General features: G+C 35.3%; 3 protein-coding genes and 3 pseudogenes across 5 annotated transcripts; 2 read left to right on the top strand and 4 right to left on the bottom strand.

The window, feature by feature from the left end:
- Positions 1-34,573: 34,573 nt before the first annotated feature.
- LOC107615271 (short-chain dehydrogenase TIC 32, chloroplastic-like) lies at positions 34,574-36,960 on the bottom strand (annotated as a pseudogene).
- An 8,097-nt stretch (positions 36,961-45,057) lies between these two features.
- LOC107615272 (protein FAR1-RELATED SEQUENCE 5-like) lies at positions 45,058-46,509 on the top strand (annotated as a pseudogene).
- A 4,967-nt stretch (positions 46,510-51,476) lies between these two features.
- On the top strand, positions 51,477-70,423 carry LOC148544063 (uncharacterized; annotated as a pseudogene).
- Positions 70,424-78,224: 7,801 nt separating this feature from the next.
- LOC107615273 (uncharacterized) lies at positions 78,225-79,793 on the bottom strand. Its single transcript, XM_016317361.1, has one exon. The coding sequence runs from the start codon at positions 79,791-79,793 to the stop codon at positions 78,225-78,227; it is 1,569 nt and encodes a 522-aa protein (XP_016172847.1).
- Positions 79,794-98,843: 19,050 nt separating this feature from the next.
- LOC107617811 (ABC transporter B family member 11) lies at positions 98,844-106,040 on the bottom strand. 3 transcript variants are annotated; one of them, XM_088498212.1, is made up of 13 exons: positions 105,863-106,040; positions 104,422-104,760; positions 104,139-104,193; positions 103,854-104,029; positions 103,409-103,630; positions 103,086-103,324; positions 102,456-102,981; positions 102,108-102,381; positions 101,156-102,024; positions 100,808-101,074; positions 100,434-100,697; positions 99,800-100,093; positions 98,844-99,355 (listed from the first exon to the last, which is right to left on the bottom strand). In XM_088498212.1, exons 2-13 carry the CDS (start codon positions 104,746-104,748, stop codon positions 98,999-99,001), a joined length of 3,870 nt encoding a protein of 1,289 aa, XP_088354338.1. In that variant the 5' UTR covers positions 104,749-104,760; positions 105,863-106,040; the 3' UTR covers positions 98,844-98,998. The 3 variants fall into 3 exon arrangements, with proteins under 3 accessions (XP_088354338.1, XP_088354339.1, XP_016175170.1); XM_088498213.1 differs by having other exon boundaries at positions 105,822-106,010; XM_016319684.3 differs by lacking the exon at positions 105,863-106,040 and adding an exon at positions 105,306-105,663.
- A 16,777-nt stretch (positions 106,041-122,817) lies between these two features.
- LOC107615274 (uncharacterized) lies at positions 122,818-123,981 on the bottom strand. The gene is made up of 3 exons (XM_088498848.1): positions 123,870-123,981; positions 123,462-123,563; positions 122,818-123,212 (listed from the first exon to the last, which is right to left on the bottom strand). Exons 1-3 carry the CDS (start codon positions 123,979-123,981, stop codon positions 122,818-122,820), a joined length of 609 nt encoding a protein of 202 aa, XP_088354974.1.
- Between the last annotated feature and the right edge of the window lie 20,198 nt (positions 123,982-144,179).

Genomic DNA, 144,179 nt, shown 5'->3' with positions numbered 1-144,179 from the left:
CTGTCTTTAGCTGGACTTTACTGAGCTTTTAACTTAGTCTCAGCTTTGAGCATTCTTGCTCAACATTGCCTTCAAGATAATGTTTGATTCTTTGTCCATTAACAATGAACTTTTTGTCAGAATCAATATCTTGAAGTTCTACATAGCCATATGGTGACACACTTGTAATCACATATGGGCCCCTCCACCGGGATTTCAATTTTCCGGGGAACAATTTGAGCCTAGAGTTAAACAGCAGGACCTTCTGTCCTGTCTCAAAGACTCTAGATGACAGCCTTTTGTCATGCTATATTTTTGCTTTCTCCTTATAAATTTTGGCATTTTCGAAAGCATTGAGTCTGAATTCTTCCAGCTCATTCAACTGGAGAAATCTCCTCTCTCCAGCTACCTTAGTATCAAGGTTTAGGAACCTGGTCGCCCAGTAGGCCTTGTGTTCCAGTTCCACTGGCAGATGGTAGGCTTTTCCATACACAAGCTGGTATGGAGTGGTCCCTATAGGAGTCTTGAATGTTGTTCTGTATGCCCACAGAGCATCATCCAGACCTCTTGCCCAATCCTTTCTATGGGCATTTACAGTCCACTCCAGGATTCGTTTTAGTTCTCTATTTGAGACTTCGGCCTGCCCATTTGTCTGTGGATGATATGGAGTTGCCACTTTATGGTTAATTCCATATCGGACCAGAGCAGAGTCAAGCTGTTTATTGCAGAAGTGAGTGCCTCCATCGCTGATCAGTATCCTAGGGACACCGAACCTGCTGAAGAATGTTTCTGGAGGAACTTCATTACTGTCTTAGTATCATTAGTGGGTGTTGCAATTGCCTCTACCTATTTAGATACATAGTCTACTGCCACCAGAATATAAGTGTTTGAGTATGATGGTGGGAAAGGCCCCATGAAGTCAATACCCCATACATCAAACAACTCAATCTCTAAGATCTCTTGCTGAGGCATGGCATAACCGTGAGGCAGATTACTAGCTCTCTGGCAACTGTCACAGTTACGTACAAACTCTCAGGAGTCTCTATAGAGAGTAGGCCAGTAGAAGCCACACTGGAGAACCTTGGTGGCTGTTCGCTCACCTCCGAAATGTCCTCCATATTGTGATCCATGGCAATGCCATAGGATTTTCTGTGCCTCTTCTCTAGGCACACATCTACGGATCATTCCGTCTGCACACCTTTTAAAGAGATATGGTTTATCCCACAAATAGTATTTTGCATCAGAAATCAATTTTTTCGTTTGCACCTTGCTGTACTCTTTGGGTATGAATCTCACAGCTTTATAGTTTGCAATGTCTGCAAACCATGGTACTTCCTGAATGGCAAAGAGTTGCTCATCCGGGAAGGTTTCAGAGATCTCAGTAGGAGGGAGGGACGTTCCTGCTACTGGTTCTATTCGGGACAGGTGATCTGCTACTTGGTTCTCTGTCCCTTTTCTATCTCTTATTTCTATATCAAACTCTTGCAGAAGCAACACCCATCTTATGAGTCTGGGTTTTGAATCCTGCTTTGTGAGGAGATATTTTAAAGCAGCATGGTCAATGTACACAATCACTTTTGATCCTACTAAATAAGATCTGAACTTGTCAATGGCATAGACCACTGCAAGTAACTTCTTTTCTGTGGTTGTGTAATTCTTCTGTGCATCATTTAAAACACAGCTAGCATAATAAATAATATGCAGAAGCTTGTTATTCCTCTGTCCCAATACTGCACCAATGGCATGGTCACTGGCATCACACATTAGTTCGAATGATAATGTCCAGTCTGGTGCAGAAATAACTGGTGCTGTGACCAGCTTAGCTTTCAGAGTTTCAAATGCCTATAGACACTCCGTGTCAAAGACAAATGGCATGTCAGCAGCTAGCAAATTGCTCAGAAGTTTTGCAATTTTTGAAAAATCCTTTATAAATCTCCTATAGAATCTTGCATGCCCCAGAAAGCTTCTGATTCCCTTAATATTGGCAGGTGGTGGTAATTTTTCAATTACCTCTACCTTAGCTTGATCCACCTCTATTCCCTTGTTCAAAATTTTGTGCCCAAGGACAATTCCTTCAGTCACCATAAAGTGGCTTTTTTTCCAATTTAAAACCAGGTTAGTCTCTTGGAACCTTTTTAGAACAAGTGCTAGATGGTCAAGGCAGGAGCTGAATGAGTCTCCAAATACTGAGAAGTCATCCATGAAGACTTCCAGAAACCTCTCTACCATATCAGAGAATATAGAGAGCATGCACCTCTGAAAGATTGTAGGTGCATTGCACAGACCAAATGGCATCCTTCTGTAGGCAAATACTCCAGATGGACATGTGAATGCTGTTTTCTCTTGGTCTTGATGATCTACTGCAATTTGGTTGTAACCTGAATAGCCATCCAAAAAGCAGTAGTATTCATGACCTGCTAGTCTCTCTAGCATCTGGTCTATGAATGGTAAAGGAAAATGATCCTTTCTGGTGGCTGTATTGAGTCTTCTGTAGTCAATAGACATATGCCACCCTGTAACTGTTCTTGTAGGAACCAGTTCATTCTTTTCATTATGAACCACTGTCATGCCTCCCTTCTTGGGGACAACTTGGACAGGGCTCACCCAGGGGCTATCAGAAATAGGATAAATAATCCCAACCTCTAGTAACTTAGTAACCTCTTTCTGCACCACCTCCTTCATGGCTGGATTCAGCCGCCTCTGTGGTTGAACCACTGGCTTGGCATCATCCTTCAATAGGACCTTGTGCATGCATCTGGCTGGGCTAATGCCCTTAAGATCACTTATGGACCACCCAAGAGCTGTCTTGTGTGTCCTTAGCACCTGAATTAGCGCTTTCTCTTCCTGTGGATTTAAAGCAGAGCTTATGATCACCAGAAAAGTCTCACCTCCTCCCAGAAATGCATATTTCAGGGATGGTGGTAGTGGTTTGAGCTCGGGTTTTGGAGGCTTATCCTCTTCCTGAGGAGTTTTCAGAGGTTCTTCCATTCTCTCTGGTTCCTCCAGATCAGGCTGAACATCCTTAAAAATGTCCTCTAGCTCTGATTTGAGACTCTCAGTCATATTGACTTCTTCCACCAAGGAGTCAATAACATTTGCGCTCAGGCAGTCTTTTGGTGTGTCTGGATGCTGCATAGCTTTGACAGCATTCAACTTAAACTCATCCTCATTGACTCTCAGGGTTATTTCTCCCCTTTGGACATCAATGAGGGTTCGTCCAGTTGCTAGGAAAGGTCTTCCTAGAATGAGAGTTGCACTCTTGTGATCCTCCATTTCTAGCACTACAAAGTCAGTAGGAAAGGCAAATGGCCCAACCTTAACAAGCATGTCCTCAATTATGCCTGATGGGATTTTAATGGAGCCATCAGCAAGTTGGAGGCATATCTGGGTTAGTTTAACTTCATCAGTCAAACCAAGCTTTTTGATAGTGGATGCAGGTATTAGGTTGATACTTGCCCCAAGGTCACACAGAGCTGTCTTGGTACAAGCATCCTCTAATGTGCATGGTATCATAAAGCTTCCAGGATCCTTAAGCTTCTCTGGTAAGCTTTTCAGAATAACTGCACTGCATTCTTTAGTGAGAAAAACTTTTTCAGTTTCTCTTCAATCCTTCTTATGGCTTAAGATCTCTTTCATGAACTTAGCATAAGAGGATATTTGCTCAAGTGCTTCTGCAAACGGAATCTTTATTTCAAGAGTCCTAAGATAGTCTGCAAAGCGGGCAAATTGTTTATCCTGTTCTGCTTGGTGGAGTTTCTGAGGATAAGGCATCTTGGCTTTCTATTCCTCAACCTTGGTTGCTACAGGTTTATTTCCTACAGAGGTGGTTGGAGAAGCCTGCTTAAGGGGGTTGTTATCAGCACTTGTAGGTGTCTGATCCCTTAGTGGCATTTGAACGCCAGAATTGGGGGCTGCATAGGCGTTTAACGCCAGATTGCCACCCTTTTCTGGCGTTTGGACGCCAGAACTGGCCATCCCTTGGGCGTTTAACGCCACTTTTCCACCATTTTCTGGCGTTTAAACGCCAGAATCATTCCTCTTTGGGCTTTTATTGTCCTCAGAGGGATTTTGGGTAGTGGTTTGGTCATCCTTTGTCAGCTGTTCCTTTCTTGGCTTCCTGCTACCTTGGATTGATACATTCAGTGTTTTCCCACTCCTTAATTGGACAGCTTGGCATTCTCCTATTATCTGTTTAGATAGCTGCTATCTTGTCTGATCCAATTATGCTTCCATATTTTGATTAGCATTTTTAGTGTCTTGGAGCATCTCTTTGAATTCTGCGAACTATTTTGTTATAATAAGCAATTGCTGATTGAGTTCAACAACTTGTTCTTGAGGACTAAGTTCAGTGGATACTGCTTTAGCCTCTTCTTTCAGGGAGAACTCACTGCTTAAGTACAGATGCTGATTCCTAGCAATTGTATCAATGAGCTCTTGAGCCTCTTCAATTGTCTTTCTCATGTGTATAGATCCACCAGCTGAGTGATCTAGAGATATTTGAGCTTTTTCTATAAGTCCATAGTAAAAGATGTCTAACTGCACCCACTCTAAAAATATTTCAGAGGGGCATTTCCTTAGCATCCCTCTGTACCTCTCCCAGACATTGTAAAGTGATTCATTATCCTCTTGTTTAAAGCCTTGGATGTCCAGCCTTAGCTGTGTCATCCTTTTTGGAGGGAAATATTGATTCAGGAATTTGTCTGATAACTGTTTCCATGTTCTTATACTTGCTGTGGGTTGGTTATTTAACCACCTTTTAGCTTGATCTTTTACAGCAAATGGAAATAGTAATTATCTGTAGACATCCTGATCCACTTCTTTATCACGTACTGTGTCAGCAATTTGTAAGAACTGTGCCAGAAACTTAGTAGGTTCTTCCTGTGGAAGACCGGAATACTGGCAATTTTGCTACACCATGATAATAAGATGAGGATTTAGCTCAAAACTACTTGCTTTGATGGGAGGTATACAGATACTACTCCCATATGCAGCAGTAATGGGGTTAGCATATGACCCCAGAGTCCTTCTGGACTGTTCATTTCCACTTAGATCCATGATGGAGAAAGGGAGATGATGTGAATTGAAGTAAAATATATTTTTATTTTTATTTTAATTAATTAATAATAACCGAATTATAAAGGAATTGAAATAAGCTAATTGGAAAATAAGAGATAATTTTCGAAAACTAAAAAAATAAAATAAAAAAATTCGAATACTAAGATGACTACTTAATTTAAAAAGATTTGAAAAACTTTGGATATGATTTTCGAAAAAAGTTTTGAATCTTGAAATTTTAAAACTAAGATAAGATAAAATAAAAATATGAATTTTTAAATGAAATTTTCGAAAATTCAATTAAATAAAGAGAAAAGATATTTTTGAATTTAATGAGGAAAGAGAAAAACACTAAAATGACACCAAACTTAGAATTTTTAGATCAACACAAAGAAAACATACAGGAAAACTTTGAATATCAAGAAGAACACCAAAAGCAACTTTTGAAAAATTTTTAAGAAAACAAAAACACAAAGGACACCAAACTTAAAAATTTTTATACTTTGAACACTAATAATTCGAAAAATTGAAAGAGAAATAAAATCATGCAATTGACACCAAACTTAAAATATTAAACTAAACTCAAACAGAAGACTAAATTATGAAGTTATTGGTTTTAAAAATTTTCGAAAATAATTTAGAAAAATAAAATAAGGATTTTAAAATTTTAACTAAAAACAATAATAGAAGACTCAATTTTAGTGACTCTAAACCAAAAAGATAAATTTTTCCTAATCTAAGCAACAAAATAAACCGTCAGTTGTCCAAACTCGAACAATCCCCGGCAACGGCACCAAAAGCTTGGTGCACGAAATTGTAAATCACACTTTTCACAACTCCGCACAACTAACCAGCAAGTGCACTGGGTCGTCCAAGTAATACCTTACGTGAGTAAGGGTCGATCCCACGGAGATTGTCGGCTTGAAGCAAGCTATGGTTATTTTGTAAATCTTAGTTAGGAGATTAATGATAAGAGTGATTGTATTTATGAAAATTAAGTAACATAAAATAAATGGTACTTGTGATTCAGTAATGAGAAACAGGCTGAGGTTCCGGAGATGCTCTGTCATCTGAATCTTTGCTTTCTTACTGTCTTCTTCTCCAACACGCATGTCTTCCTTCTATGGTAGGCTGTATGATCCTCTCGGGTGAAAAATACCAGGCGCTGTCACCACACGGCTAATCATCTGTCGGTTCTCACTAGCGTCGAAATAGGACCATTATCCTTTTGCACACTGTCACTGCGCAACATTCGCGAGTTTGAAGCTCGTCACAGTCATCCCCTTCCAGATCCTACTCGAAATACCACAGACAAGGTTTAGACTTTCCGGATCTCAAGAATGCTGTCAATTGGTTCTAGCCTCTACCACGAAGGTTCTGATCTCACGGATTCGGTCCGTGGATCAGAGACCCAAGAGATACACACTCAAGCTGTCGTCCAATGACTACGTTGAGCTCAGATAGAATGGGAGTGGTTGTCAGGCACGCGTTCATAGATTTGAGAGTAATGATGAGTGTCACGAATCATCATCTTCTCCGGATTGAAGTACGAATGAGTATCTTAGAATAGAATCAAACGTGATTGAATGGAAAACAGTAGTAATTGCATTAATCCATTGAAACACAGTAGAGCTCCTCACCCCCAACCATAGGATTTAGAGACTCATACCATCAGAAATACAATATGAAGTGTAAAAATGTCATAAGGTACTAAATGAATCTCTAAAAGTAGTTTTTATATTAAACTAGTAACTTAGGTTTACAGAAAATGAGTAGCTAAGTGCAGATAGTGCAGAAATCCACTTCTGGGGCCCACTTGGTGTGTGCTTGGGCTGAGCATTGAAGATTTTTCGTGCTTAGGCTGTTTCTGAAGTTAAACGCCAGCTTTGGTGCCAGTTTGGGCGTTTAACTCCAATTCTGGTGCCAGTTTGGGCGTTTTACGCCAGAATTTTTAGGCTGACTTTGAACGCCAGTTTGGGCCATCAAATCTTGGGCAAAGTATGAACTATTATATATTGCTGGAAAGCCCAAGATGTCTACTTTCTAACGCAATTTAGAGCGCGCCAATTGCGCTTCTGTAGCTCCAAAAAATCTAGTTCAAGTGCAGGGAGGTCAGAATCCAACAGTATCTGTAGTCCTTTTTCAGCCTCTGAATCAGATTTTTGCTCAGGTCCCTCAATTTCAGCCAGAAAATACCTGAAATCACAGAAAAATGCACAAACTCATAGTAAAGTCCAAAAATGTGATTTTTTAATAAAAACTAATAAAAATATAATAAAAAATAACTAAAACATACTAAAAATTATGTAAAAATACTGCCAAAAAGGGTATAAATTATCCGCTCATCAATAAACCATAAAATAGTGGTTTATTAACCTCCCCACACTTAAACATTAGTATGTCGTCATGCTTAGCTTAAGGAGATAAAATAAATGAGTAAGAAAAAGTAAGACTCATGCAATGTAATGCAACCTATGTATATGAATGCAACTATATGCTAAAATGATTTTGCCTACTTGGTTAAGAATAAATAAGTTCTTCAAGATAAAAATCAAATTCCACTAATTCAAATTATACAGTAAAAAATAGGTAAGCTTGTAAGAAGATAGCTCATGAAAGCAGGGAACATAAAATTAAGCATTGAACCCTTACTGATGGTGTATATGCACTCTAGTCACTCTAGTGTATAGGTAATCACTCTACTTTTCTCTAATCATGCTTTCTAAACCTTGTTCTTCACCTAACTAATCAACAAGTATTTAATGTACCAATGCAAACATCATGAGGTATTTTCAAGGTTGTAATGGGGCCAAGGTAAAGGTGAGGATATATATATGGCTAAGTGAGCTATAAATTGAATCCTTGATCAACCTAAGCTATCACCTAACATACATACACTCTATATTCTTCTTAAATTATGCCTAGCTACCCAAAATTTTCCCACTTTTGTATTACATACTCATGCATCAACTTTTCTCTTAACTTGTATCAAATATGCATTGATTTTTCATTAAACTTAACATTGGAATAATTTTGTCCCCCTTATTCATTTATTTAATACTTAATTACTTGAATATTTTTGGATTTTTTTTAAAGTAAAAGTAAACATAGCTTATCAATACACATGGATTTTTAATTTTTCTAGTTTCACATGAGTAGGTACCCAAATTCCCAATTAATTTATCAATGTAAAAGCATAACACATTCCCTTGTTAACCCATGTTTTCACAGCTTTCCCATACTTGATTGATACATAATCTCTATCTTAAGCTAACCAAAGATTCAATTTGGGGTATTGAATTGTTTTTCTGCTTAAGGCTAGTGATGTGGTAAAATATAGAACAAATGGGATTAAAAGACTCAAAGTGGCTAACAAAGGTAAATGGAAGGGTAGGCTATTTGGGATAAGTGAGTTAATAATCAATTAATGGCCTCAATCATATGCATGCATATAACACATTAAACATTGGACATATAGGATGGAACAAAATATAGATTACAATCATAGAGAAGCAAACACACAAGAATAAAATATTATAGTTAAATAATGTAACCATGAAATTAAGCTCAAGTCTCACAGGTTGTGTGTTCTAGCTTTTAACTATGTTCCAAATACAACTTCCAAACAAGTTTAACACAAAAGTTTTGATTTAAATTAGTGAAAATTTTCAAAAATAGGGTCTTAAAAAGAAACTTATTATTTTTCAACCAATTAGAACATGCATGCAAATAACCTATTACTATGCATTTTATCCTATCCTAACAAAAGAAAAATAAATAAATATCCTATTCTATTGGTGTTAAGAAAGAGAAATTACCTCCGGAAGTCAGGTACTGACCGACCTCACCACACTTAAAGCTTGGCACCGTCCTCGGTGCCATCAGTCAGGAACAACGGGGGGTTGGTAGTAGCATTTCCACAATTGGGGCCGTCATGGCTCCCTGTGCTAGTAAATGAAGTGGAGTCCGGGGTGTCTGGGTCTTCTTCAGGTGGGTGGTTACCAACAAGCAGCTCCTTGAGGTATGTAAATAGGCGCTTGTTACAGCGCTCTCTTTGCTTTCCTTTTCGGTCAAGCCGGTCCAACCTCTCAAGTATTTGATGGAGCAGTTGGTTTGTTGAAGGTGCTTGTGATGTGGAAGGAGAAGGAATATCTTCGGCCAGGTGTGTAGGCCGGCTAGTAGTGGCTGCTGGAGGTCTGATGTACTTCCCGTTAGGGACGTGCTGATCATCTCGTGGAATCATGACCTTGGTGTCCCCAGCTCTGTAGGAGACTCCAGCTGCTGAGACTAGATCTAAAATTAAGGCAGGAAAAGGTAGGTTGCCCGCAATCTGTATGTGTCCTATAGCATGCCGAATGTGTGTTGGTAAATTGAGGTGCTGGTCTGTAAGGATACACCAGAGTAAAACAGCCATGTCTGCAGCAAAGAAGGACTCGTGAGTGCTCGAAAAGACGTAATGGGACATAATCTGTGCCCATACTCGAGCCTCCAAGGTGAGTGTAGAAGCCAATATGCTCTTAGGTCGAGATCGATGGTATCCATAGATCCATCTGCTGCCAGGTTGTGCTATAACTCTGAGAACGGCGTCCCAATCAAATTGGTATGTCTGGCGCTTGAATGAGGCTTCTTGGAATGCGTCCAATCCTTCTGGAGCAGGGGGAAGATCTAAAGCTTGCTGAATGGCCTCTTCAGTTATGGGGACTTGCTTCTGACGGACATAGACAGACTGCAGGGTTGGTATGTGAAAATTGGAGTAGAATTCAACTACCCATGAAAGGTTAACCTGACGTGGCTATCTCCGTAGGAATCCCCAATGTCTTCGCTCAATGCGGGGCTCAACAAATTCAAGAATGTGGGTCGGGAGGATGAGAAGGTGCTCATTGTTATAGTTCCTCTCAGCCAGGATGGGGAACATCTGCTCACAGTAGCAGTTAGTGAACCGTGCAGTGTCCTTTGTTGGAAAAGCTTTCTCTTTTTCATCGACCTTGATGATCCTCTTGATTCGCTTTTTTGAGGGCTTTACTACTATTGAAGATGGCTCTGCCACTAGTGCTCCTTTAGTTCCTTTCCTTGCTGATGGTTTGGGAGTAGCTTTCTCTTTACCCTTCTTGGTGGCCATCCTGAAAAGAGGAAAAGAAAGTAACATGTAAAGCTAAGGGTTTGAGCAAGGAAGAGGATGGTACAAGTGATAATTAATGCATGGTAAAGAAGGATGTCATTAACACATGGTCATGACTACATGTGAAAGTTCATCAATGGAAATATAGCAAGTGCATGTGATGGCAAGTAGATGTAAGATGTTTATTGGCATGCCGGCAAAGGCATGAGTAGTATAGATCAAGCATTAAATGCCCAATTTGATTATCAACCCTTTCAAACTAACAATCTGTTTGTATTGATAATTATATTTAATTAATAAAATATAAAAAGGGGTTTTGTGAAAAACAGGTATTTAGAGTAGTAGAATAGAATAAATTAAAAAAATAATGCACAATGCCATACGAACTTTTTCGAAAACACATAGCATGCATGGTAAATATGTTATTGAAAGTATTAAATTAAACATACAAGCAACCCTTAAGAAGTAAAATTAATTGTCAAACAATTTCTTAATATACTCGCAAGCAAAATATAGAAGAAAACAATCACCCAATTAGGTTTCTAACACCAATTAAAAGAATAAGAAGGGAAAGAAAATAAAAGGAAACATATATAGTGAAAGTAAAAAGGAAAAAAAAGGAGAAGAAAATATAAATAAAAATAGTCATGGAAAAGTAAAAGGGGAAGAAAGAAAGAAAAGAACCTTGATGATGGATGTGAAAAATAAGGGAGGAGAAAATAAAAAGTGAGAAAGGATAAAGAAGGAAGAAGGAAGAAGGAAGAAATAAGAAGGGAAAAGAAAAAATTAGGATTGGGGAAGAAAAGATAAGATATCTGGCGCTGATCTGGTAAAATTGCGCGTGGCATGTGACGCGGACGCGTGGTTTGTGATAATTTTAGGTGACGCGGACGCGTGGGTCACGCGTTCGCGTGAATTGAATGGTGCCATTGGCGCGAGAGCAGCCTTGCGTACGCACAACTTTCTGTTTCGTTTGCTTATTGCCAAAATCTAGGGTGATGCGTGCGCGTGGGTGACGCGCACACGTGAATGGCCTCTTTTTGAAAAATGATGCGAACGCGTGGGGCACGCGTTCGCATGATAGGGCTTATACTTCCAGCATCATTCCAGCCCCACTTCATCATAACTTGCTGCCGTATACCACTTTACATCGATTTTGCAGGGTCACGCGTGCGCGTGGGTGACGCACTCGCATGGGAGGCTATTTTTCAAATGACGCGAACGCGTCAGGGACGCGTTCACGTGGGTATGTTTGTTCCTAAGGTATGTCTCCAGCTACGCTCCCGCGTAACTTTCTACTTCTTTTCTTTTTGTTTTGAGAGCACTATTGACGCGGACGCATCAGCAATGCTTGCGCATCGCGTGACCCCCCCCCCTTTTTTTTATATGCAGTATGCAAATGCAAATGCAGACTATATGCAGAGATTATGAGAAGAGTCATTAACAAAAACAAAGTAGAATAAAATAAAACAAAACTAAGACTGAAACGAAAGATCATACCATGGTGGGTTGTCTCCCACCTAGCACTTTGCTTTTACGTCCTTAAGTTGGACGGTCTTCAGGCTCATTCTACTTCTGTTGGTGGGTCTTCCAAAAGGAAAACCTCTAGTTCTTTGTGATCCTTCATTTTCTCACCATGATAAAGCTTTAGGCGATGTCCATTGACCTTTATGAATTTGGAGCTAGAAGGATGACGCAAGTGAAAGACTCCGTATGGCTCTGCTTTCTCTACTCTATAGGGACCTTCCCATCTTGATCTCAATTTACCTGGCATGAGCCTCAGTCTGGAGTTATAAAGAAGAACTAACTCTCCTAGTCTGAATTCTCTCCTTTTTATGTGCTTGTCATTGACGGCCTTCATTTTCTCTTTGTATCTCCTGGAGTTGTCATATGCTTCTAGGCAAAGGTTTTCTAATTCTGCTAGTTGCAGCTTTCTTTCAGCACCAGATTCTTCAAAATTCATATTGCATTCCCTTACAGCCTAGAAAGCCTTGTGTTCCACCTCTACTGGAAGGTGGCAAGCCTTTTCGTACACTAAGCGGAAGGGACTCATCTCAATGGGTGTCTTGTACGCTGTTCTGTATGCCTAGAGTGCATCTTGTAGCCTGCCACTCCAGTCTTTCCTATGAGGCTTTACTATCTTCTCCAGAATACGTTTGATCTCTCTGTTAGACACTTCTGCTTGTCCATTGGTCTGGAGATGATAAGCTGTTGCTACTTTGTGAACTATCCATGCTTCTTCAGTAATCCTGTTAGTCTCCTGTTACAAAAGTGAGTGCCTTGATCGCTCACGATTGCTCGTGGTGATCCAAAGCAACAGATAATATGGTTTATAACAAAGGAAACAACAATGTTAGCATCATCAGTACGGGTAGAAATTGCTTCCACCCATTTAGAAACATAATCTACAGCTAACAGTATATAAAGGTAACCATTAGAGTTTGGAAATGGACCCATGAAGTCAATGCCCCAAACATAAAAAATTTCACAGAAAAGCATAATCTGTTGAGGCATCTCATCCCTCTTGGATATATTACCAAACCTTTGGCATGGGAAACAAGATTTACAAAATTCAGCAGCATCTTTAAAAAGAGTAGGCCACCAGAATCCACAGTCTAATATTTTTCTAGCTGTTCTTCACAATGGCCCAGGAGTTAGGATGGAGTTGAGTAGGGGCAAGGTTACAGGTCCAGAGGATATTAGTCTCAAAGGCAGTAAAGAGAAGGGTAATACCTAACTTGGTGAAAAAATAGTCATAAACGTAAAAAAAGGAGCACTCGGAATGACTCAAAGAGGGGATGCACACCCTCTCCTCAGGGTCGGGGGCAACCAGCTCATAGTTTTTTCATCTTCCTTATTCTCACACACCTTGTGGAACCTCCTAAACTTCTCACAGAACTCCCGATCTACTATTGTCACACAACACAGAACTACAGAATTTACCCAATCAGCCATACCAGGGGGGTCTTTGTAGACATCTCAACAAGATTCTTACGAGACATATACACTACACCTACAAATAGTGAAAACAAAGAAACGTCACCAGAAGTAGCTCGGACAGAAATGAGAAATAAATCGGCAAGGGCAAAATAGTAGAAAATGAAGACACCAAAAAGGGCGCCCCAACCTCGCAAACGCCAGCATTATGATACGGTGGCAATCTTTGGAGGCAACATAGGCACAGAACAAACAAGCATATCAACCTATAAACCCTAGCCACTCACCAGCAACAGTAAAAATCAAAGACTTTACCAGACCTCACTAAAAAGTTCAAAACAAAACCCGACAAACAAAATACCAACAGAAACAAGTATCGCAACAGAAAACCAAAACAATCACTAACAAAAAGGAGAAAAACAAGGAAAGGAGGAACCAACCTGAAAAAAGAGGGAAAACAGGAAAGCGACAAGTAGACAGCAAGCTGCGAGATAGTCCCCACGAAAAATGGAATCCTCAGAGTCAACGAAAGAAGTAATCTTGGAGTGCTGGACGATCGAAGGGAGAACGAAAGAAGACCTTTCTTTCTCTGAATGGGGAAACAGACGGAAGAAGAAAAAAGTGAAAATTGAAAGAAACTCTGAGATTTTGAACATAGTGAAAGGAGGGAAAATCGAAACGGAAAAAGGAATAAAAAGCCCAATTAATGAGCCTTAAAAGCGCTCGCGTATATCCAAGAAGTTGTTTCGCTCGTGACTGGTGCAGCATTTAAAGCAAACGCTTCGTGTTTCGAAAAAGAATTAAAGACGCAGAATTACCCGAGAAGGATAAAAACACCCGGGGGCACGACCAACTGTAAGATTCTTGAGCACGACCTCTCATAAAGAGATCGAAGCTCAAGCAGGGGCACTGTTCATACCCCTCCCGAGCACAAGATCTAGGCTTAAGAAACCAAAGCTCCAACCTCTTAGGACGGCCTAACCTACAGCCCGACTTCTCCCGAAGGAAGTCAGAAGTCCACAACAAGGGCCCAGAGAGGCCCAACTCGTCGGAAGTCACCGCCCTCTAGAAGGCGGTGACCAAAGCATAAGATTTGACCAGTAGGTAAAAGATAAGATAAGATAGAAAGTCTTATCTCCCTAGAAAAGGTCACCTGACTCTGCTATAAATACACTGGAGCACCCAGGTATAAGATATATTCCAATTCTACTACAAACCTGCCCAAAGCCCATGCTAACTTAAGCATCGGAGTCTCTTGCAGGTACCACCCACCAACCTCGCAAGGAGCTCGGATAGGCGACGCCCCAACACCAGTAGATCAGAGATCAATACTCGGAAGAGACCCGGAACTCACGTCCGGTCCGAACTCAAGGTTTCAGGTTACCCACGGAACAGAAAGGTTTGGGGGTTTGGAAGCCGAGTTATAGCTCGCCAAAGTTTGGTCAAAAATCATATTTTTCATAAAAAACATCAACCTCTAATTTTACAAATTTACCAACTCCAAACCAACATTCCAAGTTTTTAAACAACACCACAACAAGCTAAACTCTATTTCAGCCCTTCTCATTCAATCCATAACACATCAATACATAATTTCATCAATTTCAACCCCACAAATTCATAATTAACATAATCTCATACTCAATAATTAAAATATCATCCTTATTCATTCAATTCATCATTTCATCAACCATCAACAACAAGAATCAACCACAAATCTATTATCAAACCCATTCAACTTTTTTCATCAATTCTACTAAGCATTTAACATAATCATACATTCCAACCTATCCTATGACCGTCTAGCCTAAGTTTTCACTGAACATTATATATTACATACGAGAAACCAAAACTATACCTTGGCCGATTTCTTCCTAAGGCCAAAGTCACCCTAATTAGCAAGATCACAAGCCTCCAACACCAAAACTTCAGCACCCAAGGCTCAACCAAGCTTCCAATCTCTTCAAATGAGTTCGAATTCACATATACACTACCTAATACATATTATCACATTCATATACAAACTTTCAATTTGCAAGGTTTGAGAGTCCTTACCGTATACATGCCTTAATTGAATAAAAACCCACAAATTTCTCAAGCTAATTTGAGCCTAAAATACCAAGACATCAAGTTTCAATAATCAAACTCTCACAAATTTCAAAAATTAGGGGAAAAGAAAAGGCTGAGATGAAAACAAGGTTTTTTTTTACCAAAATTAGTTACCAAGCTTTGTAGAGCTCGATAGGATAGACGTGTGTTTGGCTGGCCGCAAACGGTGCGACGATTGGAGCTTGAAGTGAGAAGTTATGTGGGATTAAAGTGAGAGCAAGGGTTTGAAGCTTCTTCTTCCCCCATCTCAAAAGTTCAGTGTGTGTCAACATGCATGAGGGAGGAAATAAGCTAAAGCTCATGAGTATAAGTGGGTTAGTTGGGCCCTTGGGCTAGTTTTGGGCTTGGTTCGACCCATTCGGTCTAATTGCCAAAACCTTTAAAATTAGTGTCAAAATTCATGTTTTAATTAATTCTACCTCTTTAAACTATAAAATTCTATTTTCTAATTTCTTTGATTAATAATTAATTTATTGGTTAATTATACGCTAATTTCATGGGTTTTACAGTGAGAATCCTCCACCACCGGTTGTCTGACAGCATGGTACTAAAAATTTTAATATTTCAGTACTTTTAAAAAGTAGAGACACAGGAGACTGAAGTTTTAGGGAACGAGGACTGAAACTTTAATAACATTTTATTCCTAAAATACCCTTATCCCACCCTTTACATTTTCTTCTTCTCTCACTCCCTCTTTCAATACACCGTCACTCATCATCATCATCGACAGCCTCTGTCTGCCACCTTCCCTTCATCATCAACACCCTGCCACTAAAAATTGGCTCCAGAACCAGAACTAGCAACGCACAGAATTAGTGCGGTGTAGCTCAGGAGTCTATACCACCATTGAAGAGCCCTAGTGGAAAAAAGATTTATTTATGATTTTCATTTAACTTGGAAAAATACATATGATATGGAATTAAGGGAGGTCCTATAAAAGGTCTTGAATTAAGTTCGAATATAGGTTTAGTGTGACCAGAATGAGGATGTTTATATGGATGATTGGTGCTGGGTTTTTAGTGTAACACCCTAGCTATCAAAGTGTCACGCTTCCGGCTGCGCCACTCTGATAGCTCGGGAATTACGACGACTCTTAAAATATTTAATACATTTAACTAAAATATAAGCCTATTTAAAACTTTAAAAAGTATTGCCATTCAAAAGCCTTTTTAAAAGTTATCTTACATCTATACTAATATCAAAACTTACAAAGGATACATACATACATATACATATTAATAATTTTACAATTATTACGTAATCAAATTCCTATCCCTCTTATAAAAATTGTAAGGATAAAGGCGAGGAAAAAAGTAACTAATACAACACAGCACATCATTTAAACAGAAATAAAATAACTAAGCTCTCCTGAAATTCGTCGTCCATAACCTGAAAAGAAAAGACCTGTAGGGGAGTGAGAACATCGTCCTCGCAGGTTTTTACTATGGGGTTAGAATTACTATAATAGGATACGTGAAAATAAAACTATTTTTAAAGGACAATGATTAATAGTAAAGTACAGTGATTAATAGTCGCCTTATGTATCTTTTTGAAACTGGAGATTTATAACCAAAAATAAAAAAATCCTTTTTAAATGAGAAAATTGTTAACTCTTAAAAAATCCAAAACCTTTTTTTTAGTCTTTCCTAAACAGCATGAATGACCAAGTTGTTTCAAGCATAGTGTTCATACTCTGGGTCGAGCTATCCGACCCGGACTGATTAAAGATAAAAGCGACCGACCTCTTCAGGTTGGGTCGCCCCGACCTCTCCTCTAAAGAGTTCGACCAAATTGCCATGAGAGGCCCAAGCAGGCCCAAACGAAGGGGCCCAGCCCAATCTAAGGGCGGCAAAGCCTAAAGAAAGATAAAGCGGCTCCCCTAAGAAGATAAGATAAGATAACTCCTTATCTTAAAGGTCACTCACTACTATAAATACACTGGAGCACCCAGGTATAACTCATACTCTGATTCTACACAAAAAACCTGCTTAAAGCCCATGATAACTTAAGCATCGGAGTCTCTTGCAGGTACCACCACCCTCCGGTGATGAAGGATCAGCAGCCACCAAGTCCAACAAGTCGGACACGACAGCTCCAGCCACCACCGTAGATCTCGACCGAGATCGACCTACAATTTAAGGTAACACTCTGAACACATAGGTTCATTAAGTCTATGCTGAACCAGTTCAATTTTTCATGCTTTACTAACCAAAAACACAAACCATTCACGGCCTTCGGCCAATCAAGTAATCAATCACGGCTATGAGTCTAAACAATTCAATCAACAATCAATCCACCACAAACCAACAAATTTTATGTCACAAACACAAGTAGGAATGTTCAAACACAATCAAGCAGTTACATCAAGTAGAGCAATTAGCAATTAAACATAACTATTCACATAGGCAAACCAAGTACAATATGCACACCCAAACAATGTCACATAGATGCATATGATGAATGCCTGTCCTATGGCTGATGAGGCTCATCTGTCGGTTATCAAGCTAACCCGACAAGTCCGAAACCCTTGGACTGCCCCCGTCGCGCAACCCCATAAGTCTATGCATAGTTTTTTCTCATTTCATTCATAATTCATACATTCATATATAACTTTACTCAATGGAGATTATCCATTCCCGGGAATTTATACGTGCCCGGTCACCCTTACGACGTAGGGTCAACAGAGTATCGAGTCTCAACCTGCAACACATGGTGGCAAGCCACGGTACTCTACCCAGGAAAACTCGTATCTCAGATCATTTGAGTGCATAAGCCAAATAATATTCATAATCATTCATCCATCATCATTTCCGCACTTCATTAACAATTCATATCAAACCAATCATCATTCAAGCCATAAGTCACCTTTTTCTCAATTCTTTTTACTTTGAAACCAAGATCAATCCATTTCAGTCTTCACTTTAAAATCCTCAATTTCTCAAATCATTTTAAGCTCATAATCCAATTCCCTTTCAAAACTTAGTCACTATATGTGACATTTCCAAAAACTTCCAAAAGACTTTCAAATATCACCTCAAAAGGGAATTTTCTTTGAAAAGACTCAATCCTTCAATTTTAAATCATTCACTTGACTATTTTAAATCAGAGTTATTAATTAAGAACCTTGGCAAAGACTCAAGATTTTAGGAAAGAATAACCTGCTTCTTAAACTCTTTAGAAATCCTCGGAGTCATAGTTACTTAAATTGAAATCAATTAAAATGAAGATTAAAATTCAACACCAAAGCATGTAAGCTAAACATTTCTGAGCCACTTTCAAAACCAACTTATTTAAGCCTAAAAACCAATTTCATTTCATCCTTAAATCGGAAACCTTTCCAAGGCTCAGAATTGTTTAGTCTTGCTAAGTCAAAATTTAAAGAATACTTCAAAAACAAAACAAACTTAATTAATCAAAGTTTAATTTCTTTTAAAATCCACTAAAACTCCTCCAAAAGTACTTCTTTAATCACACTTCAAAACATAGGTTCTTTCATATTTAAATCAATATTAAAACATGAACTTTCTATAACCAAATTAAACTCAAAACATCTATTTCTTAATAAATCAAGAACCAAGTAATAGAACATCTCAAATTCATTCCTTTTCTAAATCATATTTTTAAACGGAAACTTAAATTTCATGAAAATTTGGCAGCATTCCCCCTAAAACCTGGACTTTGCCACTCTTTTCGAGTCCTAACCAAACCATTCCATAGCCCTTTCCCTTTCCACGGCTCAAAGCCAAATCAGTTCAAAATCAAGTTGAATTCAAACGTGTATATCATTTTCATATTTCAAGAAAACCAACTCAAACTCAAATCAATCTCTGACAGATTAAACTCGATTTCAAAACTTTAGAAGAGATAACTTCAAATAAACACTTTAAAACAGTCTGTTTCACAAAACCAAATAATCATCCAATCAAACAAGCGTTCACATCCATCCAAGACAACCAAACGATACATAAGACTTATACAATTACCAAAGATACATTTTCTCATATCAATATCCATATATAATAATTCCAATTTATAAAGAAAAGTTTTCTGAAAAGGCCCCTACCTCGACACGTTGAAACCACAACCCAAACGCCTCACAGAGTTCCTTTCACCTCAACCCGAATCGACGACAACCAAAATTTTAGCTCTGCTTGCTTTCTTAATAACAGAAACAGCCTCAAACGCCACATGAAACCTTGGTTTCTAATTCCTAAGACCATTAACATCGCAAAAATTTATTACATGAAATAGAACACCAACGCAGGGGTTTATGGAACAGAAAGATACTTACTAAACTAACAAAACGAACAGCCGCAAATTCCGAGCACGACATGTAAGCATCGATACACAACCCTATGATAGACAACACCGCAACATCTCAGCATAAATTAATAGAACAGCAATAAAAAGCTTCTCAAATCAAAATGCTTACTAAGACAGAGGATTCCGCAGCGGTTTCCGGCGGCAGAGACGGTGGAGGCAAGGTGCAGCGACACCTAGCGGCTACTCCTCTTGCCATGCAACCCAGACAGCAGTAGTAGCTTCACACAGCATGGCGGCACCTCTCCTTTCCCCCACCACGAGCTCTCTCTCTCTCTCTCTCTCTCTCTCTCTCTCTCTCTCTCTCTCTCTCTCGCCCTCTGTTCCAATGACGGTGACGATTTGCAAAGGGGAAGACCGCGGCGAGGACTTCATGACGGCGACGCAACTGGGCGGCGGCCGAGCTCGTCAGCGACGACGACTCCACACGCGACGAAGACAGTGACAGTGGCGCAGCAGTTTTGCCTCTTTCTCCTCACGCGGTTCTGTGTCTCGATGGCGGCTCCATGGTGGACTAGACTAGCGGCGACAGCGGTCGAGTGGTGGTGCGACTGACGGTGCCGACAGCACAAGTGACGCGATGGTGGTGGTGCGGATAGCTCCTCCTCCCCTGACGCTCTCCCTCTCTCACGAATCTCCCTCTCTTCCTCCCCCTTTCCTTCTTTCCCTCTTCCTTTTGTTTTCTTCTCTCTTTCTTTTCTTCTTATCTGAAGTGAAGCTAATGAGTGTTAGGGTATGGGGAAAGGCTGCAGGGCTGGGAGAAGAGTGAGGGTGAGTTAGGAAAGAAAATTAAGTTTAGATAAAATTAGGGTTGGGTTAGATATTTTTATTAAAATAAAGGTAGTATGTAATTTTTATGAAATAAATAAGAAGTAAGATAATCATAAAAATCAAATTAAATATATAAAATATCTATTAATGAAAATACCTTTTAATTACCAATCTTTAAAGAATTTTCAATTAAATACCAGAGATAAGTAAAATTAATTCTTCTTTATTTATAAAATAAGGTTAAAAATCTATATATTAAAATTAAGGAATATAAGATACTCATTATTTTTCATTTATAAGGACTCTAAATAATAAATAAGAATTTACTCAACTTATATATAAAAATCTCTAAAATATAGTCTTAAATAAATATAATACATCATAAATAATTTATTAATAACTTTTAAAAATTTAGTGGTCTTACATTTAGGATCCATTCTTATATGGAGAAAAAGTCCAAATGTTGGTATTTAGGCCCATGAAAAGTTAAAGTGGCTGAGGTGAGTTAGGGTTGAGCGAGAGAAATCTCATTTGCAAGAAGAACACCAAACACTAGAGAGAAGAGAAGAGAGAAAGTTATTTTCGCATATATACAAAGCTGTCTTTGTAAATTAGTTGTTGTGGATTCGTTAATCGTTGGATCAAACTCAAATTTGGATAGTGTGTTCTGTACACCTGGTTCTTCGTTTTCACCGTTTGGATCTTTAATTCAACGTCTGTAGCTGGAGATATTGGCCACACATAGCAGCTCTCTTCTTATTCTTGTTTTGTAAGCGTTGATGCTTGGGTTGTTTAGCTTGTTGTATGCAGGTTTTGTGCAGTAATTTGTGACTCTCTTGTACTCTATTTTTCATCATAGTGAAGCTATTTTCTGGTCTTGGTAACTCATGGTTTTTACTTCTCACATTGAGGAGATTTTCTATGTTAAAAATCTTGGTGTGTTAGCTTGCCTCTAATTTCTAGTTATGTGATTTTTCACTACTATTGGGTATTATTGTGTTACTATTATTACTTGTTGTGAGTGGGTATTATTGCTTCTCTTATTCTTGCAAGTAGAGAATTGTGTATTTTATTCCTATCATTTGGTATCAGAGCTCAGTTTTTGACATTTGGTTATAACTTGCTTGAAAGATGGAGGCATATAATTATACTAGGATGATAAGTTTAAATGACACTAATTACCATCTATGGAAGGGCAAAATGAAAGATTTTGTTTGTAAAAAATCTACATTTACCTGTAGTTTCTACACAGAAACTATAATCTAAAACAGATGAAGAATGAGAGTTTGAACACCAACAAGTTTGTAGTTTTATTAGGCAATGTGGGGATGATAATGTTTATAATCACATTGCTAATGAAACTTATGCTAGGACTTTGTGGAATTAAATTGAATATTTGTATGCTTCCAAATCTAGCAATAATGAATTGTACTTGTTGAATATGTTGATGAATTTGAGATACAAGTAGGGATCACAAGTATTAGATCACTTGAATGAATTTCATGGGGTTCTGGATCAATTGTCATGCATGGGAATCAAGTTTGAAGATGAGATTCAAGTATTGTGGTTGCTAAATACTCTACTGGATTCTTGGGGATATTTTGTATCTCTCTTACTAATTCTGCTCCGAATGATAATGTGAGCATGCAACTTGTTAAAAGTAGAATTTTAAATGAAGAGATGAGAAGGAAGATAGAGAGTTCTTCATCACAGTCTAAAATGTTAGTCACTGAAAAAAGGGAGAGATATTAAAGTAGAAGTCAAAAGGGTAGAGGTAAAAACAGGAGTAAATCTAAGTCAAGATACAAGAATGTTGAGTGTCATTACTGTCATAAAATATGTCATGTCCAAAAATATTACTTTCTTTGAAAAAGGAGAACAAAGGTAAGCAAGAAAAGAAGGATGATGATGGTAATGATCGTGTATCTACTATTTCAGATGATCTTCTTACTGTTGATGTTATTGATTATGAGTATAAGGTCAATCTTGTTTTTGATAATGAGTTCAGCTGGGTAATTGATAGTAGCGCCTCAATACATGTTACACCAAAGAAGGAGTTCTTCACTTCTTATACTCTAGGTAATTTTGGAGTACTTAAAATGGATAATGATGGCTTAGCCAAGGTGATTAGTATAGGAGATGTTTGTTTTGAGACTAATATAGGAATGAAGTTGCTACTCAAAGATGTTAGACTTGCTCCAGATGTTCACTTGAATTTGGTTTCAGTTAAAAGGCTTGCTAATGAAGGCTTTGTAAGCACTTTTGGCTTTAGACAATGGAAGCTTACTAAAGGAAACTTAGTGGTGGCTCAAGAAAAAGGTACTTCAAATTTTTATGTGATGCATGCCATAATTGCAAAAGGTAGTATGAATGCGGTTGAAAGTAAAGAAGTTTGTAACTTATGACACAGAAGACTTAGTCATATTAGTGAAAAAGGACTTAATTGTTTGTCTCAAAAGGATATTCTTTCTGGTTTGAAGAATACAAAGTTAGAGAAATGTTCTCGTTGCATGGCTGGAAAATAAGAAGATTATCATTCAAGAAGCATCAACCTTCAAGAAAATTAGACTTCTTGAAATTGGTGCATTCTGATATTTGTGGTCCTTTGAAGGTATAGTCTTTTAGTGGAGCTGTTTACTTCATTACTTTTATTGATGATTATTCAAGAAATCTTTGGACTTATGCTTTAAAAATAAAGAACCAAGTTTTGGAAAAGTTCAAACAATTCTAAGCTTTGGTTGAGAGGCAAACAGGTAAAAAATATTGATAATGGTGGTGAATATCGTGGACCATTTGATGAGTATTGTAAGCAGCAAGGCATTAGGTATGAAAGGACACCTCCTAAAACACCCCAGTTGAATGGTTTGGTAAAAATGATTAATAAAACTCTGATTGAAAGAGTTAGGTGTATGCTTACTGAATCTAAGCTACCTAAAGTCTTTTGGGGTGAAGGGCTACTTACAGCGGCTCATGTGGTTAATCTGAGTCCTACAATTGCTGTGGACAATGATGTTATAAATTATGTTTGATCCAGCAAAGTTATCTCGTATGGTCACTTGAGAGTCTTTAGATGCAAACCATTTGTTCATGTTCCAAAGGATGAGAGCTCCAAGTTGGATGTGAAGACAAGGCAGTGCATTTTTATTGGGTATGGTCAAGATGATTTTGGTTACAGGCTTTATGATCCAGCTGAAAAGAAGCTTGTAAGAAGCCGTGATGTGGAGTTTATTAAAGACCAGACCATTAAAGACATTGATAAGGCAGAAACGAGTCAATCACAAGAGAGAATTAACTTAACTGATTTAGATCCAGTTCAGCCGCCTCCTTCACCAGAACTAGTAGAGAATCAAGATCAGGAGCATATGCAGCAAAAAGAGCATTTGGTTCCTAATGACCAAGAGATGGGAGATCCAACTGATGCTCCAGTTGATGATGATATTGATAGTCAACCTGAGCTACCTAAAGATCCACCAGGTTTCCATCCTAGGAGGTCTACCAGAGAGTGAAGACCTTCAATGAGGTATCCTTCTAATGAGTATTTGATATTTACTCATGGGTATGTGACATTGACTGATGGGGGAGAACCTGAATTTTATGAGGCAGCTATGGAAGATGATGACAATAAGAAATGGTTTGATTCAATGCAAGATGAAATGAAATTCTTACATGATAATCAAACATTTAAACTTGTGAAGTCACTAAAAGAGAAGAAAGCTTTGCAAAATAGGTGAGTTTATAGGTTGAAGCATGAAGACAATTCTCAGTGTCCAAGGTACAAGGCTAGATTGGTGGTCAAGGAATATAGGCAGAAAAAAGGAGTTGACTGTAATAAAATCTTTTCACCATTGTGAGAAGATCTTCTATTAGGACTGTTTTGAGTTTAGCTGCAAGTCTTGATTTAGAGATAGAGCAGATGGATGTGAAAACTGCTTTCCTTCATGGTAATCTTAAGAATGAAATTTACATGGAACAACATGAAGGCTTCATAGTAAAAGTCAAATAGTATCATATTTGCAAACTGAGAAGAGCTTATATGGCTTAAAGCAAGCTCCGAGACAATGGTACAAAAAGTTCAAGTCTGTTATGACAGAACAAGGCTACAAGAAGACTATTTCTGATCATTGTGTATTTGTTAAACAGATTTCTATTAATGATTTTATTATCTTTTTTATATATGTTGATGACATGCTTATTGTTGGTTAAAATGCTTCTAGGATTGATATTTTAAAGAAGCAACTTGCAATGTCATTTGCAATGAAGGACCTTGGGCCATCAAAGGAGATTCTTGGTATAAGAATCAAGCATGACAGAAATGAGAAAAAATTTTGGTTGTCACAGGAGAAATATATAGAGACAATGTTATACAGGTTCCAAATGGAGAAAGAGGCCATTAGTACTCCTCTTGCTTCACATTTCAAATTGAGTTGCAAGCATAGTTCATCAAGTGATAAAGAGAAGAAATACATGAAAAAAGTTCCAAATGCATCAGCCGTGGGTAGTTTAATGTATGCTATGGTGTGCACAAGACCGGATATAGTTCATGTTATTGATTTTGTTAGCCGTTTTGTTTCATACCCAGAAAGAAAGCATTAAAATGCTGTAAAATGGATAATGAGATATCTTCGTGGTACTTCTAGCATGAGTTTGTATTATGGAAGTGAGAAGCCTATTCTAGTTGGTTACACTGACTCAGATATGGCAGGAGATATTGATTCTAGAATGTCTATTTCAGGCTTATTTATAAACTTTTCGGTGGAGTAGTGTCTTGGCAATCTAGATTAAAAAAATGTGTTGCTTTGTCTATTACTGAGACTGAGTTTACTGTCATTACCAAAGCGTGCAAGAAAATTCTTTGGATGAAGAAATTCTTGAAGGAACTCAGGTTTACTCAAGAGAGGTATGTGTTGTTTTGCAATAGTCAAAGTGCTATACATCTTGGTAAAAATTCTACTTTTCATTCTCAATCCAAACATATTGATGTAAAATATGTATCATTGGATATGTGATGTTTTGGATGCTGAGTTGTTGGGACTTGAAAAGGTTCACACTAATGAGAATGGTTCTGATATGATGACCAAGGCATTACTAAGATGGAAGTTTGAAGTTTGTTACTTAATCGCTGGATGGGTGGTTACCTCTACATAGTCGTGAGGGGGAGATTTGTTGGGTTTTTGGCTCCCTTTCTATGTAGAGAAAAAGTCCAAATATTGGTATTCAAACTCATGAATAGTTAAAGTGGCTAAGGTGAAATAGGGTTGAGCGAGAGAGGTCTCATTTGCAAGAAGAACACCAAACACTAGAGAGAAGAAAAGAGAGAAAGTTATTTTTACGCATATACAAAGTTGTCTCTGTAAATTGGTCGTTGTGGATTCGTTAACTCTTAGATCGAGCTCAAATTAGGACAGTGTGTTCAGGACACCTGGTTCTTCATTTTCACTGTTCGGATCTTCAATTTGACCTCTGCAGCTGGAGATATTGGCAACGCATAACGGCTCTATTTTTGTGGTATTTTCATCTTCTTGTTCTTATTTTGTAAACTTTGATGCTTTGGTTGTTTGGATTGTTGTATGCACGTTTTGTGCAGTAATTTGTGACTCTCTTGTACCTTATTTTCATCATAGTGAAGCTATTTCTTGATCTTGGTGACTCGTGATTTTTACTTCTCACATTGAGAAGGTTTTCCACGTTAAAAATCTGAATGTGTTAGCTTACTTTTAATTTTTGATTTATGTAATTTTTCCGCTACTATTGAGTATTATTGTGGTGCTGCTATTACTTGTTGTGAGTGGGTATTTTTGCTCTTCTTATTCTTGCAAGTAGGAAATTGTGTGTTTTATTCCTATCAATTAGTCATACACCAACGGACAAAATAAGGAATCGAAAGTTGAGAAAGAAAATCTGAGTGTCACCTATTATTAAAAAGATAGCATAATCTCATCTTAAATAGTTTTATAATGTAGGAAAAATACCATCAAAATATTCATCCAAGTAGATAGATAAGAAGGAAGATATTCTAGTGATTAATATTAGAAAATACCTCAAAGACTCTGAAATGAGGTGTTCTAAAAAATCTAGATATAAATGGACTTATTGTAGGTATAATACACAATAAAAATAATTTTTTATTCATGTAGTCAATAGCATCTAGTAGAAGAATATTTCGTTGTTGAAGAAGAAAATTAACTTGACAAACAAATCGATTCACCAAATACATACATTCCCATGTTATGCACTTATATTAACAATTTAAAATCTTATCATTTTTGACAGGATTTAGATGGCATGGAATTTATTTGGTTCAAGTGTGGCATATAAAATGACGTTTTCATTTATGAAATTTTGAAACTGCTATTCCAAGTTTCAAGCTAGGTCCGTATTCGGTATTCACCTGCGATGTCAACCTTGAATCATACCCACAATAAAATTCAAAGATACACAGAGTGTATAGACCAATATGCTTGTGACTATTAATTAACAAATATAATTCAAACCAACTCCTATTTTTTATATTGAATTCCTAACATGTAAGACTTGATTTATTGTTCACATTTTTTGTTTTAGTGGGACAAGTCACACGAGACAATGTTGGTCGCTTTTATTAAGAGTAAATCGTGATCGTGTCATGTAATTGCTTGCAAAAATATATAGCTTAAAACAACTTGAATTCGATATCGTTAAAGGACTTTCAACTAATAACTTGAAGCAACTTCAAAATAATACCCATTTGTAATATATTGATCATGACTCTGTTCTAAAATCCTCTCCTTCCTAGAAAGTCTTATTCTTTCTATGGTCTTCATTATTTGAGTTTCATAAATATGCTCCAAGATTGCCTCTTATGAGGATGCTACTTGTTAGAAAATGAAATCGACTAGATCCTTGAAAATTTCTCAAATGAAAAAGGGAGTTGATTATTATGAAATAAATGCAAGTTCGAACTCTTTTATTTGCGTTTTGTTTGACCTTTCTGGTAGTGTTTTTTGAGAAAGACTTATTATGTGTTTCATAGATAGTTATTCTAAAGTATTGGAGATTTTTTCCCAATGATATCAGATCCAGTTGATATGTACAATGAAAGATGTACAATTGATGAAAGTGAGTGAGAAAAATCTCTTAACTATGGACAGTTCATCAACATTAGTATAATCAATTCACTACTAACACAGCTTTAGCCATATATCGTCTCCCATCATCTATAAGAAGATTCCTCTCTGAAAAAATTGAAAACCTTGTAAAATTTACCCATGTGTCTGAAGATTCTCGAGCTCTAGCCAAATAATAACCTCTTATCAACCCCTATTCATTTTATCACCAGCAGAAATTCTCTGCCATCACCAACATCTGTCATCTCATAACCCAAAATCCCTCACTTCCAGTAAAAGAAGTGATTCAAAGCTCTCAGATGCAACAGTGTTGTCGCCAAAGAATTCTCAGTGAAGTGTTCCTAAGAATTCAGCAGAGTTGCTATTGATCATCTGCAACATTTCATACTCACTTAGGTTATTGTTCCATTTTCTATTATTTCCTATCATTTATGTGACAAATTCGAAAAGAACTTGTTGGATGGTAATGTCTAGTTTAGACATTCGAATATGAAAAATACTATTCATATATTAAACACTCTTAACGTATAAAAATATGGTTGTTATTAATTAGTTGTATAAATATGGTTATTATAAATGGTGTTGATGTAGTAGAATTATTCGAATATTAATCCGTGCTCCAAAATCATTTAAGCATTTTCGATACCTATGACAAGAAAGATTATCAAATTTAAACCAAGAATTGGATTGCTTTAATTGAAAAGACACTTGATGATAGTACATGGCTCAAGAGGATGGTTCATCTTTTTCATCAGAGATTATCATGAGTGATGTTAATCATAGCACTAGCAGAAAGATTTGCAAAATTATCTTTTTGTGTCCAGTTTTCAGAAAGATCAGATATCTTGGCAACATTTGAAGGTGATATATTAAAATAGGGAAAAGATTATGACATTTTTTAAATTTGACGGGGGCAAATTTCATCAGTACTCGACATGTGGCTAAATATGCCGGGGGTATATTTTGTGTTTTGGCTTGACATGTGTTTTTCATGCATCCAATGGCTGAAATTAGTTGGGAAAGTCACAACATGTCCTTTCGTATAAAGGTGTTTGTTTCGGTACGACGATAAATTTATACGTACCAGTACAATAAAAATATGAACAAATTAAAACACGACATGTGGATGCTTTTCACATCAATAATTAATTTTTCTTTTTTTAAATACATATCATATCAATGATTTTACTAAATCACCCTTATACTTTAATAAAAATAAAAATAAATTTTATTTAATTTTTACAAAAAGACTTAAATATCCTTTGTTTGTATTGGACAAAAACAACCCTAATTCTTTAATTTAATCAAAATTTAATTAACTTTAGTTTTATAATTTGAAATCTGAATCAATTTAAAAATCAAAACCAAAATACATTTCATTATTCATGTACACTAAAAAATTGCTTTGTTTATCATGAACCCTAATCTAATATCTCCTACCCCTTCATACCAAAAAGAAAAATATATCTAAAATTGTTCTTCTTCTTTGTATACCAATCTACTGATAAAGAGCAACCCCACCCCTAATCTCTACCAGACAGTAGCAGCCTCTCCCTTCCTCGTCGGATTCTGCCATTGCCTTTCCTCCCCTGATCTCGACTTAGTCATTGATCAATTCAATGCTTCCTGTAGGTCCTACTCTTCTTCGCTTGTGCATCGATGCTTCGCCTTCTGCCCCAACAATTCCTAAGTGATTCTCTTTCCCTCTCTCATTGGATTTTTCGGTGTGCTTCCAATTCTAGCCGAGCTTACTTGCCACCATGACCCAATGAGATTTTTAGTCTTTTCAAAGATTTAGCATCAAATGAAATGATTCTGATTCTATTTTTCGAAAGATTTTAAATGGCAAAAACCTTCAGAAGGGTTTTTGGATTTGTCAAAAAAAGTGGTGAATTATAGTGGTGGTCTTCCATTGGCACTTAAAGTATTGGGTTCCTATCTTTATAGTAGACCTATTGTGGTATGGCATAGTGCTATTGAAAAAATAAAGAAGTCTTCACATTCTGAAATTATTGATGTATTAAAAATAAGCTATGATGGTTTAGATTCAATGGAAAAGAATATTTTTCTGGATATTGCTCGTTTCTTTAATGGACGTGGAAAAGATTATGTAACAAATATATTAAAAGGATGTGGTCATGATGCTGAAATTGGTATTGATATATTGATTAATAGATCATTGGTGACACTAGAGTAGGAGACATTTGGGGAGGTTACTCTGGGGATGCATGATTTTCTTGAAGAAATGGGCAAACAAATTGTAATTCAAGAATCTCCAAGTGATGCTAGTAAGCGTGGCAGATTGTGGTGTTACTAGGATGTTGATTTTGTACTTAGTCAAAAGAAGGTGCGTGTCATTTTTTCTTTCAACCATAGGATGCATAGCATTAAATAAGAATTTCGCAATGTATTTAAAATTCTATCTCTAGGTAACTAAGAACACTATTTTTTGTTTTTATGGTTATATCTATCAATAGAGCTTTTAGTTTTTTCATTGGTTTTTTAGTCGCTTATTTATCGTTATTATTATTATTTTTGTTGTTTGTGTGTGTAGGAAGCAACTCATAGCATCGTTCTATATAACATGTACCAGGTCCGGGAGATTGAAGGGAATTGGGGAGATTTGGATAGATGAGATATATCTTTCTCAAATATATGGCAGCTAAAGCTTCTCATTTTAGGGTGTATATATATTTAGGGCAGATACTAATCGTTCTTCTGGGGGTGTCACAAATGCAGAAAGGATCGTGTGCATATGAAATGTGCGCATTTGTTTTTTATGGAGAATTCAGAATTATACCTATTGAAGCTCTCCTTTATGTCACTTTTCATGTTGTTTCAGCTTGTCCTCAGAAATCAGGTTATTGAAACCATTTTTCATGTTGCCACAGCATAGAGTGATATTTTGAAAGGATGATGAGACAGATTCAGATTCATTACAGAGGGAAAGCAAAAATATGCAGGCCATGGTGAGTACGAACCAATGTCAACTTAGTTTCCATTCTTGTAAGTTATAAGTTTTCAATTGTTTTGATCTGCAGTTATTGATAAAGAATAACCTATATGTTGTCTAGTTTTGTGGGCTATGGCTTTGATATACCTCGTCATCAGAACTTTTATTACTAATATTTGATGACACATTCTCTAAAGTTCTTACCTGATAAGCCTTTAATATGTTGTTTCTTTCCTTAAAATAGCAACATTTTTTCAATCTGCAGACATCTTTCCTTTCCAACTATGTCAAGGTTCAGCTTTCAGAGAAAAGAATATACCTTGGACAAAGGCAACTATCTGTGCCTAAAGTGAATTATATCTACTATTTTCCAATCAAGTTCATCTTGAATTATATCAAAGGATTTGTCAATGCAGGTGCCTCTCTAGTTTTGATTTTGTACCCTTATTTAATTTGAAAGCTTCTATTCTTATCGTTGTTGAAAATGAATTATGGTCTTAATATTGGTGTAAGAAATTTCCTTTTATAATTATGGTATGAAGGATAAAAAAATAAAATTTCCATTTTGAGTGATGTTGATGTTGATGTCTTAAGGTGTTTGCTTCGGTACGACGACAAAACTGTCCTCAAATTTTGGAACTTAAACAAGGTACCTAACTATCTATGTTATTATCTCTTTCTGATTCCTTCGAAACTCATGTACATTTATCTTTATGTTAAGAACTGTCAGATGATTTAACATGTTTGACTAAATTATTATCTACAATTTACAAATATCAACTTTATATAAAAATAACTGCATGTGAATTGTGGCCTTATGATATAAATTTTAATATTTATGCAATAGTATGGAAGAGTTATTGGTACTTTCAATTGCCAAGGGGCTGGTTGGGATCCTAAAGAGCACAGGTTAAGGGGTTACCCTGAATGTTAGAAGCCAATAGATGGTTCAGTTCATGTGAATGAAGTTGAGTGGCAAGAAGATAGGAAAAGAGGAGAGAAGGGGGTGGCGGGAAGAATATGCTGACTTGATTCTTGTGATTTCTTAATTTTGGCAAGGATGTAGCTTGTTTGTGTTAGAATTTACTCCCTTCCTTCCCAAATTATCAGTCGCTTTGGAAAACTTGGTACCTTCAAAACTTGCATGTTAACAAGTGGTATTCCCCTTAATTTCTTCAGTGGTTTGGTGAGGGTGAGAAATATGTAAAAGTTGTTTTCTCCCTGGCAAGTAAAATTACACCTAGTGTTATATTTGTTGATGAGGTAAGTCTCCTTTATAAAATAATTCTATTTTTATTGATTTATTAGTTGGGGAAAAAAGGTGATCCGATATGGTTTTGTGCATAGGTTGATAACATGTTGGGCCGAAGGGAAAATACTGGGGAGCATGAGGCCATGCGAAAAATGAAAAATGAATTCATGGTGAACTGGGATGGCTTACGTACAAAGGATACCGAGCGAGTTCTTGTGCTTGCAGCCACTAATAGGCCTTTTGACCTTGATGAGGTTGTCATAAGGAGGCTGCCACGAAGATGAATGCCACGTTCAACTGCACTTGAATTTCCTTTTTTCTCCTTTTTCTTCCATTCCCTTTCCTTTATTATTGTTGTTTTTATCATCTTTATTTGAGTATTTGGGTGGTTAGGAGGGCTTTTAGAGATGTTAAAACTTTTGTTATTTCTGGTTTTGTGCAGATTAATGGTAAATCTACCAGATGCTGCTAATAGAGCAAAGATATTGAAAGTTTTATTGGCAAAATAGGACTTGTCTTCTGATATTGATTTTGATGCAATCATAAATATGACCTAGGGGTATTCTGGAACTGATCTTAAGGTTAGGATCATTGTTTTTTGCTTGTATTGGTGACACTGCTGTTAATAACTGGGGTGCCTTCATGCCTGTGCTTGCATTGCAGAATTTGTGTGTAACTGCTGCGAACCGTCCAATTAAAGAGATATTAGAAAAGGAGAAAAAGGTACAACCCTTCCGAACAGTTTCTAGCAGTATGCTAGTGATGATGTCATTGTTGTTGGCTATGAAGTTACTGGAATTGATGTTACTTTTATTTAATATTTGGGATTCATTCATGACAGGAACATGCTGCTACTCTAGCAGAGGGTAAACCTGCTCCGGCATTAAGTGGAAGTTCCGATATCAGATCACTAAACATAGAAGACTTTAAACATGTTCATCAACAGGTATATCAAGCAGCAATCAAGCTTCCGGGCGATGCCTAATATTTTGATGCTTCATCATGCTGATGGTAACGAAACTTTTGGATCATACAAAGTTGCCGTGCTTAACAGGAAGAGACCCTCTATCCTCACCCTTTCTAGGCAAAAGTTGCCCAATCACTTATCTAAGATGTATTAGTTGTTTAACTTTTGTTTTTGCCTTGGTTTGAGTTGATGTTTACATTTAGAGGGAAATTTGCATGAGGCATATTTAAAGGGCATTCCTTCACTTGAATAAGGAATAGATTAGGTTACAGTTGCTTGTGATTCTCATTTGAGTTTCTTAGATCAAAACAGGAGTTGGAAGTTTTATGAACTTGTAATAACACTTTAAATAGTTGAGTTATGCATTTGCCACACAGTCAAAATCAATTATTCTCATTGAATAACATTCATGGTGGTTCATCTTGTTCTCTGATTTGGTATTTCAACGCATAATATCTACACCACTCTATACTAAGTAAAGGAACATAACTTACAGTAATACCATCCTGTAGTTGTGCTGGTATAGGGAAAAAAGAAAACAAATTCATAATTTGATAGAAGAACATTTTAGAATCTAGCATATATTAGCTTTGAGAATTAGGTCCTTTTCTTGTGTTGCTTTTCCTTTTAAGAGAAAAACAGAAAAAGAAAAAAAATAGACGATAATTTAGATGATCGAATTATAATTTAGTTTTGGGGGAATTGCTTTGATTATAATTTTAAATTTATTAACCATTTTAATATAACTCCTTGGAAATATTTTCTTTTTCATCATGAGAAAAGAGACCTTTTTAGACAATAAATTTTTTGTATAACTTTAAAGAATATTCCAAAGCTTAAACAGTAAATATTACATGGTTTGGTGAGACAGAGATAGTGTTTGGCTGCCTTGATTTTTGCTTCTCTTTAGTCTATCCCACTCTCATAAAAAACTCTCACAAAAAGTTTCCTGTTGAAACAAGACCAATCCTGTAACAATGGTAAGGGCATTCAAGCATTTTCAAATTCCATTTCTCCAAAAGTAACCTCTTTTTCTTCACCCACATAAGCAAGCTCAGCCAAAATTTCATCCACTTGCCGATGAGCTAATTCATCAATAGCTTGACCTCGAAGACGGCACAGACAATGAATTGCGGTGCTTTTCAACTTCTCTCCATCCCCTTTTTCCTGTAAAGCACATAAAAGTAGCCATCTAGGAGAAGTTGGGAGCCAACACATTCCAATTCCCATGATTACTACCAAAGGACTACTAACTCCATACATATACCATCACCCAGCTACCGTGTCTACCAGAAGGCTACTGATTCCATAACCTGCCTGCACAAATGATAGTTGACCGTTGTCTATATTACCAACTAAGTATAGAAAGGTCTTTGATAGATTATTATTACTTAGGAAGCGATAATAATATTAGTCTTATAGGTCAGAATGAATATAAATACAATCCATTCATCCTGCAATCTTATTACTCATATGCAATATAAAGCATTGAATAATCAATGTGTTAGTTTTTGGACTAGGCCTTATTATAATTTAATAAGTTAACAAAAAGTATGGAGATGGCAAAGAAGTAAAGAAATGCATTTGATATATCTTCCTATGTGAAGATTAGTAGTACAACAGAAATAATCCCAGTCCTAGCATGTAAATTATTACATCCCATATTAAACATGATATTCCACACATTTATATTCATGTGTCTGTTGATCTAATTAACTTACCTGTGGGACATTTTTAAACACAATTTTTCTGAACGCATTAACAAGACCTGCATAAATAAAAAAAATGCACCCAAATAACTCAGCTACTGTCATTATCTGCAGGCTGAAAACACAAATAATTTCTATATGATATAGATACTAAAGTGAAGTATAAGAATTGGAGCCTAATGCATTTCACTGCAATGACCTAAAATTTTTATAATACAAGTCAAAGGAAATAAATGAAGAATAAATAAAGATGATATCCTCTACATAATGGTGCATAGTGAGGCCGTAGGTACCATTTACTACACCCTATGGTAGAAGAGATTGGTGGTAATGGCTCCCGGATGAAGAGAATTTGCAGTAATGTTAGCCCTATCTTCCTGACAACGAAGCAACAAGGAATATTATAGATTATTGCAGATAGTTAACATGGCAAAAGAATAGCACCATTGGAGTCACATTACAGAGAAAGAAAGGTCCTAAAATGAGAAGTAAAGAAAAAATGAGAAAGAAAGCAAATAAAAATGATTATGTGATTGTGCTTGCTAGCAGTTACAAGAATAGACTCCAGAAAAGATGTAAAGTTTGAGGCATTTTAATAAAAAAAACCGAGCATGATTTTCATTAGAACCAGGCAACAATAATCTCCTCGAAATATATGATAAGTTTTGATGAGAATACATATGTATATATATATATATATATATATATATATATATATATACAAAGAAGATAAATGAGTAACAATGAGTCATAGCCTCAGAGCTCGTGATAAAAATAATAAAGTTAATATATGATCCTTTTGAAAAATACTACGGTGAACAGACAAAATCAATGTAATAAGAAGTAAACTGAATGAAAACTAAACAGGCACTGGTGAAAAGCTCAACCAGTTCAACACTACTCAAAATATTTTGAGGGAAACTAGAGATAACAGTAGTCAGCTAAAGTGTTGCACTGTTCTTGTTCTTGTTCTTGTTATTATTATTATTATTATTATTATTATTATTATTATTATTATTATTATTATTATTATTATTATTATTATTATTATTATTATTATTATTATTATTATTATTATGACTTTGTTAACTGTTTTCACCAAACAACATAAATTACACCACCGTATAAGAAGCGGAAAAATTTGCACCTTGAGACGTCTTGTGGGTTCATTAGCATGTAACATGTTGGCTAGCTTTGACTGCCTATATGCACGCCAGCTGCTGTAACTATATAGAAAAAGGCAGAAACAATTAAATAAACATAACTATCAAGTTGATCAAACTGTAGGAATCATGTACTCATGTTTGATTCCACAAACATCTAAAGTGAGTTATTGTCTTCACCATACACAAAGAAGCAAGCATATCACATGCATCAAAATCCTATCAGCAAGTCCTGTTTTTAGCACCATTGGAATGGAAAATATGGTGGATATTTCAATGATGATGTCTTCATTGGAAACTATATTTGTTATCTTTATGCCACCAATATTTAGTATTATATAAATTTACTATTTTATAAAAAGGTATTATTGTTAAATTGCATATGGCAATGAAATTAAGTCTCCTGCATAATACTTCTCAATAAATTCCTCTTTCACAAAACATAGAAAGAGACAGATAAGAAATGACTTGGTATAATTTGAATTCAGGTTCTATATTACCTTGATTCGTCATTAATTTTGTCAAAACAAATTCCTTCAGAATATGAAAAACGGTGAGACTCTGAGGAGAGATTAACAATTCTTCCTTCTTTCTTACTTTCACGTAATGTCTTTTTCATAGAATCCAACAAAAGATTTGTTAACAGAAAGTGACTTGTGGAATGAAAAACAATGGATTAGTTTCATCTTACGAAAATATTAGCATGCCGAAAAAGTTATATTTTTGGAGAAACGTTGAAGTGATGTCACCAACTCACAGAGACATCAATTGAATTTCATTCAGAAGACTTCCTAGGGCTTTCAAACAAAAAATAGAGCAGTTCCAATTTTTCATATACCTAAGTGATTTGTGGCAAATTACAGCTCAATGTTGTCCTTCGATAGCATGAAGGGGCATGCCATAATTCCTGCATTGTTTCTTAAAATCATAAGGAAAATAATCCAGAAGACATTACTACTGCGTATTCTTGAATGATCAGGATTAAGAGAGACCAAATGGAGAACATACTAAATACTAAATACATTCGAAGAAGAGAGGATGTCCTTTTTTCTTACATGAGGATGTTCAAAGGAAGACCAGAGGAATTAAACTCTGATGCGAATTTCTTGACAAACTCGAATGAACTAAGATCCAACTCCATGGCATCAACTTTAGCAGAGGGAATCTCTTTAAGAATTGATTCTTTTACATATTTAGCAGCAGCCAAGTTTCCGACCCCCATAACCACGTGGACACCGCGTAGAGCAAGAACACGTGTAGTCTCAGCCCCAATTCCACTGCTTGCTCCTGTTATCATATAATAACAATGGCACGATCCAAGAATATTATACTTATCACATCAAATTTGTGAAATTCAAGTTAAAAGCTTGCAAATAAAACCTCAAGTCCATGCATGTCTGACAAGATAATGGAGGTTATTAAAGTTAATTTAGGAATCTGCAAGCTAACTTGATAAAATGATAAAGTTAAATACAACAGCATAGGGAGAGGGTACCTGTCACAATGGTAGTAAGCCCAGTCATATTATAGATGAAAGGAACAGGAGAATTTGTTAGAAGTCACCAAATCATGAAGCAGTTTCTGATTGTGCGAAGGAAGCTGACGGCGACCCTCGAAGCAAGAAGAGGATGAGCCCCAGGACCCGCTGCTTTCGCCGCCGGCGACGAAGAGCGCAGCGCGACTGTGTGCAAGATGATGACGAGATAGAGAGCAATGATGACGACCAGTCTCAGAGACGAGAAGAAGGACAATGACCTTGATTACGAGACTGGAGACGAGAGAGATCTTGACTGCGACGCCACAGTGAGACAGATGAGAGAGATCGAGCTTGAGAAGACGAAGAACGATGAAAGAACAATTTTGATTTTTTTTTCTCAGATATGTTTTTGTTTTGTTGTTTAAATTATTTGAAAATATAAAATTAGGATTAGTTGAATTCTGAAATTTGATTGATTTAAAAGAATATTTTTGTCTAATCGAATAGAGTAAGGATGTTTAATATTTTTTATAAAATTAAATAAACAAATATTTTTTATTTTTATTTAATTAAAAGGATATTTTAGTAAAAGTGATAATATAATATATATTTTTTAAAAAAAATTAAATACTGATGTGGAAAATAAATTCCACATGGCTTATTATTATTTGTCCATATTTTAAACGTATCGGTACGTATGAATTTATAGTCGTACCGAAGCAAACACCTCGTATAAATTAGTTGGGGGTATATTTTTTACTTTTTTATTACTATCATATTTTTATAATTATATTTTTTATTATTTTATTTTTTTATTCTAAATTTTGTGTGAAGAAAAAAATTAAAGTAAATTAGACTTTATGTTATTTGTTCTAGAGTAAACTACCAAAGTGATACCTAAAAATTCACAACGCTAACAAAAATAATTCCAAAAAATATTAACAACAAATAAATCCCGAAAAAATTTTAAAATGTGACAAAATAAATTAAATATTAAATATATATTCTAAAAAAAGACTTTTAAAATCAGATTTTGATATAATTTCTTGCAAGCATTACTAGAAAAATAAGATTTTTTATCCTTAAATTTTGATAATTTTAGGTTAAGTGAATTTTTTTAAAAAAAATATTTTATTGTAAATGACCATATTATTTTGAAAAATAAATTAAAAAGAAAAATATAGAGATCAAATTTTGTTCCAAAAATTTTTATGCATATTTTAAATATTTATTCAAATGTTGTTGCAAAAATTTGGGTCAAATGGATAAGTTATTTGCTAAATAAAAAAATTTGACACATAAAAATATTTATAGTTATTTTTGTCACATTTTTAAATTATTTATGAGTTGTTTTGTTGATAATTTTTTTTAAGATTTTTTTTGTCTATATCTAAATCTTTTAAATACCGAATTAGTAATTAACTCTTTATTCTATCTTATATGTATTTTACTATTAAATAAAATATAAAAAATACTAATTTTTTATTTTATATTTTGTATTATATTTTCAGTGTATTCTGTTATGAAAATCAAAGGTAGCTTAAGCAAACACAGTTAATACTAATGTAAAGGGTTAAATATTTTTTTCGTGCCTAACGTCTGAGCTCAAAATCAAAATCGTCCCCAACCTTTTTTTTCTTATTAAAATCATCCTCAACATTACAAAACGTTATAAAATCGTCCTTTTTTATCTCACTTTTATTTTTTGACCAAATTACCCTTAACCATTAATAAAAAAAATAAAAAAATATTAAAAAACAAAAACAAAATCCAACCGCACCCCATCCCACCCCCATCCCCTTAACAAAAAAAATTAAATCCCATCCCACCATGATCATCACTTCCCATTAACCCTCCCTCCCTCATTAAACCACATCCACCACGAAGGGAGGAACCATCATAGCCTGAAAGCTATGAGAAGGAATAGAAGAAAAATTAAATCATCGAGACTAACAACAGAAGGAGCATTCCAAATGAAGAAATCTAAAAAGCCTTCAATCTCACACCCCACAAAACCATCAGTAGAATTCTTTTCCCCTCCTCCTCTATCACCATCACCATCACCACCACCACCACCACCACCATAAAGCAGAGCATTTTTCCCAATATCTTCAAACCCCAGAATGGTTAAAAGCTCCTAAACAGAAGGGCAAGCAGTGACTCCTTCAAGGGGACCTCTCTCGTGTACGGTTGGAAGAGAAAGGTTGTGACTTTCCCAGTTACAATTATGGCAGAGAATAGAAGATTCTGTGGAACAGAGTATGGAAGCAGGAAAATCATAGCAAGTCACAGAGAAGAGTGCGTGTGTGCTTCGAGAAGAGCTGGTTTGTTGAATGGTGAATGCTATGGTGATGAAGGGTTTTTGCTTCTTTAGGTGATGAAAATAACATGGATAGTATTGTTTTGTGACGCGTGTCTTTGGCATCGTTTTTCAGGAGACAATGTCTGACTTGAGTCAGTAGTGCCTCTGGAGCTGTTCCCTTTATGACATAATTAGCTCAATGCAAATTAACTCTAATGAAAGTGATCTGTTTGTTGGGCTTTTTTGTGGGCTTAGGTTTTATTTTTATCCTTCTATAAATATAGAGTTTAATTTTTGTTATCACATTAGTATAATTCCCAAAATTTTCACAGTCTCATGGAGAGAAAATAATTGCATAACAAAAAAAAACAGAGATAATAATAATAATAATAATAATAATAATAATAATAATAATAATAATAATAATAATAATAATAATAATAATAATAATAATAATAACGATAAAAATACTCAAATTTCTGAATCTAACCCTAAATTACGCCCACCCATAATCAGCAATTCAGAATCCACTCAAATACCCCTACCTTCCATGGAAACCACTTTCCTCAACCGCAAAACCGCTCCAAAAATACTTTCGTTATACAACATACATCCGTACATACAATACACTTACAACAACTCACAAAGAATACCTACATATATATATATATACATACATAGTATTACAAGCATTAACCAATACAATTCCTATCCCTCTTACAGAATATATCAAGATAAAGGCGAGGGTACAACAAGTAATAATCCAAAGCAATACAGAGCATCTCAACAAAAACTAAATAAACTCTTCGTAACTTCTGCGCCCATATCCTGAAAGGGGAAAAATGTAGGGGTGTGAGAACATCATCCTCGAAAGGGTTCTCAGTAGAGGGTTTTTGGGAATTACTGTAATAGGATACGTGAAGATAAACCATACCAGTGATTAATAACCGTCTTATGCCTCTTTTTAAAAACAACGGTTTACAATAAAAGTAAAGTCAGAAATCTTTTCTGAAAGAGGAACTGTTCAATTCTCAAAAACTCAAAAGCTTTTCAAAAAGGTTTATCTATGTTGAACCAAAATAGCCTTTCATATTTTTCCAAACCAGAAACACAACCGAAATCAACCATCGGCTCATCTCATTTCAACCACGGCCCTACGCCCAAACAATCCAACCATCAACCAATCACCACAATCCAACAGAGTCCCAGTAGCAAACACAAATAGGAAGATGCAAGCACAAACAAATAGTTATTGCAAGTAGAACAATTAGCAATTAATCACAAAGGCAAACCAAGTATAATATGCACACCCAAGCAATGTCACATAGATGCATATGATGCATGCCTGTCCCTAGTGGCTGATGATATCATCTGTCGGTTATAAAGCCAACCCGACAAGTCCTGGTAGCTAACCATTGGACTGTCCCTCTGTCGCGCATCCCCAACTCGAGTTATACTCAATATAAACTTGATCATAATCATGATCCATATCCAACACCCTCACTGGTGTATGTTCATGGGGGCGAGCTCATCCGGGCTTTCACAGTGCCCGGCCACACTTACGACATAGGATCAAAAGAGCTTCGAGTCTCAACCTGGAGCACGTGGTGGCTAGCCACTGCTTCCTCCCAGGGAAACCCTCGTCTCCGATAGTGGAAGTGCAACATTCACATTTATCAATATCTCAGCATATATGCATTCATTCTCAGCCATGGATCAACATCCATCTCAGCCATCCGGCTCACGGTTCAATCCAGAACCAGCCAATATTCATAATCATACACAGCCATTCCGGCCCATAATAAAAATAGCACTTCCACCATTCAAAATCATCACATTCATGAAATTGGCATTTAAGCCATAAATCATTTTTCTCAATTGATTTCACTTTGACTTTGAAATCAAGTTTGAACTCTTTTCAGCCTTGGCTTTAAAGATCTCATTTCTCAAATTATCTCAGGCTCATAAGCCACTTTTACTCAAGGAAAATTCCCTTTTTAAAACAAGCCACTCTCGGCTTCCTCTTTCCAAAACTTCCAAAACCATGGAAAGTTAAAGATTCCTTTTGAAACATTCAAAATCACCCATCCAACAATGGGATTTTTGTAACAAAAGTTCCTCGGCAGAGTCCCAAGTCCTTAGGGGAGAATAGCATAACTCATTTCGCCAAATTCATTTAAAATCATTAAAACCTTGGCTTTTCCATTTGAGTAATAAAATAGGATCTAAACCAAACTGAGTCACGTAATCATTTACTTCTTTCAAGCCGTTTCCTTTACTTAGAAAACCAACTTCAACCCCCATAATAAATTCTAGAACGTTTCAACTATTCAAAATTGTTTTAGTCTTGCAAGAATTCAGAGTTCAAAGAGTACTTAAAACCTTTCTCAAAACATTTCAAAATGAAACTTGTCAATAGACATTCAGGTTCTTTCAAAGTCATTGAAACTTCTTTAATTGAAACCCGCAAGTCAAATTCAAAGGCATTGCCCTTGTCACATTTAACAGTTTCATCTAAATAACTTTCTCTTAAAAGATATACAATGTCTTTCTTAAGAAGCAAAACTAAATCACAATTTCCTCTTTAGTAATTCATTTCAAAAGCATGAATCGTCCTTTTCTTGATAATTCAAATAAAATAGTAGAAGTCTTTAACTCATCATTTTTCCAAACAACATTTCAATAAAGACTCGGATGTTATAGAAATTTCGACAGCATCTCCCCTAAAACTTGGACTTTGCCACCCGGTCCGGGTCCCAACAAAACCATTCCACAACCCTTTTCCAACAGCCCAAAATCCAAAATCAATTCAAGGGCAAGCTAAAATCCAACAGTCAATCTCAATACCATATTTCAAGAAAACCGTTTCAAAATCAAATCATTATCAGCCGAATAAACTCATTTCTAAAGTTTTAAGGAAATGGTTCAGTAACAACCATGTATCAAAAACTAGATCATTTAAAGCAAACCAGGCTGAATTCAAGAGTTTATTCTATTTTTCACATTCCCAGGAAAATTAACTCAAATCAATCCTCAACGGATTAAACTCGATTTCAAGGCTTTAAAAGAATCAACTTCAAAACATTACATTTCACAAAGCCACACAACAAATCCAACCAACAAACGTTTATAATCAATCAAGACAATTCAAACCATACATAAAGCCGATACAATCACCAAATACACATTTTCTCACATCAGTATCCATATGTAATAATTCCAACACATAAAGTATAGTTTTTGGAAAGCTCCCCTACCTCAAAACGCAAATTCCATAACCCAAACGCCTCATAAGTTCTTTTCGCCTCAACTCAAAATCAAAGGCAGCTTCAAAGCACAGCCTCACACATTTTCGCAGCAGCATAATCAGCTCTAATTTACAACAAGCAACCTCAGTTACTAAACTCTAGGAACATTAATAACGTATAGGCTTTAATACACGTACGAGACACTAACGTAGGGCTTTCAAAACATAATCTCTTACCGGAATTTCAACACGAAGCAGCTGCGATTTTGAACCGGCCCGGCAGCAGCTCCGGCGGCGGCCAGAAGCTCCGGTGGATCAACTATAAAAACCGCGCAGCATCAAAACCTTCTCAAAGTCCAAAAAGGCAGAAACCTCAAATAAAACCCTTACCGGCAATTTTTCCGGCAACGGCAGAAGTAGCCAGAAGCTCCGGCAGTGGTTCCGGTGGCCTCAGAACTCCGGCGACAATATCAGAAGCGCCAGCCAAGCACCACGGAGCAGCAGGTCAGTAGAGGCAGAGGTAGGCGGCAAGAACGGCGGCGTTAGCTTCACGCAACTCGGATCAGTGGCGGTCCTTGGGTAGTGACGCACGCGACGGGACGCGCGGCCTCCCTCTCCCTCTGCCTGGTTCGGCGACACCAGCACCAAAACCCATGGTGGCGACCATGGCGAAGCGGCCTAGCCAGTCAGTGACGGCAGCAGGGATGCACTGCGGCGCAGCTCCACGCGGTAGGTCGCGCTCCCTCTCTCCTCCGACGCGAACTCTCTCTCTCTCTCCTCCCTCTGCCCTTCGCGCGGTTCTAGAGGCAGCGTCATGGGTCGACGGCGACGTGGTTAGGTCGTGACAACAAGGCGCAGTGGTGGCGGTGCGAGTCCACCTTTCCCTGTTTCGCGAGCTCGACGGCGGCAAGTCCTCCTCCCTCTTCCTCTTCTCCCGCCGCAGCCCCCTGCCTCTCACTCCACGGATCCCTTTCTCTCTTTGTTTCTTTCTTTCTTTCAATCAGCTTGCAGCTGCTGCTGCTGTTGCTGCATTAGGTATCCTGGGGTGTACCGGGTCAGGGGAACCGGGTAGGGGTTTTAGGGTTAGGGTTATGTGTGTTGAGTTTTAGGATTAGGGCAAAATTTTGTTCAAGGGTAATTTTGTAATTTCAAATAAAAGTAGGGTTAATATAGTAATTGAAACCCAAATTAAATCCAACACTAATTGTATATAGAAAAATACTATTTGCTCATTAATTTTACAAATCATTTTCAATAGAAAACCCAGAACTAAAAATTAGAAATAATATAATTAATTTCTCTATTTTTCCAAAATAACAGTACTAATATTTAAAATATTACTGATCTAATCCAAACCATGTAAAACCCCTATTATTTCATAACTGCCAAATTTACAATCTAAATATAGAAAATAATCCAATAATTATAAAATTGGATAATAATCATAACCCATCTCAAATTCGATAAATCAAAACTTGCCTTAATTTTCTTTAATAGAGAAATTTCTAAAATTAAAGTTACAGAAACACTGAATTTGAAATTAGTTAATGATAGCCCTTTTTCAAAGGTTTTGGGTCTTACACTGGGTTTAGTCAGTTAGTAGTTGTTAAATGAGTAAATTCTAAACTAAATCAATTTTTTTATTTTCATTCTCGGAAGGCTTCATTTTTTTGAACGTTTATGTTGTTTTGTTGTTGACTTCGAATGAATTTGTATACACTGTAGCATGATCTATTTCAAGCATATGATTTCGTAATGTATCTCTTTCAATTTACAGGAAAAATGAGAAAACTAATGGCAACCTTTTGATTTATTTCTCCAGAGTGATTAGCCGCTTTACTATAATTCTTCTCAAAATTTTGCCACTGGTTTCTTATTTATTTTATTTTTTTTAAGAGTTGTTCTTGCAATTCCAAACTATGAGGTGGTTCAGTGAAGCCTCTTACTCAAAGTACCAATTCCAATGTTCGAACTGTGTTTGGAACAAATATTTTTGGATTGGTTTTGATTTAAAAAGAAGTAAAGTGGAAATGAATTAGTGTGTTTGGAATTAATGGTAGTAATTGATTTGATTTAAAAATTGATATAATTAATTAGAAATTTCTTTTATTTTGAAGATGGATAGAAAGCATGATCAACAACCGCATTATATTGCTAGATTTGAATGTGGATTTAGCATTTGTGTGTATTTTAGTTTTCTTTGGTTATAAATTTTGATTTTTGAATTTGAATGTGAAATTTTATTGATAAAATATAGAAAATTATGTTAAATTCTAGAAGTTTGAAATTTATTATTATATAAATTAGTGAATTTAAATATTTAAAAGTTTCTATTATATTTTTAATATTTATTAGTTTGTGTTCTGTTTTGAAGAATAAGCTAATTAGGTTGTGTTAGTGGATATAAGTTAGTTGATTTTTGTGAGTGTAGTATTATGGCAGCAACAATGAGGTTTTAATAGGTTCTTTAAGTGGATTTATCTTATATTATGGCCAATATGCTAGTTGCTTGATTTATTTGTTCATGAACTGTGGTGTTAGTAACTTTATCTTGTTTACCTTGTTATGCTGAATTCATAGGGTGCATTCTTTACATGGAGGCTCTATCAGCAGATTGCACAACTGATGTGAATAATGAGTTTGAGTGGTCTTTAGAGGATGAAATAGACGATGTTGAAAGGTTAGAGTACGGAGACATTTCGGGGTTGACTGCTGGAGACATAATGAGGATGGTTTTCCGCAGTGATGATGGAGCTTATGAGTTTTACAGGGTGTTTGGTAAATTTCACGGATTTGGCATTCGAAAGGGTGATTGTGGTAAGGATGATGACGGAAGGTTGATTAGGAGGAGGTTTTTCTATAATAGGGCAGGATTGAGGGAGCATAAACACTACAACTGAGTTGATAGGCGGCGGGAGCACAAGCCTGAGACCCGCACAAATTGTGATGCAAAGTTATCAATTTACCTTGATATCAACATCAATGTTTGGAGGGTTAGGAAGGTAATATTGGAGCATAATCATGATCTGACACCAGCAGGAATGGTGCATATGATACCAAATTTTAGGGAAATGACTGAATCAGCAAAGGCATAAATTCAAGGGATGCAGGCTCATGGAGTCCTGACATCTAAAATATTAGGGTATATGGCTGGCCAGGCGGGTGGTTATTCCTTCATGGGGTTCAGTAAGAAGGATGCATATAACTATGTTGACCAGAGTAAGCATGCCAAGATAGTGGATGGGGAATCTAATGCCGCAATCGTATACCTCGAGGGAAAGGCAGTTGCAGACCCAATGAGCATGTCAAGATACAATTTAACTAAGGATAACATGTTGGCAAACAAGTTTTGAGCCGACGGAGGTAGTAGGACTGATTATCAGTTTTTTGGGGACGTTCTCGCATTTGACTCAACGTATAAGAATAATAAGTACAAAAGACCATTGGTGATATTTTCAGGTTCAAACAATCATAAACAGACCACAATTTTTGGATTTGGGCTAGTGCTAGATGAGAGCATTGGGTCGTACAAGTGGCTTTTAGAAAATTTGCTAGAAGTGATGTGTAACAAGATGCCTTCGGTTGTTATCACCGATGGTTGTGACTCAATGAAAGCTGCCATAAAGTCAGTTTTTCCAGAGGCAACCCATAGGTTATGCGCGTGGCACATGGAAAAAAATCTCACTGTGAATGTTAAAGATTCTGGGTTGCGTCAACTTTTCAAAAAGTGGTTGTATGCTGATATGGAGATCGAGGATTTTGAAGAAGAGTGGGCAGCAGCTATGGAGGATCATGGTTTGCATGACACCTTTTGGTTTAGGGAAACTAATGAGAAGAGAAGCATGTGGGCCAATGCATACCTTCGCAACAAGTTCTGTGCTGGGTTTCGGACAACTTCTCGGTGTGAAGGGATCAACTTGAATGTTAAAAAATTTTTAAAGTCAAGACATAGCATCCTTGAGATGGTACAAAACCTTGAACTGCTTGTGCGAGAGTATTGGAATAACGAACTACTTGCACAATTTAGATCAATAAATGGCGTTTGATGAGTGGATAATTTATACGCTTTTTGGCATTGTTTTTAGTATGTTTTTAGTATATTTTAGTTAGTTTTTATTATGTTTTTACTAGTTTTTATTCAAAAATTATATTCCTAGACTTCACTATGAGTTTGTGTATTTTTCAGTGATTTCAGGTATTTTCTGGCTGAAATTGAGGGACCTGAGCAAAAATCTGATTTAGAGGCTAAAGAAGGACTGCAGATACTGTTGGATTCTGACCCTCCTGCACTCGAAATGGATTTTCTTGAGCTACAGAAGCCCAATTGGCGCGCTCTTAATTGCGTTGGAAAGTAGACATCTTGGGCTTTCCAGAAACATATAATAGTCCATACTTTGCCGGAGTTTTGACGATGTAAACTGGCGTTTGAACGTTAACTTTCTACCCTATTCTGGCGTTAAACGCCAGAATTGGCATGAAAGCTGGAGTTAAACGCCCAAACTGGCACAAAAGCTGGCATTTAACTCCAAAAAAAGTCTCTACATGTGAAATCTTCAATGCTCAACCCAAGCACACACCAAGTGGGCCCCGGAAGTGGATTTTTACACTAACTATTCTAGCTTACTCATTTTTTGTAACCCTAGGTCACTAGTTTATTATAAAAACTACTTTTAGTGATTCATTTTGTATCTCATGACATTTTACATCAGAACTTGTATTCTCTACGGCATGAGTCTCTAAACTCCATGGTTGGGGGTGAGGAGCTCTACTGTGTCTTGATGAATTAATGCAATTACTATTGTTTTCCATTCAATCATGCTTGTTTCTATTCTAAGATATGCACTCGCACTTCAACCTGATGAATGTGATGATCCATGACACTCATCATCATTCTCACCTATGAACGCGTGCCTGACAACCACCTCCGTTCTATCTGCAATAGCTTGAGTGCATATCTCTAGGGTTTCTAATCTAAGATTAGAATCCTCGTGGTATAGGCTAGAATTATTGGCGGCCATTCTTGAGATCCGGAAAGTCTAAACCTTGTCTGTGGTATTTCGAGTAGGATCTGGGATGGGATGACTGTGACGAGCTTCAAACTCACGAGTGCTGGGCGTAGTGACAGACGCAAAAGGATCAATGGATCCTATTCCAACATGAGTGAAAACCGACAGATGATTAGTCGTGCGGTGACAGCGCATTTGGACCATTTTCACTGAGAGGACGGATGGCAGCCATTGACAACGATGATCCACCAACATACAGCTTGTCATGGAAGGAGCCTTGCGTGCGAGAAAAAGAAGACAGTAGGAAAGTAGAGATTCAGAAGACAGAGCATCTCCAAAACCTCAACCTGTTCTCCATTACTGCATAACAAGTATTTATTTCATGTTCTTTTACTTTTTACAATTAAAACTAAGAATCATTACTGATACCCTGACTAAGAATTACAAGATAACCATAGCTTGCTTCAAGCCGACTGATGAGCGGATAATTTATACGCTTTTTGGCACTGTTTTTAGTATGTTTTTAGTATATTTTAGTTAGTTTTTATTATATTTTTATTAGTTTTTATTTAAAATTCACTTTTCTGGACTTTACTATGAGTTTGTGTATTTTTCTGTGATTTCCGGTATTTTTTGGCTGAAATTGAGGGACCTGAGCAAAAATCTGATTCAGAGGCTGAAAAAGGACTGCAGATGCTGTTGGATTCTGACCTCCCTGCACTCGAAGTGGATTTTCTGGAGTTACAGAAGCCCAATTGGCGCGCTCTTAATTGAGTTGGAAAGTAGACATTCTGGGCTTTCCAGCAATATATAATAGTCCATACTTTGCCTGAGATTTGATGGCCCAAACAGGCGTCCCAAGTCAGCTCAAGAATTCTGGCGTTTAACGCCAGAACTGGCACAAAAGCTGGAGTTAAACGCCCAAACTGGCACAAAATCTGGCGTTTAACTCCAAGAAAAGTCTCTAAACATGAAAGCTTCAATGTTCAGCCCAAGCACACACCAAGTGGGCCCCAAAAGTGGATTTTTACACTAAACACCCTAGCTTACTCATTTTCTGTAACCCTAGGTCACTAGTTTACTATAAAAACTACTTTTAGTGAGTCATCTTGTACCTCACGACATCCTACACGTTTCACATTATATCTTCTACGGCATGAGTCTCTAAACCCCATTGTTGGGGGTGAGGAGCTCTGCTGTTCTTCATGAATTAATGCAATTACTACTGTTTTCCATTCTATCACGCTTGTTTCTATTCTAAGATATTCATTCGCACTTCAACCTGATGAATGTGATGATCCGTGACACTCATCATCATTCGCACCTATGAACGCGTGCCTGACAACCACTTCCGTTCTACCTTAGATTGAATGGATATCTCTTAGCCTCATCATTCAGATCAGAGTCTTCGTGGTATAAGCTAGAATTATTGGCGGCCATTCCTAAGATCCGGAACGTCTAAACCTTGTCTGTGGTATTCTGAGTAGGATCTGGGAAGGGATGACTGTGACAAACTTCAAACTCGCGAGTGTTGGGCGTAGTGACAGACGCAAAAGGATCAATGGATCCTATTCCAACATGATCGAGAACTGACAGATGATTAGCCGTGCGGTGACAGCGCATTTGGAACATTTTCACTGAGAGGACGGGAAGTAGCCATTGACAACGGTGATGCCCAACTTAAAGCTTGCCATGGAAGGAGCCTTGCGTGCATGAAGAAGAAGATAGTAGGAAAGCAGAGATTTAGAAGACAAAGCATCTCCAAAGCCTCAACTTGTTCTTCATTACTGCATAACAAGTATTTATTTCATGTTCTTTTACTTTTTACAATTAAATCTGAGAATTATTAATATCCTGACTAAGAGTTACAAGATAACCGTAGCTTGCTTCAAGCCGAAAATCTCCGTGGGATCGACCCTTACTCACGTAAGGTATTACTTGGACGACCCAGTGCACTTGCTGGTTAGTTGTGCGGAGTTGCAAAAGTGTGATTGTAATTTCGTGCACCAAGTTTTTGGCGCCGTTGCCAGGGATTGTTCGAGTTTGGACAACGGAAGGTTTATCTTGTTGCTTAGATTAGGAATATTTTATTTTTGTTGGTTTAGAGTCGTTTATTTGAGTTTAGTTTCATATTTTAAGTTTGGTGTCTTCTTTGTGTTTTCCTTTAATTTTTCAAAAATTTGTGTTTGATTTTCTAAAAATTTTAAGTTTGGTGTGTTTTTGTGCTTTTATTTATTTAAAAATTTTTCAAAAATTTATTCTTGGTGTTCATCTTGATCTTCAAAGTGTTCTTGGGGTTCATCTTGACCTTAAAAGTTTTCTTGTTTATTCTCTTTGTTTTGATCTAAAATTTCTAAGTTTGGTGTCATTTTGTTGTTTTTCTCTTTCCTCATTAAAATTCAAAAATCAAAAAAATATCTTTTCCTTATTTTACTCATAAATTTCGAAATTTTGCATTAAATTAGTCAAAGATTTTCAAAATCATATCTTTTTTTTAGTCAAGTCAAAATTCTAATTTCAAAAATTGATCTTTTCAAATCTTTTTCAAAAAAATAAAATCTTTTTAACTTCTTCAATCATATTTTCTTTTATTTGCAATCATATCTTCTCAATCATATCTTCTTCAAAATAAATTTTTAATCATATCTTCTTAATTGCTAATTCCAAAATCTTTTTAATTAAATTAATTAATTTAGTTTTCAATTTGCTTTTATTTTATTTTATTTTATTTTTTTCAAAATTTTATTTTATTTTCCATTTATTTTACTTTATTCTATTGTAATTTTATTCTATTTTAATTTTGGTCACTTTTAATTAAATAAATAAAAATAAAAATATAATTTATTTGCAATTCATATCAATTCTCTTTTCTCCATCATGGACATAAGTGGAAATGAACAGTCCAGAAGGACTCTGGGGTCATATGCTAACCCCATTACAGCTGCATATGGGAGTAGCATTTGTATACCTCCCATCAAAGCAAGCAAAATTGCCAGTATTCCGGTCTTCCACAGGAAGAACCTACTGAGTTTCTGGCACAATTCTTACAAATTGCTGACACAGTACGTGATAAAGAAGTGGATCAGGATGTCTACAGATTATTATTATTTCCATTTGCTGTAAAAGATCAAGCTAAGAGGTGGTTAAATAACCAACCCACAGCAAGCATAAAAACATGGAGACAGTTAACAGACAAGTTCCTAAATCAATTTTACCCTCCAAAAAGGATGACACAGCTAAGGCTGGACATCCAAGGCTTTAAACAAGAGGATCATGAATCCATTTATAATGCCTGGAAGAGGTACAGAGGGATGCTAAGGAAATGCCCCTCTGAAATGTTTTCAGAGTGGGTATAGTTAGACATCTTCTACTATGGGCTTACAGAAAGAGCTCAAATGTCTCTAGACCACTCTGCTGGTGGATTCATACACATGAGAAAAATAATTGAAGAGGCTCAAGAACTCATAAGTACAGTTGCTAAAAATCAACATCTGTATTCAAACAGTGAGTCCTCCATAAAAGAGGAGGCTATGGCAGTAACTACTGATCCTAATCCTCAAGAACAGATTGTTGAACTTAATCAGCAATTACTCCTTATGACAAAACAATTAGCAGAATTTAAAGAGATGCTCCAAGACACTAAAAATGCTAACAAAAATATAGAAGCACAATTGAATCAGACAAGACAGCAGCTATCTAAACAAATAACAGAAGAATGCTAAGCTGTACAACTAAGGAGCGGGAAGACATTGAACAATTCAGCTCAAAGTAGCAAAAAGTCAAGAAAGGAACAAATGACAGAGGATGATCAAACCACTACCCAAAATCCCTCTGAGGACAGCAAGAGCCCAGAGAGGAATAATTATGGCGTTCAAACGCCAGAAAAGGGAGAAAAGTTGGCGTTAAACGCACATTCCTTGCCCAGTTCTGGCGTTCAAACGCCAGAAAAGGGTGGGAAGATGGCGTTAAACGCCCATCCTGCACCCAATCCTAGCGTTCAAACGCCAATGAGGGATCAAACACCTGTAAGTGCTGATGGTAACCCCTCTAAAAAGGCTTCTCCAACCACCTCTGTAGGAAATAAACCTACAGCAACCAAGGTTAAGGAGTACAAAGCCAAGACGCCTTATCCTCAGAAACTCCGCCAAGCGGAACAGGATAAATAATTTGCCCGCTTTGCAGACTATCTTAGGACTCTTGAAATAAAGATCCCGTTTGCAGAGGCACTTGAGCAAATACCCTTTTATGCTAAGTTCATGAAAGAGATCTTAAGTCATAAGAAGGATTGGAGAGAAACTGAAAAAGTATTTCTCACTAAAGAATGCAGTGCAGTCATTCTGAAAAGCTTACCAGAAAAGCTTCAAGATCCAGGAAGCTTTATGATACCATGCACATTAGAGGGTGCTTGTACTAAGACAGCTCTATGTGACCTTGGAGCAAGTATCAACCTAATACCTGCATCTACTATCAGAAAGCTTGGTTTGATTGAAGAAGTCAAACCAACCCGGATATGTCTTCAACTTGCTGATGGCTCCATTAAATATCCATCAGGCATCATTGAGGACATGATTGTCAAGGTTGGGCCATTTGCCTTTCCCACTGACTTTGTGGTGCTGGAAATGGAGGAGCACAAGAGTGCAACTCTCATTCTAGGAAGACCTTTCCTAGCAACTAGACGAACTCTCATTGATGTCCAAAAAGGGGAAGTGACCCTGAGAGTCAATGAGGATGAGTTCAAGTTAAATGCTATCAAAGCTATGCAGCATCCAGACACATCAATTGACTGCATGAGCACTGATATTATTGACTCTTTGGTGGAAGAAATCAATATGATTGAGAGTCTTGAATCAGAGCTAGAGGACATCTTTAAAGATGTTCAGCCTGATCTGGAGGAACCCGAGGAAATAAAAGAACCTCTAAAAATCCCTCAGGAAGGGGAGAAACTTCCTAAACCCGAGCTCAAACCACTACCACCATCCCTGAAATATGCATTTCTGGGAGAGGGTGACACTTTTCCAGTGATCATAAGCTCTGCTTTAGATCCACAGGAAGAGAAAGCACTAATTCAAGTGCTAAGGACACACAAGATAGCTATTGGGTGGTCCATAAGTGATCTTAAGGGCATTAGCCTAGCAAGATGCATGCACAAGATCCTATTGGAGGATGATGCTAAGCCAGTGGTTCAACCACAGAGGCGGCTGAATCCAGCCATGAAGGAGGTGGTGCAGAAAGAGGTCACTAAGTTACTAGAGGCTGAGATTATTTATCCTATTTCTGATAGCCCCTGGGTGAGCCTTGTCCAAGTTGTCCCCAAGAAGGGAGGCATGACAGTGGTTCATAATGAAAAAAATGAACTGGTTCCCACAAGAACAGTTACAGGGTAGCGCGTGTATTGATTACAAAAGGCTCAATACAGCCACCAGAAAGGATCATTTTCCTTTACCATTCATAGACCAAATGCTAGAGAGACTAGCAGGTCATGACTATTACTGCTTTTTGGATGGCTATTCAGGTTACAACCAAATTACAGTAGATCCTCAGGACCAAGAGAAAACAGTATTCACATGTCCATCTGAAGTATTTGCCTACAGAAGAATTTCTTTTGGTCTGTGCAATGCACCTGCAACCTTTCAGAGGTGCATGTTCTCTATCTTCTCTGATATGGTAGAGAAGTTCCTGGAAGTCTTCATGGATGACTTCTCAGTATTTGGAGACTCATTCAGCTCCTGTCTTGATCATCTAGCACTTATCCTGAAAAGGTGCCAAGAGACTAACCTGGTCTTAAACTGGGAAAAATGTCACTTTATGGTGACTGAAAGAATTGTCCTTGGGCACAAAATTTCAAGCAAGGGAATAGAGGTGGATTAAGCCAAGGTAGAGGTAATTGAAAAATTACCACCACCTGCCAATGTTAAGGCAATCAGAGCTTTCTGGGGCATGCAGGATTCTATAGGAGGTTCATAAAGGATTTTTCAAAAATTGCAAAACCTCTGAGCAACCTGCTAGCTACTGACACGCCATTTGTGTTTGACACAGAATGTCTGCAGGCGTTTGAAACCCTGAAAGCTAAGCTGGTCACAGCACCAGTCATCTCTGCACCAGACTGGACATTACCATTCGAACTAATGTGTGATGCCAGTGACCATGCAATTGGTGCAGTGTTGGGACAAAGGCATAACAAGCTTCTACACGTCATTTACTATGCCAGTCGTGTTCTAAATGACACACAGAAGAATTACACAACCACAGAAAAAGAACTGCTTGCAGTGGTGTATGCCATTGACAAATTTAGATCCTATTTAGTAGGATCAAAAGTGATTGTGTACACTGACCATGCTACTCTTAAATATCTACTCACAAAGCAGGATTCAAAACCCAGGCTCATAAGATGGGTGTTGCTTCTGCAAGAGTTTGATATAGAAATAAGAGACAGAAAAGGGACAGAGAACCAGGTAGCTGATCACCTGTCCCGGATAGAACCAGTAGCTGGGGCGTCCCTTCCTTCTACTGAGATCTCTGAGACCTTTCCGGATGAGCAACTCTTTGCCATTCAGGAAGCACCATGGTTTGCAGACATTGCAAATTATAAAGCTGTGAGGTTCATACCCCAGGAGTACAGCAGGGTGCAAAAGAAAAAACTAATTTCTGATGCAAAGTACTACTTATGAGATGAACCATATCTCTTTAAGAGATGTGCAGACGGGATGATCCGCAGATGCATCCCCAGAGAGGAGGCACAGAAGATCCTGTGGCATTGCCATGGATCACAGTATGGAGGACATTTCGGAAGTGAGCGCACAGCCACTAAAGTCCTCCAATGTGGCTTCTACTGGCCTACTCTCTATAGAGATGCTCGAGAGTTTATGCGTAACTGTGATAGTTGCCAAAGAGCTGGTAACTTGCCTCATGGTTACGCCATGCCTCAACAAGGGATCCTAGAGATTGAGTTGTTTGATGTATGGGGTATTTACTTCATGGGTCCTTTCCCACCATCATACTCAAACACTTACATTCTGGTGGCAGTAGACTACGTATCTAAATGGGTAGAAGCAATTGCCACACCCACTAATGATACTAAGACTGTGGTGAAGTTCCTCCAGAAACATATTTTTAGCAGATTCGGTGTTCCCAGAGTACTAATCAGTGATGGGGGCACTCATTTCTGCAATAAACAGCTTTACTCTGCTATGGTGAGATATGGAATTAGCCACAAAGTGGCAACTCCGTATCATCCACAGACAAATGGGCAGGCCGAAGTCTCTAATAGAGAGCTAAAAAGAATCCTGGAACAGACTGTAATTGCTCGTAGAAAGGATTGGGCAAAGAGCTTGGATGATGCTCCGTGGGCATACAGAACAGCATTCAAGACTCCTATAGGAACCTTTCCATACCAGCTTGTGTATGACAAGGCCTGTCATCTGCCCGTGGAACTGGAACATAAAGCCTACTGGGCAACCAGATTCTTAAACATGGATGCTAAGTTAGCTGGTGAGAAAAGATTGCTCCAGCTAAATGCGCTAGAGGAGTTTAGACTCAATGCTTTTGAAAATGCAAAAATTTATAAGGAAAAAGCAAAAAAGTGGCATGACAAGAAATTGTCATCTAGAGTCTTTGAGCCAGGACAAAAAGTTCTGCTGTTCAACTCTAGGCTCAGATTATTCCCCGGGAAATTAAAATCCCGGTGGAGGGGACCATATGTGATTACAGAAGTGTCACCATATGGTTATGTTGAGCTTCAAGATATTGATTCTGACAAAAAGTTCATTGTTAATGGACAGAGAATCAAACATTATCTTGAAAGCAATTTTGAGCAAGAATGCTCAAAACTGAGGCTTGAATGAAGCTCAGTAAAGGTCCAGCTAAAGACAATAAAGAAGCGCTTGCTGGGAGGCAACCCAGCCATTAGTAGGTTATTTGTTTTAATTAATACTTGTAGAAGTTTGATATACATTCTCTTCAAAGGTTAATCATCAAAATTGAAGGAATTCTCAGAGTTACAGAAGGATTCAGTGCAAAAAGCAAAGAAAAGGAGCTTGCTGACAAGAAAACGCCAGTAAAGGTACCATTTTGGGCGTTAAACACCAGAATAGGTACCATTCTAAGCGTTTAAGGCCAGAATTGCAGCATCCTGGGTGTTCAGCAAAACGCCCAGTGATAAAGGGGTTTTTGGCGTTTAACACCAGCCAGGGTACCTGGCTGGGCGTTAAACGCCCACAATGGCCAACATTTGGGTGTTAAACGCCAGAATGGATACCATTCTGGGCGTTTAACGCCAGAAAGGCAAGAGGAGGAGATTTTGTTTCCAACTTCAAATTTTTTTAAATTTTCATGTTTTGACCCATAATTTTCTGCATAAACATGTTTCAAACTTTCATCATTCACCCTCAATTTTCAAAAATTCAACAATTTTTTAAATCTCTTTTCAATTTTCTTTCAAATCCTTCCCAAATATTCTTCAAAAACTCAATTATCTTCTTAATTTCTTTCCAAATCTTTTTCAACTCATCATATCATCTCTTATTTCTTAGATGCATAACCAAATTTTCATATTTAACATCTTTATATCTTTTTCAATTAAAAATCTCATCTTTTTCATATCATGATTCTATTTTCTTCCATCAATCATATCTCTATATCATATCTCTTTCAAATTTTTTGAAATCCCTCCCCTCCTCCTATAAATATACATTCGGCCATCCCCTCCTCTCCACCATTCGAATTTGCCTCTTCTCCTCTCTCTCCCCTTTCCTTTCTTTTGCTTGAGGGCAAGTAAACCTCTAAGTTTGGTGTATTTTTCCGTGATCACTGAGCTAAGACTCATCAAGATCATGGCACCTAAGGGAAAACAAACCAATTCAAGAGGCAAGAAAGAGAATACTTCAAAGAGTCTTTGGAATCAAGAGAGGTTCTTAACCAAAGAACATGCAGACCATTACCACAAAATAATGGGTCTGAGGTCAGTGATCCCGGAAGTTAAATTCAATCTGAAAGAAGATGAATATCCGAAGATCCAAGAGCAAATTCGAAACAGAGGATGGAAAATTCTAGCTAATCCTGAAACAAAGGTTGGAAGAAACATGGTTCAGGAATTCTACTCAAATCTGTGGCTAACAGATAAGCATAGAATAACTGGAATCACCTTCCACACCTATCGAACTATGGTCAGAGGAAGGCTTATTTGCTTCCATCTGGACAAAATAAGAGAGGTCTTCAAACTGGCTCAACTACAAGATGATCCAGAATCCTTTAATAGGGGAATGGTGAGAGTAGATAAGGGGTTGGATCAAGTTCTAGAGGACATATGCCTCCCTGGAACTAAGTGGATAACCAATTCAAAAGATGTCCCAAACCAACTCAAGAAGGGAGATCTCAAACCAGTTGCAAGAGGCTGGTTGGACTTCATTGGGCATTCTATATTGCCCACTAGCAACCGCTCTGAGGTCACTGTCAAAAGAGCAGTGATGATTCATTGTATTATGCTTGGAAAAGAAGTGGAGATTCATCATCTGATTTCTTGTGAGATTTACACAATTGCAAACAAGAACTCCACTGAAGCCAAACTGGCCTACCCAAGCTTAATTTCTCTGCTATGTAAAGATGCTGGGGTGAGGATGGGAGTAGATGAATTCATCCCAATCGAACACCCATTCACCAAGAAGTCAATGGAAGGATAAGTGCAAGACAACTCCATCAAAAGGAGGGCACAGGAGTTCCTCCCAGAAATTCCTGAAATTGACTACTGGACCTGCCTAGAAGCATCTGTTACTAAGCTGCAAGAAGCTATGGAACAACTTAAGGAAGAACAGCAGAATCAAAACTGCATGCTCTGCAAACTGCTGAAGGAACAGGAGAAGCAGGGACGTGAGCTACAGGAGCTGAAGCGCCAAAAGCTCTCCCTTGAAGGACCAAGTACCCCACAGATTGAGGGAGCATCCACTTCTCAAAATCAAGGTTGTTGAGTCCTAACTCTGTGATAACCTTTATTATTAAGAGTCATTTATTCTTCTGCTTTTAATTTTCTGTCTACTATTATTATGGGTCTGCTCTTATATTTATTTTTGAGTCTTATTTTTATTCCATAATCAATAAAATTTAAAGTTTATGTCTTAAAGCTATGAATGTCCTATGAATCCATCACCTTTCTTAAATAAAAAGTGTTTTTAATTGAAAAAGAAAAAGAAGTACATGAAATTTGAATTTTAAAACATTTTAATTATTTTGATGTTGTGGCAATACTCTTGTTTTCTGAATGAATGCTTGAACAGTGCATATTTTTGAATTTGTTGTTTATGAATGTTAAAATTGTTGGCTCTTGAAAGAATGATGGAAAAGGAGAAATGTTATTGATAATCTGAAAAATCATAAAATTGATTCTTGAAGCAAGAAAAAGCAGTGAATAGAAAAAAAAAAGAGAGGATGATATGCAAAAAAAAAGATGCAAAAAGAAAAAAAAGAAAAAAAAAAAAGCAAGTAGAAAAAGCCAATAGCCCTTTAAACCAAAAGGCAAGGGTAATAAAAAGGATCCAAGGCTTTGAGCATCAGTGGATAGGAGGGCCCACAGGAATAAAATCCTGGCCTAAGCGGCTAAACCAAGCTGTCCCTAACCATGTGCTTGTGGCGTGAAAGTGTCAAGTGAAAACTTGAAATTGAGCGGTTAAAGTCGTGGTCCAAGGCAAAAAGAGTGTGCTTAAGAGCTCTGGACACCTCTAATTGGGGACTCTAGCAAGGCTGAGTCACAATCTAAAAAGGTTCACCCAGTTATGTGTCTGTGGTATTTATGTATCCGGTGGTAATACTGGAAAACAAAATGCTTAGGGTCACGGCTAAGACTCATAAAGTAGATGTGTTCAAGAATCAACATACTTAACTAGGAGAATCAATAACACTATCTGGATTCTGAGTTCCTATAGAAGCCAATCATTCTGAACTTCAAAGGATAAAGTGAGATGCCAAAACTGTTCAGAGGCAAAAAGCTAAAAGCCCCGCTCATCTAATTAATACTGATCTTCATAAATGTTTTTGGAATTCATTGTATATTCTCTTCTTTTTATCCTATTTGATTTTCAGTTGCATGGAGACAAGCAACAATTTAAGTTTGGTGTTGTGATGAGCGGATAATTTATACGCTTTTTGGCACTGTTTTTAGTATATTTTTAGTATATTTTAGTTAGTTTTTATTATATTTTTATTAGTTTTTATTTAAAATTCACTTTTCTGGAATTTACTATGAGTTTGTGTGTTTTTCTGTGATTTTAGGTATTTTCTGGCTGAAATTGAGGGACCTGAGCAAAAATCTTATTCAGAGGCTGAAAAAGGACTGCAGATGCTGTTGGATTCTGACCTCCCTGCACTCGAAGTGGATTTTCTGGAGCTACAGAAGCCCAATTGGTGCGCTCTAAATTTCGTTGGAAAATAGACATCCTGGGCTTTCCATCAATATATAATAGTCCATACTTTGCCTGAGATTTGATGGCCCAAATAGGCGTCCCAAGTCAGCTCAAGAATTCTGGCGTTCAACGCCAGAACTGGCACAAAAGCTGGAGTTAAACGCCCAAACTGGCACAAAAGCTGGCGTTTCACTCCAAGAAAAGTCTCTACACATGAAAGCTCCAATGCTCATCCCAAGCACACACCAGGTGGGCCCCAAAAGTGGATTTTTACACTAAACACCCTAGCTTACTCATTTTCTGTAACCCTAGGTCACTAGTTTACTATAAAAACTACGTTTAGTGATTCATCTTGTACCTCATGACATCCTACACATTTCACATTGTATCTTCTATAGTATGAGTCTCTAAACCCCATTGTTGGGGGTGAGGAGCTCTGCTGTTCTTCATGAATTAATGCAATTACTACTGTTTTCCATTCTATCATGCTTGTTTCTATTCTAAGATATTCGTTCGCACTTCAACCTGATGAATGTGATGATCCGTGACACTCATCATCATTCTCAACTATGAACGCGTGCCTGACAACCACCTCTGTTCTACCTTAGATTGAATGCATATCTCTTAGCCTCATCATTCAGATCAGAGTCTTCGTGGTATAAGCTAGAATTATTGGCGGCCATTCCTGAGATCCGGAACGTCTAAACCTTGTCTGTGGTATTCTGAGTAGGATCTGGGAAGGGATAACTGTGATGAACTTCAAACTCGCGAGTGTTGGGCGTAGTGACAGACGCAAAAGGATCAATGGATCCTATTCCGACATGATCGAGAACTGACAGATGATTGTGATTGTGATTTCGTGCACCAAGTTTTTGGACGACCCAGTGCACTTGCTAGTTAGTTGTGCGGAATTACAAAAGTGTGATTGTGATTTCGTGCACCAAGTTTTTGGCGCCGTTGCCGGGGATTATTCGAGTTTGGACAACTGACAGTTTATTTTGTTGTTTAGATTAGGAATAATTTATTTTTGTTGGTTTAGAGTCACTAAATTTGAGTCTTTTATTTGAGTTTAGTTTAATATCTTAAGTTTGGTGTCAATTGCATGTTTTTATTTTTCTTTCAATTTTTTTTTTCGAATTACATGTTCTTAGTTCTTTACTGATCTTCAAGTTATTCTTGTTTATTTTCCTTGTTTGATCTTTAGTCTTTCTTGTTTTGTGTCTTTCCTTATTTTTCTTGCGCATTTTCAAATTATTAGTGTCCAAAATATAAAAATTTTTAAGTTTGGTGTCCTTTGTGTCCTTATTTCCTTAAAAATTTTCAAAATTTGTTCTTGGTGTTCATCTTGACATTCAAAGTTTTTTTTGTTTGTTTTCTTTGTTTTGATCTAAAAATTTTAAGTTTGGTGTCATTTTATTGTTTTTCTCTTTCCTCATTAAATTCAAAATATCTTTTCCCTTTATTTTAATTGAATTTTCGATTTTTACTTTTAAAAATTCAGATTCTTATTTTAAATTTTTTTTATTCTATCTTATCTTAGTTTTAAAATTTTAAAATCATATCTTTAATTTTAAAACATATCTTTTTCAAAACTCCCTAACCACTTTCTCTCTCTTTTCGAAAATCATATCCAAGGTTTTTCAAATTTTCTTAATTAATCAAGTATTTTAGTTTTCGAAACTTTTATTTTATTTCCCATTTATTTTATTTTATTTTATTCGGTTGCTTTTAATTAAATAAAATAAAAATAAAAATATAATTTATTTGCAATTCATATCAATTCCCCTTTCTCCATCATGGACATAAGTGGAAATGAATAGTCCAGAAGGACTCTGGGGTCATATGCTAACCCCATTACAGCTGCATATGGGAGTAGCATCTATATACCTCCCATCAAAGTAAGCAGTTTTGAGCTAAATCCTCATCTCATCATCATGGTCCAGCAAAATTGTCAGTATTCCGGTCTTCCACAGGAAGAACCTACTGAGTTTCTGGCACAGTTCTTACAAATTTCTGACATAGTACGTGATAAAGAAGTGAATCAGGATGTCTACAAATTATTACTATTTCCATTTGCTGTAAAAGATCAAGCTAAGAGGTGGTTAAATAACCAACCCACAGCAAGCATAAAAACATGGAAACAGTTATCAGACAAATTTCTGAATCAATTTTACCCTCCAAAAAGGATGACACAGCTAAGATTGGACATCCAAGGCTTTAAACAAGAGGATCATGAATCCCTTTATAATGCCTGGGAGAGGTACAGAGGGATGCTAAGGAAATGCCCCTCTGAAATATTTTCAGAGTGGGTACAGTTAGACATCTTCTACCATGGGCTTACAGAAAAAGCTCAAATGTCTCTAGACTACTCAGCTGGTGGATCTATACACATGAGAAAGATGATTGAAGAGGCTCAAGAACTCATAGATACGGTTGCTAGAAATCAACATCTGTACTCAAGCACTGAGTCCTCCATAAAAGAAGAGGCTATGGCAGTAACTACTGATCCTAATCCTCGAGAATAGATTGTTGAACTTAATCAGCAATTGCTCCTTATGACAAAACAATTAGCAGAATTTAAAGAGATGCTCCAATACACTAAAAATGTGAACAAGAATATGGATGCACAATTGAATTAGACAAGACAGCAGCTGTCTAAACAGATAATAGAAGAATGCCAAGCTGTTCAACTGAGGAGCGGAAAGACATTGAATAAGTCTGCTCAAAGTAGCAGAAAGCCAAGAAATGAACAACTGACAGAGGATGACCAAACCACTGTCCAAAATCCCTCTGAGGACAGCAAGAGCCTAGAGAGGAATAATTCTGGCGTTCAAACACCAGAAAAGAATGGAAAATTGGCATTAAATGCCCACCCAACCTCTACTCCTAGTGTTCAAATGCCAGTGAGGGATCAGACACCTACAAGTGCTGATTGTAACCCTCGTAAGAAGGCTTCTCAACCTGCCTCTGTAGGAAATAAACCTGCAGCAACTAAGGTTGAGGAATACAAAGCCAAGATGCCTTATCCTCAGAAACTCTGCCAAGCGGAACAGGATAAACAATTTGCCCGCTTTGCAGACTACCTTAGGACTCTTGAAATAAAGATCCCGTTTGCATAGGCACTTGAGCAAATACCCTCTTATGCTAAGTTCATGAAAGAGATCTTAAGTCATAAGAAGGATTGGAGAGAAACTGAAAAAGTTTTCCTCACTGAAGAATGCAGTGCAATCATTTTGAAAAGCTTACCAGAGAAGCTTAAAGATCCCGGAAGCTTCATGATACCATGCACATTAGAGGGTGCTTGTACCAAGACAGCTCTATGTGATCTTGGGGCAAGTATCAACCTAATACCTGCATCCACTATTAGAAAGCTTGGCTTGACTGAAGAAGTCAAACCAACCCAAATATGCCTCCAACTTGCTGATGGCTCCATTAAATATCCATCAGGCATAATTGAGGACATGATTGTCAAGGTTGGGCCATTTGCCTTTTCCACTGACTTTGTAGTGCTGGAAATGGAGGAGCACAAGGATGCAACTCTCATTCTAGGAAGACCTTTCCTAACAACTGGACGAACTCTTATTGATGTACAAAAAGGGGAAGTAACCCTGAGAGTCAATGAGGATGAGTTCAAGTTAAATGCTGTCAAAGCTATGCAGCATCCAGACACATCAAATGACTGCATGAGCGCTGAAATTATTGACTCTTTGGTAGAAGAGATCAGTATGACTGAAAGTCTCGAATCAGAGCTAGAGGACATCTTTAAAGATGTTCAGCCTGATCTGGAGGAGCCAGAGGAATTAAAAGAATCTCTGAAAATTCCTCAGGAAAAGGATAAGCCTCCTAAACCCGAGCTCAAACCACTACCACCATCCCTGAAATATATATTTCTGGGAGAAGGTAACACTTTTCCGGTGATCATAAGCTCTGCTTTAAATCCACAGGAAGAGAAAGCACTAATTCAAGTGCTAAGGACACACAAGACAGCTCGTGGGTGGTCCATAAGTGATCTTAAGGGTATTAGCCCAGCGAGATGTATGCACAAGATCCTATTAGAGGATGATGCTAAGCCAGTGGTTCAACCACAGAGGCGGCTAAACCCAGCCCTGAAGGAGGTGGTGCAGAAAGAGGTCACCAAGTTACTAGAGGCTGGGATCATTTATCCTATTTCTGATAGCCTCTGGGTGAGCCCTGTCCAAGCTGTCCCCAAGAAGGGAGGCATGATAGTGGTTCATAATGAAAGAATGAACTGGTTCCTACAAGAACAGTTACAGGGTGGCGTATGTGTATTGATTACAGAAGGCTCAATACAGCCACCAGGAAGGATCACTTTCCTTTACCATTCATAGACCAGATGCTAGAGAGACTAGCAGGTCATGAATATTACTGCTTTTTGGATGGCTATTCAGGTTACAACCAAATTGCAGTGGATCTCCAGGACCAAGAGAAAACATCATTCACATGTCCTTCTAAAGTATTTACCTACAGAAGGATGGCTTTGGTCTGTGCAATGCACCTGCAACCTTTCAGAGGTGCATGCTTTCTATCTTCTCTGATATGGTAGAAAAATTTCTGGAAGTCTTCATGGATGAATTTTCAGTATTTGGAGAATCATTCAGCTCCTGCCTTGACCATTTAGCACTTATTCTGAAAAGATGCCAAGAGACCAACCTAGTTTTAAACTAGGAAAAATGTCACTTTATGGTGACTGAAGGAATTGTCCTTGGGCATAAAATTTCAAACAAGGGAATAGAGGTGGATCAAGCTAAGGTGGAGGTAATTGAAAAATTACCACCACCTGCCAATGTTAAGGCAATCAGAAGCTTTCTGGGGCATGCAGGATTCTATAGGAGGTTTATAAAGGATTTTTTGAAAATTGCAAAATCTCTGAGCAACCTGCTAGCTGCTGACACGCCATTTGTGTTTGATACAGAGTGTCTGCAGGCGTTTGAAACTCTGAAAGCTAAGCTGGTCACAGCACCAGTTATTTCTGCACCAGACTGGACATTACCATTCGAACTAATGTGTGATGCCAGTGACCATGCCATTGGTGCAGTGTTGGGACAGAGGCATAACAAGCTTCTACACGTCATTTACTATGCCAGCCGTGTTCTAAATGATGCACAAAAAAACTACACAACCACAGAAAAAAAGTTGCTTGCAGTGGTTTATGCCATTGACAAGTTTAGATCCTATTTAGTAGGTTCAAAGATGATTGTGTATACTGACCATGCTACTCTTAAATATCTACTCACAAAGCAGAATTCAAAACCCAAGCTCATAAGATGGATGTTGCTTCTGCAAGAGTTTGATATAGAAATAAGAGACAGAAAAGGGACAGAGAACCAGGTAGCTGATCACCTGTCCGGATAGAACCAGTAGCAGGGGCGTCCCTCCCTCCTACTGAGATCTATGAGACCTTTCCGGATGAGCAACTCTTCGCCATTCAGGAAGCACCATGGTTTGCAGACATTGCAAATTATAAAGCTGTGAGGTTTATACCCAAGGAGTACAGCAGGCAGCAAACGAAAAAACTAATTTCTGATGCAAAGTACTACTTTTGGGATGAACCATATCTCTTTAAGAGATGTGCAGACGGAATGATCCACAGATGCGTACCTAGAGAAGAGGCACAGAAGATCCTATGGCATTGCCATAGATCACAGTATGGAGGACATTTCGGAGGCGAGCGAATAGCCACTAAGGTCCTCCAATGTGGCTTCTACTGGCCTACTCTCTATAGAGATGCCCGAGAGTTTGTGCGTAACTGTGACAGTTGCCAAAGAGCTGGCAACTTGCCTCATGGTTATGCCATGCCTCAACAAGGAATCTTAGAGATTGAATTATTTGATGTATGGGGTATTGACTTCATGGGTCCTTTCCCACCATCATACTCAAATACTTACATTCTGGTGGCAGTGGACTACGTATCTAAATGGGTAGAAGCAATTGCCACACCCACTAATGATACTAAAACAGTGCTGAAGTTCCTCCAGAAACATATCTTTAGCAGATTTGGTGTCCCCAGAGTACTAATCAGTGACGGGGGCACTCATTTATGCAATAAACAGCTTTACTCTGCTATGGTCCGATATGGAATTAGCCACAAAGTAGCAACTCCATATCATCCACAGACAAATGGGCAGGCTAAAGTCTCTAATAAAGAACTAAAAAGAATCCTTGAAAGGACAGTAATTACCCATAGAAGGGATTGGGCAAAAAGCTTGGACGATGCTCTGTGGGCATACAGAACAGCATTCAAGACTCCTATAGGAACCTCTCCATACCAGCTTGTGTATGGCAAGGCCTGTCATCTGCCCATGGAACTGGAACATAAGGCCTACTGGGCAACCAGATTCCTAAACCTGGATGCTAAGTTAGCTGTAGAGAAAAGATTGCTCCAGCTGAATGAGTTAGAGGAATTCAGACTCAATGCTTTTGAAAATACAAAAATTTATAAGGAAAAAGCAAAAAGGTGGCATTACAAGAAACTGTCATCTAGAGTCTTTGAACTAGGATAGAAGGTTCTGCTGTTTAACTCTAGGCTCAGATTATTCCCCGGGAAATTAAAATCCCGGTGGAGGGACCATATGTGATTACAAATGTGTCACCATATGGATATGTTGAGCTTCAGGATATTGACTCTGACAAAAAGTGCATTGTTAATTGACAGTAAATCAAACATTATCTTGAAAGTAATTTTGAACATGAATGCTCAAAACTGAGACTAGAGTAAAGCTCAGTCAAGGTCCAGCTAAAGACAATAAAGAAGCGCTTGCTGGGAGGCAACCCAGCCATTAGCAAGTTATTTGCTTAATATTTATAGAAGTTTGATATAAATTGTCTTCAAGATTAATCATCAAATTGTAGGAATTCATAGAGTTACAGAAGGATTCAGCGCAAAAATCAGAGAAAAGAAGCTCACTGGCAAGAAAACGCCAATAAGGGGTATTTTGGGCGTTAAACGCCAGAATGGATACCATTCTGGGTGTTTAACGCCATTAAGGATACCATTTTGGGCGTTAAACGCCAGAATGGGTACCATTCTGGGCGTTTAACGCCAGAATTGCAGCATCCTGGGCATTCAGAAAAATGCCCAGTGACAAAAGATTTCTGGCGTTTAACGCCAGCCAGGGTACCTGGCTGGGCGTTTAACGCCAAAAAGGCAGGGGGAGAAGATTTTGTTTTCCACTTCAAAATTTTTTAAACTTTCATGTTTTGATTCATAATTTTCTGCATAAACATGTTACAAATTTTCATCATTCACCTTCAAATTTCAAAAATGCAATATTTTCTGAATTCCTTTTCAATTTTCTTTCAAATCCTTTCCAAATCTTCTTCAAAAACTCAATTATCTTCTCAATTTCTTTCCAAATCTTTTCCAACTCTTCATATCATCTTTTAATTCTTAGATGCATCAACAAATTTTCAGATTTAACTCCTTTATATCTTTTCCATTTTAAAAATCTTATCTTTTTCATATCATGATTTTATTTTTTTCACCAATCATATCTTTATATCATATCTTTTTCAAATTTTCGAAATCCCTCCCCTCCACTTATAAATACACATTCGGCCATCCCCATCTCTCCACCATTCGAATTTACCTCTCCTCCTATCTCTCTCCTTTCCTTTCTTTTGCTTGAGGGCAAGCAAACCTCTAAGTTTGGTGTGTTTTTCCGTGATCATCGATCTAAGACTCATTAAGATCATGGCTCCTAAGGGAAAACAAACCAATTCAAGAGGCAAGAAAGAGAATACTCCAAAGAGTCTTTGGAATCAAGAGAGGTTCTTAACCAAAGAACATGCAGATCATTACCACAAAATAATGGGTCTGAGGTCAGTGATCTCGGAAGCTAAATTCGATCTGAAAGAAGACGAATATCCGGAGATTCAAGAGCAAAATCGAAACAGAGGATGGGAAATTCTAGCTAATCCTAAGACAAAGGTTGGAAGAAACATGGTTCAGGAATTCTACTCAAATCTGTGGCTGACAGATAAGCAGAGAATAACTGGAAGTACCTTTCATACCTTCCGAACTATGGTTAGAGGGAGGATTATTTACTTCCACCTAGACAAAATAAGAGAGGTCTTCAAACTGCGTCAACTACAAAATGATCCAGAATCCTTTAATAGGAGAATGGTGAGAGTAGATAAGGGGTTGGACCAAGTTCTAGAGGACATATGCCTCCCTGGAACTAAGTGGATAACCAACTCAAAAGGTGTCCCAAACCAACTCAAGAGAGGAGATCTCAAACCAGTCGCAAGAGGCTGGTTGGACTTCATTGGGCGTTCTATACTGCCCACTAGCAACCGCTCTGAGGTCACTGTCAAAAGAGCAGTGATGATTCATTGTATTATGCTGGGAAACGAAGTAGAGATTCATCATCTGATTTCTTGTGAGATTTACACAATTGCAAATAAGAACTCCACTGAAGCCAAACTGGCTTATCCAAGCTTAATCTCTCTGCTATGTAAAGATGCTGGGGTGAAGATGGGAGTAGATGAATTTATCCCAGTCGAACACCCAATCACCAAGAAGTCAATGGAAGGACAACAAGTGCAAGATAACTCCATCAAAAGGAGGGCGCAGGAGTTCCTCCCAGAAATTCCTCAAATTGACTACTGGACCTGCCTAGAAGCATCTGTCACCAAGCTGCAAGAAGCTATGGAGCAACTTAAGGAAGAACAGCAAAATCAAAATAGCATGCTCTGCAAGCTGCTTAAGGAACAGGAAAAGCAAGGGCGCGAGCTACAGGAGCTGAAGCACCAGAAGCTCTCCCTTGAGAGGCCAGACACCCCACAAATTGAAGGAGCATCCATCTCCCAAAATAAAGGTTGTTGAGTCCTAACTTTATGATAACCTTTTATCTATTTTAAAAGTATATGAGTATTAATATTAGAATCATTTATCTTTATGTCTTTAATTTCCTTTTTTTTATTATTAATTGTCTGCTTCTATGTCTATTTTATATTATTTCTATTAAATAATAAATAAAAACTAGAGTCTATACCTTAAATTTATGAATGTCCCATAAATCCTTCACCTTTCTTAAATGAAAAATGTGCTTAATTACAAAAGAACAAGAAGTACATAAATTTAAAATTTTATCTTGAAATTAGTCCAATTATTTTGATGTGGTGGCAATATTTCTTGTCTTCTGAATGAATGCTTGAATAGTGCATATTTTTTTATAGTGAAGTTTGTGAATGTTAAATTTGTTGGGTCTTGAAAGAATGATAGAAAAAGAGAAATGTTATTGATGATCTGAAAAATCATAAAATTGATTCTTGAAGCAAGAAAAAGCAGTGAATAACAAAGCTTGCGAAAAAAAAAAAAAGAGTGGCGAAAATTAAAAGAAAAAGAAAGAAAATGAAAAAGCAAGCGGAAAAAGCCAATAGCCCTTTAAACCAAAAGGCAAGGGTAAAAAGGGTCCAAGGCTTTGAGCATTAATGGATAGGAGGACTCAAAGGAATAAAATTCTGGCCTAAGTGGCTAAATCAAGCTGTCCCTAACCATGTGCTTGTGGCATGAAGGTCTAAGTGAAAAGCTTGAGACTGAGTGGTTAAAGTCGTGATCCAAAGCAAAAAGAGTGTGCTTAAGAACTCTGGACACCTCTAATTGGGGACTTTAGCAAAGCTAAGTCACAATTTGAAAAGGTTCACCCAGTTATGTTTCTGTGGCATTTATGTATCCAGTAGTAATACTGGAAAACAAAGTGCTTAGGGCCACGGCCAAGACTCATAAAGTAACTGTGTTCAAGAATCAACATACTGTACTAGGAGAGTCAATAACACTATCAGAATTCTGAGTTCCTATAGATGCCAATCATTCTGAACTTCAAAGGAAAAAGTGAGATGCCAAGACTATTCAGAAGCAAAAAGCTACTAGCCCCGCTCATCTAATTTGAACTAAGCTTCATTGATATTATGGGATTTATAGTATATTCTCTTCTTTTTATCCTATTTTGTTTTCAGTTGCTTGGGGACAAGCAACAATTTAAGTTTGGTGTTGTGATGAGCGGATAATTCATACCCTTTTTGGCATTGTTTTTAGTATATTTTTAGTATATTTTAGTTAGTTTTTATTATGTTTTTACTAGTTTTTATTCAAAAATCACATTCCTGGACTTCACTATGAGTTTGTGTGTTTTTCTGTGATTTCGGGTATTTTCTGGCTGAAATTAAGGGACCTGAGCAAAAATCTGATTTAGAGGCTGAAGAAGGACTGCAGATGTTGTTGGATTCTGACCCTCCTGCACTCAAAATGGATTTTCTCGAGCTACAGAAGCCCAATTGGCGCGGTCTCCAGCAATATATAATAGTCCATACTTTTCTCGAGTTTTGACGACGTAAACTGGCGTTTGAACACCAACTTTCTACCCTATTCTGGCGTTAAACGCCAGAACTGGCATGAAAGCTGGAGTTAAACGCCCAAACTGGCACAAAAGTTGACGTTTAACTCCAAGAAAAGTCTCTACATGTGAAAGCTTCAATGCTCAGCCCAAGCACACACCAAGTGGGCCCCAGAAGTGGATTTCTACACTAACTATTCTAGCTTACTCATTTTCTGTAACCCTAGGTCACTAGTTTATTATAAAAACTACTTTTAGTGATTCATTTTGTATCTCATGACATTTTACATCAGAACTTGTATTCTCTACGGCATGAGTCTCTAAACTCCATGGTTGGGGGTGAAGAGCTCTGCTGTGTCTCGATGAATTAATGCAATTACTACTATTTTTCATTCAATCACGCTTGTTTCTATTCTAAGATATTCACTCGCACTTCAACCTGATGAATGTGATAATTCGTGACACTCATCATCATTCTCACCTATGAACGCGTGCTTGACAACCACCTCCGTTCTATCTGCAATAGCTTGAGTGCATATCTCTTGGGTTTCTAATCTAAGATTAGAATCCTCGTGGTATAGGCTAGAATTATTGGCGGCCATTCTTGAGATCCGAAAAGTCTAAGCCTTGTCTGTGGTATTCCAAGTAGGATCTGGGACGGGATGACTGTGACGAGCTTCAAACTCATGAGTGCTGGGCGTAGTGACAGACGCAAAAGGATCAATGGATCCTATTCCAACATGAGTGAGAACCGATAGATGATTAGCCGTGTGGTGACAGCGCATTTGGATCATTTTCACTGAGAGGATGGATGGTAGCCATTGACAACGGTGATCCACCAACATACAGCTTGCCATGGAAGGAGCCTTGCGTGCGTGAAAAAGAAGACAATAGGAAAGTAGAGATTCAGAAGACAGAGCATCTCCAAAACCTCAACCTGTTCTCCATTACTGCATAACAAGTATTTATTTCATGTTCTTTTACTTTTTACAATTAAAACTAAGAATCATTACTGATATCCTGACTAAGAATTATAAGATAACCATAGCTTGCTTCAAGCCGACAATCTCCGTGGGATCGACCCTTACTCACGTAAGGTATTATTTGGATGACCCAATGCACTTGCTGGTTAGTTGTGTGGAATTACAAAAGTGTGATTGTGATTTTGTGTACATGCATTCCAGTGATGACTACTTGCCTAGACCCCCTTGAGAAGTTTGCTGTGAGTGTTTATACGTGAGAGTTGTTTGCTAATGTGAAGAAAGAGATAGAAGGTGTTGGTGCCGTGAACTTCGTGACAAAAGTGAGATGATCTACCACGATGGTGTACACGTTGGAGGAGTATGGGGAGCCCGGAAGACACCTAGTTATGTTGTATGATAGGATTTTAAGCAATCTTGTGTCCCTGCTATTTTTGGAACAAAAAAGGGTATCCATGCCGACACATGTTCTTTGTGATGAAATACGAGCACCTAACAAAAATACCTGACCGGTTGGTGTTGAAAAGATGGAGGCAAGATGCGAAGTCGTTGGAGCACTATGTTGAGGATACAGACGATGGTAGTGAGAGGAGTATTTTACTTCGACATGGGGCACTCCATACTGCATCACAATGGATGTTGTTTGTCGGGTCAAGAAAGTCGTCATTATTCATAAAGGCGATGAATGGAATACGTGCAATATGTGAGGATCTTAAAGCAAATTGCAAAGATTTTGGCAGTGCAAAGAAACAAACGAACGTGTCTCATATCAACGACCCGATTGTCGTGAAAACGAAGGGAGCTCCTCGGGTGAAAAGGCAAAATGGTAAGAAACGACGGTGTGGCAAGTGTAGAAAATTCGGTCACAACAAAAGACAGTGTCGGGGTCGGGGTGAGGACATGGCATCGAATTGTGAAGAGCAGTTACAAGAGGAGGGATTTGCTGGTTTTTGATCGGAAGGGTCATCCCCAACAGAATTTGTGAGTCTTCTTTGCCTTTAACTTAATTTTATTATAGTAGTTGATTATAAACTTGGTTAGTTTTGTATGCAGTACATCTACTATGTGCGATGAATTATATTTGAATTGTGATTGTTCATGGTGGACCATGCTTATGCAAGGGTTTTAGGGTTTATTCATATATTGTAATTGAAATTATCAAGCTTGCAGGTTCGATGTTCAGCATCGACTGCCTGTAAGAATGAGAGGGGTTGGGAATATTCACGTGGTCTGAATGCTGATGGCCACAGTGAGTTTGTCAACCAAGCTGCTAAGGAGAACAATGGAGATCAATTAATGCAGGTACGCACAATCTAGTCATAAATTGATTGTATTAACATAGGTCGACTTAGTTTCTCACCTAACTCCGTCTACAGATAATGAGCAAGATTAGTGCAATGAGTGCAAGGTTGGTAGACATGCTTGGACATCATTGTTGAAAAAGATGGTAATGAAAGCATCGTTCTGATGAATCTAAGTGGAGAGCTATTTGTTGTTGTGTTTCTAGAAACAATAGAATAGGGCATTGGACTAATGAAATTTATTGCCTTGTATGAGCCAAATTTCTTATTAGACAACTAGATTCCACAAATTATGAATTATGAACGTTTCCAGCCATATTTACTCTTTTTTTTGTTGGTATCGACACTTGGCCTTTATTTCATGGTTATACATAGAAATGAGAAAAAAAGTTGGCATTTATTCGGTTTACTCCAATATTTCATTGCATAAAATAATGCAATATTTTCCAATAATACAGACAGTGATTTATAAAATAGAGATTTGACATTCACGATTGTGCCCGAAATGGTATAAAGTTTCCATTTGGTTAACCAATAACTACACCAAAAAATTGTGCCCAAAATGGTATAAAGTTTCCATTTGCATAACCAATAACTACATCAAAAAAATAGAAAGATGTCTTTGTAAAGTGAATAGCCTTACGGCCCATGTATAACAAGATTTTATGTCCACCACCACCTTCTTTACATGCTTATGTTGTGGGGCTGAAAGAACAGCTTGGCCTTTTAGTTCCTTTGGATGGCCTTTCTACGTCTCTTGTTGGACATTAGCATTTTTCTATCCCAGTATTTAATTGTTTTGTTGGCAACAGAATCCCTAAGTGGATTGTGTTCTCCCATCACAAGGTCAATTGCTATAGTCATTCTAGTTATCTCGTTGACTACTACGTTATAAAAATCCCATAGATCATACATTATCATCCATTGTGAGACCCAGACACCACAATCCAACCTATGAAAGAAGAAGATAATCAATAATGATTTAACAAAAACAAACCAAACAAGTTAGCCAAATTTTGAATATGAGTACCCAGATTGTTGTGAAATGCATGGTTCATACACCGTGAATGTCGAGATTGATTTTTGTGACTTGCTCTTGTCATCATAAAACTTGTCCTCACTCAACGTGATGTCTAAAAATTCGGCCTGTTGAGAAAAATAGTAAATATGAGTTGTGGTTTGATGAGTCTAAATTGGCTGTGTGAACTTGTAACCTATATGGGATAAAATACAGCTGGCTCCATTTACGATCTAATTAAAATACAGAAAAAGGAAAAAAAATCAAGAGTGTTACGTCTACACATACAATGGTAACCATTTGCTTCACCCTGCGTTGGCGTTCGTCTTTGTCCTTCAAGGAATCCAAATAAACAAGCTTACCCTCCAACATGTCAACTATCATAAGGTACCAATGACGCTCAATGTAAATTGGAACATAAATCTGAAAGATAATTCCAAATGAAACTAAAGATGCCATTAGAGAATAATTTGACAAAATTCTTAGAAGTTGGGATACACATACCTTGACAAGGTTTTCTACCATACCCATGTACTTGGCCGCAATGTAGTCAAGGGTGGCTTTGCAGTGCAAATTTGGATCCAAAGCAATTTTCTTACAAGATAAATAATGTTACTAATTAATATCCGGTACATAGTGTGTGTTTGGATTACCATTTGTAAAAGGGTGTTTGTATTAAATTGATTTCACAAATTTATTGGTTTTGATAAAGAGTGAGCTGGTGTTAATATGATTTGTTTGATAATTTTATATCAAAATAGATTATAATAAAATAAATGTGATTTAGATTACATTATCCAAAATCACTTATGTATAAAAAGTAAAAAAAAAAATTAATTTTTATTATTTATGACCATATTATTTAAACACTTTTTTATTATAATTTTTTGGGTTGAAAAGAACTCGATTTATGTAGAGAAATTTAGTACTTTTTATTGTCATAATTTTTACGGTACTCTTTATTTAGTATTCTTTTTGTATTTGCTTTTGGCATTTATAATCGCCTTGGTAATTTATATTATAGAAAAAACAACGATAAATAAAATGCAAACTAATTCAACATCACATACTGAAAACCATATAAAGACCGTAAAAAAATAAAAGTATTAAAAATATTTATTTATAAAGTATGACAATAAAAAAATACATAAATACAAGGTAAGGGGTGAATTTACCACAAAAATTGTTGGTAGCCACCACATGCTGTCATTTCTACTAAATGAGACCATTCCAACCACCAAGTTCAGAACCTACAATGACAATTTAATTTCATGCAAGGATGGTTCTACTAAGGCATAAAACAATACATATGGTTCGTGGTCGAAAACCCTTGGTAATACAATAGCTGTGGAAAAAAATACATACATCGTCCACAAGCTCCAACCCTGGACGCAATGTCCACAAGACTTCTCTGCTCCCAGAACAGTGGTCATTATCCACCAATATTTCACTGCCATATGTAGGCCGTAGCACTTTCTTTAGTTTGCAATGCAACTTTCTAAGGTCCAACTATAAACTTATACACAAGTTACGAATTTCGGAACAAACTTCATATCCAAATCATTCCCGAAAATATAGCAAGCAACTACTAGTTTAACACCAACAAATTGCATGCCCTCGGGGGGCCAGAATGCAAGATCCAAGCACTACCAACAATCATGGGAGAAAAAATAAAATAATCGAGCAATCCACACTTAAAGAGAAGTTTAAAAAAGAAATCTTATCATCTAACATTTACAACATACCTCGGGAATGGAGTCCATACATATGGGTGCTTCCGGCCAAAAGCGGGATGCGTCCTTTTCAAATTTCTTCAGGATGGTCTCAACGACTGGTTTGGTCGTAACCCTTCCTCGTGTGGTTGGATACTTGGTCACGTTCTTTTGTTGTGGTCCACATCCTTTTTTTGTTGATGGTTTTCCTTGGAATGAATTTGCATCTTGAACCTCTTCAGTCAGGTTTTTGTCTTTCTTTCCAGACCTATCTCCAGCGAGATGGCTTGCAGTCAACACTTCAAGAACTTTACTATGTTGCACCATCAACTCAGTTAATGCTTGAATCTGTTTAGCTTGGGTACTCAGTATAGACATCACCATTTCTTCCTTGCTCACCTTGTTGATATCATCCAGTACTTCGTTTATCTGGTCGTCCACTCCACTAACGTCGTCCTTGACCATTGTATGTATGTCCCTAAAACCTCGAGTAAATGACTTCGATCATTAGACTCAACAAGGTGAGATTCTAAACACGAATTAGTGTAAACGATGAATCAACCTACCTTAAAGTTTCAGCTTCTTTTGCTTCCTTCATTAGTCGTTGGCTTCTATTTCCATTGTCGTCGATTGTTGGGACATCCATTTACCTCTTTTTCCAAGCTCTGAGAAGGTATGAAAGCATGTTGTGTAAGATTAGATACAAGGCACACCAAATTTTCATAAGCCATCGCCCATCGCCTTCTCTGTGATGGACCTCTTTTGTTTCACTTGGCATAAGGCCCACATGACAAGGCCCAAAAATTTGAGATCCATATTGTTACAAATATAAAAAAGAGACGTTTTATTTTCTTCAAAAATAATTAAATAACATTAATAATTTTAGCTACGCAGACTTATCCGACTTTTAACAAGACATGTCACTGGCTCACTATCTGCTTCCATTTTGTCTTTTTATCGGTCAAATCCATTCCTAATCCTCCCACCCTAAGTCTATTCTCCAACTTATTAGAACAAATAAATGTTTGATATCCACTTTTTATTCCTAACCACCTCTAACACACCCTAAAACTAGCCTTTTACTGCCAAAACTCCTATTAATCTCAATCACCAATCACGTTTTTAGTTCTATTTTATTTTTTTCTCTAATCTTAATTCAAATATATATCTCTTATTTAAGGTAGAGTACTTTATTTTCACCATGAGGGAAGAGTACTTTACTTCTTCCTCTACAATCCATTTAATAACATCATTTACCAGTCCAAATTCGTTTTCCGTTATCTAAACAAAAAACGTGACGATTTTAATGGGTGGAATAACTTTCTCCTCCCTCCAACTTCAATTTTTGAACATCATTTTATAATTTTGCGCACGAAAATATTATTATTATTATTAGTAATAAAAATTTAAAATTTAAATTTATTATTAACATAACAAATTTAATTTATTTTTAATATTTTAACTTATTACAAAATATTTAATTTAATATTTTTATATATTTCATGATTAATGATCACATATTAAAAATAAATACAACTTACTACTTTAACAATAAACATATTATTATTAATACTAAAAAAATACATAAAATACATTATAATAAACTTAAAATTCTTCCTTGGATATATACGTTACTATTAATGAAATATATTTTAATTATTTTAAATATTTTTCGTTATCTATTAAATATATAAAAAAAATATTTGTTCTGATGGTTACTTAAAACGGTGATTTGGATCTGGATGTGAGATCCAGACTCCTTGTGAGACAACGTCTGCTTGTTCTTGAGCCGAGGTACTACCGTCCGAGTTCCTTGTGAGAAGATAGAGGATAGTACATGCAAGAGATTCCGATACTTAAGTTAACAACGACTTTAGGCATATTTTTAGTAGATTGTAACCTAAAATACTGAAAATAAATAAAAACTATTACATTCATAATAAGTATACATTTTACATTATTATTTTTTTGTAATAATAAAATAATTATCACTAATATGTATAAAAATAATTATTAATGAATATTTTAATCAATTAAATTACAACATATGTTATTTTAATCAAATGAATTACAACATATGTTCTACACACTCATCAATAAATTCTAAATTCTAAATTCTAAATTCTAAATTTAAGACCATAAATCATAAGGCCTTAACCATAATGTATAAGTTAGGGCAATTTACGTTATTAAATTGTTTCACCCTCAATATTACGCAAATGCATTATTTCCAAATCCAATACTCAAATACATTGATTCACAATTCTATATAAACCGCTACTGGCAGAGCGGTTTACAGGTGTGCATAAACCACTACAACCAGCCGTGGTTTACGTGTATGCGTGTGTGAGGGTAAACCGCTGCTGGCAGCAGCGGTTTACGTGTGTGCGTGTGTGAGGGTAAACCGCTATAGGCTATAGCGGTTTACGTGCAGTGTGCTGCCTATATAAACCGTGGTGGTAGCCGCGGATTATGCATTTAGAGGGGTTGTGAAGTTTTTTAGAGAGAGGAAATTCTAGAGAGAGGTCAGAGCAAGTTGAGAGCGGGTCCGAGGTATCTCAGCGGCGACTTCCGGCGAGTTATCATGGCAGACAGGACCTTGTACCGACTGAACGGTGTTGCGCATATTGCCGGTTCTATTGGTGACGAGGTTAGTTAATAGTTATTTTTTTCTAGGCTTTGCATATGTTAGTCAGAAAAATGGTATGTAAGGTAGACGAACTAGAATTTATAGATTATTCCCTCTAGTTTGAAATTAGGCTTCGCATGCTAGGATGTTAGTTTAATGGATTTGGTTTAGTATTTTGAGTTTTTCTTGTTAAGTTATAAATATGACTACTTAGCTGAATTTCAAATCCCTTTAATGAATGTTATTCTACATAGTGTTGGTTTAGTTTAGGGAAAGGGACAGTTAACGTTAGCGAATTATTTTAGTTTGGTTAGTGTATTTGTATGATATGAAGTTTTTAGTTTTAAAGCTTTATAATATTTTTATATTTTTGGCTGTTATTTATTCAAGTATGTGTGTTGTTATTTTTACTATCGTGATTAGGGAAATTTTTTTTTAGATAGGAGAATTTGTTGATGGTTTAAGATATTTGTATCCAGTTAGATAGGGGAATTTTTTTATGGATAGGAGAATTTAATTGGACTCTGTATTTCTTTGCTGTTCTGTGCAGCCCACTAGGTGTATATACAGTGTGAGACGGCAACAGAATATGCCCATGCATGAAAGGATCATCCCGTATTTAGAGAGGGATGGATTGTACCATTTGGCCAGGCTAAACAGCCAATGGTTCTGGTTGGATGAGCCATTGGTTAGTGCGTTCGTTGAGAGGTGGCATCCTGAGACGCACACGTTCCATATGCCTTTCGGAGAGTGCACAGTGACATTGCAAGACGTGGCATTTCAGCTAGGGCTGCCTGTGGATGGGGAGGCTGTGAGTGGTTGCCTTGGTGAGTTTGAGAAATACATGGAGGGTGGCCGACCAGCTTGGGAGTAGTTTGAGGACCTATTCGGTGAGCGGCCTCCACCGAATAAGGTCAAGCAGATGACAGTACACTTTACATGGTTCCACAAGAGGTTTAGGGTGCTACCACCAGATGCGAGCGAGGAGATATGTCGACTTAACCAGAGACGTCACTGGTAGGTTTCTTGTGCCCTTCAAGACAGAGTTCACACACTCAGAAATGTTGGTCGTCATGTGACCATATCTTCTCCCCCATCCTTGTGCTGTGTCCACCTCTCATACTCCATTCTGTTTGCCCAATCGCACATGGTCGGGTTCTCTGTCCTTATTATATCAAACCAATAGTCGAATTATGCTTCCGTCTTCGCATACGCGACATTTACCAGCCACCTCCTCGCATCCTGTCCCTTGAAAGTGAGGGCAAAATTTGCAGCAACATGCCGAATATAAAATGCCTGATAAGCATGGGGAGGTTGCCAACCACTATCGGGGGACTCTAGTGCAGCCTTGATGCCGTTGTGTCTATCAGAGATCATGAGAATACCTTGCTGTGGAGTGACATGTCTTCTAAGATTCGAAAGAAAGTATGACCAAGACTCTGCATTTTTCCCTCCACGAGTGCAAACGCAACAAGAAAAATATTCGAGTTACCATCCTGAGCGATCGCCAACAACAATGTCTCGCCATACTTGCTATAGAGGTGTGTTCCGTCGATGCTTACGAGCGGCTTACAGTGGCGGAATGCCTCAATACACGGAGGGAATGTCCAAAACATCCGATGAAAGTAGACTCTATCTTCATCAACTTGGTCACCTACTCTAACCGAGGAGGTCTTCAGCAGAGCAACGGAACCTTCCATCGTGGATGTGACCCCAAGGATCCATCGAGGCAGATCAGCATATGACTCCTCCCAATCGCCATATATCTGCGCTTCTGCCTTCTGCTTCGCCAACCACACCTTCCGATAACTAGGCCTGAATCCATATGTCGCCTCTGTTGCCTCTTGCAACACCTTAATCGACACCGACGCATCAGCTCTAACCAATGGAAAGATTCTCGCACAGATGACATGATAATCAAGTTGCTTGTGGTCGCTTGATATCGATGTGGCCATACACGTGTGCGGACCGTTGTACCTCCTAACTTCCCATGTGCTCTCCCTTTTCCGCATGACTATCCGAATCAACCACGTGCACCCGTTACCAAACTCTTTGCATCTCCCTTGGTATTTCAGATTGTCGGACTCTATAACCTTGTACTCAACTCCACGCCGAATACTGTAATCTTTTACACTCAACACGGCTTCTTCTTTACTCTGGAACGATTGGCCAATCTGAAATTCAGTCAGAGGTGTCCCATCATGCATCCCCTGCCCATCGAATGTTGCATCTACATTCTGGTGTTGGCCGATGGCTTCCAAATTCAAAGAAGAGAGGTGGGAAGGGTACTCTTGTGTTCCAGAACCGGAACCTCCACGGGTTAAACGTGTTCCTCTTGGAATATCATCAACACTGTCCCCACCAATATCGACAGGCTCCTCATCCGAATCATCGTCACACAGTGCATTCTCAACTTGATCCGGTCCGGCATCACATTCAAAATCAGCCACAACAGGAGCAACATATGCATGAACAGCGCCAGCATGTTCGGGCTCAGGAATCGGAACTGCCGTTGCTACCACAGGCATCGATGTTGATGCACCACCGGCTGTGGTCGACTGAGGATTCGGTGCCGATGCCCCAGAGCTATCCACACCATCTTCCAACTTCGCAAGCAACTCAGGTATCCTCACCTCCGGAAAACTACGCCTGCAGTGAAACAAGACCTGCAGGTCTTCATCCGACCCGATCACGAAGGTCTCATATCTCACACCAGTTGACACAACGGCAATAGGAATCTTGTAAAATAACTTTTTTACCCATTTCGTCCCACAGGTATCGAGCTTCCGTAATATGCTTAGCTTAATCTCTGCCAACGTATTCGACGATCGGATAAAAATACTAAGCGGTTCTCTATCTGTGAATTTCACATCATGCCTTTTGCTCTTTTGAATTTTTCCAGAGCAATGAACCAGAGCCACAAAATTATCCTCCCCCTCCATTTGTGAATAACACTCTACCTCTCCACATTTGGCCCCTCCATGGTTTATATAGGTAGCCCCATTCAGCACACTACACGTAAACTGCTATAGCCTTTAGCGGTTTACACTCACACACGCACACACGTAAACCGCTGCTGCCAGCAGCGGTTTACCCTCACACACGCACACACGTAAACTGCGGCTGGTTCTAGCGGTTTATGCACACCTGTAAACTGCTACTGCCAGTAGCGGTTTATATAGAATTGTGAATCAATGTATTTGCGTATTGGATTTGGAAACAATGCATTTGCGTAATATTGAGGGTGAAACAATTTAATAACGTAAATTGTCCTATAAGTTAAGTAGAATTTTTTTTCTTTACATATATTTAGACTATTATGTATAAGAATTAAAATAAAAAAATCAATAAAATTTTAATTAGGAAGTTTATTTCTTTTAGTCAATGCCAATTAGTTAGTTCGTTAACTATATTTTGGTGACTAACTAGTTGGCTAGTTTTTAAAAAAATAAAAACTCACGTACAGTTATTTTTATGTAAAGTTATAACTTGAAAATTGTTAGAAGATTTGACAAATTTGATTAATTCATCATTTAACGATTTTTAACTGTTAATTTCACATGAAAAAAACTACTTATAAATCTTCGCATTTAATAAATATATTATCACTACTTATTCATTTTTATTTAAATTTTGATGTTAAATCAAATTTAACAAGACAAATATATGGTTAAATTTAATAAAATAAATATTTTAACCTAAATCTCAAAAAAGTGATTTACAATATATTATGGAGACAAAGAAATAATAATAATAATAATAATAATAATAATAATAATAATAATAATCTTTTATAATTTCAGTGGAGACAAGTACCTCTTTTTTGGTAAACATCGATCCGTTCTTATTCCCAACCCTAAAATCCTCTACACTATTAGACCTTAAACCCTCCTAACCCTACATTTTAAATTATAACCATCTTAATTTTATACCTTAAGCTTCACATAATAAATCCTAAACACTATTCCTAACTTCTAATCACTAATTTTTACACACTCATCAATAAATTCTAAATTCGAAATTTAAGATTCTAAATTATAAACCTTTAACCATAATGTATAAGCTAAGTAGAACTTTTTTTTTTTACATATATTTAGACTATTATGTATAAGAGTTAAAATAAAAAAAATTAATAAAATTTTAATTAAGAAGTTAATTTCTTTTAGTCAATGCCAATTAACTTTTTTAAATAATTTTGTTTATTTTATATTTTAAATCTTCAACCTTCTAAAAGTAGAATTTTTACAATTAAAAAATAACATTGGTTAATGTCGATAGTTAAAAGTTAGTTCGTTAACTATATTTTGGTGATTAACTAGTTGGCTAATTTTTAAAAAGATAAAAACCCATGTATAGTTATTTTTATTGTGTGTACTAATTAATTAATTAGATTAATTTATTAGTCATTAAAATAATAATTTATGAATAAAATAGGCAACTGAGATATTTTCAATTAATAATTAAATCAAATCAAATCAAATAATATATATTGAGCTAAATTTAAATCATGTGAATTAAGGACTAAATTAAAATAAGAAAATTTCTTACTTATTTAAGTTGAGTGCAATAAATGCAAATTAATTTTGTTAGATAATCATAGTTGTCTGGTCTACTATATATAGATGGCCACACAAAATTATAAGAATCGTAATTTTTATCGCTGTTACTATTTCAACTCTTCTTTTCTTCTTTTTCTTCTTTATGTATAATTTATTTTATATATAAATGTATCCAAAATGAGAAAGTACGGATGAGTATTTATTGATTGTTTATTTGATGAATATATCTCAATTTAAGCATTCTACTACTGTGGATAGAAGTTGACATGTAGCTATTCAAAGTGGCCAATGTATTTTTTTATAGTATTAAATAGAAGAATATTTATTAAAATGAATATACCCATTGTAATGAATTTTTTTTCAATTGTTATATTTTTATGTTAGTCGTGTAAATTCTTTGAAGGCACAAGATAATAAAATAGGTTGACTTTAATATCATTAGAAGCTAAATTTAATGGTTCAAATAAGCACCACTAATTATATTAAAAAATTCATTTTGTAATAATAATGTGATTTACATATTAAATTTTTCGGGTAAATTCATTTCAAAATGTAGAAATTAGACTCAATTACGCTAAAATTTTAAAGGTAATATAGAATTTGACAACAAAATTAACATTCATTAAGGAAATAAATTTATTTATGACTATTTTCTAATTATAAATAATAATAAGACTTATGAAAAATATTAATATCATCATTTTTATTAATTAAATCATAATATTAGGTAGTTGATAGTTTTATAGGCAGAAATTATTAAGTAATTACGTAAAAATTAGTAACGAACAAGTAATAAGAAATCAGAAAAAATCTATGATATAATACCAATTTCGTAATTAAAATATGTCACATATCATATTCTCATATATTCTATTTATTATCTATTCTATTATATAAAAATCAGGTTTCTGCACTTAACGATGGAATTGACGTGACATGCTTATGAGGATGTTTAGCAATTTGTTTCTTTTCTCATTAAATACAATTTGTTATATAAATTAACTATATCAACTAATTAATTTGATTAGATATTTAAATATCACATAATTTATTATAATTTATATCAATTTGATTTGGGAGTATTTTTTAATTTATTTCTTTTAATGTTCTATTAGTATTCTTTAATTTATTTTTTAATTTATTAAATCAAATTAATTATACTAATTATTTGTATTAATTAATTAGATTAGATTAATTAATTAATCATTAAATAATAAATTCATGAATAAAATAGGTTTTCGAGATATTTTTCACTAATAATTAAATCAAATCAAATCATATTAATTGAGCTAAATTTAAATCATGTGAATTAAGGACTAAACTAAAATAAGATGATTTTTTAATTATTCAAATTGAATGCAATAAATAAAATTAATTTTGTTAGATAATCATGGTCTTCTGGTGTTCTATATATAGATAGGCACACAAAATTATATTTATTTTGCTTTGGACAATGTTGATTTTATTATTTTGTTTCAATAAATTAGATTTATAATTATGTTTATTACATATTTATAATTATAAAGACTTTAATGTGTGCGAATTTAAAAACTAATTTATATATATATATATATATATATATATATATATATATATATATATATATATATATATATATTGTTTAATATTTAATGGTTTATAAAAAAAAGGACAACCCGCTAACCCGCCAGCGTACCATTAGGCGGGGCGGAAGAGAAATTCAAGACCGCCTTACTAGGCGAGGCGGGGCAGGCCAACCCATCAGATGGCGGGCTTTTGGCAAGACAGAACGGGCTTTTCTGTTTGTCACCCTAATGGGGACATAGACATAAGTACCTGCCCCCATAGAACCTATTAAATATACGCGAATATAAAATTATTAATTCCTAATTTATATATACATAAATCCATTTTTTGAATTTAGTAACCCTAATTTCTGCTTCCAATTCAAATTCTTCCTTTTTCTTCCAGACTCATTCTCAGCCTCGATCCTCTCTCTCTCTCTCTCTCTCTCTAACTTACTTTCTCTGCCTCTCAAGTCCGTCACTACGTCGCTCAGTATCGTCTCAAAAAATTATGTTATGTTATTATGTTTGAATATGTTTTTATGTTTTCTCCTTAAAATGTTATTTTTCATAATGAATATGTTATAAATTGTATTGAATTATATTGAATCGATTATTTTATGATTATTATATTATGTCTTTTTGTGTTATTTTTTTTTCAAAAGTTTTCAAAAAATATTCGTAGATACCCGAGGAGATCTGCGTTCCTTAAGGGGTAATTAAACAGGAACTTGCAATGACAGAGAAGAAACGGGGCATTTTTTTAAATAGGAGTGAGGGATGGGAAGGGGGCTTCTCACACTCCCCTGAGTACTCATTACCATATCTAACTAGCAACGGGATCCAATCTGAGTCGATTTAAGAGAGGACACGTGGACTTCATTTGAGTTGGGCATTTAAGGTAATGAACCTAAGTCGAATTTGGGACGCTAACAATGGATTTTAGTTGATCTTGCTTGCATTGAGGTCTTACTAGGCCCAAATATATCTTGGATTAATATTTTAAGTCATTGTTATAGCAAATACTGTACTATTTAATATTATAACACTTAGTACATATAAAATTTGGATATATTTATAAGATAATTTTTAATTCAAATTAAAAAAAATTAATTATCTCTTTTTTTATTTTAAATATTATTTTCTAATGTAACAAAAAAGTAAAAATAACAATAATTACTCACATAATTAAAATAGATAATCTTAATATATACATGAAACTATATATATCAATATATGATATATAATTTTTTTTTTATTCTTTAATGACTATTTATATAATTTATTGAACAATTTTTTCATCTTAATATTTAATAAATTTAATATATAAAATATTCTTTAACATCCAAAATAAGTAATTTAAGTCATTCTCTAGGACAATAAATATAATAGTGCAAATACTTATTTATTTATTAGTAATAAAAAAATATGTAAATAATATAAATTGATATTTTTTTAGTATAAAAATAATAATAAAGGTTATGAATTAAGTTAATTACATAATTAAAAAATTGTGAAAAGTTTCTTAAATAATAATAAAAATAAGATCACTATTTTCACATATTACAAAATTTATGAAAAAAAATTTAGATAATAAATCAATCCTCAATAGATTATACATTAATTCTGTCAAAAAAATAAATAATTAATACATTAGATATTATTATTTACGTACTAATATAATATATATATATATTATATTATCGATTATTAAGTTTATAATTAATTTTTAATCCAATTTTTAGTAATTAAAATTTAAATGATTGAAATTGTTAAATGCTCAATATTTTGTATCGAACCAATTTATTTTTTTATTGAATTAAAAAAATGAGTTGTTAATCAATTCTAAATTTAAATTTAAATTTGAGTAAGAAAATAACAAAATATTTTAAATTTTATCTCACTAACCAAAATTAATTTTAAGATAAGAAATTACTTTGTACATCACAGATATTGTAAAATAGTATAGTTATTTGTTATTTTTTAATGGTAAATATTGTCAAATAAAATAGTGTAAAAAATTAGAAAAAAATATATTTACAAGTTTAGAAAATATTAATTTATTTTTTAATAGAATAAATTATATATTGAATAACAAAAGTTGTTGTTGGTTTCTCTTCACGCTAACTAATACTCAATGATAGTGTTTCGGTACAATATGTTACCAAGAAATATTAATCGATCGATCTAATAACTTTTGTAACGACATAAGTTTATGAATTTGAAAATTTAGAAATTATTTCATAAAATGTGAAGTTTTAACTTTTAACAAGTAACAATGCTGATCATATTGTTTTTACTTCAAGAATGAATATGATACCAACAAATAAAATTGTCCCAAGTAAATTTCAATAAAACAAAAGTCCATAAGTATTACTATTAATGGAAAATTAATCTATTTTAAATACAAATATAATTTGTTTCTACGGATTTTTTAACTCGGTAAGTCGATGACTAATCCACCACATATTGATGCTCTATTTATTAAGGGTCTGTCGCTAACTAATGAATTGTTATACACACAAGGCGAGATTTGAACTCTAAATACTTGCTTAAATAGACAAATGAGATGACCATTCACCGAATCCAAATTGATTAAAATAAATATTAATTATTTTTAATATTTTTAAATTATAAAATATTTATAATAATAATAATAATAATTACTATAGATATTTTCTATTTAAATTTTAATAAAAAAATTTATATAATTTTATGTATTATTCTGTGCAAGACACGAAAATATATACTAGTATTAGTTAAAAATAATTAAAAAATTTTTTATTTAATATTTATTAATTATTATAATAATTAATAAATACTAAATAAAATAAGTTCTCACTGTTTTTTTTTAATCTAATATTACTGATTATTATTATTATCATCATTGCCATTATTGTTGTTATTATAATGCTACTGTTGTTCTTCCTGTTATGGCCACTTTTTCCAATTTTTCACTCATTTAATTAGTGTTAGTCGATCCATCAAGTTTTTGTTTACCAGCAACTAATTTTCTCCAATTTTAGTCATTGCTACTAATATTCCTCTTTCTTGGTTGATTACCAAAAAATAAATTGACCCTAAATCCATAACATCTTTTTTCTTAGATTATAAAAAACAATGAAACCATATCCACATTTTATATAAAAAAGTAATAGGCCCATACAAAAATGGCCCACGAATTAATATCTTTAATATTAAAATTAACTTAAGCTAATCACAATAAAATGGATGGCAACATGACATATGGCTCTGACTTTGATTCAGTAATTGTTGAAGTTCCTCCCAGCATCGATGCCACGCGTATAGAAGCAGCTTCAGTCACATACTTTCATCACCTAAATAATCAATATGTCTTCATCACCATAGTATTAACCTTGTTGAATAACCTCGCGGCTGCATTGGAAAAGAGCTTCGCTGAATCTACTCTATAATATAGAACTGATCTGGAGCTATTGCAGTAATCGCATGATGATGGTGCTACAGCTTTATCTTGTTGCGTGTGTGATGCAGAATATGTTGATGCAGAATGTGTTGCGTGTGTTAATTTTTTTTGTTTTATAATTTTTTTTGTTTCTGATGATGATGGTGGGATGGGATTTTTGGGGTTGGGGTTGGGTTGGGTTGGGGTAGGGGAGGGGGGAGTTCGAAGAAAGGAGGGGAAAGGAGATGAGAGGAAAGAGAAGGAAGAGATACACGGGTGGGGTGGGGTAAGGTTTTATTTTTGTTTTTGTTTTTTATTTTTTTTATTAATAATTAAGGATAATTTGATAAAAAAATAAAATTAAAATAAAAAAAGACAATTTTATAATGTTTTGTAATATTAAAATGATTTTAATAAAAAAAAAGATTAAGACGATTTTGATTTTGACCTCATACGTTAGGGATGAAAAAAGTACTTAATCCTAATATAAATTAACGACTCCCAGGTATTGCTATTAGATTGATCTATCATCTTTAACCATCACAATTATTTTAACCACAAGAGACTTGACCTTATTGAAATGTATCTAGCTAAATTTATTTTGTACCTAAATACATTGTTTTTAATATATAAAAACAATTAAAACGATCATTATTTTAAAATAAAAGAGTATTAAACGAGAGCGAAAACAATGGGTTTAAAAATATGACAGAATCTTTGTGCCTCATTCCAAAATAATCTAAAGAAAATTAACAAATGCAAAGTCTTTCAATTTGATTTGATTTGATTTATTAGTAAGATATTAAGTTTAACTTTTGTGTTAAGTCAACTTGAAAGCAACACACATGCCCCTTTTGTCTCTCTTAGCTTCTCTTTGGTTAATGAGTTGATTATCATATTGATTAGATTCCAAAGAGTACCTAATGTGTCATTGTCTTCCAGAAACCAAATTAATTAATATATATTAGGCGCCGTTCCACTGGATTCGATAAAATTAAATATATTTGGTACATAAAATTAAATATATTTGGTACATGTCACGTAGTTAGATGACTACCCTATTATTTATTTATTCATTTTTTTGGTGAGTACCCTATTATTATTTTCTTTTACCGGTTTCGTTTCGATTCTTTCAATGAATTTGCTAAGTTAGCGGCAAGCATTGACATTACCTAGCACAAGTGACATTTGCATTTGATGCGTTGATTCATACCCTTTTTCTTCTTCTTCTTCGATAGTTACTATAAAAATAGTATAATTCAAGTTCGTCATGCATGACGTTCACGTATACTTAATTAGTTTCTTTGCCTTCATCATCCTCGTTCTCACCTGTCATGGGTAAGAATAAGATTATGGAATTTGCATGTTACTGATATTAAATTAAGATCGAGTTTCGTGAAAGATAAGATTATTGTTGAAAAAATTAATTTTATACTGAATTTATGCCTAACAAGATTTAAATTGTTAATTAATATAATAATTTCCCAATGAAAATTTGTTGGAGACCTTTAATTTTTAATATTTTTTATTATTATTTGATCACTATAAATATTGAATTATCTTTAATAAATAAATTTTAATAATTTATATATGTAAATTCTAAAAATTGTAAATACAAATCGTATTGATTCATATGTGTAAATTTTGATAAATATATATATAAATTATATACTTTTTGTATACAAAATTTTTATAAATATAAGTACAAATTATTATTAGTCAAATACTGATAAAAAAAGATAATATTTAATGATCATGTAGCTTTTACTCTTTGTCAAAATTAGTGATTATAATATATTAATTAATTTTTGTATCAGTTTAATTAAGAATATACATACATAACAAATAAAAACTTTAAAAAGTTTATATCAAAATTGTTTATGAAACTTTTTTAACAATATAAAAATAATAAAGAAGAGAATTGCATTCATTCCAAAAAAAGAAAAAAAAAGAGAATTACATACACTTTAATGAGAAGAAATATATTTTTAAATTTAGATATTAATACTGCTATTTACAAATTATAATAAAATATTTGTTATTTTTTAATTCCAATGAATTAGTAAATTTTTAAACTAAAATTCCATTGGACTATTTGTGGGTAGTTCACTTTTTTTAATTAAAAAATAACTAATTATCTCTCCTAAATCAATGCTATTACATATATGTCCTGCCTTTTATCAGTAAATTGCATTGGTATTTAAAAATTTAACATATTTAAAAAAATTAAAAAAAATTGCACTAGAGTAACAAAGTCTTACAATTAAAAGCAGATCTCATATAACCTATAGGATTTAAATTAAAACTTTTTCACTAATCTATTTAACCTTAAATCCTGTTCATGAGCTCGTTGAATCGGTTGGTGAAAAGCGACGTTGAACATCGGGATCTAAATGAGTTCTGGGATGAGGAGCTACGCCAGCGAGTCGTTAAATGGTTGGCAGAGTGGAACCGCTTGCAAAAACACTCTAATATTTAAGTTATTAGCGTCCATACGATGAAGTAATTAGATTAGGTTATAGTGACGTACTTGAAGAGAGGGATAGATCTCTCTCCTTTATCCATGATTTGTTTGGGTAGGTCCTCATTCTGCTAGACTCTAGCTCTTCAAAAATTTTTACCAACTGTCCAGATTTTCTCAGTGAAAATTGTGTCACGTGGAAGGAGTCTCGTTGTACGGACGAAGTGCAAATCCACTTGATAGACCCATATTTCTTATTTAATTGGGCCAGAACAAATCCCAATATAAAAAAAGCATTTCAATACAGAATTAATTGTTTATATAAAATTTTTGATACCGGGCCTGTTACACATACAAGCAAAAACGGCCTACAAGTGTTACAAGTTGGCCCAGCCCATCAAAAATACGCGCGCACTCACTCACTTTGAATGGAGTGTCATTTACACGCGCGTAACTCAACGGTTGCGCTTCGCAAAAAGCGCTCGTTATGGCGCACTCTTCCACTTCTCCTTTTTCGAAGAAAACACAAACCGTCCATTTTCGAGCAACATTCCAAACTGAAGAGATAGAACTCGTCACGAAGATTAGAACTCTCCACAACACAAGATAGAACTCTCCATCAACAATCTCCAGAAAAAACGAAGAAATATTACTCAAGGTACGTTATTATTTTACTCATCTTGTAGATTTTCCACATTTCGAAATCGAAGAACTAGGTTTTACTGTTCTTCTACGTTCTTGTAGGTTTTAGTGTTCTTCTTGTTCTAACTATCATTTTACTGTTTTTAATGTTCTCCTTGTTCTAGGTTTTACTCTTCTTCTTGGTTCTAGGTTTTACTGTTCTTCTCAGTTGTTCTAGGTTTTGCTGTTCTTCTTGTTCTAGTTCTAGTTGTAACTGATTTTTGGGAGTATATTGCGTAATTTGGTGGGTGTATATGGAATAATTTGTTAGGTGTATATGGCATAGTCTGTTGGGTGTATATTTCTGAACTGATATAATGTAATATAATCAACTGTTGCAAGTGTTCTAAATATTGCCTGTCCTTGGGTGTATATTTCTTGACCTTGTAATGTTGCTTGACCTTGTATATTTATGCATGTTTGAGTGAATTGAAACATCATTTTGAACTGATCTAATTAAATACTTATGAAAATCTGTATAGGTGTATGCGGCTGATCTATGGTGTATCTGACTGATATCTATGGGTGTATTTTTCATTTCAGAAAAAATGGCAGGCAGAAACCAAGCTGGAAAAAATGTAAGAACAAATATATGTCTTAGATCAAATCAGCTTTTCAAAATAGAAATATATCTGACTCTAATTTTACGTTGTTTACAGCAAACCAAAGACCTTAAGTGTGCAACCCATTTGTTGAGTGACAAATTCAGAAATATGAGCAAGGAGAAGAAAGAAATTGTTAGGGATTTAGGATTTGGTGGCCTGATGCACATCCTGCCGCTAAGGGTGCATCACCAAATATTAAAGGAGTTGGCTAACTCCTTTAAATTAGGGGAAAACATACTCAAAACCGGCTACGGTTCCTTTAAAGTAAGACCAAAAATAATAGGGGCTGCGCTTGGCATCAACGCGTCAGGTAACTCGCTACAAACATAGGTGTATTTCAAGTGATTTTTATACTATGTTATTTTCCTTTTGTAGGAGATCTATTTCCTCAGAAAATCAATTATAAGGATCTTTCTGAAGACGATAAACAAATTTTTAGAAGATTCCAGGGGAAGATCCTCAAAAATCTGACAGATGAGATGATGGCTATTGGTGTTGATAATGAACAGGATCGCCTCATGTTCAAGAGGATTTTCATCCTCTATATACAGATGGCGTTCCTGTTACCAACAACAATAAACAAAATCTCTCCTGTGCACCTGGCACCAATTTTCAAGATGGACACAATAACAGAGTGGAACTGGGGAGCACATGTTTTGAATTTTATCATCAAGGGCATAACAGATTACAATCTGCAAAAGAAAAAGGCAATTGACGGCTGCCTGTTTGCCCTGATGATAGTTTACTTTCATCTATCAAAAAATAAAGACAAGAAGAGGGCAAAAAGACCTCCAGAACCCTGGATTGCCAACTGGACTAAAGAGCAGTTGGTTGAAAGAATGAGGGGAGAAATGGAGGAACATATGGTAAGTGAACAAAAATATCTTGGGTGTATTTTATTTACCTGAATGCTACTAACTAAAATTTCTAATGTTTCAGGAAATTGTAAAGATGTCCGAAACAAAGGAGAAAATGAAAGAAATAGAGAAAAAAGAAAAAAAAGAAGAAACCAAAAAAACAAAAAAAAAAAAGGAAGGCAAGTTCATCATCATCATTTGAGACTTCATCATCATCATCTGAGACTAAAACAACTAAAAGTGAGGTCCATTCTACCTCTGAGTCTGAGACTGAAGAAGACTCAGAGGATTCAACAAGGAAACAACCCACCCGAAAAGCCAAAAAGTAAGTAACATACTTGGATGTATTTTGTTTATCCAGTTGGGTGTATTTTGTGAATTCATTCAGGTGTATTTTATGAATTCATTTGGGTGTATTTGGTGCATTCATTTGGGTGTATTTTTTTCCTTTTAGTATGTTTATAAATAATGATTGTTTGCCTTCCAGAATGGAGTCCAAAAAAAAAAAAAAGAAGATTCAGGAGGATTCTGATTCAGAATCTGAATCAAATAATGAGTAATGTTCTGAAATTATTACTGCTTTTCTTTGGGTTTATTATCAAGATTTCATGTATTAACAGAGCGTCTCTTATTAACTTTTAGAAGCGAAGAATCATCACCAGTAGAGAAGCAAAAAACAAAGAAAAAGACTCAGAGAACACCACAAAAGTAATCACTTCTTTGGTTAGTATTTTGTGATCAAATTAATTTTGTATTTCTGATTCATACTTATTTTTTTCCCCCAGGACACAATCCAAAAAGAAAAAGGTCATTGTTGAGGATTCATCTTCTGAGCAAGATCAATCCTATCATGGGTACAGTACTTTGTAAGTTATATTACCGTCTATCATCAAAATTATATTTGTTAACATGTTCTTTTATGCATGTACTGTCAGATCTGAAATTGGAACTGAAGAATTAGATGAATTCTTAAGGGAAAACAATGAAAAATATACTGCACAGGGGTATGTCTTGTTAGGGTGTATATTTAAGATTTTAAGTTGTTTTCATTGCTAATAATTGTTTGTTGTTTGCCAGGGAGAAAGAAGCTGACCTGCGATCGACGGAAGGTCACTATGTCTCATCTGAAACGTAAGAAGCTTTATTTGATAAAATCTTCTTATCTTGATTTAACAGTATGGTATTTTTTATGAATAACATGTACTCTATTATGTTTAGAATACCGGACATAAACTTAGGAAGTGATGATCCTTCATCTCAAGGACACACAGACCAAAGTAGCGTAAACAAACCGGCAGAGAGCATGTAATTTCTCTTGCAAATAACCGTTGCTTTTATTCTTGTATTACCTTCTACTTCTAATTTTGTATATATTTTTTTTAGAAAAAAATCCCTTTAATATTGTATTCGAGAAAAAAAAAGGCAGGAAAAAAAAGCAAAAACTGCAAGTATGTAAGTTCTCAAAAAACAAAGCCTGTCTTTCTTTTGAATGCTTCGGGTGTATTTTTAATTTTCTTAGGGTGTATTTTAGGTTGAGTCTGGTTGTAAAGTCAGCCAGTGAGCCAGCTGAAGAGAACATGATGGTTGTAAGGAAAGAGACACAGTCCGAAGCGCTTGCAATGTGAGTTTTTCAAGAAAATTTCAACCTTATAACCTTTTTATTTTCGGAGGCTTTTTTAACCTTTTATTTTTTTTCTTGTTTAGAGTTCCGATTCAAGTTTGTCTACCACTGTCCCAAACAACCACTATGCCAGAAATTGAACAAACACCTGTGACAGAAAATGAACCAACCCTGTGCTACAAATTGAAGGAACTACAAAAAGGTAATAAATAGTCTTGGGTGTGTATTTGGTTACAGTTTGGGTGTATATTGCCCCTGTTGGGGTGTATATTTCACGATAGATCCCTGACTAGTTTTTTTATAACATGATTAATTTTATGTAACCCTGCAGCACTCCTGAACCACCCCAAAAACCTGAAGAAAGCACACCCACGCTTCCCCAGCTCCATCTAAAATATAAGTTCATCAGAGTAAAATCAATGTTTGGTTATCATTCGTATATTCTTATTCTTATAATACGTTATACATGATCACGCAGTAATCCAGCCCCAGAAGACGCTGCTGCGCTGATGATGATGGCACGGACAGCATCGTATGTTCCTAAAATAGATCTCATGCCATCATTCAGCCTTGGCTTGACTGATTCAAGCCAAGAAGAAGCAGCAACGCAGAAGGGAGCGTCAACGCAAGATGGAGAGAGGGCAAAAACTCCTGAAACCCCAAAACTGCTAGAACAATTAGGGGATCTGGTACAAAAAATTGCAAGTGGTGGGGTGACAACAAAAGAAAAAAGTCCATAGATTCGAAAGGAGAGTGGCGGAGAGAGTTTCGAGAAGTTTGAAACTCCTGCGAGGACGAATGAAGATACTTCTGACATGAAAGAGAAATGCTACCTCTGGGCCATACGAGTGAAGACATACGCAGATGGACTAACTAATGAGTTTGACACCGTCTACACACTCCAAGCCCAAGATAAATACATTTTGTCAAAACTCCACCTTGCATCACTCGCAACTGAAACGCATATAGAAGCTGAGGTAATATTACAATAACATTAATGTTTTTATCACCAAAATTAACTGCAATGCTGATTGATGTAAAATTGATTTCGGCATCTTTTTCTAGATTGTCTCTGCCAAGTGCTTCATCCTAAACCAGCAAAAGATTAAAAGGTTTCAAGAAGAAGTATACTGTCTCCCCCCTGATATTGTGGTAAGTGTTGCTTCAACGAATTTTGGGTGTATTTTATGTGTTTATTTCGATGTATTTTCTGTGTTCAATTGGGTGTAAGTTGTGTATTAATTTGGGTGTATTTTCTGCATTCGTTTGGGTGTATTTTCTGTATTCATTTGGTGGTTCACAATTTTTGCAGAACATGGCCATTGCAAATCATCCACAAGGGGTATTCTTACAGTCTAAAAATAATAAGTTATTCAGGGTGGAAGACTACCCAATGTTTATACCCTTCTTTGACCTTAAAAAATTAGCATCGCATCGTTATGTAAGTTTTCATTTCTAAAACTTCTTATTACCATTTTTTACTTATGTGCCAAATAAACTAAAACAGTGTTCAATCTGAACATATTTCAGATATTTGCACCTGTTTGCCATTCACAACATTGATGGTTATGGTTGGCTGATACAAGAAAGCAAAAATTTTATATAGTCGACCCATATCACACGAAATCTCCGTCTGATGAGAGAACTGCCCTGAATACATTCATTGTAAGTTGGTTTCTTTGTTCTGTATTTTAATAGTTGGGTGTATTTCTGTTCAATATAAGGTGTAACTTTGTGCTCCTTTGGGTGTATCCCTTTATTGAATTTATTCATGTATTACTGATTTGTTTTGTGTTTTAAGGGATATGTAATTTCACGAATTAAAGTATATGCTGGGGGGCACCTCTGAAGACAAGGGACAAGGACAAGGAAATTGTACCACCATACCTTCACATCTCAGGCCAAAAGACAAGGTATAAATCTTTCACTCTGAAAATGAAACTTTCCTATATGTAATTTGTAATTTATTTTCTTGGTTTTTAGCTATGACTGTGCTATCTACGTAATGAAGTGGCTTGAGATATTTCAGGCCGCAAACATTAAAAGGCTGAACTATGAGTGGCACAATTGGACCCAGGTAAATGTGTTTAAAACTAAATAACTCTGTATTACTTTACTCAATTAACATGGTTGATTAAACAGAATATTCTTTTTAACTGTAGGACGAGATGGACCACTTTAGAGTAGAATATGTTTCCCGGATTCTATTCCATGAAATGAATCAAGACAAAGCTGAAGCCATTAGGGGAAGTAATGCAATAAGACTGTCCAAGCCATCCTCATTGTTATTGAGTCCATATTGTCAGATAGATTCTAAGGATATAGACACTGATTAATGTAACTGTTATATAGTCTTGTAACAAATTGAACACATGCTGTAAAAATTTGCCAATTATGAGTAAAACTCTCTCTGCTATATTCAAAATGTTTGAATTACAGGTACTATAATATGAAGGAAAACATCAAACCAAATATACACCCATAACCTGACTTTTTTTACACCCAAAGAAAGTTGAATATACACCCAAACATCTATCCCCTGATGCTTTATCCCTAAAACCATGAATCCTAAACCCTAAACCCTAAACACTAAACACTAAAACCTAAATCCTAAACATTAAAACCTAAACCGTAAACCCTAAACCCTAAAACCCTTAAACGCTAAACCCTAAACCCTAAACCCTAAACCCTAAAACCCTAAACCCTAAACCCTAAACCCTAAAACCCTTAAACCATAGTAACAAAAAACAATATTTTATAACATAAACAGCAGATTGTGAAATATATATATATATATATATATATATATATATATATATATATATATATATATATATATATATATATATATAATGTGAAACACAAAAAAATTCAGAAATACACCCAAAAGAACAGTGCTTTTACACCCATATTATGTAACTATACACCGAAAGAGTTATCCGCTGCTGCTGGTACCCTGAACTGATAATTCATAACACGTCCTTGATATTGGCTGGAATTTGAATGCACCACTGATGCAGCATCAAAGAGGTTTAACTGAATATAACAAACTCACATATTAGCTAAACTATTAACGAGAAAATTAAACTCAATCACCACATATTTAAAGAACATCACTTTTACCTCGTTTAAAGCTTTCGTTTTCTTCTTCTTTGAGGCATTTGCAATCTGTTTGTCCAACTTTGAACCTAGCCTATTTTTTGGACGTCCTCTTGTTCGAATCCTTGGAGGGCTTTGAAGCTCGTTAACAGATTCCAAGTTGGCGTCTTCGTGAGATAAAGAAGATGTCCCCCTTCCTTTTGGCTTTCAATGATTCCATCTCAACCATGATGTTATCGTACGCACGGTGCAAAATTGCAGTCAGCTCCTCCGATTTTGATGCAAATTCACAAATATTTTGCGAACAAAAAACCAATTCGTCAAACCTCTTGCTTCTTGCTCCAACAGTGGCTCGTCGTGGCTGCTCTTGATGTGTGTGTGTCACCTCTTTACCTTCTTGCTCCATCGTTCCAGTATATATCTAGGTGACACTTGGCTTACTCGTTCAAAGCTTAACACGCTTAGTGCATGACGGCACAATATGCCTCTTGACTCGAATAATAAGCATTGACATTTTACCTCGGCTGCTACTGAGTCGTAAGTAACCACAAACTTGTTGAATATTGAGCTGAAAATTTGTTCTCCAACTTCGTATACTGAATAGCCTAGAGCAGAATTTGTTAATTTAGTGATGCAATTCGCCTTTCCTCTAAATTGTGCTTGGACTTCCCTAAACTTTTGATGAGTGTACACATCTTGAAACTGAGCTTCAATGGAGGATTTGGTTGCACACGGTATGACCGTATGAAAATCTGCAGCATCTGATTCTCTCTCTGCTTGCTCCCTGCTTCCGAGGCAATTATCGTATTGTTTGAAAAATTGAATAAGCGAGGTGTTCCAGGTAATAAACTTGTTAAAAAATGAATGCATGCTCTCGCTCCTTTGTGTGCTTCTCATCCCTGCCCAGAAGTGGTGATCCAGATAGATTGGAACCCATACATGACGGTCTTCATAGAGATCTGCAGAATACACCCAAAAACAGACTATAAATACACCCGAAATAACATGCAATTTACACCTCTGCTGCAGATTTTAAACAAACATTATCTGAAAGCCACTTGTTGTCCACAAGACCAAAATTCAGCAGAAAATCATTCCAATTCCTATCAAATGAGTCTTTACTATGAGAGTTCCAAACAACTTGGCTCATTTTTTGTTCAATTTCTGCATGTCCCTTGTATCCGTTTAATTTGCTTGGAATCTTCTTCATGATGTGCCAAATACACCAACGGTGAATTGTTGTTAGCATACAAGCCTCTAAAGCCCTTTTCATTGATGCACATTGATCGGTGAGAAACGAAGCCAACATTGAAATAACCATTTGAATGATTCAATTTTTTCGTTTTTCATCAAAGAGCATTCAAGAAGTGTTGACTGACTGTGGTGATTCACCCCGACAAAAGAACCACAAACCAAATTATACCTGAAACAAATTACCATAGTGCAGAATGAAAAATCATTACGTACACACAAAAAATGCTTTGTATACACCCAAAAATACCCAATATACACCTCTGCGGAAGATTCATAAAACAACATTAATTTAGCATCATAAACATGGACAGTTTATTACCTGTTTGTATTGTAGGTGGTGTCAAATAAAATAACATCTCCGAAATACTCAAAGGCAGCTCTACTTCTTGCATCGGCCCAAAAAGCCAGCTTAATCGATTGATCATCCTCGAGTTCAAGCTCAAAAAAGAAATTCTGATTCTTCTCTTTCATTCTTAACAAATATTTTCCGAATTCCTTTGCATCTTCTTGTTCAGAAATATTCCGCACTTCTCTCGTAATGTAATTCCTCACATCCTTTTCAATAAAATTTAACTCGCGGTGACCCCCGGCTGCCGCAACAAATGATTGGTAAGTTTTGCTTTATCTAATACCAGCCTCCTCGTTATTCTCTATTGTACGACGAATGGACATGCTTAGTTCCCTATGCTGTTTGAGCATCTCTACTTTACTTAGACAGTAAGGGTGTGAATGATCCAGCACAACCTTTGAAATGATCCAAGCACCAACATCTTTCAATGTGTGTATATAAATTCTTGCAGGACAGTTTAAACCGGCTGTGGGATTTGTCTTCTCAGTCGGAGATATTTTAGATTTCCATTTTCCCTCTCTGCTACATGTAATCAATTGATTCTTAATCTCGTTTCCCTTCCTATTTGTGCTCCGAACTCTTGTAGAAAAACCTGCAGCCTTGGCGTAGTCCTTGTAAAATTTTCCAGCATCTTCAAGGGTGGTAAAAGTCATTCTAACCTTCGGAACAAACTGGTCATCAACAACACAGAGAGGCTGCAGAATACACCATGTCAAAAACTAAAAATACACCCAATAATTTCTGATCTAATACACCCAAACGACAACAACTCAACTTAAATAACAAAATGCCATAAACTGTAAATACACCCACACTTCCCCTAAAATACACCCAAAAAATTCTGATCTACACCCGAGCGTCTGCTATAAATTGCAGATAATTAATCAAAACAAATACATTAGATTCAATCCACAGATTTATGTTCACGCATTAGTTTCACAGTTAATGTTCACGAATTATTCAGCTAGACAATGATAGACGAATAACTGCATCAAAATTCAAAGTAAAATTCAGAGTAATCGTAATTAGTTGAATGTAAATCAAACCTCAGGAACTTCGTTAGATTCAAATTCAAAATCTAATTTGCCCTCATTCACCTGACAATCTGAGCTTGAATTAACCATTATCTTCAAAACGAGTTCAAACTCTGATTTCAGAAACCAGAAAATCGAAAAAAAAACGAAGCTAGAGTTACAGAGAGAGAAACTCACGTCAATGACGAAGAAGGAGAAGGACGATTGAAAAGGCAGGGGAAGACGCGCGAGAAGGAGAACGACGAAATTTGGCAAGAAAGAGAACGAAGAAGGAAACGAAATCTTTTGAAAATTGGAAGTTATATATTCGCGAGTTCTGTTATATAGCGCGTGAAGGGTACGCAACACTAGGAGCGCAATTTGGGATTAGTTGTTAATTGGACTTGTAAGACTTACAAGCCTTAATCGCTTGTAAGCGAAGATTTTCTCTTTTTATACCGATAATACATAAAATTTAAATTCTTATAATAAAGTCCATGATCAATGCAAAAAGCTTGCTATATATTTCATCACAAATTACTATATTGTAGGCGACTGCCCGTATTCTATTCATGTTTGAAACAATTTTCTTACATGGAAGCGAGATAGAGATTAGGTATGTATTGACTTTCATATGCACCTCTCATAATTTACATAATAATAATAATAAATGGAAAAATTCACACAGTTGAAGCACTTGTGTGAAGTTGAACTAAAGATGCATAAAATCCATCCTTAACATTAATCAATGTTTCATGTCTTCCTTTCTCTACTATAACTCCGTTCTTCACCACAGCAATAACATCAGCGTTTTTTATTGTGGATAAGCGGTGTGCCACGACCACGGTGGTCCTGTTGACCATGACTTTGTCTAATGCATCTTGAACAACTCTTTCTGACTCTGCATCTAATGCACTTGTTGCTTCATCTAATAGTAAGATCTTTGGACTTTTGATTATGGCACGTGCTATAGCTACACGTTGCTTTTGGCCACCAGACAATTGGGTTCCCCTCTCTCCCACTATAGTGTCATATCCCTAAGATTAAGAAGAATAACATGACATCAGTTAGTTAGCACATGTTCATATGTGAATTGGTCATCCAATGATAAATCTAAATCAAATTGTTAGACTATCATAATCATTCAATTTCACTTTTTTATTTGTCAAGTAGTGTACTCTTTAAACAACACATGAATTTATATATAACTAGATAGTAACTAATTTCGTGACTAAATTTTAATATACACTTGACATTTTTAAAATACAAATGTCACATTTAGAATATTCTAAATCGGTAAATCCTTTAATACTAATTACTTTCTTAATTCACAAATAATATAACTAAAAATATAGACAAACCTTATATAGTTACCAATTCACATTCATAAATGATGCTCAAATTATGATGACCGATTTTGCAAAGGAACTTAATTAACAAGCAAGGTTTATGTTAGGCTTAAGCAAGCGTATCTGTTTTACCTGATGTAAACCACTGATAAACCTATGTGCATTGGCCAATTCTGCGGCAGCTATGATTTCTGATTCAGTTGCATTCCCACCTTTTCCATAAGCAATATTTGCACGGATGGATTCATTGAACAACACTGGTTCTTGGCTTACAAGTCCCATTTGTTGCCGTAACCACTTGAGCTGTAACTGCCTTATTTCTACACCATCCAGTGTGATTTCACCTGAATCTGGCTCATAAAATCTCTGTAACAACGATATCACTGTTGATTTCCCACTTCCACTTTCTCCAACAAGTGCCACTGTCTGCAATTACAATTCAATTCTTAATGGTAACCATAACCTCCAGGGAACTGAGTATAGTTTACTCTAAAAAAGACGAGAAGTTAATAGTTGAGAGACGTTAAATATTCGACATGTTTTACCAAATTGTTATCTTGGTTTTTAACTATTAACCTTATACGAAGACAACTATATGTGAGTTTTCACCTATTGAAAAGATGAAAACTCATGTGTAGTTGTTTTTAAGTGAAGTTAATAAGTGAGAGTAGTTAAATGATTTGACATGTTTTACCAATTGTTATCTAATGATTTTTAACTATTAACCTCACACGAAGGAAAACTGTATGGCTATTGAAAAATTTACCTTGCCAGAATGGATAGCCAGGCTAAGATCCCGGAAAATTTGTACATCTGGCCGAGATGGATACTTGAAGCTTACATGACAAATCTCTATATCGCCCCTGACGGTATCCAAGGTTCTACCGGACTCATCACTAGGATCTATCTTTGATTTCCTATCAATTATTCCAAATATGGAAGCAGCAGCTGACTTGGCTTTGCTTGAGTCAGGGGCAAAGGAACTTGATTGGGATACTCCAATAGCAGCCATAGTTAAAGCAAAGAAAACCTGCAAAACAAAGACAAAAACAAAATATTTACCATTTTAACAAGAGAAAAACCAATATTAATCATTTTGCAATGAATTTCTGGTAAGGATGAAGATGAGTTAGTTCGTACCCGGAAAACATCTGAGAATGTCGCCTTCCCGGCCTTCATCAACCTAGCTCCGGCATAGAAACTTGTTGCATAGACACAAAACATAAAGAAAAATGAAATACCGAATCCTGATCCACTAATCACCCCTTGTCTGATCCCTGATTTCATAGGGCCTTCACATTTCTTCCTATATAGTTCCATAACCTTGTCTTCAGCACAGAATGAGGCAACAGTTCTTATGCTTCCAACTGCATCATTAGCAACTTGGCTTGCTTCCTCATACATCACCTGCATCAGTTTCCATTATAACATATATTCAGAATTTCAATCATAATTAGATTGGATATTCACTTTAAAATAATTACTCACCTTTGCATCTGCACTAAATCCTTTCATGAATTTCACTGAAACATATCCATTTATTCCAACCAGGGGAAGCAAGACAAGAACAATCAATGCCAACTGCCAGCTGGCGACGAAGGCGATGATTAAACCAGCCAACGCGCATGCTATGTTATTAACTAAGAGCCCAAGTGCATCGCCAACAAGGGCGCGAACCGATGCAGCATCGGCAGAGAGCCTTGCGCCAATGGTGCCGCTTGAGTTATCCGGCTCATCAAACCAACCAACTTCCATGTTGACAACCTTCTCGAAACACATTAACCTTATACGTTGAATTAACTTTGATCCAGCCACAGAAAAGAAGTATGCGCGGGCCGGAATCATAAAAAACGATGCAAGGCCAAGTACAACAAACATTAGTGACCAAAACCTTGAGTCCTTTCTCATCTCATGAAATGGCTCATAGAATGTTTTGATCACACTAGAAAGCAAGACTCCGAATATTGGAAATATGACTCCATTTCCTACGGCTGCTAAACATCCAATCAGAAGAACTGGAATCTCCGGCTTGTTGAGGGTGGCCAGGCGCAGTAGTGGAACCTCCGGCACTTCTTCCTTAGCTTCGAATCTTTCATGGTCAGGATCAGGGGCATTAACTCCGGTAGGCAAACCGAACGAAACATTAAACGAGTGGCGGCTGCTGTTCCCTATCGATGATCCCCTGCTGATAGATCTTTGGAGTGATTTCCTTTGACTGGATTGTCTAAAAGACTCTGATGAAAGTTCATTCTTGCTTTGATGATCTGCACTTTCTTTTGATTCCTTGTTTACTTGTTGTAAGCGTACAAGCTGAGAGTAAGCTCCCTCAGGATCCTTGAGTAATTCTAGGTGTGTACCTGATCAATGAACATGTTTAAGTTCACACACATAAAAAAGTAGCATTGCTTCTGAATTCTGATCAAAGTTAGTTGTGTGGTACCTTGCTCAACCATCTTCCCTCTATGAATCACAGCAATCATTTCAGCATTCCTCACCGTGCTCAGGCGATGCGCGACTACCACAGTAGTTCGGTTAACCATGATCCTATCTAGAGCCTCTTGCACTACCCTTTCGGACTCTGCATCCAGTGCACTTGTGGCTTCATCTAGAAGCAGAATCCTTGGATCTTTCAGGATCGCTCTCGCTATGGCAATGCGCTGCTTCTGTCCCCCGGACAACTGAACTCCATGCTCACCAACCATTGTGTCCAATCCCTGCATGCAAAGGTCAAAAGTTAAAACCAATATTTGCTACTCAACAAATTCAAGTAAACTCTAGCTACTAGAACCTGTGGCAATTTATCGATGAACTTGGCAGCATTTGCGAGTTCAGTGGATGCTTTGATCTCCTCAGTTGTTGCTCCTTCCTTTCCATATGCAATATTCTCCCTAATGCTAGACGCAAACAAAACCGGCTCCTGGCTAACAAGGCCGATTTTTCCTCTGATCCACCGAAGCTGAAACTCTTTCAAGTTGATGCCATCAATGAGAACCTCACCAGCTTGTGGATCATAGAATCTTTCTATCAAACTGATAACTGTGGACTTTCCACTTCCACTTTCTCCGACTAAAGCTGCAGTGGTGCCACTCGGTATATGAAGGGAGAGTCCATTGAATATCAATTCCTCAGGTCTTGATGGATAACTGAAACAAACATCTCTTAACACAATGTCACCTTGGATATCCTCCAATGTCTTTCCACTCGGATCATACGAATCTATCTCCGGCTTCCTCTCAATTGTCTGAAACATTTTGTATGCCGCAGCCTGACCTGCCGCGAAAGCGCTCAAGCTAGGAGATGCCTGACCAAGAGACCTAACGCATACAATAAAAAAAATGTAAATAAGATGAAGTATGAATGTATTTATGTAATGTGAACCTGTTTTGGCTAGAACTTAGAAGCTAGTGAAGCTCCTTACATGGAAGCAGTTAACACGGCAACAATGACATTAATCACCGTGCCGCCGTTATATCCCTTTTCCATTACCATCTTTGCGCCAAACCATACAGCCAGAGAATAGCCACAGAAGATAAAAAGCATCATTGTGCCTAGACCAAACCCTTCCATGGAACCTTCTTGTAGTCCTGATTTGTAGGCTTCCACAAGATGCTTGTCATAATCAGATACTGCTTGTTTTTCCCCTGTAAAAGATGCAACCTGCAAATGTAGGCATCATAATTATAGCAACACATTATGCAACAAGTAATAACCACATTCTAATTCTAGAAAATGAAAACATACAGTTCTTATTGAGCCAATAGTTTGTTCAACAACATGTGCAGCTTTTGCATATGCAGCTTGACCCATGGAAGCCATCTTGCTTATGCCTATGGCCATGGCAGCACCAGCCACAACAAGAAGTGGAAGAGTGGACAACATCACAACAGTAAGAAGCCACCCTTTGATAAATGCAACCACATATCCACCAATAAATGTTGCTACTAGCTGAATAAACTTCCCAACCTGTTCAAAATGCCAAGAATTCAATTGTCATCTTTTTCTATGCTACTATAATGAAAATCTTGGCACCACATAAAAAATTTTTACATAAATACATTATTATACTTATTATTTGAAAACTTTGGTTGTCTTTATTTCTTTTTATTTCTTCAATTGTAATAAACTCTACTGTAAATGTTGAGCTCTTTCTTTTTTTTCCAAAAAAAAAAAATAGAAGAATTATTACCTTCTCACCCATGGCATCTTGTATGAGAACTGTGTCACCGGACATCCTCCCAACCACCTCACCAGTGTTTGTTTCTCTATCAAAGAAAGCAACATCTTGTCTCAGTATAGTCTTCAAATACAATCCCCTGATTCTTGCTGCTTGTCTCTCTCCTGTGACCATCCAGCAACTAACCTCTGAAAACAAAACAAAAAAAAATGGTCCTCTCAATTTCATTCTCTTTTTCCCCATGTCATAAAATACTCAGAACATGTTGGCATTAGAAACAAAAAAACCAAAACTTACGGAGGAACGCTGACACCCCACTTCCAATTGCCAAGTACACAAATTTTAAAGCAACCTGCAAATTCATCATTTAACTGAACCATGTCATAATAATAATAATAATAATAATAATAATAATAATAATAATAATAATAATAACTCCCAAGATTACCATAAAGCCATAAACACAAATATTAAAGAAATAATATGGTAAGAGAAAAAAGAGTAACATAAGGTTTTCTCTTTTCAAGTTAAAAAAAAAAAGTAATAATAAAAATGAGAAACTTGAGGATAAGTTATTAACCTTGGAAACTTCATCCACCACGTTTGAGTTTTGCTGGTTAGCACCGAAGCTATTAATCATTTGACCAAAGAGGAGCGTCATGAGAGGCAAACCCATGCCATTTCCAATGGCACCAATGGTCCCAGCTACCATCAAAAGAATGTCTGTGGAGTCTGCAAAGTAAAACAGCTTGTGAAACGGCACCGTTTCCTGCTTCTCATTTTTCTTTACCTTCTGATCTTCTTTTTCACCGTTCACGGTTTTGGCTTCTCCCTGATTCTCTGATGTGGTTGCCTCATCATCACTTTTACTCTTCTCTTTTCCATCTACACTATTCTCTCCACCCATCTCAGATCAGTGCTGAAAATTAAAAAAAAATTTAAATATATTTTGATCATTAATTAGAAACGGTTGTTAGTATTTATCTTATTTCATAATCATTGAGTACTCTTTGTACTTCACTCTACCTATTTGGTTGTTGAGATCTTCCCTATTTAAGATAAAAAATAAATAATAAATAAAGGTTGTTGAGTTGTTTTGAATCCAAAGAAGTTGCGAGACTTGGTGGCCATTTTTATGAATTCACTAAACATTATTGTTATAACAAATTTCCAGAAATGTGAAGCATTTGAAGCACTCGGAAACGTGAAGCTACAAAAAAGCAGATTTAAGCTTCTTCCAAGTGCTTCCAAAATAAAGATGCTTAAAAAAAGGTGTTCATATTAGTCCCGGATTTATCCAAAGAAAAAATAAAATAAAATAAAACCACACATAGCAATAAATATCAAACTTTCATATACAGACATAAAAGAAAAAAAGAGGAAAAAGTTGCTGTGTTGTGTGTTTTTTTATACTTGTTCATTGATACAAAACATGCTAACAAAAAGTACAAATATCTTTATTACTTCTTGAAGGTGCTGATCTTGTGGAGGACGAAGAACAAGCGCAGATTCAGGGGAGAAAGGAGGGACGCTAAATACGTCTCATTAATCGGCAACAACACATTGTTCAGACGGAAGAAGAACAAACAAAAGAAGGAAAAAAAAAAACGTGTGCCTTTCGGTCTCTTTTTTTTTATTAAATAATACTGAAACGATTCAGAAGAAGAAATGGCGTGTGTTTATATAGTACTAAGGTCAAAGTTACACACCGGACGATTAGAATGAACTCAAATCAAACAATTAAAGCTTAAGAATAATAGTGCCAACTTGGTGGAACCCATCACAGAGATTATAAATTTTTCAAATGTGAACAGACCTCAGCACCGGAAAAAAAAAACACAGCTGCTCAAAAATAAAAGACTTGGTTTATTTGTTAGGTAAATGTTTTCTAACAACTATCCTTTAAAATATAAAAAAAATATTTATTTTCGGTCCAAGAGTAACATTAATAACAAAAGAGAGAAGTATGAGTATATGTACCAAGTTTTTGCAGTATTACATGCTGAAAATTTGGAACTTACTCTCTTTCTCTCACAAGGTGAAGGTGCTCAAGTTTGTCAGTGGTAGGACTGTGCAGATTCTGAGATTGAATGCTGATTGTACTTTGTGTGAATGTGATGCTAATAATAACTAATAAGAGCCGCGTTATATCATATCATGGATGCACCTAAATTCTTGCTTGATGCGCAAGCCGTTTTTATTCCACGATGATGGCTGACTTTTATATATATATATATATATATATATATATATATATATATATATATATATTCTTTTCCTTTTAGTTTTTGATGATTAAAATAGAAGCATAATAATGCTAGCAGATCCTTAGCTTAAACAGCTGTTCCTTTTGGTCCGGTGTCCAAATTCGGAATTTTGGTCAAAGCAATAAACTTTTTTTTTATATGCCCGTCTTAATTCTAGAAGCTAGATGTACTTACCTTTTAATTTGAAATTGTTTTTCAAATTTAGATTTTCTAACTTTTAAATTTTGATTTGAGAGAATAAAGTATAATGTTTTATTTTTAAATAATCTTTTTATATTTATTTTATTTTATTTATAAAATAAATAGTAAAAGATAATACTTTATCTTTTAACGTAAAATTTAAAATTTTAAAAATTTTTATTTTTATTTTTTGGAACTGGAATTGACATTTGAAAATTGAAACTGAATATTGTATTTGGTGATTAAAAATCCATTATATATTATTAATTTTATAATTAAAATGTATTATATATTATTTTTATTATAATTAAAATTAAATTTTTTTTTTAAATTAAAAGTTGTCTCTTTCTGTTTTTTCTTTTTTCTATCTCTTATTTTTTATTCATTATATCTTTTTTATATATTATTATCAATAATTAATTATAAATTTAATAATTAAAATTAAAATATTAAAATTAAAATTAAAATATAACTATATTATATTACTAATTTAACAACTAAAATATATCATATGACACTCTCTCATTAAAATCAAGATAAAATATCTTTTTTTAAAATTAATAATCTTCCTCCTTCCATTCTCTTATCTACTTCTCTTCCTTTCTCTATTTCTCTCTACTCTTCCTACTCTATATATAATTTATGATTTATATTTTATATTATTAATTTAATAAACTAAAATATGTCGTGAGATATTTTTTTATTTAGGGGTGGCAATATATACCATGCGCGTAGGTATCCAACCCGAACCAACCCGTTCGGGTAGGGTTGTCTACCCGACCCGCTACGGGTAGGGTAGGATGCGGTGCGAGTTTGCCTGCGGGTAGGGTAAGGTACAGGTCTAGAGTATATCTTACCCTACCCTACCCTACCCGTACCCTTAATATATTATATAATATATATGTAAAAGTTATGTATGTAGTGAAGAAGTGAGTGTTGAACCCACAATCTTTTTCTTATAAAAATTTGAAATAACTACGAAACTAGTTGATGATCATATTATTTGTAATTTTATGTTAGATTTCTTTAAAATTTTATTGTTTTTAATTTTAATTTGGAATGGTTAAATTTTATATTTGCTTAAAATTTTTTTTTTCTGCGGATATGGTCAGATATGGTAGAGTTTAGAACTTTAAGATGCTGGTAGAGTTAGGGTTGAAAAATTCTTAACCCGCGAATAAGGTAGGGTAGAATTTTAAAAAAATTTTCAACCCACAAATAGGATTAGGATAGAGTCCAAATCTTACCATATCCTACCTATTGTCAACCCTACTTTAATTACAATTAAAATAAAAAAATTATCCAAAATTAACAAATTCCTTCTCTCATCCTTTATCTTTCTCTCTCTTTTCTCTTTCATTCTCTATCTCTACTTTTTTATTCTGTCAAAAATAAAATTAATAAAATAATATAATTTAAATAAATTCATAAAATTAAGGAATACATTAAATTTATAATTAAATATAATTAAAAACTAATTCTATAATATTATTCACATAAAAAATATATTTTTATTATTATCATTATTATTATTATACGCATACTTTTTTGATTTTTTTATTTAATTTTAAATTTTTATCGCTTATTTTTTTAATATATATATTTTTACTTCTCTTCTTTCAAATATTTGTTGCATATAATTTAAAGAGAATACTAATACTGTGACTAATAATTTGAATCAAGATTCAATTGTTTAAAAAAAATTTGATTTTGAGTAAATTTTATAACTATCAATATAAATTTTTTTATACTAATATCTTATTTCTATATATAGAGAAAAAAATTATTTTTAAATAACAAGTATGAAAATTAATTATTTTTATTTGTGCAACAAAATTAATACCTAATCAAATATAAAAGTATACACGCTAAATTCTTTCAAATTTTAGATAATGAATAATGTAAAATTAATTATTAGTAAAAAATTAAACTTTTCACATAAAAAATAACTAAAAACTTATTATTTAATCTTTTTTGTCTACAGAGACCTTGGTTTCTTAGGTCTTAGCCAACAGAGATTTTTTTAAAGTAATTTGATTCTATAAATCTTTTGTATCATAATCTATAATGTTGAGACAAAGTCGACGTAACTTTAAGAGATTTATATTCCCGCAATGTTATTACGGGCAAAAACACTAGTTAAAACTAAAATTTTAGTCTTGGGATACAAAAATTCCAGTCCCATTATTAGCACCTCGAAAATGTGGTGACACAGGAACTGAAATTTTTAGAGATGAATACTAGAATTTTAATAATATATCCTTTTAGCAAAAACACTAGTTAAAACTAAAATTTTAGTCTTGGGATACAAAAATTTCAGTCCCATTATTAGCACCTCAAGAATGTGGTGACACAGGAACTGAAATTTTTAGAGATGGATACTAGAATTTTAATAATATATCCTTTTAAAAATCATCTTATTTAACTTTTTAAATTTTAAATTTACTTCTCAATTTTTATATTTATCTTAAATTAAATATGATATTAAGACATAATTTAATTATAGTCTCTCTTCCAAACAGAGCATTAAAGATGACAATTGGATAGACAACGACTGATTTTGGTATTACCAATCACAGCCAGTCGGCCGCCTGCCTGTTCGCTGTTTCTTATCAAGTGAACTGTCAATTTAGTCTCTGTCTATTTTCATGATGGACAATGCAACTCCGACAAAAAAAATAGAGCCACTTTAATTAGCTTTTTTCCTTAGTTTCTGTGAAACAGAAATGGATTCTCTCTATTTTTTTAACACTTGAAAAAATAAAGTGTGATCTTTTATCTTTAATTTTATAAGTAGGACCAAATATAAATAAGAAAAAAAGAATAATAAATGATAAAATTAAATATTAGATATCATCCAATTTTTTTTTCCACTTGAGAGAATCCACTCACGTGTGAAACCATGCTATTCCTATTTTAACTCAGGCATCGAAAATCTGTATTTTAATTCTATTTATTGGATGTTCTGCTTTATCTCAAATATATTTTGGTTAGTATTTTGATTGAAATTAATAAAATTAAATTTATAATATTAAATACTTATATAAATAAATAATAAAAAATATATTTAATTAAAATTTTAATTTATAATTTTATAATTTATTTTTTTATTACTTTTATATATAAAATCATTATTATTGTAATTATATATGTTATATTTATTTATATTATATCATTATATTATTCTATGACGTATTATATTATGGCACCCAATATACTGACGCGACCCATGCATTCTGGTGTCATTTTACATATATTTTTTTTCTTCTCAATTATTTTTTAAGAAAGTATTATTAATTAATTATATATAAATTAATATTTAATAATTATTTATATTCAGATTTGTCAATGATTTAAATATTCTATTCCATATCTTTATAGTAATTATTATGATTTTTTTTATATTTTAGTGAGTCAATCATCAATAATTAATAATTATCATTATATCTTTATCATTATTATATTATTCTATGACAGGTTATATTTTGGCACCAAACATACTGACGTGATACATTCTGACATCACTTTACATATGTTTTTCTTTTTAATTATTTTTTTAAAAAATATTATATAATCAATTATACGAAAATTAACATTTATGATTATGTATGTTAAGATTTGTCAATAATTCTCATTGTTTTGAAATTCGAACGGGATCGGTCGGTTCAATCAGATTAACTAAAAATCGGTTACCTAATCGGTTCAGGTAAGCTTCTAAACCGCCTGACAAAAAATCGATGAAAAAATCGGTCGAACCGACAGTTAATCGGTGAACTGGCAAAACTGTTCAGTTTTTTAAAGGATTTTCGATTCGGAAATAAGTTAATAACCCCTCTAAACAGCATCGTTTTGTTCTTTAAAAAAAAAAGCTAAACGAACGAAGCCCTAAATCTTCCCGTTAACCTATCTTCAGTCTTCACTCTTCACAAACTTATCTCTCCTTTCTTTCGCTGGGAACCATAGAAGCCACAACAAGCCACCAATCGAGCAGCCAGCCAGCCACCGCAGCCTGCCGCCACTGCATCCCGCAGCCACCGCATCCCGCAGCGACGGGTTTGAAGGCCGCGTCCTTGTCATCGCCGAGCTCGCCTTCTCTGTGTTTGCCGGTGCTCACCTTCCTCCTCGCCGCCGGTGAGTATTGACTAGTGACTACTGAGTTCTTCTGTTCTTCAATCTTTTTGAGTTTTTGTTTTTGTTCTTCTGTTCTTCTGTGCTCTGGCCTTTTGTTTCTGTTCTTTTGTTCTTCTGTTCTTCAATTAAATTTTTTATTTTTTATTCAGTGAAGAATTTAGGGCAGATTTGAAGTAGGTTGATGTTCTTCAGATGCAGAGTTCTTCTCTTGACATCTTGTTCTGTTTTTTAATTTTTTTTTATGTTGTTAATTATATGATTAATCATTCTGTTATTTTAAAAGCATTTGATGTAGGTTCAATTTTAGAATTCTGTTCTGTTGATGTCTTAAATTTTTTCAATTATACTCTGTTGATGTAGGTTCAATTTTCTCAATCCGCGACTTTCTCTCTCTGAGTCAAAGCTGAGCCTCTGTTCCATCCTCTTTTCGTAGAGTTTCTTGGTGTGTGGCGACCTCTCATTGCTGTCTCTGGTCGTGGCAGCATCATAGTACGACAGTAACTCTTTCCTCCCTTCTTCATTTCCATCTTTGACTAGTACTTCAGGTTTTTGTTCTGTTTTCTCTTGCTGTTTTGTTTAGCTTTAATTCTATAGTTTGTTCAACATTAGTTTAGTTGGATTTTTTATTTCCGTTAGTGGATTTTAGGTTGTTGGAATAAGGTAGTTCAATTTGTAGATTCTAAGTTTGTTGCAAGTTTTGAGAATTGGAAATTTTTCGGTTGGCTGATGCTTTGCTTGCTTATATAAGCTTTGTTACTTCTATTTATTATTGTGTTTGGCTGTATTAAGTGTGGAAGTTGTTGAATGGGTAAGCATTGTAGCTGAAGTTTGTTTGTTTATGCTGAATTTGTACATTGCGTGCTAGGTGTTCGATTAAATGCCTCTGGGATGCTTTGAGTTTGAATTATATGTTGTAGTTACCATATAGTTTGAACCACTCTTTGTTTAGGCAAATTGTTCAAGAATAATGCACTTTGGGTTGTCTCTTGATGCTTGTTTAATTTTGTGAAGTGGTAGTGACTTTTAATGATAAATTATGAATAATTTATTTTGTGAAATTGTTAAATTTTGAATTTTATTAGTTTAGAAATAATTGAATTTAAATTTTTTAAATTATGTATTGAATTTTTTATAATTTTACTCTATATTTAATTAAACCAATTCAATCACGATTCAACCTCAATTAAACCATTGAACCGTTAAACCACTCACTCGACCAATTCGATAACCGGTCCGGTTCTTACAATTTTGATAATTATAATATTCTATTTTATATCTTTTTAGTATTTATTATTCGTGAGTTAATCATTAATAATCAATAATTTTAATTTTACAAGAAGTTATATTCTTACGCTAAGTATGTTAATGTAGCATATTTTAATATTAATTTGCATACTTCTCTCTTTTTAACTATTTTTTCAAAAAATATTATGTAATCATCAATTGTATACAAATTTATATTTGATAATTAATTATATTCATATTTGTTAATAATAAATCTAATATTTTATTGCATTCTTATATTTTTCTGAATTAATAATTCTAGCAAGGAAATTAAACCTATCATGCGCCAAAACTTAACCTCTTTCCTCAAAGTTCTACCCATCTAGGCATTAAAACAGGCTCTAACATCCTCTGGTCAACTCCAACTTATCCTCTACTCCTGTAAAATCGATCCTCACAAATAATTTTAATATTTTATTTAATATCATTTTAAAATTTAATGTGGCGCATTCTAGTATCAGTCTATATATTGATATCATTTTAAAAAAATATTATATTAAATAATTAAATTTGTTAACATTATTTAATAATTAATTATGCTGAAATTTTTTAATAATTATAATATTCTATATCATATTTTTTTAATAATTTATTTTATTCTTTTTTGTATTTCTATGAATATTATGTTATAAAATTATAATTTTTTAATATATCTATGGACAATATATATAATTAATTAATCACATTGGCTATTTTATATATAACTTATATATTATGATCTCATTTATTGTTATAAATACTAAGTAGAATAATTCATTATTTTTTATTAGATTTAAATGAGAATAAAATTAGAAATTCTATTTTATTTGGGCTTTAAAATTTATTAGGAGTCACACCCAAATATAAATAGTGACTTAAAGATTTCAGTTCTCGATATATCAAAACTATTTTTGTAATCCATTTTTTCATCAGAAAAGTTGTGATTTAGTTTTATAAGAAATATAAAAGGTTTTGGCCGAAAAAGATTAAAGAACCGCATTCTTTCAATCATATTTATGAATCTAAGTACACTTCTGTACTCAAATATATTTTTTAATGATTTAATATAAATAATCTTAGAATTAAAAAATCTTAAAATTTCAACAAATGGTATCAAAATCTTTTCATAATTAAATTATTGAGAAATAATTAATTTTATCTCAGTTAATGTTTGAATTTTGGATTTGAGTTTATAGATAGACTCATTTTCGAATATAAATAGTGAATTAAGAATTTCAGTTCCTAATATATTAAAGCTGTTTTTGCAATTTATTTTTTCATCAGAAGAGTTGTGCTTCAGTTTTATATAGGAGATACAAAAGATTTTGATTGAAAAAAATTAAAGAATCAAATTTTTTTAATTATACTCATAAATTTAAATATATTTTTGCACTCCGATATATTTTTTAATGATTTAACATAAATCATTTTAGAGTTAAAAAATCTTAAAATTCCAACCAATGGTATCAAAATCTTTTCATGATTAAGTTATTGAAAAATAATTAATTTTATCTTAGTTAATGTTTGAATTTTGGATTTGAATTTATAGATATATTCATTTCTGCAATAATTAGTTTCATGTTTTTTGATTAATGAGTAAAGTATTGTTTTTGTTCCTAACGTTTGAGGTAAGTTTTAAAGTTGTTTCTAACATTTAAATCGTTCTATTTAAGTTCCTAACCTTTTAAAATTGACTCAATGTTGTCCTGTCGTTAGGGATCTGTTAACAGAATTGACGGTTAGACAAAATTGAGACGATTTTGAAACGTTAGGGACTTAAATAGGACGAAAACGTTGGGGATAAAAACGATACATAGAAATAAATTTTAATTTTATTCTTCAATAATATAAATTTTTTACGGTACATAGTTATTCAATTATTTTTTAATCACATTTAAGTAAATTACACTTAAGCACATTCTTTTTATTCTAAATAAATTTATTTTTTTTATAATTTTACTTTTAAAGATTTGTATTCATCATAAAATGTTTGTAGAATGACTAGTACATAAACTTGTGGGAAAAAAAGATACATATACAATAAAGTAATGTGATTTTAGTCATTCTATAAACATTTCATGATGAGTAAAAATTTTTAAGAGTAAAATTATAAAAAAAAATAAATTTATTTAAAATGAAAGTAATGTGATTAGTGTAATTTGCTTAGATGTGTTTAAAAAATAATTGAATAACTATGTACTGTAAAAAATTGATATTATTGAAAGATAAAATTAAAATTTATTTCTATGTATCATTTTTGTCCTTAACGTGTTCGTCCTATTTAAGTCCCTAACTTTTCAAAATCGTCTCAATTTTGTTCCGCCATCAATTCTGTTAACAGATTCCTAACGGCAGAATAACATTGAGTCAATTTTGAAACATTAGGAACTTAAATAGGACAGTTTAAACGTTAGGGACAATTTTAAAACTTACTCAAAATGTTGGAGAAAAAAGCGATACTTTACTCTTAATTAATTGATTTAGAAAACTCAAATTGATAAAAAAAAAAAGATACTGTAGGTGTAGTGACACTGTGAACTGGTATGTCTCCCTCATCCTCCTGACGGTCGAACTCCGCCTCCCCCTCAGACTCTTCATCACCCCTAGCCCGTCGAGGCCTGGCCCTCTCCCTCCTGACGGGCTCACCTGGTAGACGCTCTCTATGGGCCCGCTCCCTCCTAGCAGGTCGTCGAGTGTCCTTTCTGACCTCCCTCGCACGTCTCCTCTGATCCGACACGCCCCTCGGAAGGATCAGATAGTCTCTCAGCTGGCTGGCAGTGGGCTGGACGTCGGGGGGCAACTCTACCAGCCTTGGGTCCTCCAAAACTTCCTGTCCCGATAGATGCCTCACACGGCAAGTCCCACGCCACCAATCGTAGTACTCATCGGTAGGCCTAGTGTCGAACGTATGGTGCACGGTAATTCTACGACCGGGGTCGAACCTCTGCCTCCAACCGTTGTACCACTGCTGGAGGCGCTCCGGCCACCAGACATCCTTTCTACGACTAGTGGTGGTCAGATACCTATTGTTAAACACATTAAGTAAATAAAATAGTATCACTATCAGAATAACAAACAACTGCCAACGTATAACTTTGAAGAAATTAACCACCATTCATACCTATCAAGATTCACTGGAATGCCTGGCACTGGCTACTCCCCGTTGAACTGCCATTTCACCCGATCAACGTGGTGAAACCGGACAATATTGAAGCAGACCAACGGAACAGCCGACAACCATGTACCCCACTCCTCCTCCTCACGGAACCAGTGCGGGCACAAGGCCTACAGAGCAGGGTCATCGTACACCCTCCATGCAAACTGAATAAAAAAATGTGTCCCACATCAGTGACCATACGCTATGTGACTAACCATCGAAGAAATATCGTATTACAATACAGCAAGTATTTAAAATAACAAAATATTTAATTTCATGACTAACCTCATCGAACCGTAACTGGTCGATCGATACCCTCCAGTACAGGACCCTGGCCTGATGCTGATCCCTACTCTGCTGCTGCAATCCAACCAACCTGACAGTAACAGAGATATGTACGATTCATTAAGTAACAAACCATACGAATTAACAACAATGTTTAACGCAAAATGAAAAAGTAATATTTTGTTACCTTGCAGCTAGCAGATACTGGTAGATTCCTCTATCTGGTGAACACCACTGAAGAAACCTCTGATAAATCCAACTCATCAAAAGCAGAGTGCAACCGGCGATGTCCGTGATGCCCCGCTGTGCCGCCAAACAGAGTGACTGGTAAGTCAAGGCCAGCACAGTAGAGCCCCAAGATAACGTCCTACACTCCGCGAAGTCCCGGAGAAGCGGTAGCCACCATACGTGCACCAGGTTGTTGGACTTGTCTGTCAACAGATACCCTCCGATCAGTAACATAATATAGCATTGGCATACTATCGGAGGGTCTCAGGATCGTCAGTCGGGGGCATCTGGCGGACACGATCACGCAACCAAACCAGTTTCAGCGTGAACGACTCCTTCCTCTGTGCAGCTTGCTGTGCCGCCACCGGAAGCCTGGCACCAAGCAGCTGCTCCACCATGGCCCATGTCTCCGTGCCGTACCACCTACCAAAGTCACGAAGGCACCCCCAACGGAGTTCCCGTGTGCGCATAGGCCTAGGTGGTACGCCACGTCCTATAGGGTGATAGTGACCTCACCCCACGGGAGATGAAATGTGAAGTCCCTGAGGGGCACCATGTCGCCGAATTCGGTCTCAGCCAGATACGGGACGATGGCATCTAGTGGAGGAAAGGTATGGCTGACTCGCCGGGGCAGTAGAAGGCGAAGCCTATGCGGAATGAAAAAAAAATGTTTTTACCTATAAAGAGATAATAATAAATTTTTGTACTCTACTTAAGAACAAAGTACTACTACTACTTAAGAACATACTACCATGTCTCTACTCTACAGATGTCTCTAAATTACTTATGTCGGTAAGCAAAACCTAATTAAGTCATACCAATCTTACACAAGCAAATATTGCTCTAAATTCATCATACAGTCCAATCCCTAATTAGCATTTTACTCAGTACTTGTCACTACGAGACTACCCTAACAATGTCCACATACTTAGATTAACTGAACAGAACGCAACTAACCTCGAAGTCGGCCGCCCCAACGTAATGCGACGTCTCGTTTAGTCTGTTGTTGTCCCCGTTGTTCCCCGCCTGGCATGCCATGACTGTATCGGTCTCAAATATGGTTGGAAAAGGTAAAAAGAGGGGAGAAAGAGTTTGACTAAGTCAAAATGGGCTCCAGGAACAGTCTATAAATGACTTATATTTATAGTCGTTCGGCCTTATCTCGTTTACACTGTAAACGAGATATGACTGGTGAACACAAATCGGTAAATATTTTTCAAATTATTCATATATATATATAAGTATTAGTTTTTTTTTAAACTTTGTGGGGGCAAATGCCCCTCTTTAATGAATATAGGTATGTCCCTGCTGATTTCGACGCATCATAACGTCGCCGTTCTCCCTAACGCTGTTTAGCTGCTGCCCGTGCACGCCCCCGTAGCCTCACCTTGCTCCGTTGTCCCCCCCCTCCTCCAACCCGTGTCGATGCCACCGCACCCCACACCAATACCCCTTAGGCTGATCGCGCGCCTCGATCCCTCTGCAGCCTATGCAGACACAGCCGTGAAGAGAACCAATCCGTCCAATTGGCTTAGTGTAACTATAAGTGATCACATCTCCCCTTTCCGTATTTCTTCCTACAACATCTAGGCAATGGAATTAGCATAGAAAATATATATCTTTTTTTTTTTTATCAAACTCATACAACATATTCTCACTATTCATAGCCAATTTAAACGAAGTAATCTTTTATGAAGCTGATTTAATCTATCTCTATAAACCCCTTTTCTATTAAAAAATTTCACATTCATTATAGTTAAAATAATTTCAGAAATCATTATACTTTACAAATTCATCTCTATAACCCCCTAATTCCTTGCATGCGGATGTTCATTTTATATACAAAAGAGATAATTGTTCTTGTTGCAAATCTATTATTATATTTTATTTTACATACAAAAAGAATAGATATTCATTTTACATACAAAATTAATGATTGTTTTTATTGCAAATTCAGTGGGGACTGGCGTAGGGCACCAATGGTGCTAATAGGGTTTTTAGGAAAAGCAGCATTGACGGATGGTTAAAAATTTGAAAAGATACGATAAAAAAATTGTTATTTGATTGGGGTGAGTTTTTTTTTTTTTAGTGGACCAAAAAATTAATCCATTATTTATATTATTCAAATTTTCTGTTGTCTACTTAGCAGAATCGCAAATCAAATATATTTCTAAAAGTTTTGTTGATACTCATAAATAATAACCAATAAAACTAAAGATATTTAACACTTGAGATATATTAGTAGAATATCAAAACCCCTCAATAAATGTAGAATAATAGACCTGAGAAAAAAAATTACTAAAATTTTTAGGTTTGGTAAGATATTCAATTTGAATTACTTTTTTGTTCCAACAAATTTTGTATAAATAATACATAAAGTTATTAAATTGAGGTATTTAATTTGAATACCTTAAATTTAAGAGGCTTGAGAAAATAACATTTAAAATTTTTAAATTAGGTTACGAACCAATTTGAAACAAAACTCTAAGTCTAAAATGGCTTGATGCAAAAAAAATAATTATTTACAAAATTATTCTATTAGTGAAATTCTCATTTGTTTTGCATACTAATTATTATTTTACAATATAGATTGCGTATATCCAAATCAAGCACACACAAAAAACCCTATTCCACTTCCTGTCCCAAAATTTATTTATTTTTTGTTTATATATATATATACGAATTTTAACCACTTTTAAAAGAGTCTAGTTTCGCTTTTGTATCCACTTTTTTCTTATCTATTGTGGGAAAATTAATATGCTACGTTTATATCTTTTATAATAAACATTATTTTGATATAAGTTTTTCTTAACATACAATTAAATACACATTTTTTTGTTTTATTAATTAAAAATAAAGAGTGCTAAATCATCAATAAATTTGTGATTTGTAGTTATCAATTAGCTATTATTTATATTTTCAATGATATGAGATTACATCTAATAATATAAAATGACTCATTTTTTTTAGCTAATTAAATGTTGACTAGATTTTAATAAAACTGTTAGTGACTAGATTTTTTCATATGGATAATGTTTTTCCAAATTAAATATCATATATGATCATCAAGGTAAGAGTCAATAGAATCGTATGCTCTCTGTTTTGTCGATTTTTAGCAAATCGAAAGTGGTTCGATTTTAATGGTCTGAAAATGAAACCAACTCCTCTTTTGCATGTACCAATTTTTTAACAGTCCATCAAAGATCCTCGAATCAGTCGAAATTTAAAGAAAAGATCGAAAAGACATAAATAAGGGCTTTGAAAATAAAATTGACTGGAATTAAAATGGTTTGCATTGAATTTAAACAGAGCAGTAAAATGCCTTCGATTAAATCAAAGGACTTTTGACATGGAAATTAAAGGTTTCGGAACATAAAATTGAACAAGTAAAGTAACTGTTGCTTGAAAGATAAATTTGCATGAAAAATAAAGTTTGCAAAAAAGATAAATGAAAAATAAAGACATGTGGAAGGAACCGTACAGAAAATTAACTCAAAGCAGACTCAGAAAGTCCCTTGGATGTGAGTGTGCGTGAGTAATTTCTGAAGCAAAGTTCTAACATTTGTATCTTCGAGCTTTCTTCTATTTATAGCCATCTCCTAACCAATCGAGTCAAAGTGTAACCACCACGTGCGTCAAAACATATGTAACCGTTTCCGCTTCCTCTGCTTTATAATGTAACGTCTTAAAAAGCAAACTCCAAAACTTGATGTCTTTGATTTACCTCTTTGACTAACTATAACAGTTAAGCTTCAAGTCAATGTCAAAATGCCTTCCTCGATACAGGCTTCCTTCTAAGAGCACACACCTGCTGATTTCCAAATAACTTTGTTTTTTGAAATTAATTATTTTCGACTAACAAATTACCCCTAGGATTAATGTGTTACTTTCGAAATCATCTTGAAGATGAAACACTTAATCCTAAAAAATGCTATGAACGGGAAGCAATTAACTAAATACTAAATGCCATTTATTTTCCTCCATTTACTTTTGTTCGTTCGACACGTTTCCCACGATCTACAATCTCTCTCTTCCACCACTTCACCTTGTTCAGGAAGTTACCTCCCTTTTTGAATTCTCTTCTGCAACAACGGCTAGAAACAACTCTTCTTCTTTAAATAAAATTTTTTACCATTTTTCTATTTCCTGAATTCTTACTTTCTGAAACTCTAATTTCTTTTCCTCTTCTCTAAACTTTCTGTTCTGCAACTTCAATCTTACTACCAATTTCTCAATTCACTCATCAATGGCTTCCTCTTCAACTCGCGCTGCTGCTCAAGACAAGGGCAAAGGCCCTGTGTCTCAACATCAGGCTCCCCCAATCTTGCACATACTCAACCAAATCAACGACGAGATTAATGAAGACCCCAGCCTCAAATTGATGACACAAGGATTCTTATCCTTTTTAATATCGACGACGAAACCCACTGTTTCGTTGGCCCTATTCAAACTTTGGAGCGTGCTAACAAGCATCTTCACTTCTTCCCCAATACACAAGGGGAAGATTTGCTTATCAACCAAGACCTTCTCATAACCCCTTTCATCAATCCTTAGAAATCCTTCAAGAACAACCCAAAAATCACCCCACGAGGAGTTGACTTTCGGACTTGGCACAGATGCCTCAGATCGGAGAAGAACACTGCCAGGAGGGTCCTTGGTATCCAAGACCTACTTCGACTTTCTCACTTCACCCCTTCAACTCATCCTTGGATGATTGGGGCAATGGTCAATTTTTGAAACAGGACCACAAACAATTTTCACCTTTCTTGTGGAATGATCGGGCCTTTCTCTACTCGATGTGGCCGCCATTACTGGCCTCCCAATAAGCTTCCTGAACTAACCTCTGATGTGCAACCGAATCGAGACTATAGGATAATCCATAGGACTTTCTATAGTGAATTTATTGCTCAAAATATGCGTCAAGAAAATGAGCCTGTAACTGATGATGAACACGTTGCATTTCTATACTGGTTGAATGCCATTGTCTTCTGCTCTCAAAGTGTCCAAATGCAGAAATTTTTTCTCCCTCTGGCAGCTCTTTTACATGAGGGTAATAATTTTAATTTGGCTAAGTTAATCCTGGGATACTTATTCGAAGAACTTGTTCACCTAGTCAACTGTCTCCGAAACCACTCTTTGATTAATGTAGGAGGTCCTCTCTGGCTTCTCCAGCTTTGGTTGAAAGTAGTTTTTGAAACATTCATGCAAAAGGATGGTGACATTTCATCCGGTAAACAACATATCGAAGGATTCCATCTGGCCCCTTTTCAACCAAATTTTCAAGATGCCCAATCGATTGAGGATCATTTTTGGGCTATTTTTCTCTCTCTTTTACTCTTGCAAAAACTTCAACAATAATGATCTCAATTTCACCCCCTTTCTGCGTCGAAACTGTGGTCCTTCATGGCTCGAATGCTTTCTCTTTCCCAATGATGATAAAGAGGACAAAATTACCAACAGAAATTGGGAAAACTTGCTTGCTGTTTAGATAATCCCTACCGGATTACCTCAACACAAAAAGGAACAATTCAAAGCAACTCTCTATGCTCCTTATTATACTGCCAGACAATTTGGTTTCTCCCAAACCATTCCAGTTCCTCTTCCACGAAACAGTCGACCTCTTTGTCACGTTGAGTTGAATTTGAAGGAACAAATCGAACTCTGTCTTTCCTCAAACCAACAACAAAAAGCAAACTATACCCACCTTTTTTATGAGCATAGTTCATACATAACCAAATCTTACATCGACTGGTGGACTACATTTTTTTCCAAATATAGTCGCACCTTCGATGAGATCAAAAATTCTGCCATCAAGACAACTCCAACTACTGAAAGTTCACCAAAAAGAACTTTGAAGAGAAGACTTGAGGCTGCAACACCACCAAGACAGCCACAAAAAAACTCGAAAAGCTCCTAAAATAATTCTAAAAGGGTAATCTTTCGATCAACTTTTCTAAACCTCTCTCGATCATATTCGTTTGGAGACATCTTGATTTTGAATCTTCCTTCATTACCAAGTTCAGTCATCAAGCGAGAGCTCTTCAGAAGAAAGTGAGCAGCCAGCACAAAATATCTTTGCTGCTTCTTCCAATTCGGATGATGATTCAGAAACTGAATCGATCCCCCAACTAATTCGAAAAAGACCTACTCCGATAATTTTATATCAATTTCGAATATGTCAAATTAATTGGAAAGATTTAACCTGCTAAATGTCTTGTTTCAGATTAAAACAACTGCTCAAATCACATCTTCTTCATTTGCTCTTGGACAATCACTACAACAAGACCAACCAAGATCAGAGCAACAAGAATCTCATTCATCAGCTCAAACTATCATATCTGTTGAACCTATACAGGTTGTTTTGCCAACACCAACTTAAACTCAAGTGGTCGACTTGATGCAAGAGCGACTCTCACCACCACAAAACCAAAACATAGACAATCCTCCATCTCCAACTCAAACTGAAACTCTTAATGAATCTCTTGTTACTCATATTTTCGATTTACCCACTCAAGATCCAGAGACTGCTCCTTCTCCCCAAAAATCTCCAAGCCCAAACAAAAACATTGAGCCTTCTACTTCGCAAAGTCCAAAAATATCATTTGAGGTCCCTGACATATATTCTTAACCTTTTAATATTGATCTTGCAGAATTGGTTGCCTACGTTACTCGAATTGTTCAAGAAGACAAAGTACCGATTTCAACTCCACCTCCTACAGGCCCTTCTACATCCAGCCTTCCTTCAGAACTCAATCGACACACCCACAAACAATTAATCACCCTTCTTAGGCTCTTATCACATCCACCTACTGAATGGACCAGCCAATCAAACCTGAATTCACTCCTTTATGATATTTTGGGCTCTCCATTGAATTTCAGGTTCCTCCCAAATTCTCTGCTATAGTCAAGAAGTTTATAAGGGTTTCCAATGACTGCATCACTATTCAAGATAAGTTACAAGAAGCTAAGGAAAAAGTGGCCAAAATCAAGACTGAGTCAGAAAAAATTAGCAAAGTTCTTCGACCAATGAAGGCATCCTGCAAAGAATTCGATCTGAGGATTACTCAAGCCTTCACTGCTCAAGCCTATTATGACAAACAAGAGGAAGAACTTGAGGTAGAATTGGCCCAAATTAATAAAAAAATTGGCCAAAATTCGAAAAAGGAAAGCTGACTTAGCTATACCCTTGGCTTCAGTTCAAAACAAGCAACAAACACTTTTCAAGGAGCTTTGCATTGTAGAAGCCAAACAAGAAGATTGTGAGAAGTAGCTTGACAAAGCTCAAAATGAAGAATATGACCAGATCGAAGTGCCTTCTGCCTTGGACAGTGAAAGAGTCCAACTTTACTTTGACTTAGCAGAAATCTTAGCACCTTCTATTCCACCTACTTTGAGCACTTTTATGTATAATGACTGTTTTTGTGCTCTTACTTATTTATTTACATTATTGATCTTGATTTGGCATTCATCGATATTGCTTCAAGTATTTTCCATTTATCGAATTAATCACGTTTCCATAATCGATATCTTTAATTCGATATGCATTTCCAGAATACAATTCAATTACTTGAAAAGGTCCTTCCCAAGTATGAGACCATTTGCCAAGGAATCTTGACTTCTTCTCTATTGGCAATACAACTTTTAAGACCAATTTTTCTAAACTGAAATATTTCTCTGTTATTTGACGATTATAATTTCGAGCAACACTTTTTTTTTGTTGAATCATATTTTCAAGTGCCAAAATGCGTTCTGAGTCTAAATCATTCAACTTATCATACATTGCACTCCAACAATAATCAACTGGCAAGTCATCTTGCCTCAAAATTCTCAACGTATTAAGATTAATCTCTAATGGCAAAACTGCATCATGTCCATACACCAATTTATAAGGAGAAGTACCTGTTGCCCCTCTTGGTGAATTTCGATAGGCCCACAATACTTGACTCAAAGTTTCATGTCAAGTTCGAGGTCTACTACCAATTTATTTCTTGATCAAAATGATCAATATTTTATTTGCTGCCTCGACTTGTCCATTGGCCTGCGCATAATATGGAGTCGAAGTAACCATATTAATGATTCTCGAGGTTGCAAAATTCTTAATTCGCTGACCAGTGAACATAGTCCCTTGATCAATACTCAAGGTTTGGGGAATTCCAAATCGATGGATTATATGTTCCTCGATAAAGTCTATCACTTCATTTTGCTCGGCTTCTATTAAGGGAACAACTTCAACTCACTTCGTGAAATAATCAATTGCTACGAAAATAAATTTATGGTTCTTTGACGAAGGAGGGTGTATTAGTCCAATTAGATCTAAATCCTATCCTTGAAAAGGCCATGGTTTAATAATCGAATGTAATTCAAATGCTGGTATCTGTTGTACCACTCCATGACGTTAGCATTCTTGGCATGCTTTCGCACAATCGATGCAATCCTTAATCATAGAAGGCCAATAGACTTGATTTTGACATAACACCCATTTCATTTTTATACCAGCCTGATGAGCCCCACATATACCTCTGTAAACTTCTCCTAAAGCTATATCTTGATCGGCTTGACTTAACCATCTCGACAGGCTTCCATCAATTGCTTGCTTATATAACTCATCAGCCATCAATACAAAATTCATCGCTTTCAACTTTACTTTTCTATCAACTTGAACATTGGGATCTTTTAAATAAATGGCAATGGGTTTCCTCTAATCATCATCTTCCTATTCATCCAAACACAAACCCTCTCTCTCATTGATAGGCACTAAAATCTGACGAATTTTTGCCAGTTTTCTTAGCGTTTATGGAAATATCTTATATCTCGAAGCAATTTGGGCCTCATTAGTAATTTCATTTTGAATTCTCCAAATATGAACTAATGAAACTTTCTGAAAAGAAGTTAACAATGTCCATGCCGTTACTAAATACTTTTGTAACTTCTCATTGTTGCATTTGAACTCCTTTGACAACTGTTTCAAAACTAACTGCGAATCCCCAAGGATCTGAACTTCTAAAGCCCATTTTCCAATCAAGATTTCAAGGCCTAATATTAACGCCTCATACTTAGCCACATTATTCGAACAAGGGTATTTTAATTCAAACAAAATTCTGACAGAATCCCGTCTGGTGAGATAATTAAAATCCCTACTCCAGCACCATCTTTATGTTTCGAACCATCAAAATATAATTTCCAATAATCGACATGAACATCAATTATGTTTGCCCCCTGGTCATTCAGATTATTCGAATGGTCTACTAAAAAATCTGCAATGACCTGACCTTTCACAGCCTTTGCTAGAACATACTGTAAATCGAATTCTGTTAAAGCCAACATCCATTTTCCTACTCGACCTCTCAACATTGGATAAGTCAACATATTTTTAATTAGGTCAGTTTGTGCAATGATTTTCACAAGTTTGGCAACCATATAGCACTTTAACTTTGTGCAAGCATAATACAAAGACAAATACAATTTTTCGATAGGTGAATACCTGGTCTCGATATCAGTTAATACATGACTAAGGTAATAAACGGCTCATTCATGACTATTTTCATCATCTTGAGCCAACATATACCCAATTGTGTTCAAGGATGCCGCAATATATAATTTTAAAGGCTCATGAGGGTGAACGGTTGCCATTACTGGAGCTTTGGACAAATAAGCTTTAAGTAATTCAAAAGCCTCTTGATGTTCTTCTGTCCATTCGAACTGAGATTCATTTCTAAGTTTCACCAAAGGTGCAAATAATCGTGTTCTACTTGAAAGGTTCGATATGAATCTTCTAAGATAGTTAATTTTTCCAAGAAAAGATTGTACTTCCCTCTTTGAATTAGGAGGGGATAACGCCAAGATTGCATCGGCCTTATTCTTATCGATGGCGATCCCCTTTTTATGGACAACAAATCCTAAGAATTTCCTGGCTGATACACCGAATGCACATTTTAAAGCATTCATTTTTAATCCCTTTTCCCGCATAGTGAAATGCCTTTCTCAAATGATCGATGTGTTGAGTCACAGAGTTCGACTTAACCATAACATCATCGATATACACTTCCATAAATTTTCTAATATACTCATGAAAAATAGTATTCATGGCACGTTGATACGTTGCACCAGCATTTTTCAAACTGAGTGGCATAACAACCCATTCATACGTGCCTAATGCCCCAAGACATCGAAGAGCAGTTTTGGACACATCATCTTCTGCAATGAAGATTTGGTTATATCTTGAATAACCGTCCATAAAACTTAAAATCTCATTTCCTGCAGCAGAATCGATTAACATATCTGCTATGGGCATAAAATATTCATTGTTCGGAGTGACATTATTCAAATATCGAAAATCAATACACACTCTCAATTTTCCATTCTTCTTCATTACAGGGACAATGTTCGAATAAATTTCGCCTTAATCAAGTGTTCAATCTCTTCTTTAATCTTTTGATTAATTTAAGGAGCAAATCATCGAGGCGTTTGCTTTATGGGTCGAGCATTCGGTTTTAACGATATTCGATGTTCCACAAGAGAACGATCAAGACCAGGCATCTCATGATAATCCCAAGCAAAACAGTTTTTAAACTCATGCAAAAGATAATATAATTCAGTTCGAAATGGGATTGTAAGGTCTTTACATATGTAAGTAATTCGAACATCATCAACAGATCCCATATTAATCTCTTTTAAAGGATCTTGCGAATCGAAACCTCTCACATATTCATCATATTTTACCGAATATTTTTCAAAACTCAACGGTTCTAAATTATAGATACAATCAAAAGATAAATCAAAAGATTCATTAGAATTGAAACAAACTTGATCATTCACTGGATTAACAACAGCTTTATTTTCAATACAATGTACTTCTGCTATATCAGCAGCAGTTTCATTGACAACATTACTAAAATTACAGGAACAGAAAGAATTTAAACCATGAATAAATTCGACCAAAGAGATCGAACCTACATGGTGCACAAAATCACAATCACACTTTTGTAATTCCGCACAACTAACCAGCAAGTGCACTGGGTCATCCAAGTAATACCTTACGTGAGTAAGGGTCGATCCCACGGAGATTGTCGGCTTGAAGCAAGCTATGGTTATTTTGTAATTCTTAGTCAGGATATCAGTAATGATTCTTAGTTTTAATTGTAAAAAGTAAAAGAACATGAAATAAATACTTGTTATGCAGTAATGGAGAACAGGTTGAGGTTTTGGAGATGCTCTGTCGTATGAATTTCTACTTTTCTACTGTCTTCTTCACACACGCAGGTCTCCTTCCATGGAAAGCTGTATGTTGGTGGATCACTGTTGTCAATGGCTACCAACCGTCCTCTCAGTGAAAAGGGTCCATGTACATGGCTAATCATCTGTTGGTTCTCACTAATGTTGGAATAGGATCCATTGATCCTTTGCACACTGTCACTGCGCCCAGCATTCATGAGTTTGAAGCTCGTCACAGTCATCCCTTCCTGGATCCTACTCGGAATACCACAGACAAGGTTTAGACTTTCCGGATCTCAGGAATGCTGCCAATTGATTCTAGCTTATACCACGAAGACACTGATCTCACGATTTGAATGCTCTGTTGTCAGGAGAGGCAATCAAACTTGTGAACCAGGTATCCAAGAGATATACATTCAATCTAAGGTAGAACGGAAGTGGTTGTCAGGCACGCGTTCATAGGTTGAGAATGGTGATGAGTGTCACGGATCATCACATTCATCATGTTAAAGTGCAAATGAATATCATAGAATAGAAACAAGCGTGATTGAATGAGAAATAGTAGTAATTGCATTAATCCATCGAGACACAGCAGAGCTCCTCACCCCCAACCATGGGATTTAGAGATTCATGCCGTAGAAGATACAAGTTCTGATATAAAATGTCATCCGGTACATAGTAAGTCTCTAAAAGTAGTTTTATACTAAACTAGTGACCTAGGTTTACAGAAAATGAATAAACTAAGATAGATAGTGCAGAAATCCACTTCCAGGCTCACTTGGTGTGTGCTTGGGCTGAGCATTGAAGCTTTCACGTGTAGAGGCTTTTCTCGGAGTTAAACACCAGCTTGCAGCCTGTTTGTGGCGTTTAACTCTGGTTTGTAACCTGTTTTTGGCGTTTAACTTCAGAATAGGGCAGGAAGTTGGCGTTTGAACGCCAGTTTGCGTTGTCAAAACTTGAGCAAAGTATGGACTATTATATATTGCTGGAAAGCCCTGAATGTGTACTTTCAAACGCAATTAAGAGCGCGCCAATTGGGCTTCTGTAGCTCCAGAAAATCCATTTCGAGTGCAGGGAGGTCAGAATCCAACAGCATCTGTAGTCCTTTTTCAGCCTTGAATCAGATTTTTTCTCAGGTCCCTCAATTTCAGCCAGAAAATACGTGAAATCACAGAAAAATACACAAACCCATAGTAAAGTCTAGAAATATGATTTTTGTATAAAAACTAATAAAAATATACTAAAAAGTAGCTAGATCCTACTAAAAACTATATGAAAATACCCCCAAAAAGCGTATAAAATATCCGCTCATCACTACACTATAAGAAGAAGATGAAACTACTTTTCTAAATGACTCAACTTCATAAGAAGAATCGCTTTTATTCTCTACTGAAAGGAAATTACTTAAATAATTATTTAAAGTTACCAGATAATTCGAGACATCTTGTTCATTTGCCATCGAAGAACGTCCTCGAATCACCGCTTATGTTGAACAATCCCACCAAGTCGGAATAATACTGAGTTGTGGATAAAGACGCTTCGCACTTAAACCTTCTAAAGTTAGATAGCACCCTTCACAATTGAAAGAATTAAGTACTCTGTCAACATTCAAAGGTTTCAATTTAGGACTATACACCCTGAAGTCGATGTGTAACTGCTCGACATACAGATTCGAATCAGCCTTAACTACTTAAGATTTTCCATCATCTGTCCAAAGGAGAATACTTTGAGGCATAGTTGACGGCACAAACCCAACTCCATGCATCCAATCACGTCCTAGTAAGGCGTTATAACTAGCCTTTGAAGACACCACAACGAAGACGGTGCTTTGATCAAAGGATCCAACTTTCACTCCCAAAGTAACCAAACCTTTAGCAGGGATTAAAGCACCACTGAAATCTGTTACTGAAATATTAGTAGGGATTAAATCATCAAGATGTTTTCCGACCTTCATCAACATCCTTTTTGGTATGAGGCTAATAGTTGCTCCTCCATCAATCAGAACTTTGTTTATTTTGATCCCACTCATGGTTGCGGTAATGTGTAGTGGGCGCAAACGAGATTTTTGTTTCTCGGAAGGACTTTGAAAATAACCAGGTTCATCCTCATATCGAATGAATGAAAAGGCTTCCTCATCATCAATATCATAATCCTCCACTGGATTATCCTCATATTCTCCTAGATACTCAGTTGGGATAATCGAAATGTTACTGACCATTTTATCTTCTCCTTCTTCAAAGTACTCTTCATCTAAACTAGCAACCTTATTTTTATCACCCTCAGAAGCAGTAACCACTGCTTTTCCTTTATCCAACTTCACAGTGGAGGAAAGACCCTTTGGATACGTCTCTCCATCAGTCGGGAAGCCTATTCGAGAGTGCACAGAAGGTGTTGCCCCCTTAACTTTGTCAACTAAAGATACCTTGGGTGGCTGTCGTCCTCTTCGTCCTCTGCCCCTTGGATACCCTCTGCTCGGCCATGGAAGTAAGGATATCGACCTCGAGGAGGACCTCTATGCCCCCACTGTGGGTTACGCTTATAATGAACGTTCCTGTTTTGAAACTCTTGGAAGTTTCAAATCCGCTATACACCTATGGCTTGAGAACGTTTTATAGGTGTAATAGTGCTTTTCTGAGGACCTCTAGAACTGTGCCCTTCCATTCGTCGAATAGGCTGTTTCTGACGGGCCTGTTCTTATCTGTGAGCCAATTTCTTCTTGATCCTTTCCTTCTCAAAAATTGCCACAGCCTCAGCATCGAAAACTGCATTGCATCAAGGACACAGAGATACGTCCCGATCCTTTAATTTCTATTGTACCAAGAAATCCAACAACCCATCTCCTATCCCAGGGTATACAGATCGGACATCTGATTCAAAGTTTTCCAGGGCCATATCAAAGTCATAAGACATTCCAACCATATTCACCCTGAAATATGGTTCAGCAAAACTTGCTTCACTATCGAAAGGATCAGAATCAACTTTCATTTCTTTCTTACTATCATCGAATTTCAACCATCCTTCCATGATGGCTTCTTGTATCAAATCCATGAAACAAACACAATTGTTAGTCGAATGACTAGTTGCTTGGTGAAACTGACAATAAGGTTTTCCTTTTAAATCTTTTACCGAAAGTAAAGTTCTGCCTTCAGGTAAAACTAACTGTTTATCTTTAAGCAACACATCAAAAATCTGATCAGATTTTGAAATATCAAAACTATATCTTTTCCCACTTTTCAGTTTTGAATCATTTGACTTCTCATTGTTAGGAATTTTCTTAAGTAAAGAATAGACATAAGGAGGGCCTTTCCTAAGTTCAGCCAAATCAAATTCTGCATCTAAATCGGACTCCTCATCAGAGGATTCCATGGCCACATAAGAAACTTTCTCCTTACGAGAGAAAGGTTTACTCTTCAACCTCCTTTCGTTCTTATATTTCTCTTTTTCTTTCTTCAGAACTTCTACTTGAGAAACTCTCTCAGCCAAATGGGCTAAGTCAGGAATATGTACATTGAGTAGTCTTCAACGCACATAAAATCCAAATCCTATAATTGCTATCTTTACTACTTCACTTTCAGGAAGAGACACATAACAACGACTTTTAGCGTTTTTGAAACAAATCATGTAATCATCGATGGTTTCACCATCTTCACGTTTCAAAGCCACTAAGTCAGTAACTGCCACATTCAGTTCTCCTCAATAAAATTGGGCATGAAAAGCAGTTTCTAGCTGAGCCCATGTTGTTATCAAATTTAGTATAAGATTAGAAAACCAAGTAAAAGCATTCTTCGTTAACAAAGAAGGAAAAGACTTCATTTTCAAATTTTCATCATTAGCCAAATTTTTAATTTCGACCAAATATTGAGCAACATGTTCAGTAGTCGATTTCCCAACTTCTCCTGCAAATTTTGTAATTATTTTTGGATTTTTTATTCCTCTTGGCGCCTCGACCATTTGGACATTATGAGGAAAAGCTGACATAAAATGAGGTCGATTCATGAATCCTATATTGAATCCAACCCTATTAAGCACATCTGCCACAATTCTTGTAACCTGATAACGTTTACCAACTTGATTACGTGAATCGAGCCAGAACATCATCGGCATTTTGACCTCGAGGAATTAACTGAAGATTTTTTATGTTTCTAAAAGCATCATTTTCGTTTTGAAATAGATTTTCAAAACCTTCATTATTTCCTCTAGCATCTTGCCTTTCTCCTTCATCATAATCAACGATTCAGGCAATTCGCTCAACTTGCCTGGCAAGACGATCGAACTTCGATTCATGATCAGCCATCATAAGATTTATAATTGTTTGGTCATTTGTTGAGTCAATAAATTGACCAAATTATGATGGCTTTCTTCTACATGTTGTCGAAATGCTGCTATTGAATTAGAAGTATTTGATATAGAACCCACATTATAATCACAAGAATATTCGGATCGCTGTTATGGATTTTGACATTGTTTACTCCACTTGTACCCCCAAACGGATCGGAGGAACAAAACCACTTACTGGTGGAGTACAACCAAGAGGAAGGCCATAAGGAGGCCAACCAACAATTACTTGACGTTGAATCAGTGGTGGATTAACACGTGGACGAGTATTACACCCGTTATTTTCAGCCTGCACATTAGTAACCGCCACCCTTTCATTTACAACCACCCCTTCCGAACGTGAAATAACGTACGAAGGTTGTACATTTACTGGTGCACTATCATTTGTGGCCGAACCACCATTCACATTAGAAACTTCGTCAGCCATGTGAGTAATTTTTCTACTCCTTAATTGCATACACTAAGTGACACTAAAATTATTTGACACACTTCAATTTAAAACTGTCCCACTAGGCGTGCCAATTTGTTTTATCGATTTTTAGCAAATTGAAGGTGGTTCGACTCTAATGGTATGAGAGCGAAACCAACTCCTCTTTTGTGGGTACCAGTTTTCTAACAGTGCATCAAAGATCCTCGAATCAGATGAAATTTAAAGAAAAGATCGAAAAGACATAAATAAAGACTTTGAAAATAAAATTGACTGGAATTAAAATGGTTTGCATTGAATTTAAACAAAGCAGTAAAATGCCTTCGATTAAATCAAAGGACTTTTGTCATGGAAATTAAAGGTTTCAAAACATAAAACTGAACAAGTAAAGTAAATGTTGCTTGAAAGATAAATTTGCATGAAAAGTAAAGTTTGCAGAAAAAATAAATAGAAAATAAAGACATATGAAAGAAACCCTACAGAAAATTAACTCGAAGCAGACTCAGAAAGTCCTTGAAATGTGAGTGTGCGTGAGTAATTTCTGAAGTAAAATTTTAACCTTTGTATCTTCGAGCTTTCTTCTATATATAGCCATCTCCTAACTAATCGAATCAAAGTATAACCACCACGTCGTCAAAACATATGTAACTGTTCTCGTTTCTTCTGCTTTATAATGTAACGTCTTAAAAAGCAAATTCCAAAACTTGATATCTTGGATTTATTTCTTCGACTAATTATAATAGTCAAATTTTAAGTCAATATCAAAATACCTTTCTCGATACAGATATTTTCTAAAAACACACGCCTACTAATTTTTAAATAACTTTGTTTTTTAAAATTAATTATTTTCGACTAACACTGGCTTTTTCAAACAACGCGAATATGTGAGGATAGATGAGCGTGTCACGGTTATTATCCACTAATATCATTCTCACGCACAGCAAACTGAAGAAATTAAAGTGGTTCTGAAAACGATTCGCATCCGTGAGAAACATGAATGTCCATATCTACCAAATTTGCCCCCCTTCGGGTAGTTATTCATCTTTTGATGAAAGTCAAAACAACTACTCATTTCGCCTTTTATATATTTGTCTTTATATATAAATTGGAGATCATATGAATTACTATTATTATTTACAAAAACTAATGCGAAATATAGGTGATAATGTTGCAGCACTTTGGCGACAAGCCTTTTATACTTTTATGTTTTCCACCAAAAGGAGACCCCATTTTTGGATTGGAAGTCAGAACATGAATAAAAAAAAGCGGATTCCTTTGATAGCTCTCTCAATGCAGTCATACTAATTAGGGACGTGCATCAGTATGGCGAAACTGAATTTGATGTAATTTAAATTCGACTCAAAATATATATCAAGTCTATTTGTTAGACTCGAACTCGATCCTAAATCCAATGAAACCTATACACTTTGGGCCACAATTATACCGAGTAAAAATCAGATAGAAAATCGGACTGTTAACATTATATTACCTTGGTACCTTCTTGTAACCTAGCATGTAAAAATATCCAAATTTCTAAAATTCTAATTATTATTTGATATGGTAAAATTCACTTAAAAAAATATAACAAGAACCAACTCTTCTCTAAAATTAAAGCATAAGCATAATCAATATTAATATTATCTAATAACACCAAATATTTAAATCAATGCAAATAACACAATATTATGCATTAGTCTAAAGTCTTATAATAACTAATAATACAAAATATTAAGATTTACAATACTTAAATTTCACATAAGAATAGCCATCACCCATCACTAATAACACAATATTAATCATGTATGATGACCGGATCCCCGGATCGAATTCGGATGACCCAAGTCATGGTCCGAATCCGACCCGAAATAATAATCGAATGTATTTTTGAGATCTTTACTCGACTCTAAACTCAAAATAATAACCAAATTTTTGAACCAGACCAGACCATCCACACCCCTAATACTAATAGTACTATGAATTTAGTTCAAGAACTTTATTTATTTCCACATGACACACTATAAGTTTTAATGACGAACTCGCTTCCGTATTATCATTGCTTCTCTTGATGATGAGGCTGAGCCAAATGGTATATTGTTTTAAATATTTCTTACAGGGTTTATTTTTAAACGTATAATATTTTTACTATCAAAATATCATGCATAAATTATAAAAATACTAATAGCAAAACTATTATTTATATTGACTCAGAAGTCTTTACTTGTTAATTATTATCTTATATATTAACGTTTCTTTACTCATATACTTAACCGTCCTTCCCAAATATAAAGTCAATATTTTTTGTTCATTTCTTTAAAAGTATTTTTTGTTCTACTGAGAGTCTGTTGAGATTAATTGTATGGAAGAAATTTTTATGCCAACTCTTAGCTAAGATGCTTGTGATGATTTGTCTAAACCAGTGACAATGTTGGAGGTTAAAAAAGCTTTGAATAATATGAGCTCGTTCAAAACTCTTGGGCCAAATGATTTTTGAGTATTTTTTTTTTAAAGAATATTGAGATGTGGTAGGTCATGAGGTGTGGCGTACTGTTCAGAAAGCATTCTTAGGGGAGACGTTAAGTCATTCTTTGTTGAAAACTTTGATTGTTCTTATTCCTAAGTGCGACCCTCCAACTAGATTGAAAGATTTTCGGCCAATAAGCCTTTGTAATGTCATTTATAAACTTGTGACTAAAGTGCTAGTTAATAGATTACGGTCTTTCTTGGATGAGATTGTTAGCCTAACTCAGGGAGGGTTTATTCATGGTAGAGGAGCGCGTGATAATATTATTGTCACCCAAGAAGTTCTTCACTTTCTTAAGCGGACAAAGTCTGAAAAGGAGCTATGGCTTTTAAGATTGATTTAGAAAAGACTTATGATAGAGTTGATTGGAATTTTCTTGAACACACTCTTGAATCTTTTGGCTTTCCTTCTCTAATTATTCGGCTTATAATGAATTGTGTTCAGACCTCAAATCTTTCCATCCTCTGGAATGGGAATAGATTGGATAGCTTCCAACCTCGCAGAGGACTCAGGCAAGGAGATCCAATTTCTCCTTATTTATTTGTTTTGTGCATGGAGAGATTGGCGTGCTTCATTTCCAAACAAGTTGACGAGGGTATTTGGGATGGTGTAGCTGTTTCTAGAGGGGGACCTAGAGTTTCTCACTTGATGTTTGCCGATGACCTCCTTCTTTTTTGTAAAGCGGAGAAAAATCAAGTTCAGAATGTCGTACACACCTTGGAGTTATTCTGCAAAGCTTCAGGTATGAAGGTTAACATTGAAAATTCCAAAACTATTTGTTCTAGAAAAATCTCTAATAGAAGGAAGGAAATGTTGTCTGGTGTTTCTCATATTCCTTTTACTAGTGACCTAGGCAAATACTTGGGGGTGAACCTTAATCATCCTCGAGTTGTTAGGTCTGTTTTTTCGGACTCTTTAGAGAAGATCAAGAATAGGCTGGGCTAGTTGGAAAGGTCGACTCCTTAACAGAGCAGGCAGGCTTTGCTTAATTAAATCTATTGCTTCTTCTCTTCCTATTTACCAGATGCAAGTGACTTTTTTTCCTACTTCGATTTGTCAAAAGATTGATTCTGTGCTTAGACAATTCTTGTGGAAGGGAAAGGTGGGGGAGCGTTGCTTAAGCTTGGTCAAGTGGAGCAAAGTTGTCACTCCAAGAAAATATGGAGGTTTGGAAATTAGAGATACTCAATGTGTGAATTTTGCTTTATTGGAAAACTTGTTTAGCAATTACTACATAATAAAGATAAACTTTGGGTAAGGATTATGTTGGCAAAATATTTATCTGGGGGTTCTTGCTTTTCACCCAATTTTTCTAATAATGTTTCAAGCACTTGGCGAGCAATTTATAAGACAATAGAAAAGCTTCGTGATGATTTTGAATGGTGTATAGGCAGGATGTCTCAATCCTTTTGGTATCATGCTTGGCGACCATCTGGAATGCTAGCTCCTTTGGTTCCTTTTGTGCACATTTCTGATTCTCTCTTGAAGCTAGAAGATGTCTGGCACCATGGACATTGGCGGTGGGATATGCTTTGCACAATGATTCCGAAAGAAATTAAACTTGATTTGATGCTCTTTGATCCTATCAAGCAAGCAGGAGATAAAACAAGTTGGTTTTGGACAAACTCAAATACTCTCACTTACTCGACTAAAAGCGGGTATGAGTGGCTATTGAAGAAGAAATTTGGCTGGAATGATAATGAAAATTGGCTTTGGCTTTGGCGCTTGAGAATATCGGAGAAGATAAAGTGTCTGCTCTGGCTTTACCTCAACAACGGAGTTCCCACAGCTAGCTACCGGTTTCAAAGAGGTCTTGCTACTTCTGATTTTTGTCAGAGATGTTATCTTGCTCTAGAGGATATTGACCATTACTTTAGGACTTGCCAAAAAGCTCGTCAGATTTGGATTAGCTTAAACTTGGGAATGACCGCTGTAGATTCTGGTTTGGATTTTGTGTTTTGGATTCAATCTAACCTCAACAAAAATGAGTTCCTCTTTGCAGCGGCCTTTTGGTGGATTTGGAGGGATAGGAACAATGACATCTTCCATCAAGATGATCCATGGAGTAGGGAGAAAATTGTTCACTTGGCTAAACATGCTGCTCGAGATTTCTCCAATGTCATTACCACCCAAAAACATATTACTCCTTCCTCTTTGCAATATGGAACCACCTTCGATGAATGTCTATAAAGTGAACGGCGATGCAAGCGTTTTTGAAAATGAGCAATTAGCTGGCTTTGGGTGTATTATTAGAGACAGCATGGGAATTTGGATAAAAGGTTGTTCTGCCAGTATGCATCTTTCTAGTGTTCTCTGTTGTGAGTTTCATGCTATTTGGAGAGGGTTTGTTATGGCTTGGGATTGCAAGTGCAAAGAGGTCATATGTGAAACTGATAATCTTGATGCGTTTCTTCTTGTTTCGCGAGACACAACCAGCATGATTAGGACTGACTTTGATCTACTTGACAAAATTAAAGAGATGCTCCAATATAATTGGACAATTACGGTAGTACTCATTCAGTGCACAACAAATAGAGTGGCTGATTTAATGGCTAAGACTGCTGCTTTTAACAAGCAGGTGTACTTGGAGTGGTTGCTGCCCCCTAATAATTTAAACATTATTATTAGAGAAGAATCATACTCTTTCTCTTAGATCCTTCTTCTTTATGTTATTTTCAATCACAAAAAAAAAAAGATCAATATCATCACAATAGAACAAGGACGGAACCTACATAATTGTGAGGACAATCACTAACATTTTCAAAATACATAAAAAGATTATATAGTATAAATATATGTATTTTTGTTGTAGAATTGTGTTTGTCAGTCCCATGTTAAAATAAAATTAATTTATTAAATTTTGTTTCAAAAAATTATGTTGTTAAATAAATTTCATTATTTTGTGTACTAAACTCCTTTTAAAACTATAATGAAAACATTTTAAATTTTTTATGTATTTAATATATTAAAAATATAAAAAAATTATCTTTTTAATTATTTTTAATAAAATATATTCTTTTTATAGTATTATTATACATGCCTCTAACTCTAAGGCATATATTAGCGAGATGCTATATATTAAATCAATTCAATAAAAAAAATATTGTGATATACTATTATATAAATAAAAAAAACTCGGTACTAAAATAAATAAAACTCAATAAATAAATAAAGAAAAATAATGATGATGTAAATAAATTGAACAATAGATTTTAAAAAAAAAAGTAAATTAAAAATTAAAAATTAGATTCTTAATTAATTATTTAATTTTAAATTTTAAAATTTTAAAAATTAGTGCTCATATCCTGGGTCGAGCTGTGCGATCCAAGCTGACCAAAGACACAAGTGACCAACCTCTTCAGGTTGGGTCGTGACTGACCTCTTCTCAAAAAGTTTGACCAAATCACCATGGGAGCCCAAAGCAGGCCCAAACGAAGGAATAAAGTCCAATCTAAAGGCAGCAAAAGCCTAGAAAGATAAGGCAGTTCTCCTGAAAGATAAGATGACTTCACTTAAGAGATAAGATAAGATAACTAACTTATCTCCCATTCCACACTATTATAAATACACCGGAACACCCAGATATAACTTATACTCTGATTCTACACAAAATCCTGCCTAAAGCACGTGCTAACTTAAGTATCGGAGTCTCTTGCAGGTACCACCACCCTCCGGTGATCAAGGATTAGCAGCACCACCAAGTCCAACAAGTCGGGTACGACAGCTCCGGCCACAACAGCAGATCTCATCCGAGATCGACCTCCAGTTTCAGGTAACCCTCGGAACAATTAAGATTAGTAATTAAACACGTTTACACTACATATAGTTATTTTTAATTTCACTATAATCTCTTAATCTCTGGTCCACGTCCAAAACTCGCCGTCTTCAATCTCCGGTCTACGCCCAAAACTCGCCGTCGGTGTCGGCGACAACCGTTCTGACGCATCATAATATCGTCGTTCTCCCTAACACCGTTTAGCCGCTGCCCCGTGCACGCCGCTGCAGCCTCACCCCGCGCCGCCGTCCCCCCGCAGCTTGTGTTGACACCGCCGCAGCCCTAACTGCGCACTGTTGTCCCTCCGCAGCCCGTGCAGATGCAGTCGTGAAGAGAACTAATCCCATCCATTTGGCTTAGCGTAACTATAAGTTATCACATCTTCTCTTTTTGCACTTCTTTCTACATCTAAGCAATGAAATTAGTAGAAAAAAAAATATTTTTTTTATTAAACTCATACAACATATTCTCACTACTCAACCAATTTAAAAAAAGTAATATTTTATGAAGTTGATTTAATCCATCTCTATAACTCACTTTTCCATTGAAAATTTTACATTCATTATAGTTCAAATCATTTCAAAAACAATTATACTTTACAAATCTATCTGAGGCTCAACTATTTGTTAGAAGTTTTATTTGCAAGTGGATGTTTATTTTATATACAAAAGTGATAGTTGTTTTTATTGCAAATCTATTATTATATTTTATTTTACATACAAAAGAGATGGATGTTCATTTTACATATAAAAATGATGATTGTTCTTGTTGCAAATGTATTGGGTGGTTGGTGGGGCAACAATAGTGCTGATAAGATTTCCAAGAAAGGCAGGAGCAGTGAATGGTTAAAAATTTTTAAAAAGTAAGGTAAAAGGATATTTTGTTACTTATTGAGGTGGGTTCTTTTGATTTTCGATGGGCCAAAAATTCGGCCCATTGTTTACGTTATTCATATTTTTTGCTGTTTACCTAGCAGAGCCGACATTAATAATGCCACAAATGCTGCTATTTAATTACGGAAAAGTATAAGTAGACAATGGGAATACTAAACAATATAAACAATGAATATGTCAGATATTCAATTCAATAGGTATGCAGATGATTATATTCATTATTTTTAATTGGATGGTTATTTCTTTTGATTCGATTTACTCATACACAGATAACAATGGCTGGATGTTCAATTTATTAGGTGTGCAGATGGTTATCTTAATGTTAAAATTTAGGAATTAATTTAGGGTGGAGTATTTTTTTACTTTGTTGGGTCAATTCTAGAACCCATTATTCACATTGTTTACAAAAATCATTGTCTACCTAACAAAACCCATTAATTACAAGTTTATTGACACGCAGGTGTCATCTCTTTAAAAATGTGTTATAACTAGGCATAGAATATTAAATGATCTAACAACAAAATATGTTTTTTAAATTTTTTAATAATTATTAAATAGTCTTTATTTAATTTTAATTACAATTTAATTATTTATATACTATTTAATTATAAAATTTACCATGTATTTTTTAAATTATTATTTTATTATTCATCTATCATGTTTATTAACAAAACAATTAAAAACAAAAATAACAACGAAATAAATATTCCATTAATCGTGACCTCCATAAATATTTTGACAATGCGAATTAATTAGTTTTTTTTTTCTTTGATCCGTTATATCTATAAAAGCTAGCGAAATCGTGTTTATTGAAAATTCAATCGAATAAAAATACAACACAATCGATTGAATTTTCCATCAGAATATGAATTTTTTTAAAATTTAATTGATTAGAAAGATAACACAATCGATTGAATTGTGCACTGCACTATACATACTATATATTAAATCATTATAAATTTTTCTCAGTTACATCTTCAAGCTTAGAGGTTCCCCGTTAAAGCTGCCAAGTGATGCAATGGTGCACTAGAATAACAAGACTTGTTATGGTAACACTCATAAAAATGCAGCATTCCAAAATGGTGATAATGGTCAGTCAGGTACAATAATTTCCCAGCGAAAACAACAGACGATGAAAATCTTGAGTGCGATAGTAGCGCTAGCTCATCGAGTTCCGAGTTCCATAGAGAGACTAATGAACAATCCTGCAACAAAGTTCTATTAAGGCCTATTCCATCCAAGTGGAATGATACAGAGAAATGATAATGAATAGGCAAAATATACAAGCTGGTTACACGAAAAAGAATGCTTTATCCAACCAAGTGAATCGCTTCACAATTAGTATGATCAAGGTTACACCAGATTCTTGTTATTTTGATAATAAGCTACCAAAAGCCAAAGTGGTAGAAACAGAATGAGTTAATGATCCCATGCGAAATTCAATGGATTGTATTTTCAATCGATTGAATTATGAAAAAAATTATATAGTCGCGCAAAATTGAATTCATTATGGTACTTTTTCAATCAAATGAATTTTGAAGAAGTCCGTATTGTCGTGCAAAATTCAATCGATTGTATTGTATTTCCAATCGATTGAATTATGAAAAAATTCATATTGTTATGGAAAATTCAATCGATTGTATTGTACTTCCAATCCATTGAATTACCAACAAATAATTTCGTTAGCTTTTTCAGATGTAACGGATCAAAGACAAAAATACTAGCTAATTTGCATTACTAAAATATTTATGGAGGTCGGGATTATTAATGGAAGATCTTATTTTGTTGTTGTTTTATTTTTTATTGTTTTGTTAATAAATATGATAGATAAATAATAAAATAATAATTTATAAAATAGATATAAATTTAATAATTATTAAAAAATAAAAAAAAAACATGTTTCATTGTTAGACCATTTAATGGTCTAAACGTTTTGGGACGATATAACTCTGGTCTTCTTTTGTATTAAGTCCAAACTTTCTAGCTAAAAAGTCGGTTACCTGAGATGCTCCAAAGATTATAAGACTTTGGATTTCAACGATTAAACATGCAATTACGAAGGAATAAAACTAAAAATTATATGCAACGAGCATATGAAGGTTATTAATAAGTAAAGTCGTTATACCAGTAGAAAGCTGATCATATTATATAAAGAGACGGACAAACCGAAAAAAAAGGTACGTAATCTAAACCAAATACACCAAAAGACTCTCTAACCTAAGTTTTGGAATGTCTTTATAGATTGTCCTCCGGACTTAGTGTGACTAATCGTGAAACGAGTTCTTCAACCTCTCATTAGCTGGAAAATTCGACAAACTATCCGAACATTATTTGGGTCATAGTATATAAAGGGATGGACAAATAAAAAAAAAGGGTAAGTAAACTAAATCAAATATACCAATACACTTTTTAACTTAAATTTTGGAGTGTATTTGTAAATTGTCCTCGTGACTTAAATGTGAGTAATCGTGAAGCAAGTTCTTTGACCTCCCATTAGTTCGAAAACTCAACAAACTGTCCGAATATTTGGAGCTGTTTGTGGGAAACTTACAGTTATAAACCATGTTGAAACCAACCCACCAGGAACACATTGATGAACTACATCTAGAAGTGCCGTCTCATACACCAAACAAGGGAGGAACGACATATACCTGTGTGTAGATGACTAATTAATGTCATGCTAGCAGGACACCATTACAATGACTTATAATAGAATTGCAATTAGGCCCCCGGGTCGGTGTCTTCAGAGAAGCTTGGGAAGGCACCATGATCCCATAGTAATTGGACAAACCCAATTCTCAACTCAAGTTATACGGGTTCACTTGCCGAAAAATTTTGATAAGCCAACTCAAGAAATTTGTTTTTGAGATGAGTAATTTGTAGGCATTTTCAATCGTTATAATTTTGGGAAAAAAAAAAAAACCATTGCAAAATGTAGAGGAAAAAAACCACCACAAATCTAAAAAAATTGCTGCAAATTCCAATGATAGAAAATTACTCTAAATTAGAAAAAACTGCAGCAAATCACAAAAAGTTGCTGCTATATTTTTTTAAGCAACAATGATTTCCTAAAAATCGTTGCAACCCTTTAATAGCGTCGTTTTTTTAGTGAGCCCTCCTTAGTTTTCAAATTTATTTCGTTTGTATTTGTAACTTAAAAGAAAAAATTTTCTAATGATTTAAAGTACCTAAGTAAACTAGTAAATAAATATTAACAAAAATTTTAAATTATATTTTTTTTTTAATCTTGAAAATCAAACTTGAGATATATGTAGTAAGAGAGAGGCAAAGAATGAAGATGAGGGACTACATATATCTCAAGTTTGATTTTCAAGATTAAAAAAAAAATATAATTTAAAATTACATAACGAAGAAGAAACACATAATGCTGCAAAATTACTAGCAAGAGGATGAACCTACATTCATTCAACTAAAAGAAAGAAAGAAATAAGAAAAAAAAGAAGAAAAAAATGCAGCATTAAAGAAAATATTTTTTTGCTGTTGTAACAAAATTTTAGTGTAAAAACTAAGAACTTTGTGTGTTATTATTAAGAAATTTCGGTGTATTTTTATTCTGATAAGTTCTGCATAATTTAAAACTCTTCCTCTTCTTTCTTCTCATCTTCTGCTGCTTTTTCTTCTTCATCTTCTTCTTCTTATTTTATTTTCTCATAATTCTTCTTGTTTCATTCTCTTAAGAGAAATAAAATAAAAAAAAAATCAATGTTGCAAAATTATTAGGAAGAAAATGAAGAAAAGAAAAAACGCAGCAGCAACAACAGAAATCAGAAATGAAAGAATGATGATGATAGAGAGAAAATACGCGAAAAAGAAGAAGGAACGCGAAAAAGAAGGAGGATATGTTTGCATTAGTGATGCACGCATGTGTACACGCTGCGTGTAATGAAAGTGATTTTTTTTTTTTTTAGCTAACTTAGTTGCCAAAAGGACTTGGATGTGTAGCAAGTTATTCTTTTTATTATATTTTGTATATTTTTTTTACAATAATTTTGAATGTTTATTTTTATTTTGGTTTTAATATTTTGTTTTAAATTTTGGATGTTTATTTTTATTTAAGTTTTCATGATAGTTTGAATTTATGTTTCTTCCAACTAGAAAATAACAACAAAAATAAGCCCATTAAAAAGAAAAATAATACAAATCCATTTAAAAAAAAAAGTTGGCTACAATTGACTTCATTTCTTCTTAATTTTCTAATGAAATTGTTAATATAATTTCACTAAATATAAAATATAAGAGTCTTTTCAATATTTAGTTTTAATTTTATTTTATTTTGGATCCTACAAATTAAAATGCCATATAAATATTTGTAGAACCATATATTATAAAATTTGATTTGAAATTCAACGTGAGATTGTCACTCCAATATTTGGTTTTATTTCGATTAAACTTAAATTATTTTTAATTATTTTAAATAATTTTAATTAAATTATTAAAATTTAACTAAAATAAAAAATATATAATTACAAAATTGATAATTATATATATATATAGCATTGGATTTGAAAAAAAAAATTCTAATGAAAAAATTAGAATATTGTAGATGTGATGAAGATGAAGAATTTTGTGCATTTAGATCGAAAAAAAATTAGAATTTTATAAATAATTAAAAATACAATTTATGTTAAATTGATTTAGATCTATTTTTTATTAAATTGATAAAAAATAATAAAAAAATAAAGTAATAAAATGCAGACGTACAACTGAATGTATCTAATTTATTTGAGTATATTTTGATTGAATTTTTATTGCAACAATACAATAAAAATGTTATAATATATATTTACTGGGTTTATATATGCATTTTTTTTTCTCAAAATGATATAGTATTTTTTAGTGATATCGCTATTATTTTGAAGATGATATTTAATATTAATTTTAATTTTAAATTATTTTAATTACGATATTAATTAAAAATAATATTTAAAATTAATCTTATTAAAATTACTCCAAAGCACAATTAATTCAAATTAGTCAAATAATTAATTTACTAATTAGTCAATGTTTGGCCGAATGGCAAGATATCATGAAAAAATTATAGAAACACCATTATTGTATTGGTGGGGTCCATTCACAAGCAGCGAGAGCGAGAGAGAACATTTGGCGGTGAAAAGAAAATTAAGTGGAGAAAATAAATAAATAAGCAAGACTTTTGACTTCCCTTGCGATATGGTTAACTGAATATATATCAAAGATAATGAAGAATATCTATCAAAGATAATGCATTTATTTATTTATTTATTTGTACTTTTCAAAATGAAAAAAACTGAACTTGTATGGTTAACTGAATAAATAACGTTGAATTCAGAAAAGAAGAAGAAGAAATGTATGTATAGGGGCTTCATCTGATTGATATTAAGCCCTATGGGTGTGTTTGGATTTGCGTTGGAGAAGAGAGAAGCTCGTTTGAGTTTCTTGAAAGCTTCATCTTTATGTTTGGCAATATTTTTATGCCGTAAACGCAGAAGTGTTTTCTGCCTTCAACTCAGGTTTACCAAATGTGTGTTTGGATTACAGTTTGCAAATGTGAGTTTGCATAAAATTGATTTTGCAAACTTGATTTTGATCAAAAGTAGGTTTGTGTTAAAGTGATTTATGTTTGGTAATTTTTGTATCAAAATGGATTATAGTAAAATAAATGTTG

This window comes from Arachis ipaensis, chromosome B9, assembly GCF_059453495.1.
Source record: "Arachis ipaensis isolate K30076 ecotype BB chromosome B9, ASM5945349v1, whole genome shotgun sequence".
In the NCBI taxonomy this organism is placed as follows: Eukaryota; Viridiplantae; Streptophyta; class Magnoliopsida; order Fabales; family Fabaceae; genus Arachis; species Arachis ipaensis.
Note: the sequence above shows the minus strand (reverse complement) of the source record. Positions and strands in the feature narration are given on the sequence as shown.

Coding starts and splice junctions, on each gene's coding strand:
- LOC107617811 (XM_088498212.1), bottom strand. CDS start 104,748: ATGGGTGGAGAGAATAGTGTAGATGGAAAAGAGAAGAGTAAAAGTGAT. Junction 103,325..103,408: donor CTATTGGCTCAATAAGAACT/GTATGTTTTCAT, acceptor CTACATTTGCAG/GTTGCATCTTTTACAGGGGA. Junction 102,982..103,085: donor GCCGTGTTAACTGCTTCCAT/GTAAGGAGCTTC, acceptor TGTATGCGTTAG/GTCTCTTGGTCAGGCATCTC.
- LOC107615273 (XM_016317361.1), bottom strand. CDS start 79,793: ATGGAGGGGGAGGATAATTTTGTGGCTCTGGTTCATTGCTCTGGAAAA.
- LOC107615274 (XM_088498848.1), bottom strand. CDS start 123,981: ATGAATTTTGTATTGATGGCTGATGAGTTATATAAGCAAGCAATTGAT. Junction 123,564..123,869: donor TTTAGGAGAAGTTTACAGAG/GTATATGTGGGG, acceptor TTCCCTTAATAG/AAGCCGAGCAAAATGAAGTG. Junction 123,213..123,461: donor TCAAGGGACTATGTTCACTG/GTCAGCGAATTA, acceptor GACATGATGCAG/TTTTGCCATTAGAGATTAAT.